Source organism: Ammospiza caudacuta, chromosome 6 (assembly GCF_027887145.1).
Source record: "Ammospiza caudacuta isolate bAmmCau1 chromosome 6, bAmmCau1.pri, whole genome shotgun sequence".
In the NCBI taxonomy this organism is placed as follows: domain Eukaryota; kingdom Metazoa; phylum Chordata; class Aves; order Passeriformes; family Passerellidae; genus Ammospiza; species Ammospiza caudacuta.
Window position 1 is genome coordinate 53,296,668 of NC_080598.1, and position 144,179 is coordinate 53,440,846.

At 42.7% G+C, this 144,179-nt stretch overlaps 1 protein-coding gene across 4 annotated transcripts; it reads right to left on the bottom strand.

Annotated features, from left to right (window-relative positions):
* Positions 1 to 25,846: 25,846 nt before the first annotated feature.
* Positions 25,847 to 116,358, bottom strand: BCL11B (BCL11 transcription factor B). 4 transcript variants are annotated; one of them, XM_058807161.1, is made up of 4 exons: positions 116,087 to 116,358; positions 102,247 to 102,612; positions 73,834 to 74,049; positions 25,847 to 27,858 (listed from the first exon to the last, which is right to left on the bottom strand). In XM_058807161.1, exons 1-4 carry the CDS (start codon positions 116,142 to 116,144, stop codon positions 25,847 to 25,849), a joined length of 2,652 nt encoding a protein of 883 aa, XP_058663144.1. In that variant the 5' UTR covers positions 116,145 to 116,358. The 4 variants fall into 4 exon arrangements, with proteins under 4 accessions (XP_058663144.1, XP_058663145.1, XP_058663146.1 ...); XM_058807162.1 differs by having other exon boundaries at positions 102,247 to 102,615; XM_058807163.1 differs by lacking the exon at positions 73,834 to 74,049.
* Between the last annotated feature and the right edge of the window lie 27,821 nt (positions 116,359 to 144,179).

Genomic DNA, 144,179 nt, shown 5'->3' on the forward strand with positions numbered 1-144,179 from the left:
TAAATAAAGTGTCTGTGTAATTATCTTCAACAGGGCTTGCCAAAACATCATTTTATACTGTTCAAATGCATATTCTAAGAGGGGATGGAAATTTGAGGGACAGGATGGCAAGCAAAGTACATTTTATTTCTCTGAACAATTAGAAAGATTATAATAATACAGCAAATACTGTGCATCCTGCCACTATGTGCCATCTTCCATCCCAAAGGATCTCAAAGGGACTTGTCAGTAATTCCATTTTTCTCGTTCCAAAAAATAACATGTCAACCTTTAACTATTTTGTTCCATGCAGCACAATACATGCTTAAATTTCCTACTACCATTTTTGGTCTTGTGAAACAAATGTGCATTTGTTTGGGACTTTTTTTCCAGTGTCTTGGGGTTCCATATAGTCTTGATAAGCAGGCAACTTTGCTTAAGTACAAGCCAATTTTTTCTCATAAATCATACCTGCCTTCTGCATTGCAGGAATTTTGCAAACCTTTTGCTCAAATATTGGAGATGGTTAGGCAATTTAAGTTATGCAATAAGAAAAGCGATAAAATCTTATTTTGAAAGGATTTGCAAGGAAGTAAAATCTCAGTTCAGTCAGTGAAGACAGAAATTTTAAAATAAAATTAAAAGTGAGAATTTTCCTTCTTTGAACAATGCTTTTTTTCAAAAAAATTAACTTTTGAACAAAATGTACACTAAACAAATTAACAAAACTGGTTTAAATTGATAATCCATTACACAGGAAAACATGATTTACAGAATGATGTAAGAGTTCAATAGCACAACATCTATTTCATTATAAAAGTATAGATTGATTTGTGAGATACACACCCCAGCAGCTGCCTGAAACAGAAGATATGTCAAAAAAATAGAAGAAATTTATTCACCATTTGAAAATGTTCTGCAGTTCATAAAAGCTGAAGTTCAATTTCCTCAAAATTTAGAAAAAAATTAAAAAAGGGAATAAACATCTCAGACTTTCTCCTCATTATCTTAAGCTGACATTTCCTTAACCTGACAAGTTAAATTCAAGAGTCTTTAGGACATGACTGTTTATAACTTTGAGAGGGATTTTTATAGAGAGAAAATTATTCCCTGAATTGGAGTCTGGCCAGGGCACTGCAGAGAGAGGCATCTTGAGAAAAAGTGATCTGGTCAAAACAAGGGATACACTCATGCTAAACTGTTTATATAAAACCCTCCTCCTGGCACCAAGACAAGCTGTCAGACACTACCACAGTGACCATCACAAACAAAGCAGTAAAGCATTTCATCACGAATGTTATCCCACACTGTGCAATTTCAGACAATAGACACCAGTTTGTTAGCAAAGAGTTTGAGCAATTTACCAGGAAATGTGAAAGCTGGTCAAATAGAGAAAGGAAAATATTTCCAGCCTATTACAGAAAAGTTAAACAAGGAACAAAACAGAGGATCTCTCACAAAAATGATCTTACTAGGTTGATATACAGATGCATGCCATTAGTCCCTCTGTTGTTAGGGCTTTATTAGGGCCAACAGTGAAAGAATAGGTAGGACAAAAATTGAGACTTCCTGATTCCAAAGCATACAGTAGGTGATGAACCAGAAGCATCTCAAACTACCATCAGGAGCCCCTGTTGGGATCAAATGCAACCTCACGAGAAATAATATATTTGTAAGGAAGATCCGTGTGTTGAACAGATAAAGCTTCAATCATGTCACACAGCAGTGGCTGGGTATATTATTCGCAAAAATCACAGATACACACTTATTACAAACTCAGGACATTAACATGAAGGTGGTACTGAGACTCAATCTGCAGGATGTGGAAAGGAGCATAGCAGAAAAACATCCAGTAAACATCAGAACAGACTTTCAAAACACCCTGCTAACAGAAGAACCAAGTACAAGCCAGCCTCTTATCATCACAAGAATAAATTGCATTGGCACCAACATCAAGATGCCTGCAAGGTAAACACAAGGCTTTGTACAATACTGGCATGAGAAAGTAACTCTCTTAAACCCAGAAGAAAACACGTTAATTCTCCAAGCAAACTGGAAGCTCACAAAAGCTATCAAAGAAAGAACTTGGTGCGAAACCATGTTAAGTTATATAACTGAGGAGAATTTTAAGTGTATAAGAAAGTCCTGCTAACCACATTTAATGTTGCTGATTTAAGTAGAGTAAGAATCACATTAGAAAAGGTGGCTTCCCAAGTAGGGATATTGTGTTTTGATAGGCTGCTTATGTGGTAGGTTTATGTATCTTTTTATATTTATATTTATTTATATATATATATATATATATATAATATCTTTAAAATCTCTTCTTTCAAGGAGTTCCTATGATAGACAACGCTAACTATATGTGTAGGAAGGACTAAAACTGAACCACGCACCCCTTTGGCTCTCTCTCTTTTTGTGCTAGAACATCAAACACCAAGGACATCAGTTCACTTTTAGTTCACCTTTTTAAGCTTACCAGATAACACTTAACACGTCCTTTCAGGGAAGTATAACTCCTAGGTCCTGTCTCTTCTCCTTTCTTCCCAAGAGTGCAGTAAAGATGAAGCTGCTAATTTCCTTCAAGTGAAATGACAACAGTTGTAAAAGAGAAGACATTGTCTAAAGTTCTGAAGAGACATGTTACTTGTCACCTTTTGCGTTACCTGCTAGTGCTGTGCAGATTTATTGCTTCTTTTCTCTTAAACAGTACTTCACATTTGTCTCTAGCAGATCCTTTGGCTTCCATGGGCCTTTGTTTTGTTGTTTATTGGGTTTTCATCAGGAGGAACAATGCATGCTGTTTTTCCCATAGTGTTTTTGTACACTGTGACCCAAAATTTAACACTTCATTTCTTATTTTCTGCTACAGAAAATGCCAATATTTTGAAACAACTTTTCCATTGAGACAAACTTCCACTGAGCATAGGAACAATCACATAGCCTGTCTCTGCGCTGCACTGTGGGCAGAAATGAATGATGTGCCAGTGTCTTCAGCCAACCACACTCCCCTCAACCACAGCTAACAAAGTATTAAATCTGACAAAAGTCCAGCTGATAATGAACCCAAATATGCTGACGTCAAGAAGGCAGACAACTGTCCCACTGTTTATGATGTTCCATTTTTTGCAGCTCAGCAGGGTTATGTCCTCCTACGTGTCAAATGAGTGTTCAGCGCAAACGCCGTATCAATACACCCACCTACAAGAGGAAGCCAAGCCATTGGATTCATTCTGTGTATCTACAGCCACTAAATATTTGCACTGAGTGAAAACACATATTCAGATTACAGCTTTCCCCTGCTAAGACTCATGTTTAAATAATTTTCAACTTCCTTTTTAATTATGTGCCTTGGAGCCTGCTTTCCAGATTGAATCTGTACCCTAGGCAGGCTGGATCTGTGCTAGAGCAGCATGTCTCATTTCAGCAGGTATCTGGTAAGAGATGACACCCAGAAAGCTGCCTTCTGCAGGGAAGGATGAAATGCAAGAGAAAATGCTGAGGGGCTGAGGACCCCAGTACAAGCAAAGAAGGTGAACAGATTTGGATATGTATGTTGTGCCTGCAGAGCAACAAATTGCCACGGGTGAGGTAAGCCTTTGATTCTCAGCTCCAGTCAGCAAGGACAGCTTGAAATGGGAGGGTAACTAGAGCCAGCTCAGCCTTTTGAGGCCAGGATTTGCTCTGTCAGTTCAAATTCAGAAAGGCAGGTATGGAAGCCGCTGCAAATACCCTGAAATTTTGGCCTGTCCTATTAGAACAATATAAATAATGTTAGAAGGACCAGCTGAGGAAGAGGAGAGAAAGACTGACAGCCAATAACCCCATCAGGGCTTCCCATTACACAAATCCTCACCCATTGAGACAACACTCAGAGGGACAAAGGAATCCCTTAATTGTTTTCCTCTGAGTAACTCACACACATCTCTTGTCCAATGAATGACTCTTTCCTGTACACCTTGAAAAATCACTTTTTGTGATTCCTTGACCAGACCTTGTAAAAAGCATCACATTCAACTGTCTCTGTAATATAACTATGGTTGAAGATTGAATCTGTCTGATGATTATGGGCAGCAAATTCCTAAATCCCTTTATCATTTCAATTCTCCATGTATAATTTACATGAGACTATTATTAAACTATGGCTGTTCATTTTCTCAAGTTTAATTTCCAGAAATATTGTCTTCAAAGCTCCACTTCTAAAAAGCAACTAAGAAATTTCTTTTCCCCACTTAAAACTGCTCCTGATTTTGGGAAATATTGGAATCGCTTATTATTAAACCTTCTGTGTGAAAATTATCTTCCACAGGCCAGCAAACACAGCAGGTACCAACAGCATGCACCTACAGACATCCAGTTACTCAGTGTGGGAGCAGAACTGAAGAATTTCTTCCTTTGGTCACAATTATTTTTTTCCCTCTGCTTCTCTATAGCCTCGTCTGTAAGAAAAGTGATATTTGCTGTCACAGCTTCAGCCTCACTATGTAAGTTAAAAACATGTCCTGTCTCCATTACATGATTACAGGCAGACTTTCAACTCTGATAGTCTATGAGCTAAAGTCAAGGAACGTGCGCCAGCTGTTACAAAACAGTTTTCCTGGAAAATAGCCACCAGACCAGCAGTCAAACTAGGACATTCTACATACAAGGAAGAATAAAATAAAAAAAAAATTTAAAAAGAGCAGTACAACACATGATTTTAATAAAGTCAGGAATGCCATGAAATGTCCAGAAGAAAACATGTCTATACTAACCACTAAATCTCATTAAATCCATGAACATTCACTGCAAGAAGAGCACCATGGCACTGAAACACTCACCCTCAACATCTTCACTTTCTATTAAAATCTGCTGCAGAAATTCAGGTGTCCTTCTGTCCTGTTGCAACTTAGATACTTGCTCATCTGAGTATCTCAGGACATCTCAATATGGGATGTGTCTCACATCCATCACATGTTCTTTGTTCTCTCATCATCTCCCCATGGAGGAGGAGTATGCGGCGCCAGGCCTCTTGTTTTCCTACGGATTGTTGGTTTTTTTCTGGTTTTGTCTGCACATGTTTCTGCATACTGGATAAAGCAAGGTCACAAAGCATGTCTCACATTTGGAGTGGAAGACTGTGAGGCTTGTGATAGTCCTTAGCTTCTTAGGCTTTTGTTTTAACTGATGGAGAGCTTCCCTAAGGCTTTGTTTCCCTCTCAGACGAGATGTATCTAAATGGAAGAGTGCTTGCTTGAGCCAGAGGAGCAAAACAATCAGTGTCCACCACCAGAATGTCATTTATGCAGCTTTCTAGAAACTTCAGTGAATAAACCCCAGGTGTTCCCTAAAGAATTCAAGAGAGGAGTCGTGGCTTAGTCACATTTCTGATTAGAAATTACTAAGTCTAATGATCCTCACACTATGAACCATGACAACAAAAGGTACAGCAGCTTTTATTTAACACCCAAACTAACTTCTGCAACAAATGTTCACACTGTTTAACTTCAGGAGAGAGCTCTGCTGACTAAGACCAAACTCCCCTGTGTTTATAGGCTGGGGATTCAAGCTAGGAGCCTACTCATCCTCCCAGATGTCCAGCTCTTATGCCAGTGTCTCGTGCCAGCATGAACACAAATCACACCAACACTAACCACAGACTAACACACAAATAAGAATGAATTTAAGGACTTACTGACCATAATATTATGTAAAATTCAGGAGAAGCAGTTGCAAGATGTGACAATACTGTATGGCCATGATTGCTGGCATAGATCGTGAGAGGAAGGAGGATATTTAGTCAGCTTGTCCAGGATGTAGTGAGAGCTGTTGGCAGCTGGGAAGGACAGTTTTGGGCAGTCAGGGAAATTGCAGGTGGATTAAACATTTTGGAAGGTCTGGGTATCTCAGTTGCAGGAGATTGAGCAGCTGAGAGGACAAGGGGTCTGTGAATACTCTCATCATGTTGGGAGGGGCTTCTCTTAGACTGTCTCTGGATGACCCTGTGAATTTTGATGGCAAAGCAAAGCCATTCTGACAGGCAGAACAGACAGTGCAGAAGCCAAGGCACACAGGAGGACATTGCTGCTTGTTTAGGTTTGGAATTTAAGTGATTCTGTTGCAAAAATTGCCCAAAGGAACTGCTGTACCTGGTGGCTGAGGTTCGCAGTGTGCAACTGAAAAATAAGTCAAAGGAAATGAAGAAAGTGTGTGTTTAAATACACCTACTAGTTATTCTGAAGATTCAAAACAAAGTTAATTGTTCTAGAAGCAAGAAAGCTTACATTTAAGACACCAAATAAATGTCAGACCATCAAGAATAGCAGGGAGAATCACATGTTAAGCACGTGCATATCAAGGTTTTTAATGTTATCAGAGGGGAAGTTCTTTCAAGAAATGTAAAGTATCCTGATTTCACTTGAGCATAAGTATTCCCTTAGGAACACTAACCAGTTAGGTAAAAATCTACAGAAGACTGTTTTGCACAGACCTTTTGTCCTAGATATGAGTGAAACAGGAATAACTTCATGATGAAATGTACTCTACCCTCTGTTCCCTAAACAGGGCTCAGTTCTAACTTGACTTTCATTTATGAAAGCACTCCATCATAAAGTTTTTTGTACAGACATGAGCATTTTATTGTACATTGCAAGCACCAGTTCAAGCCATGATATTTGTGTTGGTCTTCTAAACACGCCAAGGTGTGTTTGGACAGGGCAATATGGGTTAATTGTAACTTTACCAGTTATATATTGCAAACAAAACACTGATAATGAAACATGAGACAGAAAATCAATATGGTTACAGACAAATTAATTATCAATGGTATATGGAGTTAAAAATAATGAAATGAGATCATCCACTTAGTTATTTCAATGTTCTGTACCTCTGTGGTCCTCTTTTGAGTTTAGAAAATTTTCCATAGATCTGCAAAAGCAGAATAATTGCCTGTTCAGTCAAGCTCCTTTCTCCTTCTGCTTCTGCATTGTAAACTCAGCCACACTTCACTAGACCCAGTCATAGCCCTGTGCCTCAGATCACATCAGTTCCTGCCTTGCTGGATCCTCCCGATAAGGCTCTCATGCCTTATTATCTCAAATTAAATGAGTGCTTCCATTTCCAAACTTTTCCTCCCTTTTGCCGCTTCCTGCTCAGGTCCCCAGCAGTGAAACCTCCCTAACCATTCTGCTGACCCTCACCTCCTACAAAGCCCTGCTCTTTCTTATTGCCTTCCCATTGTTTCCCTGGCCTGGATTTCATTCCCATGCATTCCTTGTTCTGTCCTTGCTTCTTTTGGCCTATCCCCTATTTTGCATCCTCCACATCACCCAGGCTTTCTGAAGTTCTTCAAACTCGTTTGAAGGGCTTCCATATCTCCATCGCACCTGCAGCTCCCACAATCTCCTCTGCTACATGCCCTTAGGTCAGGTTTCCAACTCAATGGCACAGTTGCAGACTATCCCTTTCCCAAGACAAAAGCAGATGTCTTTGGGCCAAATCCGAATCTGATATGCATCAGCTTGGCTCTCCTGATTTCAGGGGAAGGCTGCAGGCTCCAAGCAGCTGAGCAGCTCACAGGCAGCTTTGCCCAAGGGGATGACTGCACCACATCACACTGAGAAGTTCTCATTACCCCAGTAATGGCTATGGCTAGCTCTGCCTAAAGGCCAAAGACAGGAGCTGGTATGTTATGTTTTTATAGTTCTGGGTCATTTGCAGTTCTGTCAGATACATAATAATGACAACAGACTTTGTTTGGCTGTTTTCAAAAACTTGAAATTGCTTGCGGGAAAAGGGTGAAAAGCAACAAAAGGACTTAATTAAAGCGTATTCACTGAGGTCACCCAGTTATGACACATACATTTGGTTTAAAAAAATACATTTTTGTTCATTGTCACAAAAACTGGCAATTCCGATTTACAAGGCCAATTTCTGTCTGCTGACTCCACTGTTCAGTTTGGAGTCTCCCTTAGTGCCAGCATCTAACAGCAGTGGCCTCCTGCAACCAACATTTACCTAGGACAAAGTGTGATTTTCCAGGTTCTCCTCCCTCCTGGATTACCAAACTTTAATTAACAGGACTCAGAGGTCAGCAACTCAGACTTTCCACATTAAGGGATCCTTTCATCAACAAATTATGGCTCTGATGGTGCCGCAGGCGCAGCCCTGGGACAGCAGTAGGTGATGACGGCGAGTCAGCCCAGGAGCAGCCCTGGGAGGCTCAGAGGCAGCCCCGGGAGCGCAGAGGCCCCTCCGTGGGGCAGACAGCTCTGTCTAGCACCAGCGTTTTCCCCGTGTTCCCAGGAGCCCTGCCCGGGCACTGCGGCCGTGGGAGCGGAGCAGCCGCGCCCGCACACCTGGGCCCAGGCGGGTTCGCAGCATCCGCACGGACACACCGATCTGCCCCGACAGGTTCCGCTCCCCAGCTGCAAAACGACTGAAATGTTCTCAGATGATAGCTCTCTGAGCAAGATGAATGTGCTAAGAGCCAGGGCCAAACCCTCAGCTGTGGAGACTCAGAGCCACAGTGATTTCATGCAATACGGAGATTTGCTTTATTGCTTGGTTTGAGGTGCTTGTTCCCCCTATATTTCCCCACAAAACAAAGCTGCAAAATTTGACTAGAGATTATTCTGCTGCTTTGTCCACCCTTTTGTTTTTCATTCCCTTCTTTTTTTACTCATTTTAACCTGATAGATTTTAAATTTAAAAAAAAAATAAAATTCATTGCTTACATAACTTCCAGTGTGCCATTCTGACTAATGAAAGCCAGCAAATCTCAAAGTAAAACCAGTGTGAACAATGGTGCTACAAATGAAGAAAGAAGACAGCAGAAAGTTGCCAAGAGAGGCTGCGAGATGCCAGATAAAAGCCAGGGATGTATCTGAGGAAACAAGGCAACTGCAAGAGATAAGAAGGCAGATATAGAGATTTAAGCTCAAGAAATACAGCAGGTTTTTGTAAATCAGAACAAAGATATAGAGACAAAGATGAGAGAGAAAACCAGGAAGAACAATATGGAATTTATCAAGACAACACTGAACAAACAAAACAAAACTTGAAAGTATGGTAGTAGAAAGAAAGCACAAGAGAGGGAAATAACATTTTATTGCAGTGCTGGGAAAAAGACAGAACTCTGTAAGTGACAGGGCACAAATCATTAAAAGAACTGAAGTATTCTACAGAGACTTGGAGTCCTGCATTTATAGCAACTAGCCAAGAAAAGAGTTTTTGCCTTCAAAAAGCACCTCTGAATTCACAAATGAATGAAATGCGTGGCCTGACCAAAGCGTACAGTAGGTCAAGGCACTGGCAGGCAGCTGCCTTTGATAATCCATGCAACAGCCTGTCAGACAGCAGCGTGCTCGTTCTGATGTCTGTTTAGTGTCCTGTATAAAAAAGAGCTGTTGGTTCCCTTGCAGGAGATACTTGTCTCTCTTACAAAGGATACCAGGGTAGTTGGCACAACCAATTCTCTGAGCAAAGATGCTGAGAGATGACTGGGCACAGAGATTTTTTTTTTATATAATATGGGCTAAGACATAGAGATATTCTGAATGAACAAATACAGCATCACAGTTACTAACACTTAGCATGACCTCTGCTAGGAAGGTCATTAGAGACTGTTTCAGAAAATTTTAGCAAGCTGCCATGAAGTGCCTACAGCAGCCTTCCACATTTGACTGTCAGCCCCCAAGTATGACCATAGCAGCAATGTGTGGGATCAGAACAAAGGTCTGCACCTTTTTTCTCCAGCAGGAGAAATACAGGAGCATGTGGAGCATCTAAGATCAAGGCAGCATGTACAACATTTCTGTAAGCCTTCCAGTCCTCAGCCCTTTGTCCCTCAGCAACCTTCTAGGCCAAAAATGGGTTCTGTGTATCCAGGAATCCTCAGGTTTCCTTTCTGCATTCTGGCAAAGCCTTCCCTTTAAGGCATATAAACCTTTATAAAGAGATAAATCAAGGAGTGCTTTGGTTTACCTGCATGTAGGGTGAAAAATCACTTCTGACCTTCTTCAGACATCATCATTTTGTCCATCCCTATAAACAAACACATTTTTATGAGCCTCAAAAATCTTTTTCATGGTATGCAGAGATCTTTTCTTAATTGTTCTTTCCATATGTTGCATCTTCCCTGTAGACCTTCTCTGAATAAGAACCACGATGAACCACTTGAAAAAGAAAATACCACCAATGGTCCTTGTGTCTCATCTGAGGACAAGCAGAAGGCAGTTTTGTGTTAATGGTGTGGGGGAGAGGGATTTAGTGACAGGGGAAGCAAAATGGAAAACATTTCTTTCAGAAAAAGAAGGCAGGAGAGATTTGAGAATGAATTGAAATTAACTTATTTGGCCCTGACATACGTGCAGAAATACAATGCAGGTGTAACAGCATTTCTGTAATAGAAATCTTCTGTACAAAAAGAAGATCAGAAGAGGTCCCCTCGACTCTTATGAAGCCCCATCATGCTGAAGCAGCCCAGCAGAACAGGCAGAAGAAGCCAGATCTCTGACCAACCCATCTTCCCTACTGTCTTATCACACGGGCCCAGGTTGCCACTGCACCAAAAGTGAAAGCCCCTTAGGGAATAGCAGCAAGATCTGCCTTCCTCTGAGCTACTTGGTAGCTTCATTCCCCTCCTAATCTATCTTGGAAGAGGTGATTTCACACTGCCCTTATCTTAACCTCCATTAAACCATCTTTAATTCCACTGTGCCCCTTAATTTTAGTAAGATCAACCACAGATTAAGACACTATTCAGGGCAGGAGTGACCCTACCCGCCACTTTTGCCTCTGAGAATCAGTCTGGGAAGTATTTCACAGGTATTTAACAGCTGGTACCTGTTACCACCCCTTCACAGATACTTTAGAGACCAATCTATTTGTTTATAGTATTCATTTATCCTAGCCTATGCAGTCAAGTGCTACCCTACCTGGGGAGAGCACCAGCAGTGCAGAGCACTAATGGACAAACCCTTACAAAGAAAAACAAGAGAAAACCAAAACACTTGCAGCTCCTTAAATCTTCTGCAACATCACCTACAACCCTCTGCCCCAGCTCCAGGGTAATTGCTAACATGGTAGGTATGGGCTCCAATTAGGCAATCTGCAAGGGGTTCAACACTTGGGCTGGATCTGGGAGCTTCTGCCGATTTTTACTACCTACAGATCTGGCCTGAGATCTGCTGTTTTCCCGCGACAAACGCAAGAAAGAATCCGTCCTCTGCATCCTGTTAGCATCCGAGCAAACACGGTGTTTAATATTAGAAGCCGGTATGCATGTGGTTGCTTAGGAATGAGAAACATCCTTTTGCTATGCCCTCCGATACGCACAGGGTTGCTGTGGGATGTTTTTGTGCATTCTACTTGAGCAGTTACCAGGGTCTAGAGTCCACGGGAACATGACATTGTAATCTTGGTCATGTTTTATTTATGGGAAGTAGCGCAGCAGATAGGGTGTGTTAACAAACAAAGATGATTGCTTCAGGGGCACTCTCTCGTCCTGAGGTAATTAAGACAAAGTAGTTTCACTGGTTGGGGGATTCATACTGCAGACAACCTTTCCCTTGCTAAAATGATCTGCAGCAACCAGGCCAAAAAGGCTAAATCAGAAGCAACATGGGTAGTGTTTTATCTTTGGTTAAAGGTGCATCATTAAATGGCACTGACATAAATTATACTTCTTAAAAATCCATATAACATTAAAAACTACTGAGCAGAAAATGTCATTCTCAGAGATGTGCAGATTTTCAGCTGGAGAAATATCCAAAGAATTACTGCCATAGCCCAGCATCTCTTTCACTTCTTGAACTGAAAACAGTAACTGTCACCAAGGCCACCCTAACCACAAACCCTGAGAGATGCTGGCCTGACAAAACATGTAAACTCAGAGTCAGGCTCAGCTGTCAAAGAATCTCAGCATCACAAGGGAAATCTATTCCACCATCAAAGGTCACAACTCACAGACCTATGGCTGCTCACATTTGTTGGTTGTTTGCAAACTGTATGGCTGTGATCACAGCCCTGCAGTACTTGCTCCAGAGGAACAGACAGAAACACACACAAGGCACAGCATAGGTTTCACTGGGAAGTACACAAAGACCTTCCTCCTTGTCCATTGCCTCTTCCCCCTTCTTTTACTGCTAGCCCCATCCCTTCCACTGCAGCATGTCCAGTTAGAAAACCCTCCCCATCTCCTTCTCCCTCTCCACAGCAGGTCAGCTTCTCCTGGTTATGGGCAGGTGCCTTGGTTGGCCAAGGTCAGGCTGATCCCGAGTGGTCCAATGCAGTCACGCTGTGCTCACACCTAAAGTGGAGAATGGCCTTGCTCCCTGAAGCTTTTAGCTGGCCCACTGAAACCAAGAGAACACTTTTCCCTGATTTAGGCAATCTCTGAGTGAAGCTTCTTTGGAGGAAAAACCTAATTTCTTAGACCTTGAGACATAAAAACCATGCTATAAAAACATGTGTCCCAAAGAATGTCCCTTAGGACTAAGATCAAAACCTACCAGAGCTGAACTTGGAGGAGCTGCACAAAATTTCTGGTTACTTCACAGAATTTTTTGTATGACTTTCAACAAACAAATTAATCTTTCTGTGATTCAGAACCCCATTTATAAAACTATTATAATAGGTTTTTCTCCTACTGTTTATACATGCTGCCCAAAGATATTAAGTCTCACAAAAGCAGAGGTAACAAGCTCCAGCATTGCTTTTCTGGGACAGTTATAAGCATATGGGGCATTTCAGAGGCATCAGCTATAAAGTAGTTCATTTTCAGGATTCCCCATCTTTCACAAATAGGCTACATTTGCTGTATAGAATGCTTACAGCAGTGCTGCTGTCTTCTGTCAGCATTAACCCAGAAGAGTGGTCTGCTCAAAGCAGAGACAATTTGAAAGGAAAGAATAAATACACTTAATGAAACCTGACAGGTACCTTTCACACCTTTCCAGGGAAAGACATTAATTGCCCCCTTTGCTTTTAACTGTCCTATGCTGATATTTTAAAATAGATCAATATAGTAAAGACCAGTATCTTGATTGCTTGAACTGTACTTTTAATTAGACTAATTTGCCTAATTTTCTCTGAGTTAATTTAAGGGCTCAAATCAGGTCTGGTGAAAGAAGGGAGAATTCTTTCAAAGGTTATGTTGCTTTAGCTTACACCAGGTCTGAATCTGGTCTGCAGGTCTTTTTTTATGTTTGATGAAAGCTGGGTGAAGCCAAGATTGCCATTGAACTTCTCTGGTTAGTAAACACCAAAAAACCCAAAACCCCTTGCTCTTTTAAGGTGCCACTCAAGGGAGCCATGATCACTAATTTGTGAGGAAAGGTTTGCCAAGGAAAAATTCTGAGTGACATAAGGTGAAATTCCTTGTGAAGATGCAGTGGATTTGTTTCTTCTTCCAAATACCATGGAATCATATGATTCCCCACAGAGGGGGAGAACACCTTTTCAACATTCTTTTTCCTGCTTGAGAAGAGTTATCTTCCTCCTTACTTTGGCTCCTTCTGCTCATATTTGGACAACAATCCAAATTATTCCAATATTTCCTCATCAGACATACACAGTTTCCTTTGCTCCCTTTAGGTCAGCCTTCCAACTGGACTGCGTTTTTTTAGATTCTTATGAGCTGAACCCACAGCTGGATGTACAAAGTCCTCACCAGTGCTGGGCAGAGTGCACATCACACCATTTACAGGCTACTCTGGTTGATGAATGCCATGGTGGTATCTGTCTTTTGTGCAAGAGCATTTTGCTGTCTCCCTGTCACTTATGACCTTCATACCCTTTTTATTTCTCTGACCAATGTCTGTTTAGTAAATTAGTCAAATATTAAGATCACTTTGAACACCACCATCAGCCTTCAACACAGAGTTGATCTTTCACCACCTGGTTTGGTCTGCAAATACAATAAATTTTCTTCAGTCCATCACCTTAGGATATCATGAAATTAAATTTAATGGCACAGAACTGGCCCTAGTACTGACCCCTTACAACCTGCTCTATTTTGAGAGTGGCTCCTCCAAGTTTGTTCCCCTCAAGCTGTATGTGTCTTTCCCTTCCTGAACAGAAAATGTGCCTTGAAAAGAAAATTGGGAGTGTGTAGTAATACAAGCAGACTGAGATATGATATTTGGCTGGTAGACACAGAGGCAAGCTGAACAACACTTCACTTGTAGGTATGCGGGTTGTTCTGGTGTCCTTTGTGCTCAGAGGATCTGAATTAATTTTCTTTAAGCTCCTATTTCACTTAAGCAGCTATTGTGTGGGACAACTGCAGAAGCAGATCACCAGACCCCTGGGCCAGAAGTGTTTCACACATCAATAAACTTCACTTGAGGCATAATTACCTGTACAAATTACTTCACATTAGCAGTTTGGGAAGAAACCAATGTCCAGTCTTGCCCAGCCAGAGAAAGAAGGGCTGAAACCTCATCTGTGGGAAAACAGCATGGTGAAGAGAAATATACTGATTTTACATTGAGGAATCATTCATCACCAGGTTAAAGCAGTAACATGAAATCACATTGGAATAACAGCTAACAAAAGAAGCAGTCTGAGTATGGAAAATCATGTGAACTCTCGGGCCAAGGTTTTTGCATATCAAGACAAGTATATACTTCTGGGAAAAATTGCTTGAGAGATTACATCAGACTGAAATGACAAAAAAGTTACTTCATTCTGCTGGCTGATCATTCACATACCTCACAGAAGTTCCTACTGACATGACAGTAGACTTAATTTGCCAAGAGTTGCTGCTTTCCACTACTCACTCTTTTTTTGAGGATTGACTTATTGGAAACTGACACTCAGTATCACAAAACAATCAGGTAATTTGGTTTAAAACATTTCTTGCTTTAAAAAGTCTGAAGAACATGGTACTCTTTTTAAAAATATATATCCAATATTAAAACCATTTACCAAGCTGAGTTGGATAGCACAAATTGTAAAATCACTCCCAGCTGAAAAGTAAAAATGCCTCTCTGCCTTGGCACAACAGAGCAATGCTGATTTACATCAGCACATATCCCACTTTAGTTTGCTCCCCCACAAAGCAGAATTAGAAAATTCATTTCTCTAACTTACTACTAAAAAAGGGGAAAAAAATCAGTTTTTAAAATCCACATTTGGGAAGACAATCCATCTTCATAGACACAACCCCATCTCTACTGGTCATTACCACTGTTCTGCATACATCTGCTGTGTGATGGATGGCCAAGACATTCTACAGCCATCATCACGCATAAAATGTAGAACGAAGTGTGCCAACTGAAATTGTGCTGTTGAAGTCCTCTATTTTTCTCTGATTAGCTTGATCTGCCTGCAGAGAACCGGTTAATCCACCTGACTTTGCACTGGAGGGAACAAGGAGCACCTATGAGAGCTATACTGCCAGTCTTTTATAGAAAGAATAAACTATGGCAGAGGAGTAAACTGCAAATGTTCACATATCAAACTTCAGAACTAGTACATACATAGCAACATTTCTATCAGAGAACATTTTTCACGCAGCGACATGAATTTTTGACTAAAAATGTGTTTCCCTCAACAAGAAAGTTCATGTTTTTTGTCACTTGTAGATTGAGCATCTTAAATAGCTAAGATTTCATACTATTACTTCAAGTCTTTGCAATAAACCAAATTGCATATCTAAATTTCAACCTCCTGCAAGTAGAGAGTGGTATCCACCAGGGTGTCGTTCCAAGAGTTTCATAGGACTATTGCAGCACTTACAAGCCCTGTTGATCTGAATATAATTCTGCAGCCTTTCATATCCAGTGAAATGGTTAAAACACTGTCTTGGCCATATGCTGCTTACCCTGAATTTGCATTATCTATTGGGTACAGTGATGGGTTTCTCCACCAGAAACACTGGGAGTTAGGAGTTATGTCTCTCTTTAGTAAAGAAGAATTTAAGCCACAAACTGAAACAGGATGGATCTGGCATTTCAATTCCTCTAAAATGTTCAGACATTAAAAGCAATAATTTAAGCCATTTGAATATGAGCAGGATAATATCTATGACAGGATTTTTTTTTCTAAAATAGCTTTGGACCACTGCCTTTTTTTTCAATATTCATTTGGAAATACAAAGGTTGTTAAAAATCAGTGGGTCTTAGAACTCAAGTTACCTCTAAAATGCGATTTAAAATCCCATTTCACTTAGGTATTTTGAAATGTCTAACAGTCCTGATTCATCAATGATCCTCCAACACATTCCTTTCATCTGAACATGATTACCATGTGAAACATGATTTTCTCCCTTGTTTATATCTCTTAACATCTCCTTACCTCTCCTCTTCTAATTCTGTAATTGTGCCATTCTGTCAGTCATTTGGGAGTATTTTGCTGGAATGGTGCTTTTCTCTGTGAAGCTGCATTATGTTACATCATTGCTAAGAATTCAAAGTATTCTGTAATAAGTGCCTGGATTCTGATTAGATTGCTTCAGCCACATCCTGAATAGAAACTACTATTGCTATCAATATCAATTTTCCTTGGTTTTGGTTCTGGTTCATATATAGGAAATATATGAAGACTCTCCTCCTTTGGCCTCCTTTTGCACTCAAACAATTCTTCTCAGCATCACATCACAGAGAGTTAAATGAGGAGAGTTTGTCCTGAGTTCTTTGTTCTGTGCTTCATGTCTCCTTGGCTTTTCTAATTTATTTTAGTTTCACTTTGTCTCTCTACATCTCACCCTGTTGGGAAGACCTATTTAATATTGTGAATGAAGTCCCACATATAGTTTTATGTAGTTTTATCCCTCTTCACATATGAATTAATAAATAGAGTGGGGGAAAGAATTATCAACATACCTTCTAGTAATACTTTGCTACTGTGGAAATTTAGCATGTACCAGACTATCTTGGCTAGTCATTGAACTTTGCTTTATGATCTATTGGTTTCTAGTGAAAAATAACATTTTAGATATTTTAATTGTGTCTCATAGAATGTTATACAGACATTGTTCACATGCAATGGGTGCTCCAATTGTGATTTCTAGCAGGAAAGCAAGGGGTCTTCACTTGTCATTGTAATATCCATTTTAAATCAGTCACTAAAGTGACTACCAATCTTAAGAACATACTGTGGTGTACTAAAATAAGCTCAGTTACACTTTTCTGTTAATTAGGAGAAATTCAAATGAAACCACTATTATACTCTAGCTTTCTACAGGTACACAAATATCAAAGTTAGTCACAGAGAAATGTATGCATTGTTTTTGCACACTTACACACATCTAATGTGTTGCTCATTGGACATATTCTTTAGGCTTAAAAAATTTTTGAAGAGCAATATTTTTTTGCATTACTGTAATTCCTAGTCAGTATTCAGCAACAATTATGTCATCATTGTTTTCTGTCACATTCTCATTAGTTTTATGTTCTCTGATGATACCTATGATTTCTACCATAACCAGCACAAGCACTTGCCAACTTTATCTGAAAATGTGCAAGTGATCTTCACTTGCACCAGAAGTTTGTCACTAATATCTTGACAGAATAAGAAATCATTTAAAAGAAGGAAACCTGTGTCTAACTTTTCTGCAGAGGAAGTAATCTATGAATCAATACCTTGTCTACATATGCAATGGTGTCCAGATTAGTTTGGGAAGTAGAAGAATCAGAACAAATTTTTAAACCAGTTCCACCCTCAAACTGCAGTCCAACAAAGACCTGAATTGTGTGTCCACTCTCACTAAATTTGTTAAAGCCATGGTTAAATGTGGTTAACCATGGGGAAATGTGGTTAAAGCCATGGGGAAATGGACAGTGACAAGACCGGATGAAGAATCTTTTCCTACCAGCCATTTTTTTCCAGTGTACAATTACATTTGATTCTGTTCTACATAACAGCTTGTTTAGGAAATGTACTGAAAGAAACAGTCTTGCACTGGTAAAGCATTGGCAAATGGAGTGAACTGGTCTTTTCCATCTCTCACATGTGTGATCTCAGAGAATGGTCTGTCATCTGCCAGACAATGAAATGCATGTTGTCATTGAGTAGCTAAAGGTCAGTGTTTAGCTGAGCTAGGAGAATAATTCAGAGCAAATCAACTATTAGGCAAATGCTGCTTCTTTTTTGCTTACAAGTTGTCTGCAAATAGATCACAATTTTCTCAAATATATTCATTATTCAGAATTATTTCCTGAATGATTTTTGTGTGTAATTATTGGTCTGTTCACAAGCCTTTCATTTTGGGTGCTTGGTTTTCAAGCTGTTTTAATTGGGTGTACAGATCACATGGCATCTTTCTATCCTTTGGTAGGCTAAATGTAACTCTTGGACTCCACTTTCTGATGGAAAAATCTCAGTTACTGTCTTGGAGTTCAATGACCACTGTCATTCTGTTATCTATTTCCATCATTTATGTAAGTTTTATGTACATAAAACCACTAAAGCAGATTCAAGTCCATGGAATTGTCCGTCAAATCAGGAATAAATGTATTGAATCCAAAGAGTAATATGGTGTACCACCAGTGTGAAGAATAAGGACCTCGAGAAATCAAATTTCCTTTATAATAGTTCTTCATTATAATTACAAAGCTTAGTTTAATTGCCTCCCCCTTTATATCAAAGTTTGAATTCCATTGGTTTCATATGTATTCCACAAAGATTTTTCTTAGCCCTCTTCCTTTACCAGTCATAATGGAGTTCTTGGATTACACAAGCAAGTGTGAAACAGGAGTAACTAACCCAAGGATGTCACAAAGAGACTCACTTGGATTTAGTTGTTTGCAGCTTTATTTGTGTGATTTCTCACATTTTCTCTGTCAAAAGAGCCTAATTCTACTTTGTCTCCTCATGCCAATGTGTGTGGGTAATCAGGGCTCTGACAGACAAATTCTAGCATATTCAATGGTGATGAGTTAAGGCATTAAAACTTCCAGGGCATCCAGAATTCTCCTTACCAGGCAGATATCACTTTCCCTAGCAGAGGCACTAGACAGAGACCCCTTGTACCTCCAGACCCTCCCATCCACAAGCTGCCATGCACAGCAGTGGCTGCTGCTGCTAAATCTTCGAGCACCACATCAACATCTGCAAGGCCTGCAGCGTCTTTACAGCCGGCAAAATGACATGGTGGTGTAAAGTTTGGCTGGAGTGAAGTCATGTTTATGGGGTGTCAAAAACACCCCATTCAAATGCAAACTGTACAAAACTTAGAAGTAAAACGTAACAGCCCTTGCAGCTCACTTCAGAAGGCATCCAAAATGAACATGGCGTTTGGGAAATTATAGCGTGAACTATTGCCCAATATAATTGTCAGCGTCGGGCTCTGATTTCATTTTCACTGTTTTTTCATGAGTGCAACTTTTCAAAGCCTGTAACTTTTATATCACTCTGAAGCCTTGATCCAGCAAAGCGCTTACACACATACCTAAATTTAGACTGTAGATTCAGGGAGCCTGAGATCAGGAAGGGACCATCTGTAGGAGCTCTTCTGTAGCACACACCACTTAGCTTCCCCTCCTGACTTCTGAGTTGAGCCAAATACTTTAAAGTCCAGGAGCAATTCCTTTGAAATGAATTTCAATTATCTGCCTGCTTTGAATCAAAAGCCTGCTACGTGGTTTGTTGGACCAGGGCCTCCAGGAAACCAGAATCTGGTCTCCAACACTCCAAATCTTTCCTATGCTTTCCAGTAATGGTTTGAATAACAATTCTCTTATTTAAGATATCCATGCATTAGCTAACAGGTTGGTTTGATAAAGAGCATCAGGACAGTGAACTGCCTGTAGCTGTCAGCTCTATCCTCAAAATGCAAATTGTGCAAAATTCTGCCTTTTAATGTTCATGTCTTTGTCCCTAGCTGAGAAGGAGGAGCAGATGTTTAGGTGGAGTTACATTTTGGTACTTCTCACTTAATACAGTCTGTGGCCCAAATTCAGGTCCTGGTTGAATTTGTAAGTGTTCTCCCTATTTGCATTGGCATCCAAAAAGCAGAACATGGTAACAAACCTGAGTGCATACACCATACCGTTACATTTATGGGGAGGGAAGGAAAAAACCACGAGCAAAGCACTTCTCAGCACCTTCAGAAAACTGAGATAATGACCCCAAACATAGCATAATTCTGTATGAGAAATGTGTCTGTTTCAAGCATTATTCTACCACTTTCTCTCAAGACTTCTATTCAGGATATACCTTGCATTCTATTTAAATCCAAGGGATGAAAGCAGAACTTGAGCATCTGCTTAGCATCATTCAGGTTCTCACATATCCTTCTCAAACAAGATTTTTCTCCTGATGGATTCCTATGAGAACTGACAGAAAATATGGCAGGAGGTCTATCTTCTGTACTGAGGCTTCAACCCCTTGCTCCTTTCTTTTTCCCCTTCCCACCCCTCAGTGTCAAAAAAACAGGAAAGACAAGATTTGGAGATCAAGTCAAATGTCCAATTTATTTTTATAACTTGAAACTGGAACAAACGTTGTTTTGAACGAGCGTACAAATGAAATGGTAGACACATGCTGAACTCAACATTGTGACAATAAGGGGAAAAAAAGAGGCCAAAAATCTTGTACAGAGAATAAAAGGAACAATAAATATTTCACTAAGCCATATTGAAATGACCTCCAGCCATCTCAACATTTTATCCATAATAAAAAAAAAAAGTGCTCTCGTTTTTTAAACAGAGCACAAATACCAAGCAATAATAAATAGTTCCAAACTTGTAGTAAAAGACAAAACCTCCAAGTAAACAACAAAAGCTCATACAATAAGTAATAGAAAAAGGTAATAAAAATATTTTGCCTTGCCGGTACAAATGCAAACAACTTAAATCAATGTTACTTTGCTTTGCAGTTCTAAAATACAAAGAGCACCATAAAAATGAGTTTGCCTGTGATAAACAAAACCTTGGACTGTCTTTTACATAGGACTGGGATGAAATGCTGATTTTTTTTTTTCCCTTTCCTTAAAAATTTCTATTTTTCTTTCCAAAACCAGGTTTCTGCACCTGTCCTGTTGCCAGGGAGTCAACTGGAGTTTTGTTCTGGACTTCAATGGCAGCAAGACTACACACAATGAAAGTAATAAATTCAACCTTAAAAAAAATATAAAACTAAAAGTGTGAAAAGAGCTATGGCAGCATTCTAGCTATGTCCATGTTATATTGTGCTTATGGCCTAGTAAACTACGGCTCTTCTAAGCAAGAAGAAAAGGAGGGCCATTTCAGTATCACTACAGTCTGCAGAAACACAACCCTTGTGCTTTTGGGTGACTTATTGTTAGTTTCAGTGATTTAAGTCACAAAATTAGACAACTGCTGGTGTTAGCTATCCTGGATAATTAAAAACGACAGTGAGACTGAAACTCCTAAACAACTTACAATAAAATGAAAAGTGAAATTATTTCTTAAATCAATTAATTATTGATTGAAAATGTGCAGTTAACTTCTGTTCTTCGTTGCACTGATGCAAGTCCAAGAGATTCTTCTGAGTTCTGTCGCATGACTGGATTTATACAAAAGCCAGAGATCTGAATTTTCACCAAAAAGTGAAAATGTGCCTTTAAGGGACCACATTCCAACCTCAATTATACTGGAATAATCCAGGAGTAAGAGTGATGAATAATTCCTGATTTATATCAGTTTAATTGAGATAAAGAATTTGTCCAGAAGACTTAAGGGTGCGACATTCAAGCCAGGAGGGCATATATCTATCTGATCAGGTAGACCAAATTCTCCCTACTGTCGCACCCATGCCTCTCCAATTGCTCCAGTGGTTCTGCACTGATGAAAGCAGAATAATTTGGCATGGCAATATATTTTTTCTTGCTTTTGTTATAAGTTTTACCATCATTTTCTGCAAGAGCGGTGATCATTTTCTCCTCCCTTCACTAAAGCATTAGTGCCTCTTCTGCCACATCTTCCCCTTGACCCAAAAGGGAGAGAGTGTGAGAGAGAGAGAGAAAAAAATAACTGCAAAGAAGAGAGACATCAAAAGGTACAGGATTTCATCCCAGTCCCTCAAACATTCAGAAATTTATGGAATGTACAATTAGGAGTGAACAGCAGCAAAGCAGCTAATAACATGGACTGGCAAGACCTGTACACGGAGTCGATCCTGTTCTGACAGGGAAGAGGAGGGCTATGCCTGGACTAATTTTACTTCAACCCGATTTCAGCTGTGCCAACAGCAGGCCATTTCACCATTTTATGTCAAAGTGATGCAGCAGCTCTCACTTTTTGCTATAAAAAGGCTTTCTTCCAGAGGGCAGCGGCAGGGTGTGAGGAGCAATGAGTGGGGGTTGGCCAGGGGAGGGAAGATGTATTGGACATCTTGTTTGGAAGGAGGGGAAGAAATCTCCTCTCTCTCTCTCAAATCTGCAGGGAAGCTGTGGGATGTCACCCCAGACACCTTTCCAGGAACGGAATTTCTTTTCACACAAATAGGCAATATCCATCCAGCCTGGTTCAACCATACCTGGTAAAACCTTGATGCAAGGGGTCCAGGCAACTTTGAAGTTATTTAGAGCCCTGTGGGAACAGCACTTTTTTGTAGGCCATTTCTGACAAAAAAATATATATACAACTAAAATTATTTGTGAACAACAACAAGAAAAAAAAAAGTAAAATAAAAAAGCACTTAATTATTTTGTTTTGTTTCTTTTACTCAAAGGTCGTCTAACAACCCCCTTTTTTCCTGTACAATAAGGACTTCACATACAAATTTTTTTTTATTTTTGCAATATTTTATCCTGCCAAATTAAAAAAATATATTATGGCAGCCTGTTTGTTTGTTTTTATTTTTATTTCCAAATTCACTAACAAAAAGGTACATTAAATCCCTTTAAAAGGACAAGCGTACAGTTAAAAAATTACAAGCTTCAGTAAAAATACAGCAAGTGCCTACATCATATGAATCAACCAATATCAATATCCATTCCAGAAGGGGAAGGGAAGGGGAGAAGGGGAGAAAAAAAGAGAAAAATAGGTACAGGTCAGAAACGTGATTTTTTTTTCTGCAAAGCAATAACAATATTAAGCACTTTTTTCTACATACTTTTTCTACATGGTGTAGCAATCACCTTTTAATCCCCGAATACAAGATTCTATACATTTTTGAAATAAAAATTCAACACCCAAGGCAGAAAAAAATTTACTAAAACTCAAGACTTTACAGTTACAGTGACAAGAACAAATTTATAGACCCACCATTTAAATTTTACTGCAACATTTTCAAGGAAAAAAGAAAATTTTTTTTTTCTTTCTGGTTTTGTAAAATGCCCAGGCATTCTCCATTATTACAAATACTGGTCCACTTTTACAGTAATCAAGAAATTTTAATATATATAATATATACTAAAACCCCGTCACCAAAAGAAAACAATATACACATGGCCATTATGGCATTTTTTAATAACCTATTAAGCAAACTTTGAAAAAAAAAAAGATTGCTCAAACACACATACACACAATTTCTTTTTTACCCTTGTATGTATTCAATACTGTAAACGTATTTTAAGACAGAGTGCACTAAATTTAACTTTTAAAAAAAATTAGCCGTTGTTCCTGAATTGTTTTTTCTCATTCAATGATAGCAACTTGTAATTTGTGTCATTTGAGTTTTAATTCAGCAGTAAATCATTTCCATTCCATTTCCTAAGCAGCGTTGTCCTGAAAAAAAAAAAAGGCTGAGAATAATTCAGCTAATGTATGTCCGAAGTTGTGCTGGGTATACATCTTCATTTGATTGGGTCTTATGGCATTTTCATGTCCACTATCTTCAACCAGTAATTTTTTTTTTTAAGTAAATGTGGCTCTTTTTTTTTTTCTAAAGAATGTACTTTTCTTGTTTTACTTTTTTTTTAAAAGTCTTTCCATTTCACAAAAACATTTTGCATTTGTCTCAAGAGACTCAAATAGGAAGATCAGTTTTCAAGGCACTCACGTCAAATTGAATGGCAGTAGAAAAACTGTCCAATAAATTATTTTTATTTATTTTTCTTTATAGTGCCAGTATTGTGAATGCCATGCTTAGCAACACTGACACTTAATCTCAGCTGTTCCTTTACAGTTTAACCCACCTTTGGGCCAAGTAGAATATGATGTAATTTCTTGTTGAGAAGCCATTTTTCTCTTAACCACAAACAAAAGATTTAAAGTGCGGGTCAACATAATTAAAACCATAATTGTCTACTGTTTGCTAATATTAGTTGAAAAAGGCTTTTAAAAATTTGGAATTTTAAAGTAGAGCAGGTGCATTTTTCTTTGCTTTAATTTTTCTCTGTCATAATGCTTTTATCTGAATACAATTTCATTCTGTTCCTAATTAAGTTGGAAAAAATCTTACTGACTTTAGTAGGAGCAGAATCTTGCCAAGACAGGTAAATCAACAAGAATTGATTTTTTCCCTTCTTTATAATAACATCACTGTACAGCATCTAAGATTGTTCTAATATTTCTATTCATAAACTAAATGCCTGAGTTGAGGCTTTTCATTGAGAAATTCACACTTTCCTATCTTTTAGTAATCAACTACAGCAAATATGGACTAAAGTAGATCTCCTAAATTCAAATTTAGGATTTTGTGGTTTTTAAAAAGAAAAAAAAAAAAAAAAAGAGATGGCATTTGGCTCCTCTGAGGTTTGAAAATAATATTAAAATGCTCAAGATGTACTTTCATTGTCTCTGGAAAGAGTCATAGGAGGGGAAGAGGGAGGGAAAAACACTCCAGAAAGTGACAAACTGGCATCATTATGTTGCCATAGCTTTTAACAAGAAGAAACTATTCTATAGCAATGCACAATTAAGAATGTTTCTGGGTTTTGAGTGTAGCAGCCTTCTGCATCTACGTCTTTTTTGTTGCCATAACTTTAGTGCTGAAATCCATCTAGAAAAGGCCTCCATCTTCAGTGACATTGTCAGTGCTACCTATTTGATCCAATTTCAAAAGAAAGTGCTAATTTTAAAGATTGTTATCCGCTGTACAATTTTGTTTTCCCTAATCTTCAAGATTATTTAAGAAGAGGAAAGAAAAAAAGGAAGGAAAGAAGGAAGGAGGGAAGGAAAGAAGGAAGGAAAACAAAGAAGGAAGGAAAACAAAGAAGGAAGGAAAAGAAAGGAAAGAAAGAAAGAAAGAAAGAAAGAAAGAAAGAAAGAAAGAAAGAAAGAAAGAAAGAAAGAAAGAAAGAAAGAAAGAAAGAAAGAAAGAAAGAAAGAAAGAAAGAAAGAAAGAAAGAAAGAAAGAAAGAAAGAAAGAAAGAAAGAAAGAAAGAAAGAAAGAAAGAAAGAAAGAAAGAAAGAAAGAAAGAAAGAAAGAAAGAAAGAAAGAAAGAAAGAAAGAAAGAAAGAAAGAAAGAAAGAAAGAAAGAAAGAAAGAGGGAAAAAAGAAAAAAGAGATATTTCAGTTTAAATGCTGGCTTCCTCACAAGAAATTACACACACTTAGCTTAAATTTCAACAAAGCAGCGGCCCAAAAATTATAATTTTAAAAGATATGTTTCTCTCCTACAATGCAAGTAATCTCAGGCTACGACTGGGTAAAATTAAAAGGGATACCCAACAAAATTTTAAAAGAAATTTAAACAGAAAGAATAAAAAAAGTACCTGCACATGCCAAAAAATTACAAAAACCCAATAAATACAGAAATTATTGCACAGTTAAAAGGCTCCACAATTTTTACTGCCTTAATCAACCCTCGGGTTTAATAGAACTTTGTAGACACAGGTTATATTTAAGTGCCAAAGTCTGGCACCTTACCATAGTTATGCTAAGTTATGTTTACGGAGGCAAGTTAGGTCATCTTTTCTCAGTTGGCAATAGTTAAACTGTACAAATAAAATGTTACCTAGACCCCTGAAATTTAACCTAGCGGAGGTGGGGGTGGGGAGGGGATGGGGCGGGGGGTGCGGGGGGGGGGGCCTTAGCTTCTTTCTGCCTGCTCAATTTTGACGTCATTTGTCAGCAAATGTTCTCCATGCCACTTTTTCATGTGTTTCTCCAGGGTGCTGTAAACACTGAAGGGCATCTGGCAAATGTCGCAGCGGTAGACCTCCTTCCCTATCTGGCCATGCGTTTTCATATGGCGCGTCAGCTTACTGCTCTGGGCACATGCATAGTTGCAGAGCTCGCATTTGTAAGGCCGCTCTCCAGTGTGGCTCCGACGGTGAACCGTCAAATTGCTGCAGTTCTTAAAGACCTTGCCACAGTACTCACATGTATCGCTCCTGCGTCCTTCCTTCGAGCTGGGTCGCCCGGGGCCGGGTCCGCTGATGTGGGGGGTGCTGCCTCCGCTGGCCGTGCCGCTGCGCCCTGAGAGCCCCCCGTCCAGCATGTCCCCCGGCGGAGTGGAGAAACGCAGGCTCCCGTTCTCCGAGGAGTGCTCGGAAGAGGTCGCGAAGGGGGATTGTCGGGAGTCTGTGAATCCGAGGAACGGATCCTTCATGAAGTGCCGCGATGCTGCATACCCTACCAGCCACTGGGAGTAAACGTTTTCGGAAGGTATTATCGTTGCTGGTGGCAAGTCCAAATCTTTCTCTACCTTTATTCTTTTAGAGGAATTGTTTAAACTGGGGCTCGTGATAGGTGTTGGCTTGCGGGGGAACAAGTTTGGGAAGGGTTCACCCGGGCCAAAGTTTCTTCCATTGACCGTACCTTCCTCAGTGCGGTCCAGCTCTCCTACCACTGAGTCTTCATCACCCGGATCTCTCTGACAGAGGTCTCGAGGACACAAGTCTCGCTGGTCAGAGGACCTTTTCATGAAGCTACTCCTCTTCTGTTTCTCAGCTAACATGTCGTTATATTGCTGAATGGCACCTAGACTTACATTCTCAATGACTTTTCCCAGGACGAGGGATTTCTCATCTGGCAGCGACTTGGAGCCATTTTCTCGGTTACGACTCAGCTCTGAGTCCATACTGAAGCTCGACTCTGGCCGGCTCTCATTTTCAAGCTCCTCTTCCTCCTCCTCCTCTTCTTCCTCTTCTTCGTTGTCATGGCCCAGGGAAGGATCGCTCTCATTCCTGAAATCTGCCTCACTGGATTTCAGTCCCTCTCCAGTGAGCTCACTTGTGCCTGGCTCAGGAGAACTGGTGGTGGACAGTCCATCATCTGACCTGCCCGTCATGGAGCCAGCTTTATGCATATGCGTTTTCATGTGGCGTTTTAGCTTGCTGGCCTGGGAGCAAGCGTGGTCACAGAGCTGACACTTGTAGGGTTTTTCTCCTGTGTGACTGCGCCGGTGCACGATAAGGTTACTCTGGAACTTGAATGTTTTCCCACAAAATTCACAGGACTTGCTCTTGGCCTGAGGCTGGGGAGGCGTAGTGCTGCTGGGGGGCATGGGGGGCAGTGGTGGGGTGCTCAAAAAAGGTGATTTAGGACTCGGCTGGAAAGGATTCAACAGACGATGCATAGGGTTGGTGCGACTGGGTGAGACTGGCGGAGGGGTGGAACTGTTTCCTGCCAGCTCTCGAAGCCTTCTGGAGAAATCCATCGCTGGGGACTCAATTGCCATGGGGTTTAAACGCATAACTCTGTCAAAGGCACTGGGATGCTGGGCAACTAACCCCATTTCTTCGGCACTAAGGCGATGTGGATCCAGATGATGACGAGGCGGTGGGCTGAACAGCGGAGGCGTGTTTGGGAGCCGACCCTCACCAAAGCCAGGGTGTTCACGCAGGATGGGTCCTGTCATGCGCAAAAGGTTGAAGGGGTTGTTGTCTCCAAGAAAATTCATCAGCGGGGACTGTGCAACAGTCTCTGGTCCCAGAGGAGGAGGGATGGTGATGCGTGGAGTAAGGGAACTGTTTGAAGGGCTTGTTTCCAGGTAGATGCGGAATCCATGTGTGTTCTGGGCATGCTGAAGCAAGAACCAAGCGCTATTAAAAGGCTGCTTGCATGTTGTGCAAATATAGCTTGAAGGCTCATCTTTACCTATAAAAGAAAAAAACAGAAAGAACACTTAAAAAATAATACAGCGGAGAACATTTAAATACAGTTGGCATTCACTTTATTTTGTTAACACACTTCCTCCTTGGCATTTCTGAAAGAAGGATTTAATTGCAACGTATTGACTGATATAAATTGTTGAACAGCACATTTACTCACCGCACTTATTCACTTAACATGTATGACAAATATCACACATACGCATTTGTGCTATATACGTTTACATCCTCTAATTTGCAAATAAAACCTTCTTTTATGACGTGTAAGGATCCAAATCCTTTCATGTGTTTATTCCACAAAAAGGAATTTGTTTCAAGGGATTTATGACTACAGACAAAAACCAAGAAAAATGCAGTGTGGTAGGTCTTACAAGGCACCTGTAAGGACCTTCAGTGTCATTTTCACTCTCTCATTTTATATACTACATGCAGCAGTCCCCTGAGATCTTGCTGAATTTAATTTATACATGCTTAAGTCATGCCAGCACTTCCATTTTTAAAATATTATGTAGCTATTTAGCCACAAAAGTCCTATTCAAGTCAACAGGAGCTTGGAAAACATACCCTTGCATAAACCACTTTGACGTTCTTTTTGCCAAAACACCAAGAAGCCACTCAAATGAAACATCCGGTAATCAAAGCCGACAGCACAGTTGCAATTAACAGTAACAAATGTCGGGCCATGCTTGAACCAGGTCCCAAGAATTTCTGAGCCTGAGCCTGCCCTCCAATGCAGAAATGCTCACCAGAGCCAAAAACACTGTTCTGTTTGCTTTTCTAGCCTCTTGGAACAACTGCATAAAGGTGGAAAGCATTCCTTTAACCTTGATTCAGCTTTACATAAAGGACAGGTGTGGACAAGTCTGCATCACAGTCATAATTTTGCTAGCTAGAAAATTCCGGTCCTGGGCACAATGTAAACTATGTGGTATCTGAAAAAAGCACTTCCCTCCTTGCCCCCCTCCTTTTTTCAATGCCTCTGCAAGACTCTGATAAATTCATAAATATGTGTCAACTTGAAAATCATGATCCAGGATTTGTGTTGTTGTTTGTTTTTAAATGAGTGGGAGGTTTCCTGAAAAAAAACTGACCATTTTGGAAAATCAAAAATTAATTCCTTGCTTGCTTGTTTGTTTATGATAGCACATGTTTTGTCTTACAATGGCCCCACTGAACCTAAAGGCACTAAACTTCCTGAAAGCTCAATACTTGAACCAAGCTTCCTTTCTGACCCATGGTGGAGCCAGGACCGAAGCAATCCCTGATTCAGCCCCTCCATGGGAGCTTAAATCCAAAGCTGAGCTAACAGATCCTTTCTAGAAGGGACACTGCCATCCCCATAAGCCTGTTGCATGAGCTTGAAAATTAAAGTGTTTATAAAGTGAACAGAAACATGTTATCAAAACTACCTTGTAAAGAGGAATAACTCATAGCAGACCAAAAAAATCCCAAAAAACAGAAAACAAACATTTGAACTTGGGCACATCAAGAGAATCTGATTGAATTCCCCTCTTCTGGCTGTTGCAGGAATGACTGCTGCTAACAAAACCTACAAAACCTTAGACAAGGAGGCTAGAAGATTATCTGCCTACCTATCAGCCTGTCAGTTTATTTAATCTTATCAACCAATATGCATCCATAACAGCATAAAGGAAAAAGCATGTATCAGATTGAGACATATTTACAAAGGTAGGTGATAAATGTGGTGCAAATCTTCATGCACCTATTGATTTAGTAGGGCTGTTGCTGTGGATAGCAGCTTCAAACCCTGATTTCACTGAAGCTGCCTCTTCACAGCCAATAAAAAATGTACACAATACAGTAGACATTTCTGCCTGGCTGATGTGGCCCCCATGCCCTGGCCCCACACTCTGTATCTGTATGGGCCAGATGCAGTTGCTTTAATTTCTGACAATCAGTATTGGAAAAAAAAGTTTGGGAACTGCCCTTGGCTTGGAAAAAAGTGCCTGTAACTGCTATTGACATTAATGCAAGCCACATACAAACATGGAAAGGAACTGATACATTATCCCTTAAAAATCTACTCAGCACTGAAGCAGTTAGGAAGTTTTATGTCAGCTTTGCAGCCAAAGCAACAGTAAATGCTCCCATTATTACTTCAAATATTTAAATTTCTGTTTCTTACAGAAATATTATGAAAATGTCTAGACCTTTAACTTTTCTTGCACAGCAACATGTGTAGTATAAAAAGTGACAGAAATCACTGAAGCAGACTAAAGTATATAACATACTCTGTCAAAAGCTTTTTTAAACAATATGTTTTACCTCAGCTCACCCTAGAATGGATTTTAATAAAGCCCCTTCCAAAGTGTGATCTAATAGCAAATGAAGTGCAGCATCTTACAAGGTCATATATCTTCAAATTAAAGAGTGCTCTGCACCCTTCACCTTCACTTTATCCACTCTAATTAATCGATTTATTACCCACAGCTGTTCAATTCTTTCATTTTTAAAGTCACAGCATGCACTTTTTTTGTTGTGGGGTTTTTTTCTTTAAAACAATAAAGTGACTGAGTGTCTGTGTATGTGCATGCATTCTCTTTGCTTAGCTCAAGAACTGACAGGAGGAAGAAAGCAGCTGTGTATTAGGTGACAACAACAGCAACATGTTTACTTCAGAAAAGGCACACACGTAAGAAGGAAAATTCCTGAGCAGGCTGAGGATCAAGGCCAACCTAAAACTGAAATGGCTGATTAAAAAAATTACCCTCAAAATGGCAGCTGGCTGGATGCTTGCTATTACATGTTACATGGAACTAAGATATTTTGGCTTGTTTTGCTCTCCAAAACTTCACCTACATGAAATTCAAGAGGGGAAAGTAAGTCCCCACCTTTTTAGTTTTCTTTCAAAATGACAAAATTAGTGCTACTAGTGATCCAGGATTTATATGCTAGCAGCCATAGGTCTTCTCTGCCTTGTTTGTTTTGTTTGGCTTTCATGTTCCTCAGGGCTCCTCTTCAGGAGACCTCAGCACAACAGCAAAATTCACTGTAGGCTACCCGGCTACTTATCTCTGACAGATTCATGAATGTTCATATATTCATACCTATATATATATTGTTTTACAGCCCTCAAAGACGCTCCCCAGACTCCCTATTTAAAAAAAATAGAAAAAAAATATTAATTACCATATTATCACTTTTGGTTATCTTGCCTAAAAGTTGCCCAGAGCAGTGTAGATGCTCACTTTTACGAACAGAACAATGTCAAAAAGTCTTTGAAGATCCACTCTGAACATTTTTATGTTCAAAAACTTGCTAAATATTTTAAACATGTCCAGAAACAGCCATGCCTTGCTCAAGAATGAGCCTTATATTTAATAAGGCACCTACACTATAAAAGTCTTTGTTATAAGGCTATTTTTGATATATAGCTATCTTAATCCCTTGCCACCTGCACTGAAGTCTGCCTAAATACCCACTTTATGACAACTACCTATATAGGCTTTGCCATATGCAGTCTTTATCACTTTAGCATGTGCTTCACTTTGAGCATGTGAGTAATCAACATCAGTGAAACTTAAGCATAGGCTGAAGTGCTCTGTTGGATAGTGATGAAATTATTCATGTGCTTAGAGTCAAACACAAGCCAAGACTTCATTAATACTGTTCAATGAATTGCACATGGTTTCAATCCTACAGTCTGTAACTAGGCTTGGATTTCAGGGCTGAGAGCTGAAGTATAATTTATTTTTATGGTAGTTGGTAGATATGTGTATGTACAGAGATGAGACATCCAGGTCGCAGCTCCTGAGCAATCAATTGTAGCTTCCAGCTTACAGTAAAGCCAAACAAATACTGCCAGTGTAGACATGACAGAGGTTTGTAGGGCTGAATCCTACTAAGACCTACTAAAATGGTATTTCAGGTATTCAGAAATACCATTTAAAGGCTAGGAGGGATTGTGAAATTAAAGAGAGAACTGGGATAAACCCTAAGGTATGGCCTCATCCAATTCCTAACCCAAAGGATAACAGAGTCATAGAATGGTTTGGATTGGAAAAGACCTCAAAGCTCATCCAGTTCCAGCCCTTCTGTCATGGGCAGGAACATCTTTCACTAGACCAGGTTGCTCAGACTTCCATCCAGCCTAGCCTTGAACACTTCCAGGGATGGGACATTTGTAACTTCTCCGGGTAACCTATTCCTGTGCCTCACCAACCTCAGAGTAAAGAATTTTTTCCTAATATCTTATCTAAACCTACTTTCTTTTATTTCCCTCTTTGTCCTGTCACCACATGTCCATATCTATGAATCTATTCATATCTATGCCAGCTGCTCCAATATCCTGCTTCAAAGGCCACCAAATGGAGAGCCTACAATCTTTTTAAAGTCTACCTCATTCCTTCTCTCCTTTACCATCATTAAGATTCCCCAAGTGCCTAATCTAAATCTTTCTTCCTGCAATTTAAGATCTTAGTATATTGTCCTACCCAGATGTACATGCAAAACATAGGAAACAAGTTAGTCTGCACCTCACAGTTATCATCCAACCCAAGGATTTGCAGCTGAACCACTTTGTGTCTTTTAGGATCCCCTTCTCCCAGTTTGATTTGAAAATGTTGAGGGAGAGTTCACTTTGTATTGGAGTAATGAGTGGCCATGTTGACTATTTTCAGTATGAAAAAGAAAGCTGTCTTTCCGATTCGAATTGCTGAGTTCAACTCCCAACAATTAGATCTTGCTGTATTTTTACCTGGGAGATTAAAAATCTCTCTAGTATCTTCTCCTAAACCAGGTCATTATAAACTTTGAACTTATTGAACACTGCTGCCTTTTCTGCATATTATGACAAAAAATGGTCTTTTCCAGAAATATTAAAATGTGTTTCCTCGATTAGTGCATGACAGATTATGTTCCATTCAAAATGTCAATGCAATAAGGAGCATTTTTCTCTTTCATGAACAGCTCTAAACAAAGCTGACTTCAGACCCTGCCTCCCAAATTCCGCCCTTACAGTAGACAGTGAAAAAACATAGGTCAGAACAAGACTAGACTGGGTCTGTAGACATCCACCCCACTGCACTAGTCAGCCTGAATCCCTGACTTATCTGTCCCCTGCAGTCTGACTTGCATCCTTTAGTGATATGCAGATCTTCCTTTCCCAGTTGGTACAGAACTTTATATGTACCCTGGATGCTGTGCGCCTTTACCCTGGAGATAAAAATTTCCCTCAAAATATCCTCAGTTATTCTGGATACCATCAAACAATAATCAGTGTGAGATAAGAACTGTTGAGAATTCATTATTTTCTGCTGAGCTACAGTGACATCCAGTGCCTTATGAATCCTCCCCTCAGCATGCCTGAGTAATTCCATTAGCGGTAGCAGGGAATGAACTCCCCCTCGTTTTAATCACCCACCCATAACCCCTGCCAGGACTGCAGTGAGGACCTGCAGTCAGGTCCATATAGCCACTGCCATTCCTTACCTCTGGCAGTGCTTTCCAGATAATGCTTCTGGTTCCATTTTACAAAGTTACAACAGCAGCAATAAAAAATGTTAAGGAATTTTAATGTTGGTTTACTGCACCTTTAGAAGTTCAGGAAAAGTAGAAACTTGCAAGCTTTAAAGAAAGGACACCTTTTATTGTAGCACTCAGAAACAGACATGTATCAGGTTCCTACAATCTTTCCTCCAATATTACTCTCTTCTCCACCACTTGATTTTTAATAAACATTTAAATAATTACTCCTTGTTATTATGATGGTTACCCTAATAATATCAATAAAGGTAGCATGGATGCTCCATAAAAAACACACCTTTAATTGAATTATTGTTAAATTAAAATGCTATAATGGAGAACACAATTTTAACCAGTCTCCTTATAAGACCAGCTGACATTAAAGAGAAGGGCATTAAATACTGGAAATATTTAGTGTTGCATGGTGAAAAAAATATATCGTCATAAGTGGTTTGACAGATGACCCAGACAAGGGCCAAATGCTTTTCAGGTGTCTGCAGTGTTGATCTGCTATGTGACCTATATCAGCTCATGCTTAGTGCTTGGTTTGGTCTGCAAAAATATCTCTAATATATTGAGTATAGTATTCAGTATTTATGCTGAAGGGGTTTTATAAGCTATATTATAACTTTAAATTTTCCAAGTTAGCAAAAACTTTTACTCACCTATGTTTATAATAGAATAAACATTGTCTGAGCAGACACAATATTGAGAGTTTTACCCTCCCTCCCTGCATTCACTGAGCTGTTTGGAAGTGCTGCTACCTCAATTTCAGAAGGACTGACAGTCTCAATAAAAATTAAGTCAGAAAGGTAAAGTGGGGTCCAAGTCTGGGTGTGAATCCCCCCTGCCAGTCCAGTTCCAGTCACTAACTTTAAACAACAGACACAAAAGTCCCATATCTCTTTCTACTTCTCTTAATATTAATTCTGTTTTGGTGGCAGCAAGAACTGAAGGTGAAAAACGAGCACAACTCCATCCCTAGAGTTAGCACAGTTCTTCCATCCCTATACTCCCTCATCTAAAGAAAGGGCTCAAGAGAGTCTTGCAGCACATCCTGCTGAGGGTTGCAGGGACTATCACCAACAGTTCATAAAGTTAGTGTCAATTGGAAGCTAAAGCTGGTATTTTATGACTTAACAAGTCGCCTGCAGTCTCACAGCCCACGCACCTCCAATTCTACGCTCAGATAAACAGCTCTGGTCTCCTGTAAATCTCAGCCAACCTGAAGTGCATCTCAGTCAAGAAGAGCAGATGAAGGTTTAGGTGTAAAAGCCCAAGCATGAGGGGCCACAGGGCCTGTCATCATCTGGAAATGGGGAATCAGGATGAGGCCAGTGAGAGGAAAGAATGTGACAAGGAAAAAAAATGAAATGCTTTTAAGAGGTGGATGGAAAATCAGGGGTGTCTGAAGAAAGAAGTAATCGTGAGGCGTTACTTCTCAGTTACAGAATCCTATTTCCTCCCATACAAGGCCCTGTTCTCTTTTCCTACCTTGCCTCTTGATAGCCTATCTCCTCCAGTGCCATCTTCAACACAAGAAAAATCACGACTTCATGCAATATTCTTCTCCCACACACTGCCTGTACGTTTTACAGCTTTCCCCATCCACTTTCTACCTTGACTAGTGAGACTGCAAGCTCTCAACAGAGATTATGCAAGAAGCTTTATGCCAAGAGAACCTACACACCCCACAGGACCCTATCGTTCCCTTCACTGATTTTGATTAGTGATGTGAATATTCTTGAGAGCATTTTCTACCTGTTGGAAAATATCTACAGTAGTACTGGTTGACACAAATATTAAAAAATATTAATATTACACTACTGTTAGCAATGAACTAATAATTCTTCCTGTGCTAAAGTCAACTGCCAAGCTCTAGTTTTGGTGGATTAAGTGTGACCCCACTTTTGGGAAACTATTTTATTTTCTGAAGCCATTATAGCAGTGTTTTTTTCCTGTTAGGCAGAACTGCAAATGATCTCTTTGTCACTCTTGTAATAATAAATATCTATTTTGCCAAATTAACTATTTTATTAAATTAGGGGAAAACCAAATGAATTAATTACCAATAGAGAGTTGAGAAGTCAGACTCTCATGCTATCTACAGCCAACCTTTCAGAACTCCAAGAACAAAGAGCATGAATCCTTGAAAGTCTGAGCAATATCAAGCTGATACACCTTGCCAAACTCTGATTTGAATTACCCTGCTATGAATTCAAAGTAGCTGTGATGATCACCAATGCAGACTTTTTCAAAATTTTCCAGATAAACCATACCAGGTTGTCACTAACAAGCATCTTGTTACATAAATATACCAAGTTGCAATTCATTTGGTTTTTTTCATTGAGCTTTCCCCAGAAGCATATTATGTGTCCTCTCTGGCATTTATACTTATAAAAAAGGAGGAGGCTGCAGGCAGACTACAGCCATGCATAACACAAACAGATGCTTCCTGCTTCTTAATGGACATGGGCGACCTTTGGCTGCAGCAGCTTGCGTTCAATGGTCCCATTTTCTGTGAGACTTAATCATACCTCAGATCTGGACTGCCAGAGTCCCATAAATGAACCAAATGCACAGTTCAGTTTAATTTCTAGTGCATTACAAAATGGTCATATTATATTTTTAGGTATAAAATGTCAATAGGCATTTTGGGCAACTTCCTTCTGGATGTCCAATTTCTCACTCCTTAAAAGAGCTTCTGGCTTAGTGGAAGTTAATGTTCAGCCTACAGAAGTGTAAGAAATGCTTTCACTTAGTGCAGAAAAGGAAAGAAAAATGGGTTGCAGAAGTTAGAACTTGTGACACAGGGATTTTTACCCAGAAGCACCATTTAAATGGAAGATAAAAAACATGTTTGTCATCTCTGAACACCTTCTCCTAATTGGTGTTAAATCTAAAATGCAAAGGCAATTTATAAAGCAGAGGAAGGGAGAAGTGTGAAAAGTAAGGAGCAAACAGGAAAATCAATATTAAAAGATCAATAGTGAATGAGTTAACTTTTAAATTAGCCCTTTGTGATACAACAGTTTCAACTAACTCCACCTTTAGCATCTAAACAGCTTTGTGTCTTTTAGATAGTTCCTTTGAACCTAAAACATCAACTAGCAGACTGAACAGATGTTTTACAAACCTGCAGCATAAAATAAGTGAAAACTAACAGCTAAAATAGGGACAATGATACAGAGGGGCACCGTACCCACTTGTGAGATTAAAAGACCATAGGACTATCCATGGCTGGTGGTTTAATATATAGGATCCCATTTACAGCACTCATGAAAAACCCTTGTACTGCTCAAGGACACTTTTAGGCCTTTTCTTTGCATAAGGTATTCAAATGCATTTGAAATAATGTCAGTCTTTTCTACAACATATGAAATATGCCAGCAGCTTCCCTTTAAATCGGTTTCCTGTAAGCAGTTTTGTTTGAAAACTGGCAAGTGCTGGGATTTTTTTTTTTCCCACAGACTTCTAAGGTGCCATTTTCTCATCTTACAGTCAAGAGTTCTCAGTAATCTGAATAGGAACTAAATGGAGGGTACATGAAGGAAATTGTCCATGTCATATAATGGAAAAACAAAGAGTAAATTAGAAAACAATAAAAAAAGCCAAAGGGTGAAAACAAATTTTCCTGGGATTTTTTTCCCCAGGAGTACTTCTGTCTGTTTTACTACAGCTATTTCTTAAGGGTATTAGGTGTCTATTCATAGTTACTAAATAAAATAGCATTTTTGTTTTAATTCATTGCTTCTTTAACAAATGCTAACTCCCATCTCTGCTTCTTTAAATCCACAAAATCTCCACATTCAAGCCTAAGAAGTATTGTAAAGGCTGTAAATCTTGTTTTAATGGAATGTACATTTAGCTATGAGGAGATAATTGACGTTATGGAGGGCCTAGATGCTGAATTATATAGGTTATCTAATACAAAGGGGACTCATTACTGAAGCACTACAAACAAGTAGTAATATATGTATATTGTTCTGAGTGGCGTTATAGCAAAAGTGTTCAGGTCTGCAGGGATTTATAAAACACAAGAAAACAGCAGACATGCACTTGTAAATTTGTCTCATTTGTCTCTGAAGTTAAAGGTTATTCCCTTGATCTGAATTTGTAATAAAAACATGCTAGACTAAGGTTTGTAGAGAATGTTTGAATATGTAAATTGTGTATAATGATAGGCAATTATAGGGTAAAAACTGGACCTTATGAATGTTAGAGAATTGCATGGAGCATCAAAGTATTTTCCTTCAGATGAAATATTTATCTTTTATGCATGTTATAAGCACTTTTTCAAAGGTATTCAGCAACCTATTTGAGCAGAGAGTTGACAAAAATCAAACCATTACAGCCAGCTAAGACTGTGGGCTTATGCACAGGAGAAGCCGCAGCTTTTTACAGAATATACATAATAAATCTCTTGAACTAATGGTTCTGGAGATGGATCCTCAAGGACAAGTTCCACTGATTTTCACTCCCTTAGATGAAAGCTGGTCAGATGTTCCTGGATTTTTTTTAAAAAGATATGGGGGTGGAAGTGTAAGGAGGGAGACTGCAGAGAATAACTAGGTAAGGATGTGAATTTTCTTGGATTGATTCAATGAAGCTCCATTTTCCCTCCAGTTTGTTGGCTGCTGTTTTCAGGGAATAATAATAATATTAAAAAAAAAGGATGCTCCATCAGGATAGAAAGGAGTAAAGCCAGGAGATGATACTATAGTTTATGCTACTGAAGATAAGGTTTTCTCCTTCTCTGAGCACGACAGTCTGTTCAGGTTAACCAACTGCAGTGTTAGAATAACTCCAGCCGACTTGTCACAGAGTACAAAAGTCATCAGCAACTGAATGTTCTTTTCTGCACCGCAATTAAGACGAATCAATACGACGTGCCACAAATGGTATTTTACTCTCAATAAGAACTCGGGCTGAGTTTATTCAGAATATTTTAGCGCTTCCCCAGGGGATTTTGGTCCGACGCAGATGGCAAATAAAGTACTCAGCCTAGGGCTAGAGCACATTATGCTAATTCTAATGTCAGATGTACTTTAATATACAGCTCTATTTAATCACCCCATTATTTCACATTTCCATATGAAAAACCTGCGGCACTTCTGCAGAGCTTTCACTCTGCGACAATGCCAGCTTCCTTCAACTAGCTCACTGTGAAAGAGAAAAGAAGACTGGTCATTCTCGCCAGTCAAAATGTTACAGTTTCAAAGTTTCAGTATTCCTGAATTTAAAGTGGGTCTTCCAGTGCAATTAGCAAATCGCTCGGCTAGAATGCTGATATGTACAAAATGCTAAGGAGGTGTGATTGAAAAAAAATAAAAATAACAGCCCTCCCTTTCCAGCTCATCTGCTCACGCATGCAGGCATAGGCAGGCACGTACCTCAAGCCCGCTTGCAGAACAGTAATAATAAAAATAATGAAAATATTTTCATAGTGCAATTCAACCAATATTCTCAACACTTGTCACTAAAACGTTGCTATTCCCGGCTGCGTGGCTTCCGTTACTCAGAAGAACAGACATGGCTGGCACAGCTGCCAACCTACAGATGTCTCTGAATAAAACCTTCCTTGTGTATCAATAATTTTTGCCTGCAATGAACTACACCTCTAATTAGGTTTTAGAAGGCACACACCTTCAATATGGGCCACTACCCAAATTATCTGCAAATTTACCTTGATGCCCCTTCTCTTGAATGCAAAATGATTTAAAACTGGATTTACATTGAAAGGAATGAAGGAAAAGACTTTGCTCTGGAGCAGTTTTTCAAGCCATGTAGGCTCTCAGTGTGCAGACAGGGAAAGCAGAAGCAGTTCTTGGAGCACCTCTTCAGCATCCAAGCTTCCCCTTCTAAATAATTCTGTGAAGGATCCTTAATTCAGCAGGCATGTACAACCACCAGTGAAATGAGTTGCATGGTCTCAACAAAATCTTCCCTCTGTTTGGCATAACTGGGGCTGCATGACAACCAACACTGGTCCTCAGCAAGAGCCAGGTCAGGCCTAGATTATACAGAGCTGTTATTAAGGAACGCATGAAGCTTAAGTCGATAATTTTTTAATCATTTCATTAAACCTAAAACATATTTCACAGGAAAAAAAAATGTATTTAGGAAAAAATATCCTTTTTCCTCTTCCAACCACCCAATCCGCATCCTTTAAAAATTGTTCAACAATGCATGCAGCAGCCAGCACCTGGGGCCAGATCTCACCTGGTTTCACTGCTATGCAACAACATTTAAAGACACAGAACTGCACTCTGTGCCTTGACACGACATATGCCACGACTTCCCTGTCCTAATTTGAACACAGAGGATGATATCCTTCACAGTCAAGGCAGAAATGATTACATTTCAATCTTTCTTTTATTTTCATATGCACACACATATCTAAATGTATGTGTGCATGTATGCATTTATTTGTGTTTATACATATATAAATATATTATTTTGTCTCTGTTAGACTGGCTATGAGTACAGCATTATGCACAAAGGAAAAGGGCAGCTCTGGACAGGGCAGAGTTCATCCCTCCTTAGCTACTTAAACTAGACCTTCAAACCCATGATCTTACCATGGGAGGAGTATACGCAACAGTTTCACCTCGCTGGAAGTTTTGTCTGAATGTTAAACACACCCCAAGCTGATTTAGTAAATTAGGGTGACTTTAAGATTTGTTTAAAGTGAGGTCTGTCACTCTGAGAATAGTTAAATTAAAAAAAAAAAAGAAGATTAAATGAATGTTTAATATCCCAATGCAAAGCCCACCAAAGTCAATATGAATCTTTCCACTGGCTTCAATGGGCTCTGGAAGCAAGTCTTCTTCCACACTGGGATTTGTTAGTCTCAAGACACTGTCTTCAGTGTAGGGATAAATCTGGTTGTGGTGGTGTAGTTAAAAGAAGATAACTGATTTCACAGCAGCTACAAGCCTAAAGAACTCAACTGTAAATATTTTAGAGGAATAAATGGAGACACGAATAGTAAAGTATCTTATGTATCTTTAGTTAAAAGGAAAAGCAGTTGAAATATATGAAATACATAAACTGAAATTAATCCTTGGCAATTCTGTTGCTTTTTCTTCTGCTGATACTATGTTGATTTTTGGAAATAAAAAAAGGACAATAGCAGTTCGCCCTAGGTCTGTCCTATTTCTTTAGCACACTTTAGATAAACTGCATTCTTAAACTGCATTTTTAAGAATTCTGTTGCTACTAGCAAAACAATTCTTAATAACATATTTTTTCTTGAAAATACACAAATTTGTGGAATTCCATTTAATTTCCATCATTATGGAAATTTTTGAATGCCAGAATCTTTGCAGACACATCTGCACTAAAGGGTTCCTACAGGACTCAGAAGTCCTGCAAAGGAAAATCCAGTCTGAGTGAACAAAGAAGGAAAATGAACAGAAGATTTAAAAGCCTAAATGGGGAGGGGGCACAAGTGGGGGGACAAGGGAAGGAGGAAGGTATAAAATACTCAGATGAAAATAAAACCGATTAATTACAGAGGTAGGGATCTTGAGGATTGCTCTAGATAAAGCAGTTAAATTGCAATCTATGACTATGAAGTTGCAAAAGATGAATCTCCAATCATACTTCTTGAAATGCAAAGATAAAAATACTACTTCTGCTCCTTAAATAATAATCCCTATCTTGGCTAAAAAAGAACATCCTAAAAACTTCATATTTTATTTCTATACAATCCAGATTGGTCACCTAAGAGCAGCATAATTAAACAATGCTAAGCATCCCAACCCCTCGGAGAATGTGCTGCTTGAAAATATTTTTAGAACAATCACTGTAGTAATTCTTCTTAGTTGTAGAAACACTCCAAATCAGAAAGTCAATTTTTCCTCTATTTGCAGAAGTGTGCTGGTTTTCACTGGAAAGGCGCCTGTGTTTTGTTTGGCTGCTGTTCATATACTGCCTTGGCAGGATTTCCTTGGATTGCTTACAGTGAACATTGCTCTTGCATACAGTAGCACTCCCATTTTAACCGTCCCAGCCACACGTTTTCTAATAACACACGGAGAGCTGCAAAATCCCTATAAGCACAGCTCTTTAGAGCAGCAACAGAAGGGGGTGGGGGCGGAGGACCAGAGAGGGGGAGGCTCTGCCCGCTCAAAATCCAGCGCTGCAAACAGAGGAGAGTCCTTTTAAAAACAACCAGTGTGAATTGTGTTTAAGGAGCAGCTTTCCAGGGAAAGAAAAATCATCTCCGAGAAGATTCAGCTGATTCACCGAATCTGAGCTGCACAGGCTGGGCTCTGAGCATCGCTGAATTGGGTCCTAAGCACTGTTTATGTGCTTTCTTTTTTTTTTTTTCTTTTTTTTTTTCTTTTTTATATTTTTCCTGCCCTTCTGAGGGGTGTGTGGATAGCTTAATAATTTGTAGGATTACCTTGTATTTTTGAGACCCTGCACCTGAGCCCGTGTTCCCTGTGTGCCCCAATTTTTTGCCACATCTTGGAGAGGCTGGGGTGGATGGGGAACACAGGGCTCCACTGTGAAAACCAAACGGGCAGGAGAGATGAAAAAGAAGGACATCTATCTCGCTGCAATAGGAAACAAATGCAGCATTTCTACCTAGGGCTGAGCAAGAGAAAAAGCCAATAACAAAACCGTTATTCAGCTCCGTGCCCTTTACAAATAGGACTGACTTGTTAGTGGACAGCTGCGGCTCAGCCCCCCTCCACACCATTCCAACTTGCTGCCTTTGCCACCCTGCTTTTGGAGATCAGCAGCAATTTGCATCTCCATGCATCTCATTTCTCATTAAGTAAGTTGATTAATTTGGGCGAGGGAAGTTGTCATTCAAAAAAAGCAGAAATTTCCACTTGCATAATTTCTGCCTTTCAAAACCGGCTGACCTCCTCCCCACCGATCCAGCCCCCACTTCACACCTCTCTTTCTCTGGGTCCCTTTCTCCCCCATTCCCGCTCCCTCCCTCCCTCTTTCCCTCTTTCTCCCTGTTGTTTACAAAGGTTTCATTATGTTTTCAACTAATCAGAAAGGCCTACTAATACACAATTAACATGTGACTATAAAAAAATAGCTTCCAGAAGAAGGAAAAGTAATTAAGTAGAGAATGCTTTTCAGTAAGTGCTTGCTTTAACCCATTGTCAGAGAACAGAGTGTAGGTTAGTCCACAATGGATGGAACAGATGCCAAGGGCGAAATGTTAAAAGCAAATAAAAAAGGGCATTATTTTCTTTGGGAATAATAACTATCAACGCCACAAAAATGTACATCACATTGAAGTTGTTTATATCTGACCTCCTCCTCTTTCCTACACTTTTCTGAAGTGCCTTTTCTGCCTTTTTCATTAAAATAAATGCAAAAATAAAGTTATCATTTATTGCAACTTTGCTTCCAAAGTGACAGGAAACCAAGTGTCCTGGTTTCGGTTGGGATAGTGTTTTTTTTCTTCCCAGTAGCCAGCACAGAGCTCTGTTTTGGATTTAGAATGAGAATAGTGTGGATAACACACTGATGTTTTAGCTGTTGCTTACCCAAAAGACTTTTCTTCTTCTCGTGCTGCCCTGCCAGCGAGTGGGCTGGGTGTGCACAAAAAGCTGGAAGAGGAAACAGCCAGGACAGCTGACCCCAGCTGACCAAAGGGATATGCCATGCCATATGCCCTCATGTCCAGTATATAAATTATGGGGAAAGCTGGCTGGGGGCTGCTGCTTGGCTATAGTCTGGGCATCACTCTTTTCATAGTAAGCAGTGGGTTTATATTCACATCACTTGTTTTTCTTCAGTTTTACTTCTCTCTGTTTTTGTTATTTGCATTTTGATTACAATTTTTCATTATTCTTTTTTTTTACTTCAATTATTAAGCTGTTCTTATATCAACTCACAAATTTTCTTACTTTTACCCTCCTGATTCCCTCTCCCATCCCGCTGGAAAGGAGTCAGCAAGTGGCTGTGTGGTGCTTAGCTGCCAACTGGGATTAAGCTCAGCGACACTGAGTAATCACCATCACTATCAAAATAGCACAACACTGTAGTTTATTAAAAAGATCTTACTTCAAAATATTTTAGGCCTGAATGTACACATAAACTAAGCACCCAGAAAAATCAGTAGGAATTATGCCCAAGTAATGACAAGGGGTGTTGAACCCTTCTCAAGATGGGCTGTGTTATTACAACACAGGAACTGCAGGAAACAGTTTTAAAGGATGTAGTGTTTGCAACACTTCAGTTATTAACTTTAGATCTGTCTGTTGACACTGTCCTCAGGCTGAGAGCTGCCACACAGGTTGGAAGCCTGAGGACACTAGCATATATATGTGTGTGTGTATGTGTGTGTGTATATTGGGGAGGGCGCTTTAATGAAAGTGTTATCTAAATAGATTCCGCTTTTTTTTTTAACTTTTTTTTTATCAAGGGATTGTCAAAATATGTCCAAATGTTCCCTGTGTTCTTTATGCATTCAGCCAACCTCCACAGTAAAAATGGAAAATTATTTATTCCTCTATATGTGTGTCCTTGGAGTGTTTGGGATATTTTTTTATTTCTGTTCCCCTCCCTTATATGAATTCTAAAGCAAACAAGACTTAGTTGTGTAATTTCAAAACCAAATTCTGCAAGGGGCTCAGTATTTTCAGCAAGATATTAAACACCATTTTGGTCCCACTGAAATTAAGTGAGAGGTGTTGGGAGGAATAGGTCTTCCAAAGTCACAAAGGACTACATGCAATAACAGCTCCTTTTCCTTATATTCCTCCCCCCAACCCCATGAATTTATATTCCAAACTATGTATCACATACAGAGTATTTTTTACTATCCAAAATCCCATTAGTTTCATTGGCACTTTAGGTAATAAGATTTGCATGGTAAAAATTCCATTTCTATTAGATTGGGTCCATAGGACTCACCAGCCTGATATGATTGTCAGAGGAAAGGGAGGATGTGTGGGTTTGTTACAATATGAGGATTTGTCCACACAGAATTTGGCACCAGTTTAATCAAAAGGACTCAGTTTAACCAGTGCAAACCCCACTGTAGCCGCTATTTCTGTCAGCTTAAAACTGGCTGTATCAGGAAATTTCTCACTGTACATTTATATAGGTATGCTAAAACAGGCCAGCTGAACTGCAGTGGCAATCAGTTTAAATAATCTATGCCCTCAAGTATTCTGGATTATCTGTCTGAAGACTCCTTTAGCTAAACTAGTAGAAGGAGGTGTTCAGGCCTGACACAAATGATGTTTCACACAGGAGCGAGAGGTGATGGCCTCCTGGGCTGGCTGTCTCTTTCTGGACAGAGTGAAATCAGTGAGAAACTATCAGCCAGACGCTGCTGCTCTTGCTCATGTAAGAACTAAACCCTCTGGGTCATGCCCACAGTCAGGAACCCATTTTCAAGCATGGCCACCAGGTGAAGCTTAGGGGAAAAGCTTGTGAACCAAGGTAGAAAAAAGTTCACAGCTAGACCCTGTCCAGACCTCCTGGCAATCAATGGTTTAGAGCACGATTGATCAGTCATACTCAGGCCTGTTCATTATTCTTAGCCCATAGGGCAACCTGCAGCAATGAGTTCCACATCTCTATTTTTTGTGAACAAAAAACTGCATCAGTTTTTGGTCTGCTGCCTGATTCATGGGGTATTAAACACGGACACTTGCACTGTCAAGTGCAACCTGAGCAGGTCAGAGCAGCAGACCATCACAAGGTACTCTCTAGAAATATGGAGAGAAAAATCACACTGTCTGCTTTTACACAATTCTTACTCTATTCTTTCTTATTGATCCCACAGGAGACTGAATTGTAACTAACAGCAAATGGAAAACTTCAGGACCAGGCATAAGTCAGATATGGTAGCTCCTTTCCAGCCCATCCCTCCCTTAGTTTGTTTGCTCTTGATTTGTGATTGACTAAAGAGTTTCTTGTCTGTTCCTAGCTTTATTGAGGCTTAAACAAAGGAGACATATTCACAAAATGCTAGGAGATGGTTTTGTAAGTACTTTGCTGAAATCTGGCAGTTTTCCACCTCTTAAGAGCACTCTACGACCTGAAAATGAGTCATGGTCTGGAATTTTTTTCTAATACTCATTTCACACACAGTTCTGTTACCTATTATTCATGGCTATAGCTCTCATTCTGAAAATACACCTATGTGTAGCACCAGGCTGATACTGAAGTCTCTTTGGCTTCACCGACTTTGAAACCTCACTCCAAACCTTCTGAAAATAGGGCCTGGACTGTTTTGCCTTTATCACTCAGGCAGGTGTTTAACCCTACACAGAAGTTATTTTCTAACCAAAACATCATGGCACACCAGATTTACAGAAAAATGCAGTTGGGGGATATGGGATGCAAAGCAGGAAGAAGGGCCCTGGACATGCACAAATCAGACAGCAATCAGGCTGACTTATAACCAGAATTTGGTTGGAGACTCCAGATAATCATCCAGGAGTGTCTGACAGGGGACAGATAGTGAGGCTAGCAAGGAATTGTTTGCAGATCCCACTGGGGTACAAGAAGAAGTAATGAGATTTAATTGGGCTACTGACAGTATAGGCTGATTATCAGGAAAATATTTCCTAGCTCTGAGGCCAGCAAATCCTTGCAAGGAGCCCCAAGATGCTGACATCTCAGACGAGGAGGAGCACTTCAGAGCACACAATGATAATGTCCCATTGCCAAAGTCAGGCAGCATTATGAAACAGGCACTTTCTGCCTTCTAAATTTACAGTTGTGATTCACAAAAATGAATTGGGTTGATCCAAGCACCTCATTTAGAAACACTGGACTCAGCATGAGCTGCACACACCCCCTCCAACCTCAACAGAGTCTGTGCTGTATGGGAGCCTCAGTGTGCTCTAGAAATGAGTGTTATCAATATCAGTCACTGAGAGATCAGGTCAAAACTGTTAATATCTCATCAGTCACGCGAAATTCATCTCCTTTCCAACACACACCTACAGATTTATTATTAGGGTACTTCAACTCTTTTGTATTTTTAAATCAAGCTGATTCACATACTGTAACATTCGTTACATAATTAAAAATATATGATGGTAAAAGGTTTTTTCTTAACTCATTAGGAAAAGCATATGATATATATTTATAAATTACATATTATCATCTTTTTAGGCCTAATGATGTGTGCTGTCTCAGGCAAAATGACCTGTTACTCAGGCTAATTGATGCCATTTCATAGCTACAAGCACGAGGTATTTTTATCTAAGCTTGGTCAATTGGCTCTCTCCATTAAACATGTACTTGGGGTTTTGCTAGGAAGGAGGATGGGAGGGAAACAAGATTGAACATTTGAGTCAATATTTATCCCTTTGTCAAGATGGATGAGGAATGGATAAATCTGGTGTATATGCTTTGTCTGCTGAACCTGGCAACATGGACTCTGCTCAGCAGACCCTTCTAAGTCAACAAATACTTTCCCAATTAACTAACAGGGAATTCTAGGTATGAGGCAAACAAAGTCCTGACTGCTGCAGTGAATAACATGAACTTTCATGAAGACAAAATCAACTCCTCCAAGAGGTGAGATAAACACTCAAGGTAATTTAAGTGTTGGAAGAAATAATAAAATAATTTTGGGGGTGTCAATCCAAAGATACCAGTTTCTAAAGTCACTTTCTTCACCTAAGATCCCCTAGAAATAGTAGCCTTCAATTCTTCCAAACCCCAATGCTCCCACAGTTGTTCTCAACTGTATTTGTATGTTTTTTTAAAAAGAAATTGGAGTAATGCATAACTCTTGCCTTACTGAAGACTAAAATGGAACAGAGGCATGAAACCACCCCTAATTCTCTAACCCTCAAAGCATAGAAAAGGACTTGTATCATTTTAGTCCTCAAATCAAAGAGGACCTAAATCAAAGTGGTCACTCCTGCCTCAGCCGAGGGCTCTGACCTTCCTCAGAGTCAGGGAGCATTTTGTCACTTTCCCTGCACAGAGAGGGATTCTCTGAAAACACAGAGCAGCAACTGGTGGAGTCTGGAGCCATATTGCACAGAGCTCTGCACTGCCAGCTCTCCTTCTCCTGGCTACGCCGGTGTGTTTGTGCTTGGCTCTGGAGCTGCAGGCAGACCGAGCTCCTCCGCACGCCCTGCTCTGTGCTGAGCAAAGGCCATGCCCATGGCATGCACGGCTCCAGCAGGACAGGGTAGGGCTGGGAGGCAGCATGAGGACAGCAAAAGGTAACTGCCACAGAGGTACTGCCTGTGACAAAGCCACCAGGCTCTGGTGAAGGAAGGCAAATGGTGGCTAGGGTGACATCAGAAAGCTGCCCAAAGAAAAACACTATGGAGCTCTATTGAAGATACAGGGAATGAGAGAGCTGCATGTTCCCCTTCAAATCTCACTCTGTGAAACACACAGTCCATTCATATCTTTCCTATTAATTATCCATCCCTCCTTTGCCAACTTCCCCTTTGTTTTACCTCCTGTTATCAAGCTCTCTTATGGGAGCTTCTGTTTAATTTTTCCACCACGGCACTACAAGTCAGAAACTAAGCAGACCAAATTTTTGCCCTATTGTAAAACAACCGGAGCCTTTTACCAGAGATAAATGTAGCCCTGCAGGCACAATAAGATGCAACAGCATGGTATATGGAAAGATCTGATTTTCATTACTAGAAGGCTAGACAGTGCAGATATGTGGTGATTATTATATAATCCACACTTCTATAATGGACAAACAGGAGTCAAACTTGTGTACTTCAGTAATAAAGGGTTTACAAATGGGCCTCTTCTATTCATGTAAATAGTCTTCCCCATTTTATTTAGATCCATCTCCTGTATGATGCACTGAGCTAACAGGCAATCTTCAGTTGCCACCTCGCGTGTCTGCATTGCATAGTACAATTCCTCCTAGTTAAATATCTCAGGAGAAGCAGGAAAACAATTAAAACTAGAAGGTAATAAATGATGAAGAAGCCTATGAACAGCTTGCTGGCCCTCTTCCCAGTCTTCATTCATGCATCAAAAAATCCCATAGCTCTGAGTCTTTGAGAGGGCAGCTGGGCAGTAGGGATGTCCACAGTAATATAAATGGGAATTAGATATGATCAAATGTGCTCATTGCATTTTCAACAGCACATGTAATATTCTCCCCCCTTCCCTCCAGTTCCCCCACCTCTCACCCTGCTACCAGAATAGATGACTAATGATCCTGTAACCAAGCAACGGGGCAATTGAAGAGTTTCAAAGTTCCAGTACATGATAATTTAGCTATGATCATTTGGGTGATCAGGCTCTGACTGGAGAACCCATCCCTGAGTTAAATACCTCTGCTCTCTCCAAATAGTTTTACCCTGGCAAGGGTTTGCAAGGATTGGCGGAGGTAGAATTTTGTCCTCAGAGCTTGGCAGCTCTGTTCATTGCTTCTGCTGCTCCCTGACACACGCGAGAGGATGACGACCACAGAGGAAATGAAGATGCATCTACTTGACAGTCACCTGCATAGCAGCAATGGAGGCAGCCCAGTTAATACAACCATTGTGAGACTCCATCAGTGACACCCCAACGAGATTTCATCCCCAGTGAGCAGTGCTCATCAGTAGGTACACTTAGCACAGTTTAATACACCGCTGTTATTGTATTTTTTTTTTTTTGCATAACACAAGAGCATTATTTATAAGAATTAAGTCGCTGAAAACATTTTAAAATACCTAAATCTTTTTCATGGGTCTATTCTAACTGCAGTAGTCCTTTCCACTGGGGAATGTATTGTGAGATAATTGATTTTGATGCCACCACGTGTGCCCTTGCTTTAGACTCAGGACACATAACTCACGTGGGTCAATTATCTCATAGTACAATCCCCAGTGGCAAAGTCTATGGCATGAAAAGATCCTATGCTAGAAAAAGTATACCATTATCACTGGCTGGCATTTGTTTCCAAAGAAAAATGTATTGCTAAAATTGTTTATTGCTGGTCCACGTATACATGCAGATAGAAGTGTGTGTATAAAATATATATTGAATATAAAAGCAATATGTTGAATGTTTATCTATTTGTACATATATGCCTGTAACTCTCACCACTACAGCATCTTTGATGTAGATGTAGAAAAATACAATAATGATTTTTAACTCTTGCCTTGCAAAGAGATTATCTCTAGTAAGGACATTCAGCTCTAGTCATTTGAGTAAACAAGGCAAATATCTTTAAAAGAAATGCAGCCGAGATTCTGCTAATTGTTTTTAAACTCTGAGCTATTAAGCCTTCTCAAATCCTGGACTATCCTGATAATACTGAGTTAGCATTCGTGTATCATCCTTATTTGCCAACTAGCCACCACAGTTGAAAACTATTACTAATAAAACTTAACTCTATCACATTGACCCAAGATTAAGTTTTCTGGCTGATCACTGAATGGGGGTGGTCAGACATACATCTGTACATCTCCATTTAGCCACAGAGGCCCAAAAGAATGAGGCAGTATTCTAAAGAAAACTAGTCATAGGTAACTAAACCCCCCACAAAAGACTTGGCAAGCCACCTTAAGATCACACTGCCAAATTCCAAGGGAGTGTTTCCAATCTTCAGTAAGTAAAGAGGCTAGATTCTCTGGTGACACAGAGCCTAAATCAGTATCAGGTAGAGAAAATTGGTGCTTACAGTGGCATCTTTACCAGTTTGGGATTCTAGGCTGAGCAGTAAAAGATAGCTTGCAGAGAAGGGGATATGGCAGGAAAATCCATCAGCTGGAAAACATCACATTCCTTTTCCTCAGCCCAGGTGCTTGGTGCCTCTCCATAAGCACATTCGGGTTCCAACCTCAGGTTTTAAGTTACTTTCAATTTCTGACCCCAGGTGAATGTTGAAAGTATTCACATCTTACCACTTACAACTCCCATTGTTTTTTACCACCTTAAGCCCACACCATATAGCCTCAGCCATTTGAATACCAAACCTCAAGTCAATGTCAGTCCCAGTGAGAGATTTGCCAGAGGGACTGAGATCTGCCTTTAAGTGAAGACAGCAGAAGAAATTAGGAAAACTATCTTGGGAATGTGCAACACAGGAACACTTTAAATCTAAATGAGACCTCTCTTCCTTTTCAAAGCCAGGCTGAAAAACAGAGTTTCAAGTAAGAAAACATACACTTTGGGAAATTAAGAGGTTAGTGCAGATGGAGTTTTTAATCACTGCTTCTTAGTGTAGGTTTATTGGCCACTGTTAAATAGAGAAAAGAATGCTTAGCAGAAATCATCTTCAGCACGAAGAGCTTCAAACCTGGAACTATTAACAACCTCTTCAGGGTAAATAATTACAATAAATAAATTCACCCTCTTCGTCCATGTTAGAATTGCTGTGGCTATGAATAGTGTAAATAGGGTGCAGGGTTTTGGGTAGTAACCCTGCTCACCACACTGGTCCTTTTGAACTTATTCTATTGGGCAGTAATTTAGAAAATTAGAATTTTTTTAAAAAATCATTAAAAAAAAATAGAAACACAAAACCAAACTAAAACTCTCTCCAGGTCTTGTGAACTACGGGAGTGAAAGAGGCCAGGTCCCTGTAGAGGCTGATGTTTAATAAAACTAGTAAGAAAACCACAGGGATAAAAGAGAGTGAGAGGGTTCAAGAGCAGAGAACTGAGTACCAGCCACAGCACAACTGCCAAAGCACTGCCCATTCTCTTCCTTGCTGAGGCTCTAACTCCCAACAGTTTGCTGGAGCAAAGAACAGATTTAGTGAAACAGCACGGACACAAGGCTGTGGTGGCAGGAGGCCTGGCAGCCCGTGTGACATGGCACACAGCCACCTGTGCCAGGCAGCACCAGGGCTCCTCCCCAGCAAAACACCCATCCTGGAGTAGTGGCAGAGCCACCCACTCCTGCTCTTCCTCCAGCCTTTGTCCTCTGAGGCAAACCCTGGGAAGGCAGCTTGGTGCTCCAGAACTAGTCTATGATGGAAATGCTGGAGTGCGATAAAGGAGAGGAGCAATGGAGGATGCTCTGTTGCTCTCACAGTGGTGTTGGGAGGGGCCTCACTCCTGTCTTACAAAATCCAGTTGGAAGCCTCCACAGAAGCTGACTGTGCTCCCCAAAGCAGGTTGCTGATGGTCAGAAAGAACCCTTCCTAAAAGGGCTCCTTGGCAGCAGCCAGGGTAAAAGAACTCAAGCCGAGAGTGCCCAGCACAAACCACTGGGAAGCTTCAATAGCTCAGTTTTTGACCCAAAATGTACCCTCCTAAGTGTTAACAGGGGTGACCAGCATGTCCTATGTTTACTGATATGATTTCTGCTTGATTTACAAACCTCTCAGTCTTGCTGAGCATGTTCTGCAGCCGTGCATGCTGCACTTGGAACGCTGCAGGCCCATCAATTCAGCCTGATTCAAATCCTCACTCTGGAGTGATGCTTTGCACCGGGCTATTGTCCACAAACCATTATTTGTAGAAAAACAAACAAAAGGAGAACATTGGAGATACTTTTACATGATACTTTTCTGATTCCTGAAAATGTGAGATAATGAATAAAAATGTTCATTACAGAATTATTCACTTTTCTTCATGATTCATGTCCTAGTAATTACCGTGACCAGCCTAATAAAAACTGCTACAAAACGAAGGTCAACTAGCAGTTAGAAGTGTTCATTTTCATTTCAATGTATTCATCTCTGGCTCCTAATGGCCTCATTTTCTCCTATGCTCTTTAATAAATACCACTGAATTACAGGTTAAATAGCTAAATTAAATTATTGCAATTACAGCGTGCGGAGCACTGAAACTGGTTTACCTTTCCCAGTTCAATTAGAGGGGAAGTTTCAACAGCCTGAGACTCCTGATTGCTGTCAATATTCTGAATCACTAGGAATCCTCACTAAAGGCCAGGTTATTTGGCTGCAGACTGGGTAATTTCCACACCCCTCTTCCCTCCTGTATAAAGAGGAATGACATGAGTGCTCTCAGCTAAAACAAAATGAGGCAATCAAAGTATTTTGGGGAAAGTAACCGCAATGCATAATTGATTCTTTTTGACTGAAGAGAAGGAAGTCTTGAAGTGTCTCAGGCTGAAGGAGAGTATATGAAATGACAATCTCCTTCCTCTAAAGCAGAGGCAAGTACATTTTAATAAATATGAATGCTTAACCTGCCATCGGCCCACAATTATTTTACATGTACAAATTAAAGATGTTCTTCATTATTTAAATATATTCCAGCATTTGTTGATGTTGCCCCTTCCACGGGCTTAATTATTTAACATCCCTTTATAAGAATGAATATCTTAATAATAAGGACTGTTGGAATATAAATTTTAAAAATATAAAAAGGTTTCTTTCCAAAAGATCGCAAAGCATGCAGCGATATTTGTTGTGGAAGAGCTCCCCCTTACTTCTTCACTCTCATCTTTGCAAAAAGAACCAAAAAAGATATCAAGAATGGGGAATTCTTTGCTGCAACGATAACAGGACGTGAAACACAGGCACTCTCAAACACAGTTAGAACAAGAGACTGAAATATTTTGACTGCTCAGTGCTATTGCTATTTCTAGCATCAAGGGAGAGGGGATCTCTTTGTCTTTCATCAAAATCCACATGTTCAAAGCCACATGTTCTGTACTGCACTTAAACAGAGAAAATATACTGTCACTGTGAGAAAAGTGAGCTGGACCATGCAGGTAAAACACTCTACAGGCTTGGATTATTTCTTCTTAGGATACCTTCAGGAAGTAGCAAGAAAGGGAATTACTTTGTGCCAAGTTGAGGAGCCACATTAAAACATTTCTACAGCCAAAGTGAAAATATATAAACTCATTAAGGTAATTGGAAGCATACACAAAACTCTGTTATTTTATTATCTCATCTTTGAGATGTTTTGCCATTACAAGAATTTAATTCCCAGTAATCAACTGGATGTAAGCAAGAACAGAAAACAGCCAAAACACTGAAATGAAGTTGGAAATTATTATGAATGTTAAAGAAGGGGACACTGATAGGGGCACAGCTGTGAATTAAAAATGCTACTGAGTCCTCTCATGTGCCATACCAAGGATATGCAACATTAATATGATTTTGCCTGCTAGATTTTAGGCTGAGGTTTTCTCACATGTGGATCCTGCTGCAGTTAACTCTAATGAGCCACAATATTACAATGGTGAGTATTCTCAGTAGCTTGAGCAGAAGTGTATCCTACTGTATTTTCTACAAAATATAACCCACATTTCTCATGAATTTGGGTAGAGAGACAGATTCCACATGTGAATTACCAAGAGAAGATCAAATCACCCCTACAGCACGGGGCAGATCCTGAATGCATGTTATAGCAATGCAGGAGTTAATTAGTGGCAGCACCCAGGGCCCCAAAGGAAAGCACTGCACAGCTTGTGAGTGACTCAGCAAAGACTGAAACACAAGTAGAGGGAAAGTATTACCAGGATCACTTCAAAGTCCTGAGTGAAGAGTACAAAAGGGCTCAATGCTCATATGAGTAGAGGAAGATGAAGAGGAGTTCTGAAGGTGTGAATTTCTCAGGTTCATCCCTCTAAGCAATCTTGAAAGGTTTGCTTCTCCACCCACCCTTCCCCAGCCTGAGAGCAGGGTTCAGTTCACACACAGCCTTGTGAACTGGACCCTGCAGGGCTTGAACAGCTCTAGACAAAACTGTAGCAATAGAAATGAAATGAGTGTTTTGTGATAGCTGACAAACTAGGTTACCTCTCTCCAATTGTGAAGTGCATCCACCCTACAAGGTATGCTTCCACCACTTCCCATACAGATCCAAGAGGGCATCCATAACACCCCAGGGCTGAGTGACCCATGCCTGGACTTTCATATCCTATTTGTAATCTAGCTGGGACACTCAGGACATGGAAGAGACAAGTGGAAGGCTTTTCTTATGTCTATCACATTAAAAAAGCTCTTTGATGATAACTGTACCAGCCAAGCAATTTAGCCAACATGTAAAGGCCACTTCTCACAGAACACCAGAGTTCCTATCTTGAAGATCTGACATGGTTAAAGTTAAAACAAGTTAGAGGACAACAAACTAGAGATGCTCAGAACATTTTTATCAAAGATGTTTGACAGCTAATATGACCTGTTTTGGGAGCTGAGTTGCAGTGGAGTTTCATCACAAAGACTGAGCAAGAGAGAGTTGCTAAGTGGTCCTGAGCCCCATGTTCAACTCCTCTTGTCAGACTACAAATCACATCAGAGAAAAATGCTGAAATATTATTGGTACTTACCCAGAAGTCATCAGATATAAAATACTGTGTGTTTGCCTAACAAACTGAGAAGAAAATTTAATTTCTCAGAAATCTCTGCATGTGGGTTTCATTCCAGTAGAAAAACCCACAAGACCTTAATAATTTTGCAAAGTGAACATTAGCTCTTTTCAATTCTTAGGATGCAAATCCTTATGAAAAACCTACAGAAGTGACCATGAAGTTTCTGGTGGGTTTAACAGACCACAGTTTCATATGTAGACCACGGAGGGTTTTTTCAGAACACTAGTGCTAATGCATGAAAAAATTAAAGAAGATTATTTTTTTCTGGGCAATTTCAAGCTTTTATATCATTATGAAGTTCAGGTTTTTGCAGCAAGAAGCCAAGGCAGGAACATTAATGAATTAGTAACAGATAGGAAACATAAAATATACATCTACAATTCCTTGAATTACAGAGACCAATCTCAGACAATTTGGAAACATGAGCCAACACCAATTTCTTTTTTGCTCTTTGTTTTCACTCAGCAAAGCATAGTTTGTACCCTGTAGGGTGAAACTTTTATTATTCTCCCTAGGGAAGAGGCACCAGCTTGCTGAAGTCACTTGTTCGCTTCTGGCTAAATCACCACTCCCTTCTTCAAGGTGAGGAGAGAGGGCAATATCACCATAAAGCGCTATCGAGATCCCAACAACTTCAAGAGGCTCCAAACCAGCCTCTCAGGGCTGGTGGTAAACTGCATCGCCTGAGGGAGCGTAGCAATAAAATCTAGAGACTTCTTCAGGGCTGACAACTGCATCACTGCAGTCACACGCAATTACAGGGCTAGAGCAGCCAGCAGGAAAGGGGGTTGACAGTGACCAAGACAGTGGAAAGGCCTGGGAGAAAGCAGACCAAACATTAGTAATGCAAAGTCAGTGCCTACATTGCTAAATCCACGCGTTACACAAAGGACCTCCTTTGGCAGCCACTGCCCACGATGACTAACGTTTGCTCATGCTGACTCCAACGAAAATTAAGTGCCTGAGAAACTGCTACCCAGGGTGAGGAAGGGTATGTCTGCATGGCACCTGGCGGGCTGACAGAGCTCACCCTGCCTGCGCTCCAGCCTGGCCAGGCACAAGGCAGCACCAGAGCAGAGGACCTGTAGCTGTGGTTAGTACAACCCAAAGCTGAGGCTGCTCCTCTGCAGGGCTGGGGCTCCACATCCTCGCTCAGGCAGCTGTACAGCTTCCGCTGGAGCTTGGCTGGGCTCCAGTTGGCTCGAAGCATGGGCAGAGCAAGCTCGTGTCTGCTTGCAAAACCCTGCTTACACACCTACCTTCACACAGAGCTGACTCTCGCCCAGGAGGCTGAAGAAACGAAGAAGACTCACATAGAGCAGCCATTATGGATCCTTGGCTTCTTCAAAACCTCGAGACTCACACTCTAGAGCCAACCCTGGATTGCTTTCTTAGCAGGCTGCAGGTATTAAATACTTAATCTCAACAAAATAAAATTCATTGCATTTAAATATTTCAGGTCCCCTCCTTTTTTTCTTTTTTAATTTATTTCACATGTTCTCAATTCCAGTAGAAGTTAAAACTCATTATTTGATCCAAAATGCTCCAGTATCTCCATGCCAAAGCAAGAATTGTAGATGTACATCTGTCATGCATTTCAATTCTGACTACCTTGGGCTAAAATAGTCTTACCTTCTGCAAGATAATTTGATGACTGCTGACCTGGATTATGGGCTTAATCCAAACCCTAAGCAAACCACTTTCAACAGTAAATTCATTTTATGCCTTTTGTTCATGCAGCAACGTGACCAGACCAGATTTTTAGAGGCTGGGAACTTATTAACCAAGTTTGTGCCCAAGCTCTTTGTTTTTTTCCTGCCTGTAACATGGTCATATGCACCTGTGAGGGCTGATTAGGAGAAACCACAGAGAACTAGGCTACATAATCTCAGGCAAGTTGCAGCATTTTAAGGGATTATTGCTCCACTTCTAAGCCACCAAAATCCTATACTTCAGAGAGCAGAGCAATCAAGAAGCACTACACATTCTGACCCATACACAGACTAAATCTTTAGAAATCTACATGTCAACGTGATGACCAGTATAAATAACAAAGCTGGACACTTTACCCTGGTGCTTTCCAATCAAACCAGATTGCTACACCCCTTTCCAAAAATAATGACTAATGAAATGACTAAGAGGGATGGGTAACTGAAAAGAAGAGGCTGCAGGAATGACACAATACTGTGAAGTATTACTTATGTCAGAGAATCTGGCACTGTTTGAGTATTTTTTATCCTTTCTCTTTGGGAACACAATATTAACCCAGCCTGGTCATTTTATTGCATTGGGGAGGGGAATTCCACCTTGCAGCAGGAACCTCAGGACCACAAAGGAAAAAGTAAAGTAATCCAATGGAGAAAATGTTAAAGCAAACCTAGGAATTAGAACTTAAAGTAGGACTCAGAAAGGTGGTAAATGACAACTGCATCAGAATCTTCTCTTGCTACTTGTGATACAAAAGATGTGAGAGAAGTGAGACAAGAGCATGGCAATTTCAAAAATGAATGGATTGTGCCAGACTTTCCCTTACAGCCAAAATGCCCTGTTGTCTCCTGAAATACAACTTAATAGCAGTCAGGGAGCAAGCAGCCTGACCTAATGCTTACTGAATCAATAGCAACTGATTCTCTGGGTAACTTCCACGGACTTCATCTATGACCTGCCCTGAAAGAGTTCACTTATTCGCTCACTATTTGATCATATTTCTTCTTAGAGTGGATCTCCATGGGTTCTCTGAACATACAAATCTATCCACAATAATCCTGTTTAGGTTCTTGCACTGCTTGCTTTATCCACAAAACTGTCTGCCTGAGATTAACCTCACACATCCTCATTGCAGCCACAGTTCACAGAGGGATGGTGTGGTGGGGGCAGCAGCAAGTAAACCATTTCCACTGTCTTCCTAGTTCATCCCTTGACCTACAAAACTACCCCTGCTATAATGACTTGGATTTCATTGTTTATTGTTTGCTCGCTCTTCAAATTAGAAGTGCTCTGGGCTCCTTGGAATGAGAAGTCCCAGCTAAGTACTTGTTGTAGTTGTTATCATTACGATCACTTATGAATACAAGTGTCAAGGTAGATTCAGAACAAGTTCTTCTGAGGGCCATATTTCTTCCAGGCATCCATCCATGCTGTTATATAGTATTAAGGTGTGAACAGGGAAAACCATGTACCCAGTCAGTGCTGTGTTTAAGTGGCCTGCCAATTCCAGCTAATCACCAAGTTATTTACTTCCAGTTTATTAGGCCGAAACTGCCACTAGCTGTTGGCAGCCTCTAATATACACATCTCACTTTCCTGGGGTCTCTTCAAGCACTGCTGTAATAAAAAAGTCATTTCTTCCAGTTTCAGATGCAGGAATTAACACACAGAGCACCTCACAAGGCCAAGGCAAATTCTGATCTCAGTTACAAATGTGCAACCCCATTGATTTCCAGTGGCTTAATTTGCAATGGTCTTGAGCTGCTGTACCTGAGAGCACAATTTCATCCACTGTTTTCACAGAGAGGAGTAACAGCAGTACCTCTTATGTATTTGTGAGTATTTTAAACACAGTAACAGTTGGATAAACATCAATCACTATCAATGGCCCTCAGAGTCATTTACATCACATCCAATAAAACCTTGGACAAGCAATTAATCAAAAACTAGTCTAAATTATTTGCATTCATTTTATATACTTCAGTAGCTTTTTATTATTTTAGTATTTGAGCACCTCAGAAACTTCCACATCTTTGTCCCCATAATATTCCCATCCAAGAGTGAAAAGTTGGAATTCCTTACTGAAGTGGGAGACTTCCCATGGAGAAATTAAAGAACTTTTCCAAGATCACAGGAAAAATTCAACAAATTCCTGGATTTAGATTTCCCCAGCCATAGGGAATAGGACAAGAAATGCAAGAATCTTCTTCTCTTATCAGTGCTTTTCACTGGATAACAATAAAAGCATACAGTAAATTCTCAAATTCTCTCACAATATTTTTCAACTTGCATTTTCCTATTTTAACCAGATAAAGGGTCCTTACACTGGGATCACTGGGGACCCCTAGACAAGAATGTTTTATTTTCTCCCACCTGTACAGAGAGCCTGCTGTTGGTATCCCAGAGCTGTTTTTTCCAAGGAACACTCCCTGTGCGGTGTTTTCCTTTGATTTTAGATGCATGATTAAACCTTACAGCCATGCCTGCAGTTGTGTAAGGCCAACAGAGTATTTGTCCATGCAGAGCAAACAAGAGATTCCTGATGCTAAGCCTGAGGTGTGCACTGAGCTGTGAGCACCACGTGAAGTTCCCAACCCCATTACACCTTCCCGCTGCCAATATGAGGGAGTTCCACAATTTGCCCAGGGCCAGGCACACCTTCATTCAGAGGAAAACCTGCTAAGAAGCAGCCAGAGAAAACCAATACTTACTCATAGCACCTGTGTACTTGCTCAAGTGACCACTTCCAGGAACAGTAAAATACTGCAGACAAGCCCTGTCCTGCAAAAATTACACATTCACAGCTCATTCTGCAGGCTGAGTTCATTGCAGTGAGGAAAGCCACCATGTTATAAAAGATATTTTTAAGAAAAGGGAGATATCTTCATAAAAGATATCTTTCCTTAAAGATATTTTCTCATACTCCACATAAAGATGTAGGAGCAACCAGACAGGAGACCAAAGAAATTGCCATATATATTGCTGACTGCATGGTCAGCTGTGCTTTCTCTCTTAACTTCAGTCCTGGCTCTTCTCCAAAGAAATGAAGTTTGCTATGAACTACTGAGTGACCTATAATGATATAAGCTACATGAGTAACTCACCAGTTTAACTTAGGATAGTCATATTTGCACCAATTCCATTTCCTGCCTATAAGAAATAAAAGCTAAGAAGAGGGTGCAGAAAGTAAGAAAAGTAAAGACAAAGAGCAGATTTTGTTTTTTAGTAACTTGAAATTATGTCCTAATAGGGAGAGAGTTACCATTTATTTTATTTTGATCCACTTTCTAATTTCCAGTCATTTTGTGAGCTATATCTGCTAGGAATTGTAGACATCATAGCACAGTCAGACAGATATATGTTAGGGAAAATCATCAAGAACAATCTGAATGCTCAGGTTTTATGTTAGTAAAGTATAGTTACTTTAACTGAAAGAGTCTCACTGCTCAGATCAGTACTATCTTAAAAAAAAAAAAAAAACACCACAACAACAATACAAATAGTTATATTTGGAATTATTGTTTTTATAGTTAGACCCTGAATGAAAAAAACAGCTTGAAGAAACAGTCTCTTCTCTGTTCTCACCTGGCTGCTGTATGGAGAGCCCCACTGAGTTTCCAGGGGAACAGGAGGTGAAACTGAAAGTACTCTTCTTTGCTGTAATTTTGACATGACTACCGTACAAAAGCTGACATAGACAGAGTTCTGGGATGCCAGTACCTGTCCTTCTCCATTACTCCTAATCCTTTCATTGTGCCTTTTATCTTCCATCTCCCCTCCTCTCTCTCTTTCCCTCTCCTGCCATATGCACATCCCAGGTCAGTCTGATTTATTGACATCAAGGAAGAGTTATGTTGGTCTTTACATCTTTGTCTGTCCATCTGTGAAATAGTTTTCTTGTCACAGACATTACCTGAATAGCAATTTAACAAACAGTAAAAATGCAAAAGCTGTTTCACACACACACACACACACGCACACACGCACACACACACAAATCAATGCGACTCAGTCTGTTATGTTTTCTGTCTAACTCACAGTAATACTGGTGAGCATTTTAAAACTACTGGAAATATTTTAAAAGAGGCTTTACAAAGAAAGTGCTCTCTGTTTTTTGGAAACACTGACAATCCTACTGCCATTATCAGAATTTCCTGCCCTTGGGCCAAAATGTCTCCTCCTCTGTGCACTGGCCACTATCCTGCTGTTACACAGTGGCTGGGCAGGGGAACTCCAGCAGCCCAGAGAGCACAAGAGAGCACTGCTTGTGAAAGGGCTGTAAAGCATCTTTGCTAAACTGAAGAGCCCATGCAAAAAGATCCTGTCTGTACCCGCTTTTATCTAAAAAGCTGTTGCACTTACTGTGTGCAGTGCATGTCAGAGTTGCCTGGATGATGCAGAAACTGATCTTGTGCCCACGTCATTTAGTATTTTGCTCCTTTTACTGTCTGCTCTCCACAGATCTGCATGAGCTCAAGCTAGCAATCTCTGAAAAGCATTTGGCCTGGCTCTCCAGAAATGCCTGAGCACCTAGCCAGACCAGCAGCAGCAAAGACACCAGTATCAGCTTTGGTTTGGTTGTGTGGGGTGGTTTTCCAGGGATTGGGTTAACTTCAGAATCAGCACTGTGCACACAATGCACTAGAAACTGAACTTACCAGCCCTTGGACAATATACCAACACTACACCCTGAGTGAAAACTCACAGACAAAGTCCTTCCTGTCATCAATTCACGGTGCCTTCCCCAAACCAGAGTTTGTCAAGTACTTCTGACAATTGGAGGATAACACGCTCTTGTGTATAGCTATTTCACAAGCAGAGCAAAACCTACCTGGGATATTTTATTTGTTAACTGTTCACTCTGCTCGTGATAGGTGTGTGACTCTGAACTCTGTTTGTCATCTAACGTCTCTCTTCTGATAGATAGCAGTCTCTCAGCAGCTTGCTCTCTGAGCCAGTGCAGGCAAGGAATGGGCAGCACACGTTCATCAAACTAACATCTGCTTTCAGTTCTCATTCACAGATATGGAATCCTTTCAACTGGACATTAATCTTTCTCTACAGCAGTAATTAGATACTTGAGACAGATCAGAACAAATCAAATTAGCCTTATTTATTAAACAAAAAAAAAAACCTAAGGAGTAAATAAAAAGGATGGCAGACCATCCTGTGTGCATCAACAAAAAAAGAAAATTAAGATACTGACCCACAGGAGTCTAAAAGCTTTCAGGTGCTATTTTCAAAGCCTCAACTGTAACCAAATAGCAGAGGGCTCTACTGCAGAATGCCTCATGGATTATTTTAGCAATAAGGTATAACTGAAAGGATTATCATGAATGTAATGTTTCCCTTCCAAAAATTCCAGGAATGCAAAAATTAGTCTCATGTGCACTGCATGACTCATGTTTTTAATGCTGGAGCTTCATTTTCACTCATGAGGAATTCAAGCTCAGGGAAATTTTACCACAGAAATTCTCATTTGATTGACAAAGGAAAACCTTTCTTTTGCTACAGTTAAACAAAGCCTAAGAATTGTATCTTTAGAGAGACTGGCTTGGTTCAGCTTCAGGCAATGGACATCCTGCACGCCAAGAAGAGACACTGCCATCCCTGAGGGATCAAATGGATTGTCCTGAAGAGCTCAAATTCTGCAGATTTGTCTCAAACCAAGCAGAGCAGCTTCCTCTTGCTGGATTTCCCCAGCTTAACATGGCAGATAGCTTTAAGTGAGCAGGGTGGGAGACCCTGCCACATTTGCATGGAAATTAGAAGCAAAACATTTGTAAGCCACAAGATGAATGGACTGATCATGGGGAAGGTGCACAGCTATCCACTAAACACCTGATACTCTCCCTCTTTCCTTTATCTGCTTTTTTCCAAAAGTCACTTTAATTTTTTTATTAAGGAAACATTTCAACATATTCATTAGAGAAAACTAGCACTGCCTGAGTGAAGCAGAGTTCCCACCATCTAGAGTACATGTATCAGCAGCATTCCAGGGTTGTCTTCTACAATGGGAGCTAAATGTTAAGCAGATGAGAAGTTTCATGAAAGAATATGTTGGAGAACAGGAAACAGGGTTTTGCCATCCAAAACCAAAATGATCCTCATCTGCTGGTGCCATAGATCATAAAGCTGATCATCTGCTCTCATCCAGAAAGCCCCATCCCACGCTGGGCTGCCTTTGCTGCTGGAGAGCACGAGGGTGGGACAAGCAGGTCTGGAGGAAATGTGATTCTGCTGCATGTCCTAAAAAGCTGTGCTGCTTTATCGCCTTTGTTCTCAGCATCTGTTCACGGTGTCCATGGGTGGGATGCATGGGAAGGAGGAAGACACATTTTCCAGTGAACCCATCCAACCTCTCCTTCAATACCAGAGCCACTCATGCTGATGCTTCCATCTTCCTTCCTCAACTCTACATACACCTGACTAATAACCGCAGAGATACCATCTGGGGTTAGTTCATTACATGTTTATTACTCCTTTGTTTATTTCTTCATAAATATAAACTGTTGCTACCTGTGCAAGCCTGTGCATCTAGCCCAGTTCTGGTGAGCCTTAAAAGCCCCAAATTGAAAATAGCCTAAAGATGTGAGAAATCTCAGCCAGCATCACCACCAGTTAGCCAAGGTATGGAGAGAGAACCATTGCAACATGCAACATGTAGGGTTGGGTTTATATTTAAGATTTCCTGGCTCGAAGGTATGGTGTTAGCTGGTTAGATGTGGTTATAAATGGAAGCACCTGTTGACATTAATCACAATAATTTGGCAATGTGGCTACCAATGCAAAATTACAAAAGAGAGAGTAATCTTGAAAACCTAAGTCCAGTTTATGGTTGGCCAGAGCAATTATCAGCCAGAGAAAATAACCTTTCCTCTGTGTTCTGTGATCTCATGCAAATGGAGATCTGAGGAAGAGAGGGAGGAAGGAACCATGCTTTTTTATTTGATTGGATTTTTCATTTGGTTCAATGTAACTTTAAGAAATATTAATCTGCTCCTTCATTTAATTTCATCTGTACCACTGGCCAAGAGAAATGTACTAATTTATAAGTTGAAGCAAGCCTTGAGATAATGTCACCCACCATTCATCCAAATTTGTCACTAGCATCCCATTAAAACCATAATTATTTTTTAATTAAAACTAAGGAAGCTGGCATGTGTGTGCCTACTTTATACATCTGTTATGGGTTAAAATAGCTTTTAAAAAATGTTTCTTTAGACCGCAGTCTTTTGTGGCCATGGCCTATGCCAAAGAAAACGCAAACTTGCTTATTTTCTCCATGGGGCGCAACACTGCCTATGTGTGCCTGAACAGATTCGACTGGCCGTGAAAAGAATTCTAAATAAAACACAAACATGGAATTTGGCAACGCCACAGAAGCGAGCTTAAGACTAATTCCAGCATGCGGACGGCTCTCACACAGCAAGTCTGGCTCCACTATAAATGAAACCAGGCTCTGTAAAATCGCCAGTAAAGTTTGAGTTAGGATTTAAAGAGACAGCACTCTTATTCCAAGGTCTAAGGGGGGAAAACACACACGTGCACGCACACACACATACCCCAGCTTATTAAGGGAATTCATGCTGGCTCAGTAAGTCTGTACATTGCAAAGTGAGTTTATTTTCAGCAGTCATTTCCATTTTAAAAAATGTGAAGTTTAAAAAAAAGAATCACTAAAAAGAACAATTTCACTTTGGACTTGTTTTTTAGAAAAAAAGTGCTGTAATTATGACTTCAGGGACTACTGGCAGTGACAGCAACGAATGAAGGGCCTACCTGATGGAAAAATTGAAATGTTATATATAAAATAAGAAAGAAATATGAATGTCTAGGGCAGAGCAGGAGAAGGGAAAGGTGCAGATGGGCAGAAGCTCCATGGACAGAGTGGCCTGGGACAGAGCATCCTGTTCCCATCAGAGAGCCAGCAAGCAGGATGGTGACTCACTGAGGCTTGCTGGGAGGGAGCTACATGCACTACAGCTCCATGCTGCTGTGGAGATGGAGAAAGCTAACCCTGGGGCAATGAAATCCCCTGGGAAATACCTCCCCAGCAGTGCCAGCCTGTCCCAGAGAGCAAAGACATGTGTGAAGGAAGAGTGAGGAGAAAGTGAAAAACAGCTTTCACTCATCTTTACCTATTAAGGAGAATACAAATTTAAGAAATCTCAGTCTATAATCACAAGACACAGCCTGACAAACTTAGACAGAAAGGGTAAGGAGCAAATTATTTAGGCACTGATGGTACTGTCTCCCACACTCTTTTTCCCCCTTACAGCTCTGGATGATACCAGGTCACTGAATTAAAATTATATCTCAAGTGCTACCTCAAACCCTGACCACTGTGTTTTTTCTCAAAAAGGAAGAGCAGAAGGGGAGATTTGCTGGCTAGAGAGCTCTAAATATGGGAAGAGCTCAGACATTTATGAGTGTGCTCAACTGCACTAATGAATAGTGACAGTGGTGATTGAGGCAGGAGCAGGATGGATGCAGCTTTCACAGCACTCTTCACGGAAAATGGGCAGGGAAAGTGTGAAGGAAATTGGGAAGGAGTTTACAGCAATCTCAGAGGATCATTTTACAACTATTCTATGTATCTATTGATAATGACAGTGAAGTGTTTGGTTTCAATAGACTGTGGAGCTTTTAAAATTCTACCTCAAATTTACAGTAGAGGAATTAGTTCCATTTGAAGGGAAAAAAAAAAGAGAAAGATTGATGTTTTTTGAATTAGATTTTACAGGAAGGTAGAGTTACTCACTAGTCTTGTACTCACTGCATGTCCACAATGCTCCTGTTCCCTGTTTAATCGACAGTTCACACATTTTTATAAAGGATTTGGATTAATCAATCCATAAACACTCAGATCCAATTTTTGGACATACTTTACATTATAAGCCTGTCTGTGCCATAACAAATTAACTTATTCTCTCCCTATTCAAACAGAAGAGATGAAAAGATAAACCAAAACTCTGTTAGAAGATGCAAACTGAAAAAAATAATTCCCCTGTGAACAGAAGGTAGAAGGCACTGCTGCTATACCGAGGTCTTAGGAGATTCCATGAAGTTTTGGGTTTTACTCTCATCACCATGGACAGTTGTAAATTATATGCATTTCCCAACAACACTCTGACTCTTGCTTAAATCTCTGTACATCCTGGAATTCCACAGGCCATGTTCACCACTGGCAGAGCAGTATAACAGCACTGAAGTCAGAAAACACCTCACAGGAAGATGCTCAGCCAAGCATCCCTGGGCAGCCCCTAACCCATCTCCCAGTGGACTGTTGGCATGGCACAGCACACCCTGGCAGCTCCACGTTTGTCACGCAGCCATGGAAGAGATGTAAAGATCAGGTTTAGATCCCTGCCTCACGTGAAATAATCTAGGTCAATACAGGACATGTGAGGAGCCAGCCTGACACACAGGAAGGATGGGATGCTCTTCTCACATTGCCAAGGGGATGTACTGAAAATAATACATTTACAGTTGGCTTCAAATAGCCAAGTGAGGTTTAAACAAGAATTAAAGCTGCAGGTATGTTGTGCAAACCAGCTCTTCTCTAACCAGAGGCCCTTTATGTTCATAGCAAAGACATTTAGAAGGCACAATTTCATAGCACAATTCCAGTGACTGCCTCCCCATCTCCTTGCTTAGTGCCTGCATTAACCTCATTCCTGAAGTCCCAGGACCTCTGACTCATACAGCTGAATTCATAAAAAATACAAGCCTTCCTATGTGGGATTTTTGCCTGCTTCCTTCCAAGTGCAATTTTTAGTGTCTCATTGAACCTGGCTTGCCCAGGCTGTGCTATGGCGAGTTACATTAACAGGGGCCCAGAGAAATGGCTTGATTAAAGACAAAAACAAGAAGAAAATAAAGATACCAAAGGCATGTACCATACACTAGCCTACCAGATTTCTGTATGTACTGCAAAAATTCTTGGAAAAAGCCTGTCCAAAAGAAGGCAAACAGCATAAAAAGGTATGTTGCTAACAGTTGCTCAGCTCTTTACTGCTCAGCAGAAAGGAGGACCAACATGCAGAACACAGGAACACAGTGGGGCACACACAAGATGCATCAGCATGCCTTCTTTGACTCAAATCCCATTCTGAGCATAAAGCATCCCATCTGAGCATAGAACACTTCCTTTCATCTATTTTTATGAAGCATTCAGAAAACAAAAAAGCAGAGGTCCTCTGAATTAGCTCTGGAGAGACACATGCTACTTTTTTTGCAGTTCTCTGGCTTAAACCTGAGCCACCCCAGGAATAAATGATCCAATTCCTCTAAAACAAATAAAACAAAATTAAGTGATTTCACTACAAAATGTACAACACCTCGTTGTTCCCTCCACTTTTCCCCCTCTGGCTTGTGAACTAAAAAGCAGTTCTTATCACTACTACCTACACCATACACCATAGTTTGCCCTACTTCCTTTGACACTGAGCATTATATTTGTGCACGAGAGGTTTATCTCTGTTCTCACAAACTGAACAGGCCAATTCACTTCCTGGCTCAGGCACACAAACACATCCGCACAAATCTGACAGAAAGCAAGAAGAAAAGTGATGACAAAAAGCTACTGCTGAAGGGGCAGGAGGAAACTCCATCCTGAATATGCCAGGTGAGGCTGTGCAAGTGAAAACATATGTATGTTTAGCATATGTTATGTACAAATGAATGGCAATTTGCTGAGAGAAAGAAAGAATAATTGCAAACATTTATGCCTTGTGCACGTGTATTTAAAAAAAAATCAGCTTTAGGAAGCTGGTGCATTGCCCAACCAAAAAGCAAGGCACCTGACAAGTACTACCCCTAATTTTGTTGCTTTTTAGGTGATTGCTTCCTTCCTTCTCTTCCTGCAGTTGATTTCTTCTCTTTTTAGGAAGTGTTCACCAAGAGGCATTTAACTCTCTGAAAATGGGTGGGAGAACAGCGGCAGCAGGGAAGAGGCTGGTCCCATCCTGCAAACCATCCCTGGCAGTTCCTCTGCTGCAGAAGCATGAAAGCCATTCCCATCCCTTTGCTGAGCACGGACACACACCATGCTACAGCTTCAAAAAGAGATCTGCTCCTCCTTTCAGTCAACCAAGGTGTTTCTGGACAGAATGGCTGCTGAGAGCCATGGTGGTGCCCAAACCTTTCCTACACTGCCTAATTAAAGCAATCTTCACTTATGCTGGTGTCTGGTGGAAAGTACTGCCATGCAAAAAGAAGACTCTAATTTGTTTGGGTCTTCTGTCAGAGCAGCAAAAACCATGTCATCAGTGGTGCCTCTGTAACCAAGCTACTCTCTGCCTTCCAAACTACCAGTACTCCCAAATGTTTAATGGAGCAAGGGGGGGGAAAATGGGGTTATTACTAATGGGAACAAGAAGACACAAGGCATGATAAAGAAGCCCTGCAATGAAAAGGAAAAAAAAACTCTTCAATGAGATAGAACAGAAATGTCCTTCCCTTGCTTTTCCATAAGCTCCCTTTTTACCTCATCTCCCACCTGATACCACCAAAGCCTGTTTGTGCATTAACAAATACAGATCTGTTGCTATGTGCTCCCTTGGTCCTTATCTATATTCTGAAGTCACCTCTCCTAATTCAGCTATCACTCAGCAAACTCCAAAAGGACAAAAATTCATTCGTTCCAATAAACAAATTATAAAATCACCTTCATCCATCTTGTTCCTATATTTTTAAATTTGATTGTGGCCAGAGAATTGCTGGCTGGGAATTACCCTTCCCCCACTCTCACATGCACCCTTTAAAAATGCAAAATCTAGCCCTCTATTTCAATATTTCTGATGTCAGTGACCGGTGTCGGCTCTCCCCATACAGTAACTGCTTTAAAGCGCTGCATACAGCACTGCATTAAAAATTAATTACACATGCTATTTTATTGATAGTGCATAATGTAATGAGCACCAGCTGTGCTAAACATCCAAACTCCTTTTTAAGACAGCTATAAAAAAAGAAAGAAACTGCACTTCCAAATGCTTCTCCTGTCAGAGGAGAAAAACAGCAACATCTTGGATGGATTTGAAACAGGATTCTTTGATTTAGCTCTCCATTTGGAGCGTTTGAAGAGTTCAGACTCTCGGGCTCAGTGTAGTGGTATGTGATCGAGTTAACTCTCTCAATGTTGGAACCATTGTCCTTACTGCAGGCAACGTTGCCTTGAACCTTTTCCTACCAAGACTACCAGATTCAGTTCCACCCATTAATACTGCAATTAAGGGCTTTTCTTTTTTTGCTGGGATGTCTGGAAATGGCAAGCATCCGCTTTAAAGAACCTTTAAATATCACTATTGCTCCTGCTGGTTCTTAACTTGACATAATTAGGACTTACAAAGTTATAGTGATCAGCCATCTGTCTAGAAGAAAGCCACAGCCATGCTCTCAGTGCCAGCGACCCTGCCCCATGCAGCACCCTCATTTTAGTCACCTCTTTGCAATTTTAAGGTCTCTTTGCTGCCTCTTGGCAAACACACTATTCAGTCAAAAAAACAGCCTGTGTTAAATCCCCTTATTTTGAGTTTGGATCTGATTTTAATATCTAGTGAGACAGGGAGCTGCCTAGACAGCAGGTCACACATGATTTTAATACTTGGATAGGTGAATGAACACAGAGATTGATAGATAGGTGTAAAGATGGATGCGTGCAGTCAGACTGATGCATTACTCTTTTTAGTGTATACATCTCTCACACATCCCTGCACTCTGTAAGTACTGTCCACAAAGTCAATTCTACTATAGCATGCATTAAATATTTCACTAAAATAAATAAATACACAACTCATAGGGGCATGTCTCCTGAATGTTAGCCAGTATTTTATGCAAACCTCTTATTTATGCAGCAAAATGAAAAGATACATTTACAAAGGCTCTCAGGGAAACTGTAGATCTTTGTCTGTCCTCTGACACTTATACCAAATTCCTCTTTCTCCTCTCAAAAAAGCATCAGTGCTGAAGAGAAATCAATTTTTTTTGCATCTTTTTTTTTCTTTTTATTTTCCTTTTTTTTGAAACTCCACACAGCAAAAAATGAAGAGTAGAGTATCAGTCATTTTCCTGGGACATGATGAGTTAGAAGGTTTTTGCTGGATGAGTTTGTATTCTCTGCTCTGATTACTGTTTTGTTTTCCATTGATCCTCCTGTGCTAATAAAACCCAGGCTGGAGTGAACAAAAGCTTGCTTCTTGTTCAAGTAAGAAACGTGCCGAGTGCATACCATATCATTAACATAAAACTTTTTGAAATAATACTTCTTTCTAGACAGACTGTATTAATTGCATCAAGCTTTTTACAGCAGGGTGGTCTAATCTGGCTCTTCTCATTGGCTGACTCCAGTTATAAAACCAACATAAAATGAACATGGTGATATAATAGATGGAGGAAAAAGTATTCTTTTAAAATCTATGATTTAGTTACAGGGACTGCTTTTATCTTTACTGTCACCTTAACCTCTGCCAAGAAAACACCAGGCTAGTTAAATGAAGCAGTAAGTAGAATTTCAGTAGCCAAGTAAATTGATATTAACTTTACAAGATGACTGTGATTTTCAGAATGTCCTAATGACTAACACAGCTGATTCCTTGAATTAGCAGGAGATTGTTGCTCTCTTCCAAGATATGGCCCCATGCCTTCCTCTATTTTAGACCTTAAATTTCACAGCCCTGTCCATTAATCACTGCTGTCCATGCCCACTTGCTGTTTTTATACATGCAGCTAAGTATCATAATTGCTTTCCACCTCCTTCCATCAGCCTACATGTGGGAAGGAAGCAGTTTCACTGCTTAGATGAATATATGTGTACTGGACAGATTTAATTATCTTTACAGGGGTATATATAACCCTCATTTGTAGGCCCAGGTCCAAAGAATTGGGACCAGGTATATATGTGAATGCAGGCACAGGGGATTAATTATTCTCTGTGCCATTACAATCCCCTTTGTCTTATGCTGATTACGATCCTCTTCCTGGGGCTTTTGCACCACAGTATCTTCAAGGCAGGGACTTTTTTCTTTGGAGAACACACTGTAAAGTGCCATGCACTTCTGTGCTGAGATTTTCAATGCTCGTTTCTCGTTAACTTTAATGGGAAATGGGCATCCAAATCTCTTAGGCAGCTTTGACAATTTAAGCCTTAATGTACAATATTAATAAATCAGCATCATAAAAAGAGCCTTATGAAGATGTATTGTGAAAAAATAGCCCCACAAAAAGCATTGCAGTGTATGTGTGCATGCACACAGACGTATACTTTTCTTTACATAATTATGTCTCTCAACAATCATTTGCATGTCTCTGTTATGCAAAAAAAAAAAAAACCTGTGTGTGTTTTACAGTTACTCTGAGCAGTTGCAATTCATTGAAATGAAATAAAAAGCAGGCTCAAAAAAGCACCCTAATCTGGCAAGGGGTAAAGCAAAATGAATGCTTTGCCCATCCATATTTTAGGTCCAAGCTACATAACCCTGTGAATTTCATTACTCTATTCCAACTTCTAATTAAATAGGCACTAAAAACATTTGAATGGGAGAACCCAATTCAACTGACAAAAGCTTCTGGGGCAAAATATATAAATAAATAAATAGACCGAGAGAGATTGAACCAGTGGTAGAGATTTTTTTTGAAATCACATGAAAAAACATGGACCTTTACTTGCAAATTCCTCATCCTGGGGTGCCTTGGACGCCACGAATTGAAGAAAGACAGAGAAGACCACAATCAGCACTGGCTGAGCAGCATAGTGGACATCCAACAGACCTCCCAGCACCATTTGCTGTGACTGAAAATATCAGCAGCACATTTTCTAAAGATCACTAACAGGTCTGGATGAGGCAGCACAACTTCCTCTGTGCATGACTGAACACTACTCAGCATCCCAGACAATCACTCTTATCTAGGTCGGAGACTTCCAAATGCAGTTTTCACACATGTGTACCCCAAATCCCACCAGCAGCCAGACATTTGGATTCTCCAGCACAAACTGCTGTGAGGGACTCTTGAGGGCCCAGTTTGTGAGTGCCCAGTAAAGATTTTGGAGTAGCTACAGCTTCAAGCCATCAGTAGCAGTCTGCTTGAGAACTGCATGGAAAATCTCCAGGTCCTGAATTAAATAAATGCTGAAAAACAGGAAAGGTAAGAAATGATGAAGGATGAGGGGAGGCGGGAACTGCTGATGGCTTTTGTTCAAAGAAGTAACCAATTCCTCAGAAGCAAGAACAGGGCTGACAGAATAAAAGGCTAATCAAGTCAGAGAGACAAGCTGATCTCTAAAGCTGGAGCAAGTGACTGTTGTAAATGTCTATATTTTAAAAAAAGGCACAATGCAGGGATTGTCACTAGGTTATTAATCAACACAAAGAACTCACTTTTCTATCATTTTCACAAAACATTTTGGGCGACAGAAAGAACGCACAACCCTTGCCTAGGCTCAGATACAGTGAATACTATGGGAGCTAAGAAAGGGTTAAGTAGACATAATCTCCTTTTTCAAGGGAAAAAAATGTTTCTTTCAAGCAGACCTTGACCAACTACTGTCATAAACATGTAGCATGCACTTTGATAAAGCCTATTCTCTAAGTGTGGCAGACTGCAGCAGTAATTACAGGAAGCCATGATAACAGGTCTCCCTCTCCACAGAGCTGGCACCGCTCTCCCAGCAAACAGGCAATTCCAAACGCTCACAGCACACAACTCCAAAGTGAGAACTCCAAGTACACAAAGTACAAAAGCCTCACCTTCCCCACATTCTTCAATAAGTTATTCCTTCCTTCCTTTTCCATTTTTAGGTGTACTTGCTTCCATTCCCACTAGCTGCTGCAATCAGAAGCAAGAGGGAACTGGGGTGTCCAATTCAGTGTTACAACTGTGTGCCTCCTGAAGGCATGCACATGCATACTACACCAGTGAAGACAGAGAAGACAGCAAAACATGAGACCAGTTCCAGTTTGATTTACTGGTTCCTGGGAGGAGAGGAGGCAGTGAAGCTTTCTTAATTTCTGATCCAACACTCACCATTTGCAAGAGCCTGTCTCGACATTGGTCAGCCTGCCGAGGCTGATGAAGCAGAATTTCATTAAAACTGCATCCTCTGCAACACCGCATGCAGCAGCTTGGACAGAAAATGTAACCAGACCCTGCATTTACTGATGGCACCTCACCACACAGTACGTTGCTAAAAAATCAAAACCTGTGTGCCAGTGCAAGTGGATGGGTGTAGGCTGAGCATCTTCCAGGCAGCAAGGGAGCCTTCTCTGTGTGCCCTGAGCTTCACCCAGGATCTACACAGCACCCTGCAGAGTGCTCTTAGCCTCCTCCTGAGAACATTTTATCTTTCAAGACCCAAGGTTTCCAAGATACAAATTTAAATTTCTTTTAAAACTTTATATCTCACTTTATTACATCAATGAGAGATGTACAGGAACATTCTCATGAGATACAGCATACTGTAGCCAAGTGGTACCAGTGCTTGTGGAAGGAAAAAGGTAGCACAACAAAGCTTTGACAGCTTCAGGGGAGAAATGAGGAGCCATTTCCCAAAGGCTTTACTCCTGACAGTCATTGCTGTCTCTCTGAATCCTTTGGTCCTCACGCTTTACTTATCCAGCATCATTTCAGGAACTCCTTATTAAAACTACATGCACATTATCATGAATGAATGCTGTGGCATTTGGCCCCCCACAGTGAGAGTCCATAAACATTTGTGGATTTTGCAACATCTGCATTTTCTTTTAAACCCTCCCCATTTTCACCTCACCAGCCCAGAGTTCATCATAGACCGAGTCTTGCAACAGATCCATGCTCAGAAACACCCACTGATTTCAAAGAGATCACTGGGTCTGAAATGATGGGGTCTGGTGACAATATGTCCGTGTTCTCTTTGGCTAGCTTGGTGTGCCTTCATTTTCACTTTCCCCTCCTTGTGGTGATAAAAGTCAGGCATCCAAAAGGAATAAAGGAAAAGAAAAACTGATGGGGTAAGAGGCCAGGGATGCATGGTGAACTACCAAGGAGCATTTTCTCAAAGCAAGGGAGAAAACAGCATGGAGCACATACATCCTGCGTGCACATGGATGCGGAGGAGAGCCTTTAATATGAATGACTGAGGAGGACGGGCAAAAAAGAAGGAAATAAAAATGCCTCAGATGTAAAATGCTATCCAATTAAGCTTAAAATAAACAGCCTAAAGAGATGAAATCTCGATACTGGGGTGTCACATTCTGCAAGGAGTCTCAGACATTTGTTCCACAACATGGCACAAACGGCCCAGCAGTGGCCGCAGGTGAAAACTGAGGGTGGGCAGGCAGGAAGGGAGGGATGAGAAAATGGAGGGAGTCGCAGGCCCTTTCCCACTCCCCATCCTCGTCCAGGGTGGAGAGGGAAGGAGGAAGGGAAGTGGGAGGGGAGGGCAGGTTAGGGCATTTTCTCTGCCTTCCCCATGTGACCCAGCAAAGGCAGCTCTCCCACAGCAAAGACGACATCACTTGGCAGCACTACTGACCTTCAGATAGCAACAAAAAAAAAGTATTTCTATTACCTGACAACTGACAATGACATCCAAATGTGCCTGACGTCTCAGTCTGAATCTCAGTCTGAGTCCCGCCAACTGAGACTGCACGTGCACCACAGCAGGGCAGGCTAAGGCAGGGCGGGAGGGAGGCCAGTGCGCGGAGAGGTGACGTGATCACGGATGTGTGAGGGTGGGAGGAGGCAGCTATGGGAGCCCCCGGCAGGTTTGCAGGCCTGGACGGCCCTGGAGAAAAAACAATAGAAAAAACTGTCAGTCGGATCTAAGTTTGAAGGGACAGAGGAGGCATCAAACAAGCGAAGTGGGGGCTGGCTGCCTAACGCTCAACACGCTTGCTCTGAACCCCTCTCTGGGGCCGGCTGAGGGCTCACACTGGGTGGGGGAAGAATAAGAAGAGACCTGGAGGACCTGCAAACCCAGGCTGAGGGCCTGTGCGGGCATGGAGCGGGGTGAAGGTGGGGGATGGCCAGCCCTGGCGCGGAGCAGAGCCAGAGGCGGCGGACGTCGCCACCAGCGCCTGCTCAGGGACCAAATCAAAAGGGGGATAATTGTTTTATGGCTGTGTTAATGCACTGAGCCGACACAAAACTGGGCAGCCTTTCTGCCAAGCCACTGCTGAAGTGGGCTCCACTCACCAGCCCGGACAAAGTGCAGTGACTTAGAGCTCAAATGGCTTCAGTGAGGTGCCAGGAGCCGAGCTCCCAGAAGGAAGCCTTGGCGGCCATGTGCTGCCTTCCTGCTTGAGTTGCGGCCAGTTGTGCATTTTGCATGCCCCGATTATGCAGGCTGATTCCCTACTGAGCCTGCGAGGAAGGGAGCAACCTTTTTCCTGGTAGCTAAAAGATGATATTGTAACCTACAACCTTATTATTTATTTTTAACCCCTCTAGGAATCACCTGCCATTTAAAAGCTGTATTTAAGAGTTTTCTCCTGCTCCACTGGAAGTGCTTGCCCTTCCTGGCACTAGTCCAAACTGAACTCTGTAGCTTTGAAAAACTAAGATACAAGTCTTAAATATCAGCATACACCTGCACAAATACAGACACACACACACACACACAGAATCATGTAGGAGTCACGTTTTTGGCTGGCACAAATTAGCAGACTTTAAATGGAAGCTGAGTGAACGGCACCACTTTCCATCCATTGGGAATCCCAACCTCTCCATTTCAAACTATTCCTGCCACTAAGTTATTAACTAAAGGGTAGCTACTAATCAAGGCCAGTTTCTACATGAAGAAATGTGGTGGAGTAGTTGCCATTAAAAAGTTGGCATTTGCCAACAGTTACCACACAGTGGTAGATCTGAAACCACAGTTTCCCCCTGTATTTACATCAGGAAATATGTGTGCTAATTGTGGGGTACCTTCTGGCAAATGCTTTCTTACTAAATGGTGGCATCTCTGGCTGTGCATGAGTGTGCACCTTGCAGATAGATGCAAACACCATGGCAGCAAACAGAAATATTTATCTGTGTTCCCTCCAACCCTAAAGGAACCTACACTGTGGCAGCAAGGAATAATATTTATCCATGCTCCTTCTGACCCTAAACATGCAACATTTTCCAAGGGAGTCTCTCCACCTTGAGAGTCCCTATTCAGAAACTAGGCCTGCATGCTGATCTGACAGCTACACATGTGAGGCAAATGGGGATACTTCATCCTTGGCACAGCATCCAGCACTCCAGTCTGCAAGGACTGCATTTGATTTTGGCGTTTATCTTAAATGGCTAAGAGACCACCAGTGCAAAACATTTGTGTGAAGCTTTTGCCAAAACCACAAGTGACGAGTATAAATTCCCTGTGTAAATACTTGAGCTTCAAGCATTGAAGATAAAATTTGTGCTGTTTTGTGAGGACTGGTTTTAAATAGAAGCCATCTCTGTGGCTTGTGCGACAAGAAAGGACTTTTTTTTTATTTTGGGAGCTCTGTTTGACTTTTGTAACTCTTTGATCTCTCTGGAAGTACTATACAAGCAGGTATGATAACTGCAATCCAGATCCTACCTACGTTGCATTTCTGGCAAGACGGTGTGCTGTGCATGAGGAAACTAATGTTGGACATGGATTCTATGTGTGCAGGCTGTACCATTACTGCCACTGTAACAGATATGAATAATGTTTGCTTTTTTCATGGAATAAAGAAAGAATAGTACAGGTTCCCTCCGATGACTTAACAATTGTATCTTATATTCCTAATACAATAAAAATTGCTTGGCAGTGTTGAGCTGTCTGGGCATTTGTCCTTGCTTAGAAATTCATCAGCTTGAAATGGGCATTTAGAGTAGAACCACAGGGCAGCTACATCTCAAGTTATGCTGAGATGTGTCTGTGGTTTCACCATGACTAAGGGCACAGCTTTGCAGTCACTTGGCCCTCTATATATCATGATGCCTTGCTATGGGTTTTGAAAGAGATAATCACACAAAGGAGTTACATGAAGTCCAGCAAATGCATCACCTGACTCCACTGCACGGGGCTTTAATGTCGAGGTCCATGGGCCCTGGCACACAACACTACCCTGAGAGTAACAGCCTCTTCTCCAGCCTTGGTGCAACCCATACGTGCATTGGCAATGAATTTAATGCATTTTGCACTGCCCTGAGGTGTGCAAGAAGATGCAAAAAGCTCTCACCAAGGAAGGCCCTCCCAGATCTTACTCATGACATCTCTAGTGTGGAAAGGGAATAGAGATCTCAAATAGGAGATTTCTCACCATTTGGCCAAAGGGATCCTGTAGGAGCCTCCCAACAGTGCTACTGGGGGCAAAAAAGCTATCTCTTTTAACAAGGTATCTAACAATTTTACCAGAAGAACTGTATGAACCAGATGCCAGTGAATGGATGGAACTGAAACTGTCCCTCAGAAGTTCTTTTTTATGTCCTCACCCTGGAGAGGAGACGCTCTGGGGAAACCTTTTAGCAGCCCTCCAGTACCTGAAAGGAGCTGACAAGGGGTTGGTTTTTTTACAGGATATGTGATGATAGGACAAGGGACAATGGAATTAAACTCACAGAGATAGGTGTAGATTAGGTTTAAGAGAGAAATTCTTTACTGTGAGGGTGGTGAGAGACTGGAACAAATTACCCAGAGGACTGTGCTCAAGACCAGGCTGGATGGGTCTTTGAGGTGTCCCTGACAATGGCAGGGGAATCTGTTCCAACTCAAACCATGGAGCTCAAATCAGGGGAATCTGTTCCAACTCAAACCATGGAGCTCAAATCATAGTTTTATGATTCTATGATTTGATGTTGCCCAGGACAGATGTAAATTTGAGGAAATCTGAAAATTGCTAACCTGGTATTACAGAAGAATAAGGATTGGTAAGGCAGAAGAAGAGTGGACCAAGAGAGACTATGGCAGATGATAGGGATTACCACCAGCACTCCCAAGTCCAGCACTAAGAGACAAATATTGTGCAGTTGCCAGACCAGGGGACTTAAGTCTGCCCCAAGAAGCAAAGTCAAATCAGGTGATTTCTCCTCCCCTTTACTACCACTTCAAGGTTTACTTCTTTGTTACTAATCAGGACAGTCCTACAGAATCAGATCAAGTGGAAAATTATGAAGATGGAAATCATATCCAGTGGCCTCAAGGAAAAGCAGGGAGAAAAGGAGGGGTCCATCATTAGGTACATGATACCTCTTCATAGTTATAGAAAAAAAAGCACTTGTGTTCAAAAATACTCAGCTTGTATTTGCTAGGAACATGTTCCCATTTCATCTCTTCATCTCCTCTCTGTGGGATCCTAGGTGTATTTTTTATTCCATAAAGGGTCTATTTAAAGCTGAAAATGAAGATGGAGGCTCTTCAACTTAACTGTTACAAGTAGCAGACAAACACAAAATGAACAAAGATAAAAAGAGAGATAGATTAAGTAGATAGATAGATAGATAGATAGATAGATAGATAGATAGATAGATAGAATCTGAAGGTGGTGCAGAGACTATTTTGCTCAGCCCACACAGCAAGAGGCAAGAGAGTGGAGCTGATCTCTGGAATTCTACATCAAATCGACCACATCACATTTTCAAAGAGAAAACACACCTGCGAGCCCCTGACTGCCACAAAGGGCATAGCCACAATCAGCAGTAAAGGGAAAGCAAACCACAAGAACTGCAGTGCAATCTTAGAGGCAAATATCCCATCTGGATGGGGAGAGCAGGCACACACGTGCAGCATTGTGTTGCCTGGACATCCCTGACACGATGTGTGAGGCTCGATTTTCCTCCTGGGTCAGCACTGGGAAATCACTCACCTGCACTGCAGATCTCAATTATATATTCTGCATTCATTCTGCACGGAGAGTTTTGCACATAGCATGAGTGTGAAACACGCACAGGGACTGTCACCATGTAAATAAAACATCTGCATTGCTGATGGTAAAGGAGGATTTTGTTCTCGTGCATTAAACAGGCTCAGCATTTCCTCAGAACCTGTACATGGCAGTAGCTCACAGGTGATGTTGTCTCCAAAGCACCACTAAGGGTAATTTTCTTTTTTCTCTCTGCTATTTTTAAACTTGCAAGGAAGAAAATAAGGTAAATTGGACATGACCCCAGATGGAAAATGGAAAAGTCTAGATGAACCTGACAAAAGCCACAATCAAGGCATAAATTGCATCCTTTTGTTGCCCCTCTCCCAGAGCCTAGACATGTCTGGCCATATGATATGGTGTATGTAAAAACACCACACTCCTCTGGCACATCTGCAGAAAAGTCCCTGAGCAAAACACAAAGAAGGAGCCAAAGCAGCATTCAAAATGTCCCACCTCATCATGGCTTAGACCAGGGGAAGCAATCTTAAATTAAGAGACGTGGTTTTACATCTCATGTCCCATGGAACTGCAGCCACACGTAGCTGGTGTGTGCCAGGGGTCTGTGTGGGTGCCTGGGTGTGTGTCCATGTACAGGCAGACAGGCAGGTGCACAGGCAGACGTGTGAGCTGCTTAACAGGGCATAAACCAAGTTTTTCTGTGCCTGTGTTTCTCTGTGCCTGTCTGGTGACAGAAAATCCAATCAATAGCTGGTTAGAGAATAAAGCTCAGCTCCATTATTAAAAAATTCTCTTTCAATAAAAAGAAAAACATCTGTTCAAACAGTGTACAGCTACAAATATGGAGTGCGGGCTGAAGCATCATCCCTGCCCTGTGCCCATCATGTTCAGGGAAAATACTGCAGATGTTTTGAGGGGAGTTTTACATGAACCATTGCAGCAGGTTTCCAAAAATTATAGACAAATCCATCCACTAATCTCTCCAACAGATTTTTTTTTTCCAAGCTTTTTCTAAAACAAGTTGTCTCACATGCATCGCACCCTCTCCTGTGGACTGTTCCCACCTGATATTATTGTCTCTCTGCCATGTCTCTTTTTGCAGACACCAAGAGGGTTGGGAAGCAAATTCACACCAGCACACACACAGAGACACACAGAGACACACTTCCAAATACACACAAGCACAAACACTTCCAACAGCAACCAGCAGAGCAATGGCCCCTGGGAGGGGCAGATACACACGGCATCCCCCAGGAAAGCAGAACCTCTCCCTGGTGTGCAGACACAAAACTGCACACACTCACACCCAGAGTCCAGCACTCAGGCAGACACACCTGCACGCCAGCCTTCACCTGTTTCACCTGTCCCCCCAGCACACACACAGCCCCTTGGGAGTGGTTTCCCCACACTGATTGTGATGCTTAGACTGAAACTTTGCTCAAGCTGGAAATGCGAAAGTTGCAGCAGGTAGAGAAGAAGGAGAGCAGGGAAGAGATTTCTTGTTGTATTTTGCTCAGGGATTTTTTCATTTTGGCAGACCAGGATTCCCTTTGAATTGATACATTTCTTTCTCCCAAGAATTTTGAATGATAATGCATAAATGAGTCATAGATCAAGAACACGACGTGGTGAGCAAGGAGGAGAAAGAGTGTGAGTGAGGGGCACTGGCACAGAAATTTGACAGTACCCCAACTCCCCCCCTTCCTCCCCCCATGCCAAGACATTAATTCTCACAAGTCGGAGAAAATTACTATGCATGAATGCAAAAAGCATGATCAGGAGTAATTAACATGGCTTCATATGCAAATTTTATTAATGCAGAAGTACAAAGTCATTATGCAAATGAAACTTACGTCAACTCTCTTGACAAATATTCATTTCTAAAGCTCAAGTTTCTCCCTTCTAATTTTTTTCCTTGATTTTTGGTGTAAAACCAAAAAAAAAAAAAAAAAAAAGTGATGAGGACTGCTTGACAAGTTTGCAAAGTTGTTTTTCAACCAGAGAAATTTTATTCTTGCATTGTTGATATTTTTTTGTTGTTGTTGTTGTTGGCAGGTACACGACAGCTCATGGAGGAGAGCGGGAGGATGGGGGACGCGGGCTACCAGCAGCAGGCAGCCAATCAAAACGCCAGCGGCTGTAATGAGCGCGATTGATGACTGTTTGGCTTTACTGCAGGGTAATGAACTAGAATCCAGTCTGAGGAGGGAAAAAATATGAATATTCATGAAGCTGTGCTCCTGCCTTTGATGATTAAAGAAATTTTTAATATTCAAATAAGCGCTTGCCAAGTGATTAACAAAGAACAAGCACGCAGGAATATGGAAATGGAGCTGTGGAAGATTTGGGAGTCACAGTCTGTGCAGAAAAGACAGCACAAAATTTCATAAACAAGATAGGCAGATAACCTAATTCAAATCTGAGCAAATAAAGGGGGGAAAATCACCTTCTTTTTCATCAGTTGGATATTGTATCAGTCACTTTGTTTTAGAGTGCAAAGGAGAATTAAATCAACCAATGCAATAAGACGGGGGGAAATACCCAAACCCTGAGAAACACAACCCAGCAATTGCAAAGTAAGAATCCTGGGTCAGAAACCGATAGGAAAATGATGGCTAAGGCCACCCTCTGCTGTGGGCTATTGCTTTTGCAAAGCAGGACCCTGCCTGATGCTGAGAGCCTCCTGGCTGCTCAGAATCGCCAACTTGTTGTATACAACAGGCAGGAGTCAAAAGTATCCTGAAATCACCAAGACCAGTCCCTGCTGCTAAATCCCTTTCCTTGGATAAAGGGCACACTGCAGGGCTTGACTGCTGTCTGGGAGAGGAGGGAGTGCTACAGAAACAAGAAATATTATTGCCAGGGAAAAGAAAGCAAGAAAAAAAACTGAAAAGGAGGATGCAAGGAGGTCTCAGCTGCCCACCCTGGTAATCAGTTGGTAAAAAATGTGCTTTCCATGTCTGAGCCAGAAAGGTCCTCCACTCCCCACAGATTTCTGAACAAGGATACAAAAATTCAGGCACATTATAAAATGTCTGATAAGTTCAGGCTCTCACAGTTTAATAGCTTCACTAAGGATTCACACTGAAGCAGATAGTAACAATATTAGCTGCTAAAATGACTTTGCAGTTAAAATACATCTAATTAGCAGCCAGCTAATTTTTTTTTCTTTGAAAAACAGTTAAATTCAGAGCTATATTATACCAGAATGAAATGTGGTTGAGCTCTTTTTGTTACTCAAAAGCCAGAGTAAGGATATCTTCAAAGTCTTAGGGCGCTGGAAAACCAACTCACCTTTTGGTTATTAGATCCTGGGGTTTCACAGGCCTGTTTGCCTTTTCTGCAGACCTTTAAAAACTCTGGTTAATTATTTCTTATTTAAAAATCTAAAGAAAGCATAAGCTAGGTACCATTTAATAATTAACTGCTGTTTTCAGAACGTAAAATTTCAACTGTACTTAAAATGAAAATAATAACAGTAGCAGCACGAGGACAATGCTACAAAATGCAAAAAATGGCCATGATAAGAACCTTCAAAGTTGTCATGAAAACACATTATGTGGCTCATGGGATTTTTTCCCCCTATATTTACTTCATTTTTGGAAATACAAAATTATTCACTATTGATGTATCACAGAAAAGTGCTGAAAAAAAAAAAAAAAAGAAAGTAAGGAAAGAAAAGGAAAGAAAAAAAAAAAAAAGAAGTGCCTGAATGTGAGTAAAGATAAGGTTAAACACCATGCCGAGGTATTGCTGGGAGCCTTTGCTCTGAATAATGCCAAGACCTTTCGAAGATGTCTGTTGTCTCTGAGTGCGCGTGGGCGGGTGAAGTGTGATATTACATAACTCACACGCGGCAGCGGCTCTGCACAACCGTACTGATTGAAACGCCCGGCTGTGAAACTCACAGCTCCATTTCCTGGGCTGTTTGTGGCTCGTGTCAGACCTCTGAACACCGAAAATGTTATCCTTTGTCTGCAAGGTTCCTTGGCTTTGTTTTAATCGGCGCATTTTCTTTTTTAATGACAGAGGAGCAACTACCGGCTCCTACAGTTGGTTGCTTTGAAGCGCTTCTTAAATGGCCATTAAATTCTACCACACAAATGTGAATACTTAATATTTATTCCATATTTTCATTATTTCTTTAAAAGTACCCCATTTACATATTTCTGGAGAATAATGGTACTTCTGCAGGGCAGGTGAACACACATTTCTGCATATGGAGTCAATGGGGAAAAGCATTAAGAGTCCATATTGTAAAAATCAGCCCCTAAATTTAAGTGGTTTGAATTGAGCATGCAGCTGTGGTTGCCTGTCAGTAGTTAGATGCTGTAATAATAATAACAACAACAATAATAACAATAATAATAATAATCTTTTCATTTCCCTAGTGCCTTCCACGCAAAGATCTGGAAGTACTTTACGAAGATAAATAAACTGAGTTTGGAACACCCCATGTGGTTAATAAATATCCCAGCATATCTAAAGAGCATGCAATTCCTCTCACTGTGTAAAAATCCACGTTATGTCATCCATGTATTTGCATATGATATTTTGGAGACTTGGACACCGAGGGCAGTCTGGGGAGAATTTTACTTACCTTGAAACCATGTGAATTCACAGAAGAAGCCCACACTACGCCTGCAGGATTGTTTTGACAAACCCCCACTTTTAGAAAACAGGGGGGGATTGTCAGTGGCCCCACTCAGGGGCCAGGGTGAGTGGTCCCCAGGGGTATCCAGGTGCCACATGGCAGCATCCCCTCTGAGCCAGGTCTCCACAGGGGCTCCTGCAGGACCACCTGTACCCCCCTCCCACCTGATGCTCATCTAAACTTGTTCCTCACCCCTTGTATGTGCTATGAACATGAAAAGAGAAAAACTGAAACATCTTGGCTCACCCCCAGTTGAACACACAAGAAAAAGAACTCTCGCCTACCCCAAGGCTGCATTCATCACCTCCCCCTGATGTGTCCTGTGCCCACCCCACCAACACAAGCCTTTGCCCCAGGAGGACCATATCCCTTTGTCATGAGAACAACTGGGTGCAAGAGCAAGAGAAACAGGGCAGGTTTTGGCCTAAAAACATCTTAAGGCATGAGTAAATATGACATGAGGACAATAGATGTGCTGAAAATATAACACAGGGAACCAGGAAGTTTCCTCATCTCAGGAGACTCGTCTTGCAGACCACTGGGCTGGGAAGAAGGCTGGGGTGCCCAGCCCAGGGCATGAGCCACACAGACTATGAGCCACACAGGCTATGGCACATTCTCTCCTGGAGCTCAGCTTCCCTTCCGACCTCCCCACTGACTGCCTGTCTGGTGTGCTCAGCCCCAAGATGCTCTCCCAGCTCTCACTCCAGGAATATCGAGTGTCTAACACAAGGGTGGCCTCATCTGAGCTGCAATGTCCAGAAGCTACCACAATAAACTAACAAATAATAACAATCACCCTGATTTGTGGAGGGTTGGGGTTTTTTATGTATTTTGTATTTTTTCCCCCAAAAGGCATAAAGGGTAGACAATAAACAGTTCATCAATTTTCCCAATTTTTTTCCCCAACTCTTGTAATTAAGTCCTGGGGAGTTTTCAGTGATTGCAAAAATCCTTGTGGCTACTAAAAATTTTTGACCTGATCATATCATGAATATTTCTATCTACCAGCAAATATTTCTGATGTAATTGAAACATATAACTACCCCAACATACAACTGCAGCAATTAAACAGGCTCTGAAATTAAAAAAGTAACTCAGTGGATGGAAAGAGCTGCTTCTAAAGGGCAAAATAATATATATACATACATACATATATATATATATATATATATATATATATATATATATGGAGCTAGAGCAAGAAACACCCTTACAAATAATCAGAGGGCTTGACCACAAGAGGATGTTCAAGAGGTGAAAATGAAGGAATTGAAGTGGCCAGGGAAGAGACACAGATAAGCAGGAGGCGTTGGACTTCTCTGCCTTGGCCTTTTGGAGCTGAGTCGCACACACTGGCAGATGCTGCATTGCAAACATGTATCCTCAGGGTGGATATGGCCTCTGGAAAAGAGAGCAGCAGGATCTGCTGCTTGGCTAAGTATCTGCCTTGCTCTGAAGTTTGCCTTCTACTAGTAGTTCTGTCCCTAAATTTTTTCCCTGTCTCTCACAATAAAAAAATAATCACAATTTTTAAAAACTTGGAGGATTTAGGCAAAATGAGGCCTTAGCAACTTTTCAGCTGTTTGGCAGCAAAATCAGTTCCTGGAATGGGAGGGAACTTAGGGAAAAAGAAGCAGATGAAGTCACTCTGCCCCTCTGTGCCTCAGTCTCCCCATCTGTGAAAATCGGCTAATGACATCCACCTGATTTAGTTAAATGTCCTGGAAACTAAAAAGACTCTGTAACAGCAATATATTAAGCAGCAGCACTGTTAACTGCTTCACTGCTGGAAATGCAAAGGAGAGCCATCAGGTGATGCCGTGTCCCTGCACAGCACAGATGGACAAACTTAATATACAGAAACAATTAGCTTTGGGGGAGAATCACAGCTTCTGGTTTTTTGGCTCACACCTTGCCAAAAGCAATGTAAGTGTAGACACTGTAAGTGCTGAATTTCAATGTGAAAAATAGTCTACCTGCCTAGTGTGAATGCATACACCAGACTTAAAGTAATATAACTTTGAAATAAGTGGGGGAAGGGAGGGACATTAAGAGGCACATTCATGATTTTCAAATTTTTCCTTGTTCATGGAGCATTTTCACACTTAGAAAAGAAATTCACTAACACCGAGCAAACTTGAAAAAGCAAAACAGAGCAAGCAACTGGGAAGGGAGGGAGGGAGGGAGGGAGCAGAAGAGATTTTTTAAATGAGGGTTCCCATTGAGTTTTGGATCTCTCAGGTGAAAACTACTCCAGCTATGTGTGTATGAATAGACCCAAGTCTGATAACTGAATCTATCAAATTAAATGAGCAGAGCAATCATCTGGAGAAGGTAAAACAATCCACCAAATGAGAATAACACTGAGGATATAAAGGTACAGTCTTCAATCCACTGGACACCAGCACAACTAAGCAAATAATGCTCTGTGAATGGAAAAGAGGCTAGGAAATTAACCAGCTTTTAAAAAATGAAAGAAAGCAGATAAATAAACCAGCAACGAGGAACTTAGTTCAGACTATAATGTAAGCCAAAAAAAGGAAAGAGTGAACCAGCATTTCATTTGCACGAGGAAGCATGCTGGAAACTTGTGCCCAATGCCTCTGCTAAATAGAACAATGAAGTTTTACCCAAAGACTTGGATCCAAACAGAATTTGGCCAGTCACAAGCACTAATTAGACAGGATAACCAAACCCTGCACCAGGAGAGGTAAAACACAAGTGCAGTACCATAAGAACCCTGTAATCCTTTCACTCTGACACAAAGTATAAGAAACCAAGAACCATTCTGCGTAAAGAATTTTTTTCTGAGGTATTTATTTTCTGGACCAGATTTCCCTGTAACTCTCAATTTACCCATTATTTGTACAGAACAGCATCTTTCTCCATAACATAAAAGCATGGGATAAAAAAAGGCTTTTTGTTATCAAGTTTGCTTGAAACAGAAGCTGAATACACTTACCTAGGAAAGTGTATTCAAAAAAATGAGATAAAAAAACAGACATACTGTACAAGCAAGGTGAGGCAAGAGAATTCCTTTAAAAAATCCACAGTTAGGATGAGGAAGCAATTTTAAATTCATACCTATCACCCCAGTAAAATAAGGCTGAGTAGGCTTGTTCTGTTTCTGATGAAAATGTCAATATTCTCCAATGACAGCTTATTGCTTTATATCACAGACTAACCAAATCTTTCTATAACCTCCTGCATTACGAGCAAAATCTCTAAAATGTCACCAACTAAAAAACTGAACCAGCCTGTAATTAGTTTGAACAAAGTCATCCTTTTAACCCTAATTTTCTAGATGTAGATGGTATTTCCATAGTAAGCATTATGAACCTTCCTTAAGGACAAGTGGAATCAAATTGTAAAATCATAAGCAGCGATCTAGTAGTTCTTCCTCGAAGCAAGCCCTTTATTTGCCTGTAATAAATTCAAATCCAGTCTTCAGTCTCTTAATAGGTGATCAGAGAAAATATGCATGCACACCTAAACTGCCACAACAAACCTTATTTTTTAAATAACACTTCAATCGCTAATATAATAAAGATTGTTGTAACCCGTTAGCACTGGTATCATTATTCCTTATGATTCAATATTCTAATGACTGGCTGTAACAGAGGTTTATGTTCTGCAGAGGTTTATACCACTATTTAATGTAATTAAGCAAACTGGCAGCCAGTGCCTCTATGGAAATATCATTTCTATCACAGAGTATTCCCACCAGAAATTCAGAGGGATCATAACATACAAACTTTGATTCTGTTTATTTTTCCCCTGTTCTGAAACTGATCTGGCATTTCTTGGACTTAGTACTAAGTGGAAGAAGGAATTAATTTGGCTTCTGTAGACATGTTATTATTGACAATACTAATAATCTATGACAAATGGGCCATCCCTGCTCCTCTCTTTCAGCAGGCATTGCAGCCTACAACATCACTTTGCAAAGCCCCAGAGCTGGACTCTCCTCGTGCAGGGAGCCCTGTGAGTGCACCAGCAATGGGGTTTTAAGTAAGCCATTAAAATGCTAATATTCAGCACGGGCCAGATCCCTGTTACCACTGAAAGCAGAACTAAAGCTCCTCTGGAGACAGGATAAGGCCCTTCCAATGTGATCAAAGAGTAAATACATGCAAAGCTCTGATGGGAAAAAGGATCTTTTTTCTAATTTTAAAACTAAACAGGGAGAGTCCACCAGGCTCATAATCCATGTTACAGTCACATCTGAGATCACTGACATCTGGGATAACAGCCCTGAGGAAGATGGGTCCAGGCTAAAAAGTTGCCACCTGGGGTCAAAGAGGAGCACTTAACACCCAGGATTCTGTGAAAATGGACTTATTTATCTTTTGTGCTACAGTCCCCTCCACTCTACACAGCTCTGGTGATGACAGCAAATATGCCACACTATATATATTTGTTTTATATAGGTACATAGGTATAGATATATACATGCACTATGCATTGCTTTGTCACATTTTGCATTTACCCCATCTTGCAAAGGAAGCTCAACCCCTCACTCAAGCAGATGGTTATAAGGTCATCCAAGAATGCAGGGTCAGGAGAAGATTCAGACCAAAAATGAGAGTTCATCCTTTGCCTGCAACAGCAGAACCAATTTTGTTAAATAAAGGCTTAGTTACCTCTCCTTCCCAGCTATAAAGCTCACTGTAGAGGGAAGGGAAAAAAAAAAAGCCAGAAAAATTTTGAAAGAAAACCCACTCCCATTTGTGGGGGGGGGAATGGGACTTGGAATGATAACAGAAAAGGGAAAATGTCTGGTTACTATTATTACTACCTCCAGCACTTTCACCTCCACAAACAGCTTAAAGAAGGGCTTCTGGAACAGAAGTTCAACTTTCCTTAATCTGGTCTCTTAACTGCCAGGATCTGGTTAGATTTTCTCCTTTTGCAGATTTTAATACTTCTATTATATATTCCAATGGGGAGCGGGAATCTCAGTGTCACTCTAAGGAAGAAGTCACCGGGTTTTGCGATCCAGCAGCTTCCTTGGCAGAGGGAACTGCTGGTTGGCATAATCCACTCGTTTGACAAAACTACTATTTCTGGGCACAGGCTCAAAAACAGGTAGGAAGCAAATGCTGAGAAATAAGGAAGTAAAAACAGCCAACAGATTTTTCACTACCAAGAACGCCAAGAGTAAACATGATTTATTTAGCTGTGTTTAACATGTCTCTTCTGCACTAGACTGCAGAAATCTGCTTGCATTTAGAGCAGGAGGAGGAGGAGGAGGAGGAGGAGGACGGGGGGGAGGGGATGAAAAGGGAATCCATTACGGCGCTCCGCTGGTACTTTCTGAATTGTTCAGTCACACAGTTTTATGGAGTACAAGTATTTTCTAGCCCAAAATATATTCATGTGTCAGAAGAAAGCAGCACTAATCTGCTGTTAATTAACAAGCTGCTGCTAACAAAAGATGAAGGACCCAACTCATACAAACAATATTTACGTGGGTGTCGCATGATTTTGTCACAGATCTTTTCTCTTTTCCCTTCCCCCCGTCCCCAGTTTCCCCCCCCTCCTCATCCTCTTCCTCAGCACCCAGTTGCAGGGATACAGAGCAGAGGAGTGCCAGCTCCTCTTGGGACCAACACCCAGAGTGGAGGTGAGGGCACAAGCCGTGTCCCAACCCTGCCGAACTCAGACAAGGTCTCACCTGAGCCCCCAGCTCTGGGGTACATGCCCACCCACACAGGGAAGGGCCCTATCACATGTTCACAAGTAAATTTTCTTAGATCCTTCATTTATGAGGGAGAGGCCATCTCCTGGCACTGTGCCCACCGTGGCAATGCTGCTGAGGCTCCAGAAAGTGGCATGAAGCCTCCCACCCTCACCAACCAGTGCAGGCTGTGAGAGGGGATGGGAGACATCACTGCGTCCCCGGTGCCTGGCCTGTGATTTCATTTTTGTTTAATCTTTGCCAAGGAGTTTGGGGATGGGGGGAGCACACTGACAGCACAGAGGCTCAAAGGGATTAGGGCTTGTTCAAAAATACCCATGCACACACAAATGGGTAGGGCTGTGAGCAATGAACCAGAGGGCAGCTCTTCCAGCCACAGCTCTGCTGACCTTCCTTGCTCCCTGCTGGAATTTTGGACAGTAGCACCTGTGGCCTCATCCAGAAGGGTGCTGAGCGCTGCAGGCTGCCCCAGGTCCCTGCTGGATGCAGCTGGGCACTTTGGAAAACAAACACATTCACAATTCTTTTCTGCCTCCTGGGAAATGAGAGTGCCTATCTCCTGTGGGCGTCTCAAAGCTGGTGCTGGCAAAGACATGGGAGAGTTAAAACCAACAGCAACTAGCACTAAAAATTCCTGGACTTGTTCCCGTGTCAGGAACAAAGCTGAGGCTGCAGGGTGGGAAAAAGGGCTGATGGTCCCCTGTGCTTCACCCATCAAACCACACCAGACTGTCCTACAGAAGGGATATGGGGGACAGGGTTAAGGCTCTGCTCTGCACTGTCACCACACAGCCAGGGCTGGGAGAAGCACAGGGACAGGAGGGTGGGAAACAGAAGTATTTCAGTGTGATTCTGGAAGTGCCAGGGTTCTCCCATCATGGCATGGTGGGGTGGTATTTCTGCTAGCACAGTTCTCTGCACACCCCAGTTAGTGCCTCACCCTCAAGGCCACAGCCTCCTCAGTGAGGAACAAACTCCACGGGAGCATACACACATCTGCCCTTCCTGGTTTTCTCTCTGTACCCTTACCCAATCCCCAAAATCACGGGATTTTCACTGCAAAAGTCACAGCCACTCTCTCAGCACATTCCCTAGGCACCCTGGCCAGCACCCAGCCCCACCACTGGCTCCTTCCAGGACCTGCTCTGGCAGAAGCCTCTGAAAGGGACCAGCCCTGAACACAGGCTAGCATTGACCCTTCCTCACATCATCTCTTTGTGCATTTCCAGAGTGATCCCTGCCATTTCTAGACCAGAATTTTAACAAAGTCCTGGCGTGGGCATTTTCAAAGATCTATTTTTTTAATTATTTTTTTGTTAGCAGTGATACTTGAAACACTGACATCTACCATTTGAAGAGCAAAGAAAACACATTTAAACAAGCATCTTAAAAGAGCTAATGAAAAAAAAACAGATACATATGTATTGTGTTCTCCACTCACTATCTCTCAAAGAAGTAAACCTTTCCAGATAGCAGGGAAGTCTCCCAAAAGTGAAGACAATAGCTGTTCCCAAGCTTCCTGCAGACAGAGTGAGGACAACCAGAGAATTGCCCCACCCGGTAACGCCTGCTGCAAGCTGCCAGCTGCCTGGAAAAACCCTTACCCGAGCAGCCCCAAGGCCCCAGCCCACAGACTTCATCAATCCTGCTGGTCAGTCCTTCCAAAACAAGCAGGTGCCTTTGCTAGGGGCCTCCAACCACCACTGCATCCTTGACCTCCCTTGCTGAATTATTTCTAATGAATGTCACTGTCCGATAGGGAGCATTGAGGATTGAGGGTGCTTTTCCTTACCCAAACAGCAGACGTGCTATGGCTGAGGCCAGTCCAAGACAATGCATTGTCAAAAGCTCCCTGAAGGGATGGGTGCTTCTGGTGGCCAGTAAAAATGTCTTTTTCCTCCTGTGTACTAGTACTGCTAACAGAATACCCTGTTGTGCATCCCACTGGAGAATCAGCCCCAACCAGGAATCATCAATCAGTTTCAAAATCAAAAATAATGTGCATCATCTTAAATTATGAACTTGGCACAATGAGGATAACATCCTTCAGTGGAGTCTGGGAGCTGGAGTGGGGGTTCAGGGGTTTTTTAGGAAATTTTGGGGGCTTACCATTTTAACTTCCTTCTTGCAAAAAGACCCTGTACCATAAACATTAATCAAACACTATATTCTGCCTTTTAGTCTTGAGCAATTATGAGTACAGTTTTGTGATCTTTAGCCATATTTACTGATACTCAAAGGCAGATTCTATCTTGTTAGATTGTTATAAATGGGACCCCAGGGAATCGGCACACAGGCGGAGGCAGATGTGAAAGAGCCTTCTCAGAGCTCGGGTGTGCTTCAGTTTTCTACTGCTAAAATTACAAATGTTTTGGAGAAAAAAAAAACCAACCAACTTCAGATTCCTCTGCCAGATCATTACAAAGAGCTGTCTGTAGATTACAAAAAAAAAAAAAAATTAAAATGAAGCTATTTTGCTGAACTTAATATTTTTTAAGGTTAACTGTTAAATTTCAAAGTGTGGTTTACATGTGTTGGCCACTTGCATGAACAAAAGTTTCAGAGACAGACAGAGAAAAGGTTTCTGGTTATAAACGATTAAAGAAAGAAACCCACAAATTCTATCTCATTCTCTCTTACTTAAATATGTTGTTTCTGGTCCAGACCTGTTTCATAATACCATAAAATAGAGGCATGTTTCCGACACTAGATTTGAGAAGCTGTCACATTAAAGGTAAACTTTTAATCTGCTAGAGACAAACAGCACACATTTTTACTTCCCAAGAAATAGCTCTTGAGAAATGTTTAAACAAGAATTTAAGAGCTGTGTGGTAAAGCCACATACAGGGGTCTCAGACAGCTACTGGGTTTGAGCTTCTTTTCTGTGTTGTTGCTTTTTTAATCCTTTAAATAACCCACTAAAAAGTATACTTCCAGGAACAAAGTAACCAAGAGGCATGGTAAAGTGAATCTCTAGGCTTGCTTTTATTTCTAGTTAATGGAAAAGAAATGTTTTAACTGAAACACAGGCCTGAATTTCTAGCTGTTCATCTCCATCTTTTTATTTTCTTGGGACTCACAATCAAATACTTTTAAGAAGTTAATTGTGTCACAATTAGTAACACATTAGTCCTCCGATATTTTTAATAGCAACCCAGGTTTTTCCCCAAGGCGCTTAAAAATGGCAGGCTCGGCTATATTCTCCCTTTTTTAAAACTCCCATGCACTTTCTTCTTTAAAAAACTCCCACATGCATTTCACTTGGTCTGAAAATACCAGCACAGATCTTAATCCTGCAAACGCTTACAGACATGCTTAACTTTGTGCACATCAGTAATCCCGCTGACTGCAGAGGGCCGCTGGCGCACCTACGGCTCGGCGCAGCTAAGGATGGAATCCGGCCCAAGCCAATGGCAAAACCCCCATTGACGTCAGTGAGGTTGTGCCTTGACATCCAGTTTGTTGCAGGATTGGGACCATCCTCATTTCAAGGTACTTTCCCAAAATCTATTTTGGTTTAGTTTTTTGTTTGGTTTTTCTTTTCTCTCTCTCGTTTTCTCTTTCTGCTCTTTCTCCCCCTCACCTCCCACACTCGCTCTTGTTGAGACCTCATATTGAGACCACTTGAAAACTTCTGCCTTTCAAATCCCTCCGTGAGGAAAACCCCCTCGCTGAGACAGGAAACATCCTTTGCAGGTAAAGCTGAAAGAAACTATTTTGCTCCATTGTGTGCATTTGAGTAAACTAATTAAAACCTGGGAACTTGGGTTCCAACTGATGCCAAGAAGCAATCATTAATATGAGCTGAAGTGAAATGGGAAGCTCCAGACATTTAAAATCAGCTGTCAGGGGAAAAAAAAAAAAAAAAAAGAAAAAGAAAAAAAAAAGTGGAGGAAAGAGGGAAAGGATGTTTTGTAATTTTTGCCAAAAAGTCAACTCACTGCAGCTTGAACTGCATGTGGTTAAAAGACATTTGGGGGGATGCTATACAATGAGGGGATAAGCCCTGGTGAAAAGCAGGGGAGGCAAGCAGCGCGGGCGGCTTGGAAGCGCGGCGGTGCTGTGAAGAGCGGGCAGAAGTGAGCAAACCAGCTGAACTGCTTGCAGAATTAATCAGTAACAAAGAGACTAGAGCTGTTGGCGGGCTTCAGCCCTTGAACCTGGACTCTGCTCTATAAATTTCAACTTGGAATGGCTCTCTACTTGTTGAAAGACAGGTTGGCTCCAGGCCAAGACATAGGGGGAAGAAAAAAAAAAACAGAAAAAAAAAAATTCCTTCTTACTCAGGAAACTTCCCTTCAGTTTCTAACTCTTTTTATGAGCTAGTAATAGGGTAGTCTAGAAAACAGGAAACAAAAAGTGGGTCTTGAAAGGAAAAAATGAACCAGAAGTTGGTTTAATAAGGAAAATAAAACAAGTAGGTGCTAAGTTCAAATCTGGATTTTGTCTGCACACAAGTACATCAGCTCTAATAGAAGACTTCAGAGAACCTCGGCAATAATTCAAAGGAGACTTTTACAGTTACATTAGCTGACTACAGGTTTGACTCTGAAAATAATAAATGTCTTAAAAGAGGAAGAGGTCTGTTTAATCCTTGTCTGCAGCCTCATCTTGATCTTGTTCTCTCCTCCCCCACCACTCCACCTTGTTTAAATGACCATTACAAAAGCAGTGTGGTATAAAAAAACATGTAGAACCATCATTTATTCAACAGCATCCTTTCTTATTTTTCCCCTCTCTAAACAGGGCTGTGCGGGAGAACTGATGCTTTCCTCAAGCTCTCCTCAGTGCCAAGGCAGTCTCAGCCACAAATACCTTGCTGCCGCCGTGCTTTCCCAGCACGAGAGACAAGGAGCGGGCTGGAGCAGAGTGAGGGGCTGGAGTGCAGAGGGGGGGAGCTGTCAAAGTGGGAAGAAAGAAGGCAAACATCTATTCAGAGGCCAGATGCGCTGAGCAAGGTCAGCTGCAGAGACACAGCCCTTTGCAGCAGCTATGCAATTACAGCCAAAGGCTGCACAGCACAGAGAGCCCCACAACCTGCATGCAAGGGCTGGACTGCAGGGTCTGGGGCAGCTGGAGGAAGGTCTATAACGATTTTAATTGCTCTTCCAAGATGCTAAAAGGCAGATGAGATGCTCTTTAACTAGAGCAGAAGGGTTGATGCTCTGTACCGCTTGCAAGAATACATGCAGATAAATTACCCTAACGAGAGAATGGAGAGAGAAACAGGGTAAGTGCCAGCGGTGATCAAAACATGAAATAAAATAGTGAAACAAGATGCAGCTTAATCACAACATGGAGGACAAGGATACAAGATCTTGTCACCAAAAGTGGCTGTTAAGGTAAATTAGATTAATCACTCCCAGTTCTCTTTCTCTCCAAACTCCCTTAATTTTAAAGAAGAGGCTGACTCCTGTGAGGCTGCACACCATCCAAGACTGCTGGACATTTAAAGCTATATACGTAGCATGCCTGCTACAGACACACATCCTGTACTTCCACTCTCCAAGAAAACTGGGATCTGCTACTTGGTAGGTCTTTTCCATCTGCAGCTTTTATGACTCTGCCGAGGGACCAGTGAGCAGTGTCCCCCTTTTCTTGCTCAAGAAATAAGCTACCAAATGCCAGAAGAAAGAGAGAGTTTAAGAGCTGTTGGGCTTAACAGTGGTTTGTGCTGATCACACTTGAATCTTTCTGCAAAGGCGTACATGCAAAGAGAAAAAAACAACAACCACTAAGTAACCACTTCACATCTGCCATTAACGTTATTAAACTCCTTACAAGCAGTATCTACCCCACCTTCCCCACTACACACAAACATACACACACCCCCGAGCTCTGCAACACAGCAGCTAGGAGCCAAGACAGCTCTCCTCTCCTCACTGCAGCAACCACATTCATTCCTGTTAAGGGGTTAACGATTCATTTCCACTACTTCTCTCGAGAAAACCTACAATGAAAACATTGGCTCACGAAAGCGTTCTCACTGCCAGAATGCCACAGCGCGAGTGAAAAGTCCGTTTTGTTTTCATTACATCTCTGGGATTTCCGGCTTAACTCCTGAGCTTAGACACCAAATCCCTAGATACCCCACCCACCCAGTTTTTCTTCTTTTTTTTTTTATAACATTTCTACTGCACGGCCCACCAATTACCATTTGGAGGGTGGGAGGGAATGGGGAAAAGAAACCATGCAGAAAAGGATGTTCTCATTGGAGGGGGCACACGCATCTCCCAAGACAAGAGTTACCCAGTTTCTCCTGGCTTCTAGGATTTTCTGCTGAGAAAAATGGTTTTATTTCTACACCTGGCCTCTCTCCTCTATTTCTTACCCTGCAGGCTCCCATCTTCCCACTCGGCCACTGAAGCCAGTGCTGAAAGTCAGCCCCAAATCTATGCCCTTTGAAGTTATGTGACATGACATAGAAATCCAAGCCTTTCTTGTACAAAAAGTATGATTACTTCACAGAGTTGGGCTTTTTTTTCTCCAGTTATGATAGAAAAATGTTCCAATCTCAGAAAAAACCCAGAAAGGTTCAACCTTTATGTCACAGCTGATTTGGTCACTGTGTGTATAGGCAGCACAGTTCAAACACTGGCTGAGAAAGAAAAACAATCTATGGAAAACACATGAAGGGAGACAGCCTCATGCTATAGCAACGCTTCTGTCCTGCTCAAGCAAAAGAACCACTTCTGTGCCTTTAAGTATTTATCCACCATTGTAGAAGAGCATCGTTGGAGACAGCTTTTCTCATTTATAATACTTCCACACACCTGGCTTTCCTTTAGCTACATCCCAATCCAAAATTCCCCTGAAAACACATACAAATTCTTCCTTGCAGTCAACACTCCAACAAGCACGAGCATATTGCTATTTGTGGCATCCATGCCAAAGCAGTCCACAAGCTGGTTGGGCACTACTTTTACTTTGCTCTTAAAAGTTGCTCACAAAGTTGTCAAGAAAAATGAGGAATGGCTGGCTGAACAGTGCCTTTTCACCATTCACTGTTACTGCTGCCTATGAAAATCTACCAATCTTTCCATGGTTAATAATAACCAGATATGCATACAGTTTCTTGACACATGACCCAAGTAATTTCACAAAAGGATTTAAATAAGGGCCAAAATGCCACTTTGTTGGGTGACATTTTTAGTGGGTTTTAACTCTGAGTAAGTCCAGAGTTCTTCCATTAAATTAAAAGAGGCTAGCAGCAGTGCCAACATGGTACAACAAGCAAGTTTTGCTCTTAAAGAGTGACTCCTCACATGCATTCACCCCAGAGCAAGAAGACCAGCTGTGTGTACTGAATGACATTCCTAAATCCCCTCTCATCAGCCTGCAAAATGGCACTTCTGTCGGAAAGGTTTTACCCAGCATTGTCACTCATAAAACTGAAGATGACTATGACTAGGAGAGATTAGAGAGGGAGAAATTACAGCAGCAAGCTCCTGTTTCTCAGTACGGCACACCATGCACTCGGGGGCAGGTCCTCCCTTGTGCCACCCAGCCAATCCAGCAGGGTCCTGCTGGTTTCAGGGGAATTACCCCAGCTGAAACAGGGGCACAGCAGGCTAGACTGGACCCCCATCACTCCTACAGCCTTGTGGGAATTCTCCTAACCACACACAGGGCACAGAGGATAACTTTGAAAAATGGGATGATGAGAAGAACAAAACAAAAAGCGAAGATCAGCAGGGAGAATCAAGAGCATAATATGCTCAGTATTTTTTTTTTATCTGCTTTTAAAACTCAGTGTGATTAATTTCACTCTTTACTGGCAGATGCCACAAAAGCCTTGGTGCCTGGCAGGGCCAGACCCTGGGCAGGACACAACTGGGACAAGCTGAGGTGGCAGCAGGGAGAGGGTGGTTGGTGGCCTCGGGCTGGGTCTGAGCTGAGGGTGCTGGAGTGGGGCCCCAGGGTGTGGTGCAATTCAAACAAGGGGAAGGAAGAGTTTTGTAACTGGCAGGTTTCTCACCTTTAACTCTTGCTGGGGTTAGCAGGGTCGCCTTGGTGACTTGCTGCGTTGGTGAGAGACACTGGAACCGCTGCCTTGCGGCTGCGGCCCTGGAGGTGACGCGCTGACAGGCACCCTCCACACTGCCCTCTCCTAGGAGCTCCCACAGGGGCACAATCATGTTCCTTGGAGAGCCCCGTGCTGACCTCCACCAGCAGCCTTAAAACTGTAAGCCACCAACATTTCAGCAGCCCTTGTTGAAGCTGGAAGCCTCAGCAAACCAGGGGAGGGCAGCTGCCATTGCAGGCTGCTCCTGTGGACTCAGGGTGCCTTGTCCCCAGAGGAGAGCCAAGCTCCCCAGGCATGCCCTCCACCCCCACCCAAGCAGGTGCAAGCAGGGCTCTGGGTGAGATCACCCTGCCTGTTTTTCTCTCCACACCCCAGCAAAGACCTCAACAAGGTCCCAGGGGCTGGAAGCTTGCTCGTTAACCCACTCTCAGGGCACTGTCAGTTGACACCTTCCTTGTGTCATGTGTCCTCCCCTTACTGTTCAGCAACACCAATTAGTAAAACGTGTTGCTAAATACCTGCTGAAGCAGCAAAGGAGTAGGAGGAGGTGACCAGGTAACTCCTCTGCACTCAGGAAAACCCTAGCAAATTCAAAGGCAGAAACAAGCCTGGAAAAGCCTCATGAAAAGGATTGTAGCTGAGTTTCTCAAGCACTGTCACCACATACTCCTAGAAGCCTCTTTTTCTTCACGTATTGTTTTCTCCTCGCCTCACTTTTAGAAGTCACTCCTGCAAGACCCATTACGGCAGGGAGGTTCTGGTAGCAGCACCTGGTGCCATGACAGCCTTGGGAAGGGGACAGCCCCCAAGCCCTGCTCCAGCTCAGCTTCAGAGCACCTCTTCCCAACCTGCCTGATGTCACCGTGGCAGTCCCTGGGCTGTTTCAGCTCTCCTTTCCTTCCCCGCACTTGTGAAGGCATCACGCCGGCTGAGTCCTGCAGTTAAATGTGGGTGCACGGGTCCATAATGGTACATTGTAAGAGAATGTCTCAGGATAGGCAGCAATAATAATTAGCTGTCAAGATTTGAAAAAAGGATAATCCATGCCATTGAGTTAACAGTCACTCACACAACACACATGGATTTAACTAATCTTAATTTGGAGAAAAATAACAATTCTAAATATATCAAATAGCCCATTTCATGGCAACCTGCAGCGGTGTTTATCTCTGGCTTCCAGCACATGCGAGTTATTTAGCTTCTCTCACTGGCAGTTTTACCATTCAAAAGCCTGAAATGAACATTCATGGAGCAGGGGTTGCAGTTAAATCCTGCCTCTGACAGGGAGCCTTTTTTCATGATGTACATCTAGTACAATGTATGGAGCCCAGCACTGGTGGCCAGGACAGGATGAATGAGGAATTCCAATCATCCCCCTCCCCTCTCCTAGCACTATCTTTGCAAGAACTATCTCACCATCTTAGTGAACCTGTGCTGCTGCTGTAGTTATATGTTTGTGAAGATCTGCTGGCCTGAAGGTGCAGACCTGCCAGTGAATCTGGAGAAGGTCTGGTCCAAGTAGTGCCTACTCCACAGAGGCTCCCTCCTCTTTGCTGGGGTGCTTAGCATTAAAACCACTCAGCATTAAAATCAAGCCGGCTGGTACTTTTTTTTTACTTTAAGTTTCAGAGTATCTTGCTAACAAACAGAGCACAGGGCCACGGGGAAGAGATGAGATACCATCAGTGAAACTACAGTGGGAGCACCTTCCCAGGTCATTCTTCAGCCAGGACAGGTCACCTGGTTATGCCCAAGATCTGATAAATATGAAAGATAAAAATATGTATGAAATACAACAGTGGTCTATTTTTTTCCAAAATACCTGCCAGCAGTGAAATAAAATAAGCAGTGACCGATAACTGCTTGCCAACTCATTGACCTGGTTATGTTTTGCTGTGCAACAATCTGGTACATCTCTTCGATACTATCACACCCTCTGTACAAGAGGCAGAACTGATTCTCAAACAGGTCAGCCAATTTGAAAAACAGGAAAAAAAAACCTTCACAGGGCAGACTGCTCCTAAGCAAGTCACGTCCTCCCAGTGCCAGCTGACATGCTACCACACATCTTACGGACAGTGGTAACTAAATGAAAACACCTCCAAAACTTGGATTTGCAAGTTACCAGTCAGGGAGAGATGACAGATTTCATTATCAGAAGATCTTTAAAAGCTGATTGCAGAGACAAAGTTGCCTTTGTTTCCACTGGAATATAGAAATGTCTGTCGGAGATTTGTGTTGCATACATAAAAATTCTCGTGGGCTCCTGAGTTCTGCCTCAACGTGTCCCTCAAAGCAGCACAAGGTCAGTTGTGTGGTCAAGAGGCATTCAGTGACTGGGGCAAGCAGAGCTACCAAGAAAGTAAAGAAAAGAGAGGAAGAAAGACCTGAGGAGCACGCTGTGCCAGGATGAATAGTGAGCGCGGTTTCTGCATCCCAATATCCTCACACCCAGAGCTACGAGAGGTACAATGGCAGAGCCAAGCTCAGCACTTGACATACCCTCAGAGCATTCAGCCTTGGGAAGCTGCAAGGTCTGGTGGCTTAGTCACACCACAGAAGGCTTTACAAATCATTCTGACCAAATAAGAAGGTCTGCAAGAATAACACAGGATCAAGGAGAGGAGCTGAAACCTCTTCGAGGACAGCAGTGGTGGCAGCATATTTCAGGGAGCCGGAGTGGCGAGTGGGTGATTTCTGGTTTCCCTCTTCAAATATAAAGACTCAATTATCTTTGAACAGCTTGCTTTACACATGAATTGACACATTTATTTTACAATAAATAACTGAAAGTTATCTATGTTTCCTTTACTGTTAATCTACACAAAGAAATAATAAACAGAGCTTGTCTACAAAAATGCAACTACTGCAGTCCTCAGAATTCAATTAAGCTAAAATAATTAATGCTTCCACCATATTAAATTACTTTATACATTTGAGCCACTGAAGTTTTTTTTTTTTATTCTTTAATCTTTTTCGCCTTTTTATTTAATAAAAAAAAAGTTAGTTTCAAAGGGAGGGGGCTGGCTAGGAGGGGGAAAAAGAACATGATTTGCTGTTAAAATGTAATGGTCTCCTTTAGCTGACACAGCATGTAGAGTGTTTTGTGCCTTTGATTAAAATAACATTTTAAATGCTTTGAACAAACATATCTCCCCATACTTCTAAGGGATTATTTTACATATTTCTTGGTGGAATAAAGAAATTCATTCTTCCTGTTGCAGTACAGAAAGGCTAAGAATATCTTTCGTCACATATAAAGTAAAAATACTGTAGGCTGTTGCATTATTACAAAAAAAATAAAAAAATAAAGAGAGGGGGTGGCAGGGTAGGAGAAAGCTGCCTTAGAGATTAAGTTTCCCTTTTATGAAATCGTATTTAGTCTCTTTTTTTAACAAATCTAACAACAATGCTCTACAGCCGCTCACTGGGAAATACCTTTAATGTTAAATGCAGATTCTGATTTTCTTGGCTAATGCAGAAAGCCTTTCTATTGAAATATAAATAAGGGGTTTGGTATATCCCACTAAAGCCTTTCCAGTGAATGACTTCTGTGGGTTTTTCATGGCTACCCTCCATGGCTGTAATGTGAGGCTTTTATCCTACTATTGAAAACTATCCGCTGCTATTAAAAAAAAATATGGAAGGACACTGCACCTTTTTATCTCAGAGCTGGGCTCCTAATTGAGAAAGTATTATTACAGCACTGTTTAGTGGATGTCCCTATCTCCATGCACTGCTGAGAAAATGCCAATCAAATGATAAACCCTTTTATTTTTCTCAATTCAAAATCTTTCCTACATATTTTTCATTTGATATTCAGTTTAGTCTGAAAGAGATTAGGTGCTCCAGATTGGCTTTTAATTTTTTTATGCCTTTTCCACGTGTGAACATCTCCTTCATGACCTCCCAGCAGATTTTCTTTGGTTATGTTGTTGCTGACCCACAGAAGATGGGATGGGACAGCACCCTCCGCTCTGGGCGTAACCCTTGAGGTACTATGGACTGAACTTGGACAGAGATTAGTAAGAGATGAGCTCTGGACTGCAACTGCAGCAGAGCTCTCCTAAACCAGCCTTACTAAGCACTGCACACCCTCTGCAAGGGGCTGAGTGCCATCAGCTTGCACAGAGATCAACAGCTTTTGGGAGTGCTCAGCACCACCCAGGCAGCCTTCAGCAGATGAGGGAAGGTCCTGAATATTTCCCTTCTGCTCCTACCAAATGGAAAGGAAATCTAGCCCTCAAATCTGCTACACCATGATGCAATCATCTCTACCAAGAAATGTATTCACGACTGCAAAAGGATGAGGAGACCTGAAAAGGGATGAGGAAAAGACGGGGTCAGGTCTCACGGTAGGTTTGATTCCAATGCTGCAGCACAGGCCTGCCACAGCTAATACTCCCAGACCTGACATCTGCCCCATGTCAGGGTGGTGGCTGCACCCCAAAAAATATTCTCAGAAGAAAAGAGTGTAGTCAATGGGAATTATACACCCTGTCCTAAAAGACAGGAGGTCCAAAGCCTGCAGCATTTTAAAGCCTACACCCTCAGTGATGTGATGCCCAAGCCTGTCAGAGATGCTGGGGACTGGCTCAGACATCTCCAACACTAAAGGCAGAAATCTCTTAAGCTTCAGTTGTAAAGATGGAGCCTCTCACCTGTCTTCTGGGGATCCCCTCATGGGAGCATCTCTGCCACAGGCAGGATCCTGGACTGTCAGATCTAATCCCATAGGACAATTCCTAGATAAATCGGGATAGTGGCAGCAAAGGCAGATTGTCACTGGTCCTCTGCATGGGATGCAGTCGGTTTGAACAAAAAAGGCCCATTTGAGGGGAGATCCTGCTGTGTAACATAAAACCCCCACTCACTAGCAGGGAGGATAGTCATCCTTTCACCACTGCAGAGGGGAAAAACACCCTGCTTGATGGAAGAAACCCCATGCCAGGCACTCTGCAGGAACCACTGCACACCACCTCACCTAGGTGGATAATCATCACCTGCCTGCCCACGTCTGAGGCGGGGAGGCCCACTGAATGAACGTTAACTTCACCACATGTGAGAGTTTTAGAAAAAGAAATGCCTGCAATTTGCTCACCCAGGCCAGCCTGTGCCCTTGTATCCTTATTCAGAAGATCTCTTTGGGGTGTGCATGAGAGTGGAGGTGTTACCCACCCAACCCAAGCCATCTAAATAAACCCAGGACAGGCAGCACAGGCAGCAGTGCAGGCCAGGAAGCTGACATCTACCAGAGGGAATGAAAAATAAAGGATTTAATGAAACCCTGCTTTAGCCCTCACAAAAAAAATATCTTCTTTCCACTACCAGTCAATGGGAAGAGGATTTTTCCTAGCGTCAAGACGCAGCCCTTCCCAGTGAGTCTGCATGTGACAAAGAGTATCTGGAACAGGACTGAACTGGGCACCTCAACAAAGTCTCCTATCCCTCTGCCACTCCTACTTGCTTAAGGATGCTCCTGAAATGTTTTCTCACCCAAACTTTCTGCCTTTTGCCAGATGTACAGACTGCCCCTTAGCTCTTCCAGCTGCCTGAGAGGCCCTTTTCTCCAGCAGCTCGCCCTGCACAGACAGCTACAACGAATTAAACAGGGCATGGACAGCCCTGCAGAGTCGTGAGGATCCTCCAGATGGATGGCACCGATAAAGACGTGTTGCTGAAGCCTGTTTCATGGCACTTTCTAGAGGACTCTAGTTAAAAGATTACCTAGGCAAGTTGATTGAGTGTAAAACGTGCTGTACCTGCAATGTTCTCCTGCTTGGGGCAAATTCCTTTTGTAGGCGTGAGAAGACGGTCTTCTTCATCGGGTGTGACTTGGATCCCGATTTCCACTGGCTCTGACACTTTCCTGAGCTCGGCGCGTGAGGAGGGAGGAGGGCTGCTCTTATCCATGCTCTTTTCATAGCAGACACCACCAGTGCCATTGCACTGTTTTCTCTTGTGCTCTATAAAAACCAAGATGTCTCCCAGTGGGAAGTTCATCTGGCACTGTCCGCAGGTCAGCAGGTCGGGGTCTGTCCCGCCTGCGGCGATGCCGATGCCGCCTGGGTCTGCTATTGCCAGGCTCTCGTCCTCGTCGGCCAGCGCCGGTTCCACATGGTCAGCCTCTGCTTTGCATGGACAAGGAGAAAGAGGGAGGAAAGGGGCGAGGGGAAAAGAGAAAGAGATTGCTTTGAGTGTTCACAGATTCTGAAGGATGCATCACCAGAGGCCCAGTCTCCCCGCACCCCCCTCAAAGGAGCCAAGCCTGATTAGATCTTTCTTTTATTTTTCAGCTTTTCCGCTCTCCCAGAATGATTTCAATATATTTTGCAACCAAGCCTGCCTGAAACAAAATGGAAAGGCTGACCTGGCATAGCTTTCTTGACAGCTCCTTCCCACTGCTGCCAGCACTGCAAGGATATCAGCAAAGAGCCATTTTGCAAGCGTTCGAGCCCCGAGTCACATTCTGAAATAGTTCCTCTCTTTTTATCCCACCTTCTCATTCCCTCCGCGTCTCCCAGCCATCTGGCCAAGGCCCCATCCAGCAAAGCTTATGCACCCAAGTCTTTCCTTCTTTTTCAGGGAGAGGGGAAAAGCTTTTATGCACCCAACTAGCAGGATTGGGCTCCCCACAACACACAAAATTAGCACCACTTTGTCCCATTACAGAGTTACCAGCAAGATTAAATGACCACCCATTAGCAGAAATTACAAAAAAACTACTAGCAAGACTAACACAAGCAGCGTATGGTCTCATGAGCAGTTAAGGGGTTTCAAAACTGTGTACAGTGGGAAAGGGAACGAGGCACTTATTTAACGCACTGGAATATTGGCTGAGCCTGAAATATTCCACTCTATTTTTCCAATGCCAAAAACCCTGCCATTGCTACATAGGCTAATAAAAGTTTTTTTGTTTAAATCTTGTCCACAGACGTGTTGAATTTCCTACCTTTACCCCCAAAGACTGGGAAAGAATTTCTGGGTGACTTGAATAATTTTCTAGGAAATATGTAACTTTTCATGTCACAATTAATAAAACACAGTGTGTTTTAAATAAGCATTTAGAAGATAATTTTTACACTATAAAATAATTGTGGATCACAATCCGTTCTTGGGGCAAAACATGGTTTTTTGTTGTTTTCTCTTATTCTGCCATGTAACTGCCAAATCATACAAACCTTGGACTTTACTCTGGCAAAATTTCCACTGACTTTTGCCTAAGGCTGGTTTGCCTCTGCAAGGACTATAGGATTTGGACTAAACAAAACAGAGGAACTAACAGTATGTAAATCAGTGACTGAGACCTCTAATCGAATCAGGATTAAAGGAATAGGACGAAAAACATTCTCTATTAGTTTCCTCATGGATTTCCTGGGAAAAGTAAGTAACACGAATATCTCAAAGAAGTAAGAGTGTGATAGACAGATGTTGTAATTCAGACCTGGGCTCTTCTCCACTCTGAAAACAAAAGGATTTTTGTCCCACTCTACAGCAATTAAAAAAAAAAAACTAAAAACAAAACAAAAAAAAATTAAAAAGCAAGAAACATATAGAAAAGGGGCAAGAGGCAAGAGGTAGAAGGTAGAATGCATTGCCTGGCAACTAAAATGGTTAAGCCTCGAAAAAAGGTAGTTTAGAAAAAGAATCACTCCCATTTCTGCCTTCCAGAATAAATAACTGATCAGCATATCTGCCAGCTGTATTACAAGTTGCATCAGAGCTCTCTAACAGCAAAGCAGAGAGCGGCAGCAGCAGCGGCAGCAGAAAAGGACGGGGACCCCAGAGCAGTGCCCAGGCATGGACCATCCTGCTGGAGCCAGCCATGGGCACAAGGAGGCTTATGCTTCCCAACTCACCCATTCTGAAAATCATTAATTACCGTTTTCCTCTTAATCTAGGTTTAAAAGGAGTTTGAAGACAATGCTAAGCAATTAATTCACCAATTTATATCATGAAAAGATGTCTCCTTGCCTTAGTGAAAATGTGACTATAACCCTGTGCTGAAAAGGCACTGCTGGGGAAGGGAGCGGATACCTGCGAACAGTGTGTCACGATGCAAAAGGTAATTATTTAGTGCTGCAGTTCCCTTTAATGATCTAACATTGAGCAATATTGTTTATATTGAAGAGAGCTTGCACCTTTAATTACCAATTACATATACATCATTTTAGAGCCAAAAGAAAAGGACTGTGAAAAGGGTCTTTTAGAAACGTGCACACAATTTGTAGCCAGAATTCCTATTAAGGGGGAAGAGTGTGTCAAAATATTTAAAAAAACTGTACAGAGAGGCACACACAGGCACGAAGATACACAAGTGAGAGATGGGACAAAGAGCTGGAAAAGACAACACAAAAACAGGAATTGAACCAAGGGTCGTAAGAATAAAAGATGGCACAGGGGAAAAATGCTTGTTACTACTTTCACTAACATTCCTGTAAATCCTTTTGATTAAAGTCTGTGTCTTAAATTACAAAGGCTGAATTTTGGCATTTATATATATGTAACAAATATAAAGAAAGCACGGATCTCGACTTTATTATATTTTTGATGTGAGGATTTTATTTTTTTTTTTTTGCCTGTGATTTAGATCGTGCTCTTCTGAAAATGTAGCAAAATTGCTGCAATTGATAAGGGTCCTGACCAGGCGTCTGTGGAAACATGAAGGAGGTTTGAACAGCTAAACTGTTACGAATTCTTTCTTTTCAGTTCTACACTTCATTTGAATATTAGTTAAATCCACATATGCCTATTCGCTTACACTCGCTCACTCTCTCTTTCCAAGGACTCTGCAATGGCACTTTTTTAAAATAACATCTGGTATTCCTTCATATTTTGGCAGTCGTCACATCACCAAAAATCAGCTTTTCGTTTTCTTGGTACGCTGAGCCCTCGTGATCAGTAGTAATTGGGTTTCAAACTATCAAAAGATTTTTTTTTACTCAACTCTATTTCTGATTTGAGCTTAATAAATCATCAATCATGCGACCAACTATTCACCCAACAATGCGAAAGCTATATTACATCCCCTTATTCACAACATGGAAAACAGACATAAAAGAATGAAAAACAAAATACTGAATAGATCTTCAAATGCATTTTATCCATGTCAATTTGCATTTATTTTTTTTACACAGAATTAAAAAAAAAAAACACAAGAAAGAAAAGGCTTCCTATTGACAACACAATTAAGCCATTAAAGTAACATTACAGTAACTACATTCAAGTAACATTACAGGAGAGATTTAAAACCCACAAAGGGAAAGAGAAAAAAGCCTGCAAGTCCAGCCCATAACGCATTGGGTCATGCCTGGTTAATACAACAGCCAAGATCTTAGGCTGTTTAAGGAGCCCTTTAATACCAGTGGGGCAATTTAGGCCAGTCTCAATCTAAAGTTCTGACTCTGCTTGTGTCTGTGGGTTTAAAATGAGTCGCTTCACATTATTTGAATTTAACTCTGTGGTTTTATTGCTGTTGTTGGTAGATGGGTTTAGAGGTAGGAGGGTGTTTATTCCCAAGTATTTATTTTAAGTTAATTTTTATTTTTAAGAAGGAGAAATTAGGCCACACAAAATAGGAGGAGGGAAAACATCTCATGTCGCTTACATGGGAAAAGTAAAAAAAAGCAAATGAGCTATTTCCAGCCAGGACTCGTGCCCTGGTTCTTTCAGGCGTGTTAAGGTGTGCCCAGTATTTTCCCTGCATCCAGAGATTCCTACACAGAGCATTGCCTTGGCACTGCCTGCCTAGGGAGCACAGTGAGTTGGCAATGGGCAATCTTTGGGGACATGAGTGACACAGTTGTTATGTGATGGCTTTCTGAAATTAAAGCAACCGGACAATCTAAATAATTTGCTTTACTCAAAAAAAAAGTGTTACACTTGCTGACTGGACTCTAAGCAGCATCTCCAAAGTCTCTGGCTGTCTACCACACCAAAATACAGTGGACAAAACTCTTAATTCCATAAAGGCACTGTCACAAAGCCACCAGCACTCCTGCTCCAGCGTGGTGACATCATTAGAGCATATGTGCCCCATGCAAACAATGCTCTCATGCCCAGTATTAAAGTGAATGCAAATGCTAACTACTTTCTGCCTGTCAGTTGTCTCAAAATCTTACCCATCAATAGTGGAAAAGACTGTTTTGCTAAAAGTCATTTCCAAGACTTTAAAGGACAGACCCATGGATGCTCGTTCACAGAGTTTGGGTGAGGCTGGGTCCAGACAGCAACCATTTATTTTCTTGTCTTTTTATTGCTTTGCAGAACCAGGGTAAGAAAGGATCTAGAAGTTGCCAACTTATTCTTTTCCTTATTTTTCTTGTTCTACAGTATCAAAATGAGGCAAAGGGGGCAGAGGAAATGTTTTGGTGTGGGGCCAAAGTGTTGCATGTGAAGCTTCCCCCCCATGGCTGCTTTCTGCACAAACCAATAGCGGGGTGGTGGAGGCAAGAGCTGCCAGTGCCTTCACTGCAGAGGTGCTGCTGGGTGCCCTGCCTGCCCCAGCACCATGCCACAGCCCCTGTCCACCCTTGTGCCCACCTGGCGGACAAGGCACAGGCTACCCCAGGGGCCACTCTGCTCTGGGACAAGCTGGGGGAGCCCAGAGTCCACCACAGGGACACAGCTCCTGGTGGCCAGGTACGGGATGCTGCCTAGAAATGTGCTGCAGCACGTCAAGTGCTCTGTTCTCCTCAGTCACTGCTGTCTTGAAGGCACAGCCAGAGAGAGCTCAGCCTAGCTGGGGAGCGAGCACAAAGGACTGACTTGCTCTTCAGGGTGTTGGCCCAAAGCAGGCCTGAAAATTATGTCCCTTCAATCAACACCCACATGTCACATTTACTGTAACATCAACATGCTTAACGGAAAGTAGCTCGAATCACACGCTCTCAGGCTGGGTTATCACCGAGATCAGTGTCAGGATCCTTGCTGCACAAAGACTAACGCTGCTCAGAGCGGGCAGTGCGGCGCTTTGCCGTCGAAGTTTATCAATAACCTGCTTCCAGAGCATCCCAGCAGCTCCCTGCAGCCACAAGGTGCACAGCTGAGATTACGCCTACATATTGCACCAGCATCATCACACTCAGCGGTACCAGGCACCGCTTATCTGACACCAGTTTTTAATTTTTCTGAAGACTGCAAAGCAGTTGTTTGTGGTATTTAATTTTTTTTCCTAAATGCAAGTCTGAGGCTGAGTTTGCCAAAAGAGACAACTCCACGGAGAAGCCCCCAAAACACAGGGGACCGCACTGTGCCTCACTTCTCCGGCATGTGTGCAGAGTGCACACAGGCAGCCGGAGCAGCGGCGGGCGAGGCTGTGCCCCTCCGTGCCGTGCGAGCGCGGCCCCGGTGCGGCCGCAGAGCCGCGGTCCCGTCCCGTCCCCGGCGCCAGGTGCGGGCGGCAGCGGAGCGCGGCAGGTGCCGGGCCCGGGGCGGGATGCAGCGGCCGCCCCTCGGCACCGCACCGGCACCGGGACCGGCGGGGCTCCGAGGGTGCAAGAAATGACCCGGCCACCCCAAGGCTTCGGCACCCGCAGAGGGCTGCGAGGGGAAGGATGTGCTGCAGCACTGCTACCTCAGACGCATTCTGCAGAAAGCCGAATCTCTCAGAAAGCAGTTTAACCCTCACAGCAGTTTAACCCTACACACCTGAGGCAGAACAACCCCAAGCGTTGCCACAAAGAGACACTCAACACATCAGGATTTAGGGAAAAGAAGTAGGGAAATGACATAATAACCATGCCGGAACCCAAATAGGACAAAAGACAAGAATATCCCAGAATCTGCACAAATCTCCAACACTTGTCAGATGTTATTTCTTCAGAAACTATGTACTGTGTTACGGAAGAGAGTAGTGTATCTCTTAAGTAAATGATACATTCATAAAAAATATTTACTGCTTTTGAAAGCAGAAAATGTATAGGCTCTTCTATAGACTGCAGAAGCTGTAAATCTCTGCAGATAAAATAGGATGTGATGATGTGATATAAAAGCACTCTTTGTTCCCCAGTGAATACATTTGTTTTATTTAAAACTAAACGACAACCAAGGAGAGAAAGGAGTGTTCGGTGCCACAAAAGGAGAAGGAGCGGTATTTGGGTACAGACTTTCAACTGGCATAGAAAAGAATACTGGAAGCAGAGATTCTTACCCAAGGATTTAAAAGGCATGATCAAAATTAAGTAATTAGTTCTGAGCATGTATTAAACACACAACAGACCTGTTCTTTCTTAAATATCAGACTGCAAAGAGACTGCATTTTTCAATTGCTTATTGCACACTGTTGCTCATATACTATTTTCTTAAGCCTTTTTTTTTTTATACTTTCATTGAAGCATACTCATTATAACATTCAGCGAATTTATGGCTTCTTCCAGTGGCTTAGTAAAAGGGGTCATAAAAAAGTTAAGTAAACCAGTATGTTTTTTTCCTCTCCCTTAACTTTGGATTCCTTTTTTGTACTGTGCTGTCTAGTGCTTAGTCTTTGGAAAGTACCTTGGGCATATCCAGCACACATACAAATTATCAGCTGCTCCAGGAAAAAAACAAAACGGAATTTCTTGCACTGAGGCAACTACACAAAAGACTTGCATATGTCAAAAATACAGAACTAAGTCCCTGTGAATGCTGCACCATTAATCAAATCCCCGATCTGGTGTCACTTTTGCCAGTAAAATGATTATATTCTTCTAACCCCCTTCTACTGGTGCGTGCCTGCAATGCATGAAGTGTGTCCCTCTACTTTAATTTGTTTTCGAATAGCCTGCTTTAGGCATTTTTTATATATCCTTTGAAAAAAAAAAAAAGAAAAAGAAAAAAAAGAAAAGAAAAGCAAAGAAAAAAAAAAAAAAAAAAGAAAAGCAAAGAAATAAGCTGCTACTTAAAGCTCCAGCAAGGGTCTACAGCACTGAGCAAGCAACAGCTTTTTGAGAAGCAGGGCAGACAGCGAGAAAATTTAACTGATGTTCAGGAGCCTCTGAGGCTGCAGCTGAGTGCCGAGAAATGGTGTGCAGCCTGCCCAGATACATTTTAAAAAAGTAAATAAACACCGAGGAGGAAGGTGCTATAGTACGAGCAGCTGAATGAATCATGCATTTATCAATGCACGCAGTTATTGATGCCTTTTTCCTCCCTCATTAAAAAGATGCATACATATAAATCCGTCTACAGACGATGCTGATGCTTCACCAAGTGCTTTAGTGGAATTGCTAACTTTAAAGCATGTGGGTAAGCCCCAGCCACTCTTTATTTTTCCACATGCTTTCTCTGGACAGTACCGAAGGGAGGCTAAATTCAACCAACAGCTGCACTGCAACCCTAGAGAAAACAAACTGCAACCAAAGAGTAGGAAATGCTCTGGTGAGGAGTCTGAGAGCCATTTTGGGGTGACAGGTCTCTGCAGGGAAGCTTTTCCACCAGGCTTCGACCTGAGGGAGTGGGAAGGGTGGGAGGCAGAGGAGGGAGCGAGAGGAAGGGGAGCGTGTGTGTGTGTGCACTTGGTGGGTAGAGGAAAGGGAGGAGGAGAGAGGGATAGCTGTTTCTCTTGATAAAAGTTAACAGTCATGCAATGGAAGGAAAGCCACAGTAAGTGAAGTCTGAGGTTTTGGGAGGGGAGAAGGGAAGGTTTTCCCCATGGCTGTGCAACACTAGCATCAGCAACGGCCCAGGCACTGTGCTCTACAGCTTACCAGTCTGTCAAATGAGCTGGCTGCTGTCTATACGCTTCCAACTACCTCAATTCAAACATTAAATGAAGTAGAGAAATCATCAGATAAATTACTGGTCCTCTCTACCCAAGAGTGAAGGGTTTTTGTACAGCTGATGACAGCCCTGATCCTTTGTCTGACCTAATTTACTTCTCTTGAAGGTTAGAATAAAGCGCACTTTCCTGTCACAGGATAACCTCCATGCACATATTGCACCCTAAAAGTAAGAAGACACTTCTGCTGTGTTAATAGTGCTGTAGCTCGATGGAGTTCTCAGGATGAGTGAAACACATATCCAAAGTTCCCCGTGTGCACGCCACTAAATTATACATTTGGGGAGGAAAATGTCCTGCTAAAGTCTGCCTACGACACACAAGCCGAGTGCAGCAGAGAACAGCACAAGCCCGTCGGAGAAACCCGTGAGCTGCTCAGCAGCAACTTCTACGTGACAGATGTGATTTTGTGTTTATTCCTCTAGAAAAGAAAGAATGCTTATTTTCATTTGTAGGAACTACAGATAGTTTGCTCTAAGGATCAAAGTACGTTAAACTGTCTCATATCAGATCCTCTCTGCAGAAGTACATGCGGCTTTCTGATATGTGATAGATGCCAATTTCTGTACATGTGTGCCTGCTTTGTTGCTGCACACATCTTGCCCTACAACTCCAGCTTCTTCACTCTGTGTTTTCACATCCACTGGAACAAACATACGGATGTCCCTGGGTTCCCCCCACTCCCCACCACGCAGGAACTCACTCATGTGCAGGTATCATTACCCCCATCACTATCTGACGACAACAAATTGAGAATTTAAACACTGTCTGTTGACAATAAAAAGCACCGTTAAAAACTAATTTCAATTAAAAAACCCTGTCCGCCCGAGTCAATTAATCAGCCGCGATTTAGTTAAAAAACAGATTCGTCTCGCTGTCAGCCTCTCTCGGCTAGCTCCGCATAGATCTCGGCACGGAAATCAATAGCACAACTTTCCGGCGGGCGCTGGGAGCGCGGTGCGCGCCGGGCGGCGGCGGTGCGGGCTCGGCGGCGCATCCCGCGCGTCCCGCGGCGCGGCCGGCGCGGCCATCGCACGGGCTGGGAGCTCCCCCTAGTCGCCAAGCCCCGCCACTGGCGGCCGGGACGCGCGGCAGGCTCCGGCAGCCGCCGAAGTTTATTTTGGAAAGTGTTTTCCGTCAACAAACAGCACAAAGGGCAAAGGGATCCAGGTAGGAAACGCGGGAGACGAGCTGAATGTCGTGTGCGAGGCGTTTTGGAAGCAAGAGAGGTTTGCTCGCAGCCGGCTCAGCCCTGGGACGAGCAGCTGAAGTCAAGCAGAGTCTATAAATGATATCAAAAATTTGTACTGCTTCTTCGAGCACACACTTCTCTAAGTCATAATTATTGCCAAATATGCCACAAGACAACTCTTTGTTCTGCAGAGAAACACGCATTTTGTGCAAAACAAGGGCTCCCACCATTTCTATTAAAGGCGGCCAGTTTGTGGAATTTTGAAGAGTTTTATTTCTCAGTATTTAAAAAAGCCTGACAAATTATGCTCTGCATCTGCCGACCAGAAAAAAACCTGCAAAATGGTTTCTCATCCACTGTATATCTATTTAAGCCACCGGACACACCAACCAAAAAGGGCAGAACAACCCACAGGCACAGCCTAGTTACTCTGCAGCAGTTCTAAAAAATATTTTTAAAGAACAGAAACTATGAAAATGTGCCAGTATTCTTTTGACTTATTTTGTAAGTCCAGTACAAATATATTCAAATGAAAGACAACCTGGAAGTTGACAGCATACAACCTTTATTTTCCCCTGTCCTATTTAAAGTAAACACATGAGATGTCTTTTAAAAGGCTGTGCTTTTCTGTGCACAGCCATGCAGGTATTATGAAAAAGTCATCCATCCTTAAAATAATAGTAATTTCCTTTCTAATTCTTCAGTCACAGCTTACATTCCCTTTGTATTAGAGTTGATTACATTGGTGTGGGTTTTGTTCTGCAGGGAAAGTGCGTTAATTGCACTAAATCTAAATGCATTTTAAGAGAAGCTCCTTGGAGCAATTTGCAAAACTTTGACATGCAAAAAATCATAGGGGTTTTTGTTATGATTTTTAATGACTACATACAAAACAAAGTGATACAGGAAATTATTGCTCTTCCTAGGAAACCTGTTGACCAGGTACTGATGACCTGCCTTGGGAAACCTGGTTCTCTGCCTGGAACTGTATGATTTTCCTGTGCCTTTCCCTCTCAATCTTTGCTGCTGCTCTAGAGAAATGTTCCAGCTTTGCCGCCTTCTGCAAAACTGCTACCAGCGAGCTTTTCACATGCTCTTGCCTTTCACATTTCCTTCAAATGCAAAATGCAGGGCTAGTTTGAAAACAGATTTCTTAAGATAAAAATGGAAGATCTTAAGCTGGAAAATCAGCAATTTGAACAGAACCAAAATAACATTTCTTTCCACAGAGCAACTCAACACTTCAGCCTCCTCTCCTGTACATAATCAGCTCTTTTGCTTTGTCCACCCATTTAAATGAGTTTGGCTGCCAAGTTTGCTCTGTCCACCAGCAGTGGAGAAAGGTGCAGAGTTTCTTTTTCCTCTCCATGTGTTTCACCTCTTTCTTTTGTCCTGCTCACACACGGTTCAAGGCTGCCTGGGTGAGCCTGGCAAACACAGGCAGGCCACTCCGTTTTGCAGACTCAAAGACCACTGTGCTAATGAGATACTGCAACTCTGGAGCACAGCAACATTGCACTTTCTCTCCTTTTTGAGTTTGTTTGTCTTACACTCAGGGTCTAAATGTTTCTCCAAACACCAAGTGGAGGCAACCAAATAAACTCCAGCTGAACAGTGTCAGAAAACCCTTCCCTCTCTCTGTCTGTCTCCCCATCTCTTTCCTTGCCTGGCAGAGACCTCCAATCCATCCTGAAATGCAGCTCCCCTTACAGATTCTAAAAAGGGAGACAGGGCAAAAAGAGCCCAAGATAAACACAACATAAAAACAAGATTTCTGAAAACAGTATCACTTCATCCTGGCTTTGGGGGCTTGGCTTGGACTTGACTCTGCTGTAAGTGCTTTGGTTCCCTATTCTGTTTGCCCACTACTTTCCAAACTCCCCTTTGGAGAGGACACTGCCTGTCTGCTTTTCCCCCATGAATGACACTTGCCAAGGAGTGCAGAGACTGCGACCCCCTCTCGTGCAAGGCTGCAGCTGAGGCTCAGACCTGTGCGCTGAAATGCTGAAATGCTGAAATGCTCCTGCTCCTGCTCCCCAGCCCCAGCCCCACACTGCAGCTCCCCCCCGCCTCCCACCACCTCCTTCCCCTGGATACCTTCGGTTTTTCCTGCCTCTGTTCAGTATGCAGCCTGATTTCTCCGCCAGCTTCCTCGGGATGGAGAGATAGATAAATACAGGAGGGGAGGGAGGGAAGCTCGTACTGCTCTGCTCTCCATTCCTCCCCCAGCCTTCCCGCTAAAGCCATTGTACGCGCAGCTCCTCGGCACCTTTGAATACTCTCCTGCCTCATTATTTACCTTCAAGTAAAGCGATCGGAAAAGGAGATCAAATTGGAATAACAAACCTACCTGACTCTCTTCTCCACCCCCCTTCCCCCCCTCCCCAGCAGCAACAGCGGCGAGAAAAGAAATGTTTCACCCATTGAAACAAATTCAGACGTGCGCAACAAAACAGATTTTCCGCACACCCCCTTTCAACACCCCACATCTCCTCGCAAGTGAGACAGAAAACAAGTGGGAGAAATTACACTGGGCGATTTAGGTGGCTGTTGATGCTTTTTCTTTTAAAAAGAATTTAAAAACAGAAAGGAGAGCAAAATAAGAAGGCATCAACAAAAAGGATAAGACATTTTCCAAACCGGATGGTTAAAATCAAAAATGCAATTAACGAAGGGGAGGGAGTTGAGGAAGGGGGGAATCCACCTTTTATGGTGATGCAAATCTGGTTCCAAAATAACAATGAATTAAAAACAACCCCCCAGAAAAAGCTGAGTACCAGATGCATCTTCATCAAGGTTCCACCAGCTGATGGGCTGGAGGTGGGGTGAGGGGTACTTTTTAGAAAATAAAGACGCACATTTAAAAATACATATTATATATATATGCATATGTATGAATATATATATATATATATATATATATATATATATATGAAAAAAATACAGAAACAGTGAAAGAATTTTATATTTCAGAACTCAAACCGTCCCCCAACAGCCCTCCGCTATGAAAAGAAAATCCCAATGGAGGTGGAAAAATTATATACACATATATATCTCGATTTCCAAGGAAATCTTAGAAATTTATCACCGGTAACAAAGAGAGGAGCTCGCAAGCACCAAATGCTCCTGGCAGATGGCTCCTATTCTTGGCTTTCAGGGGAGGGGAGAGAAGCCGGGGAAATATTTTATTTATTTATTTAAATTTTTTAAAATCTCAACATAAATATTCGGATCCGCCGCGGCTCAGGCTCAGCCCCGGGCTGGCTCCGTGCGAGCCGCCGCCCCCCGCAGCACAACAACTTGCGGACTCGTCCTGCGGGCCGGGGGGAGCCGGGGTCCGATCGGGCATCCCGGGCATTTTTTTACCACCCCCCAAACTTGTCCTGTGCTATAGGGGGGAAACGGGGACCCCCCTGACCTCCCCCTTGCCCGTGCCCGGAGGCGGCGGAGCAGCGCGGGGCGCTGGGGGCCGCACGCCCCGGAGGCGCCCCCACATTTCCCCCCCGCCCCTCGGCACAGGCCCCCGGGGACGGGAGCGGCGGAGCGGGGCTCCCGCTCGGGGACCTGCCCCCTACTCTGCCTGAGGCACTCGCCCCTCGCCCCTCTCCCGGAGCTGTAGGGGTGGGAACAGGGAGGAGGGGGATTCTGGCGCTGGGGGAGGGGGGATGCCTCTTTCCCTCCCCCCCCCCCCCCCGCTCCATTTTTTCCTTCCCTATTTTTTGGGGGGGGGGGGGGGGGGGCGGCGGGTGGGAGTATATGTGTGTATTTTCACTTACAATGGGAGCTTCAGCAAAGTGCAGCCTCCACTCCTGCCCCGCAGGCGAGCCCCTGCCGCTGCCCGACCCGCATTTCCTGCACTCCATCCCCGGTGCCCGCCTCGGCTTTCCCCGCGCCCCCCGCCACCGACGGACGCTCCCGCCTGCAGCCGGCCCCTGGCAGCCCCTGCCCTGCCTCTAGCCCCAGCCGAGCTGGTTCTGCCTTGCCCCGCGCTTCGGAGAGCGCTTTTCCCCCGCCGGCGCTGCACCTGGGGCGGGCAGGGCGCAGCTGGCCGTCTACCTGCCCCGCGCTGCGGTGCCGGGGGGCTCGGCCCCGCCGCCGCCGTCCCGGCGTCTCCATGTGCTTCCCGCTAAGTCCCCCCGGCCGTTCCGCGTCTCCCTCCCTCGCTGCCCACCTTGATCCTCCTCCCCCACCCTCCGCGGCTGTCACGCCGAGGCGAGGCTCTCGGCCAACTTTTCCCACCGCCCCGTGCTGCCCCCGGAGCGGGGGACGAGGAGCGGAGCCCCGGCGGGGCGGCCCGGCCCGGCCCGGAGCAGCGCCCTGCCCGCTCCGCGCCCCCCGCGCCCGCAGCCGCTGCCCGGAGAGCCCCGCGCCGCGCTCGGCCCGCCGGCCGCCTCACCTCCGCACCGCTGCAAAAACGCACGGCAAACTTCGGGCTTCTCCCCCCCTCCACCCCCAGCCCATCCCCCCCAGCCGCACACCCCCCTCCCCTCTTTAATTCCCTTCTCCTCTCCCTCTCTCTGAAGTCATTTACCAGCTTTGGTTGCTCCTGGAGTTTCCCCCCCACACACACCCCCCCTCCCCAACCGCTTCCTCCCCTTCCCTAATTTTGCTTCTCGATTTCGGCTCGGTCTGGTTCCAAGTTCAAACTTACGTGTGATAATCTCTCTTTGTGACAAGTGCTGCGGGTTTCCCTGCTTGCGACGGGACATTGCCCTGGCATTTACACTGGCATCGCCTGGAGAGCTGCACTGGTTTGAGGGGATGTGTTGGGGGGCCGATCCTCCTCCTCTTTTTTGTCCCCTCTTTATTCTTCTTCTTCTTTATCGAGTTCTTCTTTCAAAAAAATCAAAAACGAAAAAAAACCGCCTCCTTTTTGTTGCTGCTGTGGTGGACTGGTTGGGATTCCCTCTCAATTAAAAATCATCATCATCATCAGGAAAAGCTCTTTCTCGCTCTCTTTCTCTTTCACACAGTGTCTTTTCTCCACTGCTTCTGCCACTTGGACTTCCAGATCTCTTCTTGAACTTAGGAGGATATGCACCGCCAGTGACACTTTTCTGTTTCCCTCTTTCCAGAGTGCTTGGCAAATTAGCAAGTGCGCTTTTCCACCAAGAGGGTTAAAAAAAAAAAAAAAAAAAAAAAAAAAAAAAAAAAGGAAAAAAAAAGAAAAAAGAAAAAATCAAAATTAAAAAAAAACTGTAGTAAAAAAGAAGAAAAGTACTAGAATTGGGATAGCCCCCACTTAAAAAAAAAAAAAAATCGCCAAAAAAATGTTTCTCAGAGATTGACCCTTGCTGGGTAGATATATAGAGAGAATTTTTTGAAAAGGGGTAGCCGAAACTGTGTCTCCTCTTTCCCAGTTCAAGTGGCACTGCTTTGCCCTGGTGCTTTTGGATTGCCAGTGCTCCTGCACCACTTTGCACTCTTCCCCCCTCGCCTGGCACTGGGACTGGAAGGAAGGAAGCCCCCAGTGCAGCTGGGCTGGTGCTGGCTATTACTATTATATATTGCAATGTGAAGATGGCGGAGTCCTGGTTCTCTGGGAGCGCTCTGTCTCTCTATGGCTGGGGCTGCCTCTGTACAATGGGATAAAATTCAAGTTCAAGTGCGGACGTGACGTTTAATCTGCACTAGAGACAAAAAGACCCAGAGAGTAGGAGCACTGGGGGCGACTAGCGGTGGCTTTTTAACATTGTACCCTGCAAGAGAACAAGAAACGCCACTCGCACACACCGCACACACCGCACACGCACACGCACACACACCGCACACACACCAACTCCGGCACACGCAGGGCTCGCCGCCGCTCCGGGCTTTGTGCGCTGCCGCTTCCAGCGCCGGCGGCCAGGGAAACACGGGGGGGAAGGAATAAATCCGCATCCTCACGCACGGCCAAACTTCCCCGAGCGCGGCGCCGGCCGCAGCGGGGGCGGCTCGGCCGGAGGCGGCCGCCGGGGTCCGCGGGGGGTTCGGGGGGCGGCGGCGCTGCCCGCCCGTGCCGCGCTGCCCGCCCGCGCCGCCGCCCCGCCGCCGCTCATCGCTCTCCGCCGCCCCGGCTCGGCGCTGGGTCGCGCTCCCTCCGTCCGTGCCCGCGAACGGAGGCTCCCCGGGGGTCGCGGGCTGCTCTTGCTTCCCTCCAGGCGCCGCCGCAGCTCCTCGGCGGCGAGCGCATTCCCCCTGCATTTCTTTCGAACAGTTTTACAACAACACAAATATCTGTGTGGGCTGGGGAAAGGGATTTTTTTTCCCCCTCCTCTCTCCCTACCCGAAGTGCGATGGTAGCGGGACACGCGCGCACACCCGATCCGCACACGCACACACGCTCCGACCTTCTCCCACCCCACCCCCCCAACCCCCCTTCCCTTAAAATCCTGGCAGAGACTATTTTTCCTTGGAGAAATTAAGTCTCAGCCACGAACGGAGAGACGCCGAGCTCCCAGGAGCTGCATCCCAGTGCACTTGTCCTTCTATTTCACACGCAGGTAAATGCCCACAACTGCGTGCGTTTCTAACTTGGAAGATTCTTGGAAACCAACTTTTTCCCCTCTACCTCCGCTCTCCCTGCCCATCTCCTGAGATTGTTTCTCTGTCTCCCTCCTCCCCCGATAAGTAAACAGTTCGGTGCAAACAGCTTTTCAGCACCGGGTCTGGCCAGGGCGAGAGGAGCGGGGAGAGGGGAGGCCTGGGGGCTCGGAGGCAGATGGAGCAGAAAACCGAGGAACCAGCCCGTACCCGGAGCCCACTTGGAGACCCGCGCCGCACTCGTGTCATTTACTTTCCACGTTAAATGAGTGATTTTCGTATTAGATCGCATGCGAGTTTTGAGGGGACCAGAATTAATCTCGGTGCCTTTAATCAGCTTTGAGGAGAATTTGGCTAAACAGCATCGCTCTCGCCTCCTCCAGCAAATCTGCCTCTCCCTCCCCACGCCCGCCCGCCCGCTCGCAGCTCGCGTTCCGGCGCTGCCAGAGCCCGCAGCCCGGCCCGGCCAGTGCCGAGGGCCACCAGCCCCGGCCGGGGGGCGCCGGGCCAGCCTGGCACTGCCCTCCGTGCCCGGTGCCGGCCCTCCGCCTCCACTGGCGCTCGGCAAACGCGTCCCAAGGCCATTAACGGCGCTTAAACTGCCGCGATTGTTCGCCCCGTGTGTTCGGTGTGTCCTGCGGGGTCCTGCAAAGGAAAATGACCGTGGTGGTGGCAGGGGCGGGGAGGGACAGGTCCACGACCCCGGGGCCCCGAGGGGAGCTCCCACTCCTGCCCTGCGGGGCAGCCGTGTCCGAGTCGGGGTGAAGGATGCGGCCCCATGGCGGGGGAGCCGGAGGGGAGAAGCGGCTCCCCTCGCTGCCCTCCGCCCCCGCGGGAAGGGGCCCGGGCCGATCGGCGGGGATGGGGCCGCCCTCACGGCTCTCCCCGCTTTGATGCCGCTCTGCTCGGGCCGGCGGGGCCCAGAGGCTTTTGTGTGGCTGTGCTGCTGCTCTCGGCGCGGCCCGGCCCCAGGCCACGCCGCGGGGCCCTTGCGGGGTGCAAAGTCCGGGCGCCGCCGTTCTCGGGCGAGCTGCAGGGAGCTGCACCCCTCGGGAGCGCGGCTTATCGGGAAGTCACTGGGCATCATCTGTTGATTAACCAGTGTCTTCCAGTGGGCACCGAGAGCAGGAGATAAGGACCGGCAATGATTGACCGGGCGGACTCCCCGGCTGCCCGGGGCAGGGGCCGCCGCAAGTCCCCTCTCGCCTCTCCGGCTGCGGGCAAGGCTTCAGGGGCTGACCCCCGGCCTGTGGCCTCCTCCTCCTCCTCCGAAAATACATCCCAATAGAGAAAAAAAAAATTCCAAAGTGATTTCTCAGTCTTCTCTTTCCTCCCCTGTCTGGCACTTGTGATCATTAGCACTGAAAGCTGTTAATGTCTTGTCTCACAGCTCCCCCTTTAGTCTCTCTGCTCTCCCTGTCTCGCGTTCAAAGCCAGATCAATAGCAGGCTCTTTCTAACCTTGACCTATCCCTCGACCTGCCTCCATCTGCAGCTGGCCCCGCGCTTCTGTCTCTTCGCCAGCCGCCGCAGCCGCCCCTTGAGAGGGTCCGGGGTCCCCGGGGGCTGCCCGGGCGGCGGCGGCCCCGGTGCGGCCCCGCTTTGTCCCGAGAGAGCGGCCGTGCTGCCGGCACCGGGGCTGAGCCCCCCCGGCTGCCCCTGAGCTGTCCCGGGGATGGGGCCGAACTCCGGCCTCGCCACCGCCTGCAAACCTGGGACAGCAGCTCCCCACGACAACAGCAAAACACACAAACACCCTACGAAAATGCGCCTAAAAGAAAGGAAAAAAGGCCAAGCAAAATGGGAGCATAAACTGCAGCAAGAAAACAAGCTTTTTGCTGCCTTTGAAAGTGCTATGGTCCCTTGTTTTAAATTAGGGGAGAGAAAGCACTCTCTTGCACTAAATATCTTATATTAAGATAATAATATTCTCTGTTTTCATAATATGTAAGGGATTTGAGTTCTCAGGGAGAAACACCATCCTTATAGGGAAAAACAAGCGCATCTGATGTCAAATATTCCATTTTATCCTGTATACAGCAAGGCATGCTGAGTCAAGCACTCTCAGCACAGAGGCTTATCTTCTAGGTTTCTCTTTCTTTTTTCTTTTCTTTTTTCTTTTCTTTCTTTTTTTTTTTTTTTAATCATGCAATGTCTTTAGCTAAAATTTGGCATGGATATAGATGCATAAATAACATCAGCATCAGTGTAAAGAGGAAGTCCCAATATCCTCATGGAGGACAATGTTGATGTGCCACTTGGACATATTTTGAATGCATTTCCACTTTCTCTCCATTTGGTCAAGCACGTTTTCAGTGGAAGAAAATTTGTAGCTGCAGATTCTGTGTGATGGCATTTTGGTTTCTGCTCAGTCTTTAATATAAAATCTTATGCTAAGTCAGAGGTAAATTGGTTTTGATACAGGTGTGGAAGTTGGGGCAGGGTGGGGGGAGAGAAGAGAGGGGAGGAAGGAAGGAAGGAAGGAAGGAAGGAAGGAAGGAAGGAAGGAAGGAAGGAAGGAAGGAAGGAAGGAAGGAAGGAAGGAAGGAAGGAAGGAAGGAAGGAAGGAAGGAAGGAAGGAAGGAAGGAAGGAAGGAAGGAAGGAAGGAAGGAAGGAAGGAAGGAAGGAAGGAAGGAAGGAAGGAAGGAAGGAAGGAAGGAAGGAAGGAAGGAAGGAAGGAAGGAAGGAAGGAAGGAAGGAAGGAAGGAAGGAAGGAAGGAAGGAAGGAAGGAAGGAAGGAAGGAAGGAAGGAAGGAAGGAAGGAAGGAAGGAAGTTTGAGACAATCTTGCATAAATGAGGCTGCTGTCCTCATTCTCTTTGAATCTTTAAATGTTGCTGCTTGGGAGGGAATAAACAGAGGGCGTTGATCTGTTCGGCTTAGTTAGCCGCTCCACCTTGTGAAACGGCACAGAAACACAGGATCTAACCAGATCATATTTACATACATATTAATAAAGCTCCCAAGGTGGCAGTTCAGCCTTCACATACAGAGCAAGGATCTCTGCGAGTTCTCATTTTAGACTCATAAAAACAGATAAAAAGAGGTCTTTTGGGCTTCCCCGAATATTTTTCTGCAGTGGTTTTATATCATTTCTGAAAATTACATAGTTAAGTGGCATCAAATTTCTGGGTGATATAATAACTCAAAATGTGTAATTTTTTTTATCAAATCACTTTGCAGCCATAAACAGAGCTTCAGAACCTCAATTAGAGGAATGATTTGGTGGGGTTTTCATTTATGGCAAACAGTAAAATTGTTCTTGTTATCTATTCAAATATATATAAATTGCAACATTTATTCACTTGATTTTCTTTTCCATGACACTGGTGTATTTGAGAGTGCAGTGAAATGAAGGCTTAAAAGGATAATGTATTATCCCCTGCCCCATTCCCAAGACTTTTTGGAGTGAGGCAAAAGGGATGAAGATTTTGCTGTGTTTTCAAGACATTTGTTGTCCCCTTAGTTTTGGTGGCTGTGACTTGCTGACGTTTCTAGGAGTGAATTTAGAAAACGAGATTTTTCTCAACATTTACATTCCAAACCTTCCTTGGAGTCTCTACCTCAGTCAGTGGTCTGTGAATTCTTTTGCTGAGTCTTTTTGGTGTTTTTTTTTCAAGTAACATAGAGTCCCTAATTTTTCTAACTCTTTCCAACCAAGTGTTAAATGCACTAGATAACAGCCCAAATGCTGGGGCTGAGTTTTCCCCCACACCTTTTTTTTCAATAAAAATAAACAAGAGCAAAACAATGCCACTTCTCAAAAGAAAAAAAAAAAAAAACAGAAAAGAGAAAAAACACCCCACAAAACCAAACCAAACCAAACACCAAACAAAAAACCCTTATGGAACCAGCAAGCCAGAACAGAATAAAAACTGTTTTAATTTTGAGGCTTTTTAAAAATCACATAAAATGCAAGATCAGTCCATGTTTTCCTTCTTTTAAGCATCAGACTTTCTGACAGCAGATATTCAGTTGTGTCCCCACTGAAATCACTTGCAGGACCTTAGGGACTGCAGAGAGAGCCAAACCTGCCCCCACATTTGTAACTTGAGGGTCCTTCTAAAACATAACAATTCTGTCCAGCACCTTCTCTCATCCTGCCAAGGACTCCCTTCACCTGTGTGCACATGCTGACAGGCAGAGATAGAGGGGAACATGCTTTACAAGCATCCAACACAAAAAGGAGTCAAGCATTCCATCTGCTATAAGTACTCCATCCCACCATGAATGCCATTTGTGCATCCACACAGCACCCGCTTTAGGACAAAAAAATATTTGAAGGAAGATGGGCAAAACCCGCTGTTGCTGGGGAGGCTTTTAAAAAAAAAAAAACTGGCACATCTTTTCTAGCTACTTCAATCCAAGGATTGTTTTTGCCTTTGGAAAACAAATGCCATCATTGCTTGGTGCAGTAAGCTGAGTTTTGTGAAGCAGCAGTAAATTCATCCAAAAAAAAAATCCCTGAAAACCCCCTGAAAACAACAGAACTTGAGGGCTATTTTTGTCTGAAAAAATACTTTTAAAACTTGGTCCATTATAGAAATGCATAACATAGTCTTGCATGAGAGATTCATGTTTAAGTTGGCTGGCATGTGATGGAGACAAAGAACCCCTTTTCCTTCCACAGGTATTCCTCAGAACTCTCACAAGCTGAAATTTGGTACAGCTCTTCTCTATCTTCAAGTACAAGTTTCAACAAATTTCTTCTCTTTCCTTTCTCAGATCATTTTAAGAGGATTTGAAATCTTTACATTTTTTAAAATAACAAAGGCCTCTAAGCTCTGAATGTTGCAATGAAATCTTCAGCTTGAACTAATGACAGAAACATTCCAGCCTGTCTCTTGTGAATCATGAAAATCTGTGTCTGAACATCAGAAGAGAGCAGCAACCCATTCATTCTTGTTCTTTTTCCCTCTACCTTCATCCTACCTTATTTTATTTAAATAGGGTATATCCATAGTAACAAATCAGCATCCTTGTTATTATTATTTTTACTATTTTAAGTTGTGCAAACAGGGAAATTCATCAGTTTCTAGGTTCAGTATCAGCCTCTGCAGTTTCATTATTCCTGTTGACAATTACGGATCGCAGAAATGTGGATGCCTGGCCGGGGAGTGCTTGTATATTGCACCCAAATTACACATTCCTGTTCATAAAGAGTGGAGCAAAATATGAATGTTAGCGTCATTGCTCGTGTCTCAGGCAACTACTCACATCTTAATTGAAAATGATCAAGTAGCAGTATTCCCTTTGACAAACAAATGACAATGTCTTGCCACGCTTGCTGAGGACAGAAGAGCAGGAAAGCCAGGGGCACAGCTGGCGTTGGCCAGAGCACACTGAGAACACACACATGTGCACACACACGCATGCTCCAGCCCTGGATTGTGTTCCCTCCCAGCTCAGTTCCTCCAAGGATGCTGCTGCTGGCTCCAGGATCATGCTTCCCACTCTTCCAGCTGTGATTTCACCTTCTCCCCACGCACCTCGCTTCTGGCTTCTGAGCGTGAGCTGCAGGCCAGTGCCACAAGGACAGGTCAGCCCTTCCCCTCGCCTCCACTGCTGCTTTGAAAGGGAATTTTGGATGATCAGGCCACCTCAGTGCTGGGTGGACCAGAGGTTTGGCAGCACCCTAGCCAAAGGCCACCGAGAAGCAGAGCATGTACAGAGCAGCAAATGAAATCTTCTCTGAGCCAACTGTTCCACCTGGACCCCACTACAAATTACTGTTTTCAATTACCACCTGTGTACTCCTTCCCATGCAACTTATTGATGTAAAATTACAACAACACTGGTATAAATAAGTTATGCCGTGGTTGTAAAATGGAAGAAATTTTGTTGTAGCAATTATGTTCAGCAAGATGACAAAATAAATTTCCAGTGCTGTGCTTGCAGTAACCTGGGGAATTTAAACCTCATAATTTCCATTCATTTCAGATAATTTGGAGTAATTTCTATATGTAATAACTTTGTAATGAAAAACACAGCGGTACTGAAGTGATTTCAACTCTTTTTTTTTTCCTATGGTATACATGGCACAAAATAAATAATAAAAATAATATTTCCTTTTTGTATGTGTTCGGTAATTCTTTCAGCAAAATCATAAACTAATACCAGGACTAAATCTCTGTCCATGAAATGAAAAATAAATTGAGTTAAAGAAAGTGAAAAAGTATGAAAGGCCTTGGATGTTTTATTGTGACTTTATTAAATTGTATCATCTCTATGCTCTATGGTATCCCCAGGGGTTACTGTGCTGGGGAAGGGCAGAGAGCTAGATAGATACATGTCCCTAGATCAAAAGCAGAGATGGTTGGAGGAAATTCATTTAAAAAGTGCTTAATTCAACCCCTTAATTTTTAAAATGGAAACTGGAAGTACCAATTTAAAAAAAATATGAGAGAGGTGTGGTATGGTACAGGACAAAAGGCACAAGTTGCTTTGGGGTACTGGTTTTCATTTGTGTTTTTGATGGTAAGTTACTTAGAGACTGTAAACATGTGTAATCACAGAATGTGTTCCAATACAGGGGAATAGCATTTAATTAAAGATAAGAAAGAGTGTTGCACATTGCTGAAAAGTTGTATCTGTGTCCTACTTACCACCACAGCACAGGGCTATTATTACACAATAAACAAGAAATCATGTGCTCTGATTTGTAGAAAACAGTGGCTTGTTTGGGGAAAATAATAATGCAATACTAATAATCTTACTTTGGCATTTATGCCTCCCATGCATCTCCAGGTAGTTTACAAAGGTGTGTAATGAGTGAAATGCTTGACCCAGTAATAAGAAAAAGGAGGCATAAAGGTGTTCCTATAACCTTGAAAGGTCACCCAGCCAAGCTGCAGGACTGAAGCAAAAATGCAAGATTACCAGGCTGAAAAATGGTTCTCTTAACAGCTGAAACCCACCTTCCAACTGCACCTCTACCTCTTGTTTTAAACCACAGCAATATGAAAATGCCATGTGATTACTCATGAGCTGTACAAGACAAGGGTCAGCTGGAATAAATTCCCCCAGTGTCATACAGAGATGGTACTCAAGGTTTGCACCTGCACACCTTTGAATTTTCTGGGTGAGTGCTCCATGGTCTGTGCTGTAACCCTGCCTGAAGATAAAATGGAACACAAGAGGACTGAAGATTTATGACAGCCCACTGGAGATGTTGTCTGGACATACCAGAGCAATGCTGGGTAACCAAAACTACTGTCTGCTGAGAGGGGAGGAAGGGAGAAGGTTGGAAAAGTCTAGAAAATACTCTGATTTTGAAGGGCCACATCAAGCCACAGAAAAACAATGCAAAATTTCTCAATTTGGGGCTTGCCTGATACTGAAACCAATGGTCATTAGGCACCTAAATAATTCTTGAGAGTCTATTGCCAATTTGATCAAATCAGGATTTTTCATCCAGCGCTTTATGTCCCAGGTCACCAGCAGATGAGGGTCCACAGGCCATACTCCAGCAGATACTTTGGACAACTTAAATCTACAACACAAGAGGAGATGTAAAGGAAGCAAAAGTCAGGCACAGTACAACAGCACACAGCAGTCGGCACCAAGGTTTTAAAAATACAGATCCCATCCCCAACCTTCACACTAAAGAAATGGAAATGGAAACAAAGTTCTGAAAGCTAGAAGCAGGTAGAGGTCAACAGCAACATGTAGTGGCAGGGAGCTAAAAAACTCTGATCCCTTCATCAAAAGCAGCCTCAAAAGCAAGGACCGAAATAGAACCCATTTGTGGTCACAAAGTTGAGGGGCTGCATTTGAATAGTGGCTCCCGTGTCTCTGTATCTTTGTGTAATGATGTTGCAGCTACTGAGAATAGGGAGCTCTGCTGCTGCTGCTCAGAGCCTTCACACCAAAGCCCAGGAATTTTTTTAAATCTATTTTTCAAACATATATATGTATATATATGTGTGTGTCTGTGTATGTATATATATATACATATGCTCATTCTGTCTTTTGTGAATTTTCTGATTCCCCCTTCAGAATTACAAATAATTGCACTGCCTTCCACTGAATTGCTCAAGAAGTCAATAGATACTTTCCCAAGGAATACTTTTTAAGAGAACATGTTAATGCTTATAAGCAAAGCAAATAATCATGTACTGAAGTACATATCTAAATTCTTCTGAGTCAGGTTAAAACAAATCTTTCCAAATGTCAACACTCTTGCATCTCAACTGCCATTCAAAGCATGACCTCTCCTTAGCCCTTCCTGAAAGACAAGGTGTCATTTATTGAATCTTAGCTGGGACAGTGCACAAGAGGATTCTATTTATTTTACTGAATATATGTAGATGAGATCAGCCTCTAAATTGAGGTTATAAAAAAAAAAAATCACTCTTTTTTTGTATTAAAACTTTAGTTGAGACACTGAGCTCAAACTAGCTATCCAGAAACAGAAGTATACTGATAGGGGAAAGAAAAGAGATGAAGATAAAAGCAGGTGTCATTTTAAGCATATTAGTAAGTCCTCTTGCTTTTCAGATTATTCATGTGTTTGCAGAACCAGGCCCTTAGACTAAAGTACACCCAAGGCCATGTTTGCCTGTATGCACAGTGATGAGCACACTACCAGCGCCTGCCATGCAAAGGAGCACATCGAATAAGAATAAAACTATGCCAACAAAATCCCCCTCACCCCATGCGCAAATTAAATTCATGATGAGCAGGCCTGAGGGAGGGAAGCAGCAGTGGAGGCCTGGCATGCCATGTTAAACTGAATCTCCCTTCTGCCTACTCCTCCACCTCTTTCTTTTCCTCCTCCTCGCCATGTGGCATCCTACTCTCCTGCTGCTTGCCTGCTACGCCTCTGCATCCCCTCCATGAAGCGCCGCACAGGAGCAGGAGCAGCAGCAGGAGCACGCTGCCAGTCCTTGCCTCATCATCCCCCAGTGTGCCCTCCAGGAGGATCTGCTCACCCCCTCGGGCTCCTGTCCCACCCAGCATCACACAGCGGCCTGGGGGAGTCAGGCACTGCCCCCAGCCAGGGCACTGGGCACCTTCTGCACCCACTGCCCTTGGGGACACAGGTGTCAGGCAGCTGGCAGAGGCTCTGTGCACTTGGTGGGTGAAGGTGCCACACCTGCAACACTTCAGGCAATCCACAGTCTCAAAAGAGCTCCATGGGGCACTCAGACCTGCTATCCCCTGTCCTTTGCAACAGCTCACTGGGATATTAAACTCCTCTGTGGCTTTTTCAGGATGAAAGCTCACAGACTGACTTTTCAGGATTGGTTTCACTGTGGTTAACACTGAGCTGGTCATCCATGGCCATGGGTGTTGCTTTATCATTCTCTATCAGAGCCACGTAGCTCAGGCAGTGCCTAATGTTGGTGGGTGTTGCTGAACTTTTCCACACTTCCCTTTGACTACAGGGAAAGGAGGAGCCATGGCACTGGCAGAAGGGGAGATGGGGTGCTCTGGACCATAGGCACAGGCCAGCAGCACCCGTGACAATACTTTTACCACTGACAAACCAAGCCTTATCTCTGAGCCAAAGTACAGCATGTCTGCTGCTGCAGGCTGGACATTGTTCTGATGTGACCAACCCATGCAAATCAATTTACAGTTTCAGCATTACACATTCTGATGAAATTATAAGAGGATAAAATATGAAAACAGCAAAACCAAAACCATTGGACCTAGGAGCCTCTGTGTACATCAGCTTTCTACAGACAAAATCTGCAGATACTCTCATGCCTGTACACACAGCCTTCTGGTGTTTGCAGAAGGGCTTTCAAACCCACTGAGGAGGGCTGAGCATGTCTGTGGGTTCTGCAAAGGCAGCTTCTGCCTCTTGGCAGCCACGGCAGGCTAGCACTGCTCTTCCCATCTCAAGGCTGGACCGTCCTGCTAGAGATGCAGGGTTTGCCAGCTCAGCCACACACCTTTCCTGACCCAAACTGCTGAGACCTGAGACCTTACAAACTCAGCATAGCAGAGCGTTTGAGATATCTTCATTGTGTGATGTGAACTTGCCCTAGAAGTTGTAGTCATAGCCTTGCTACTGTTTCATTGCTGCCACCTTCAGATATTATTAAGATTTGGAAATTTTTGTGAAAAAAAGTTCACAATAAAAAAAAAAAAAAAAAAAAAAAAAGAGCTTTACCTAACTGCAGTTGGGAAAAGAAAATAAAAAGAAAATTGAAGCGTGCCAAAACTCCAAACTGTGCCAACCAAAAGGCTTAGCATTCCAGAGGGGAAAAAAAGAGGACACTTTGCTAAACACAATAAAAGGAACTAAACCAGCAAATGCTTCTTCAGTCACATGCAGAGTGCTCAGTCTTACCTCATGAATCCAGAATGCCTGTGGTTACTGTCTTGCTCTTCTCTATCAGCTTGGGCTTCATCTGCCTTTGAGATCATGAACCCTGAAATCATTCCCAGCTGGCCAGCACCCACCAAGGCATAAATCTGCAGAGTTGGGGGTCTCTGGTTGACCAAAATCTTGTCTGCTGGGGCACAGCAATTCCAAGCACAGCAAAAACCTTATGGGTTGTGTGAGAGGTAAAGCCTCAGCCCTTCTTTTCTCACCTTTGAGAGGTCAGTGGATGGGGTTCAGTGCAGGAAACCAGGAGGGAGGCCCAAGGCTGGCCTGGCCCAGCCTGGCACTGACCTTGTTTTGGCTTCCCTGGCCACTTGCACTGCCTGGTGCTGTGCAAAATGTCTGCTGCTCCCTGATACAGAGTACCTGCACTTGTGTGCTGCTGACTACTTCTTGAATGGAGTCACACATCACAGGCATATTCCTGTGTGCTTGAGGTCTTAATTTTTATTATGAATATGTTGAAATATTTGGATTCCCCAAGACACTCATTTTGTGGCCATTTGGGACATTTAGTATTCAAATTGCCCGTCTCTGGGACATGTGCAATTCAAACCGTTCAACTCTGCCCATTGCTCTGCAGTGCCTGGATTAGTTGGTTTGAAGGCTAGAGGTCACTTGCATAATGCAGGCACCAGAACCTCACCCAGGCTGTCCAGCAACCAAATCCACAGCTCCCATCTGAAATGTAGAAAGCTGCCCCATCCTGACTGAAGGACAAGTCCAAAACCACCAGAAGTGAATTGTTTCAATGCTGTCCTTGTTAAAAACTAATGCATCTTATTGCCAGCCTGAATTTGTCCACTTTCATCTTCTGATCCATGCTAGGACAGTGAACTGAATCCTTTTCCCAGTACTGGTCATTCCCAGTTTCTGGTCATGAAATTCCTGAACTTTGTCATCGACAAATCAGTTGTGGTGCCTCAATAAAAGGTGAAAAATTCAGAATCCAAATCACCTCCTTACCTCTTCTCTAAGCCTTTCTCAGCTCTCACAAAATTACACAAGACTTCCTTTACAGTGCTAAAAAGAAACAAAGCTGGTGTTCTCACCTCACTTGCAGAGCCAAAGAAATCAGTCATCAGGAACCAAAATAGATTTATTGTGCATAAGAAACCTAGAGAGCTTGTTGTATTTATTTAAAAGGACCAGTGAAGGAAAGGTATTCAAAATCCATTGCAGAACCAGAGCTGTGCTGTAGCCAGTCTCCATCAAAGGCAGGTTTACTGAGAAGGATAAAAAGGCTCAACCTCGTCCTCCCTAATTAGCTCTAATCAGTGAGAGATATTCCTGCCACGGGCTACAGGAATTGCCACATCTCTGCAGAGCGCTCATCTCCTCAGCACTGCTCCCTCCCATCCTGTTGGTTTCACTGTATTTACCCTTGTCCTCCCTCTCCTTTGGTTATCATCTCCACTCTGTTTCAAACCAGAGATGCCCAGTATTATTCTGTTTTCATTGAAGCAGATATCAACCAGGAACTTGTGTGCTTTGAAGGCTCCTCTGAGGTATTAATTACATTTTTAAGAGATACATATACCTTTCAAAATCCTGCTGGCCAGAGCATGAGGCTGGGACTCATGAGAGGCAGATGCACTTAGTAACAGCCACTATCAATGTCAGTATTCATTTTAACAAACTTATCTTTTTTCCCCCACTTAAATTCTAGCCTATTAATATTACTTAGAACAGAATGCAATAATGTCCCTAGTACACAAGACAATTATTTGTGCTAAGCACTTTCTCTACAGGATTGTCTTCTTGGATATTGCTTGTACCTTACCAGCACAAAAAATCTGCAGTTCCCATTACATAATGTTGTGAAGCAGAACATTTCAAAGAAAATTAAGGCAACTGTATTTTTATCTACAGTTGTTGCACAGATGTCTTATCTCAAGTTGTACTTCAAAAATTATATTTACAAAAGAAATACATGTTTAAATATATGTTTTATCCTTTTCCTTCTATGTATTGGAATAAAAATGCAGATGTTCAATGAGATTATATTTTAAAGCTAGGTCATCGGTGCTGTCTTATATCTACTGGATACAATGTCTAGCTTAATATCTCTGCCTATTCCTCTCTTGTCATTCCCAAAAATTCTCACACAGTCTTCAGCACAGGTCAACTGAGTTATTTTGATAGTGAGAGGCAAGCTTCACATAGGTAAGGTTTTGTTACTCATTTTCATTAAAAGAAGAGCACAGCTGATTCCTCTGAAATTTCATCTGTCAGCAAGTGATGATTATTGTGTAAGTTATCTTTCTTTTATTGATAATTCTAGCATGTCAGTTACTTTGAAATATATAGATACCTGCATAGGAAGTGTTGGATATTTATACATCCTGATGCCAAACAAAGAGGCAGTCAGTCCCACTGTGACTGCACTTGAGCTCGTGTGGATGGAAGTACTTCAGCTGTAGGATGGCACCAGTGGTTTTAGATTTCAAGCCCATAGTCTGCAAGGAGATGTGTGAAAGCATGTGGCCACATGCCAGATTCTTGGCACAGTAGGCAAACCACAAATTTAGCTAGCTCTTAAAAATGCAGGCTAAAGAAATAATTTTTGATGATTATATAAATTAGCAGTGTAAGATCTGTTGTAAAGTATATAATGCACTTGGTGAAACAGGAACTTAGAAGCTTTGGACCTGATCCATGTCTATCTGGTACCTTGGGTCCAAGAATGAGTGCCCAAAGCCACCAGATCAGAGTGAAATATTTTATCCACCCTTTACCCTTTGCACACAATGTGCAGGAGCATGCAGTCAGGAGGTCTCTGAGCACAGCGCAGACTGTGTCTGCGCCAGATTCTCTGGGCGATGTTATCTCTTCTGACATGGCACAGGGAGCAGAGCTATGCCCTTTAGTCCTGTTTGAGTCCTGGACGTGGCCCACAGAGACTGTCTGTCTCCTTGAACAAGCAGAGGGTACAGAGGGTTTGTACTGTGACAGGAGGAAAGCTGTGCACTGCCCCGTGCTCTGCCCTGGGTGGTGATCTTGAATGTCAACTGTTATAAACTCTGAGCAATAACATCTCTTGTTTCACAGATTTATTATCAACAGCCTGTGTTGCCCATTGACCTCAAGGTGGTTTTATTGTACATCACCATGCTGTGGTCACATATCTCTGGGTTACAATGAATTGCTGCTTATCTCTCCTTTCAACGGCATCACAGCTCCGTGACCCAGCTGGCTCTGGCCTGCCTGTTGGTGTAGGGACAGATGTGGGGCCTGAATTCTGCTGGCCATGCCCTGTCAGGTGTGTGGACCCCCAAAATCCCTCCTGCTGCTGCAGCCATGCTGTGGATATCTAAAAGGCATTCAGCTTTTTAATTCCTTAGGGGGCTGGAGGATTGAAGCAAATGTTTTGTTTCTTTACCTCTCTTGCATCTTTGCCCTTGCCAGGCATTTTCCTTCCAGCCTCTCTTGTTGTTTCACTGCAGAATTCCCACACTGGCCCCTGCTGTCTGTGTTATTGGTAGACTGTTCCCTCCTGCTTGCTGCCTTCCTTTGCTGTATTGGTTTGACCTTTCCCTGGGATAGCTAGCTGTTCCCTTGGTATCTGGAGGTGTTTCTCTAGGGCTAGATCTCCTCTTTTTGTACATTTCTGTGAGAGGGACTCATGTCCTACAGATGATCTTGGTTCCATTTTAGGGAGTGTTTAACATCTCCAGAGTTATAGATTTTGCAGCTCTGTAAGGCAGGTGTCTATCTCAGCTCCTGCTTCTTGAGGTGGGGTAAAAGATACAATATTTCTCCAGAGTTTCATTCTGTCTGCAGGGTCATGATTCTAATCAAACACCTTTATCAGCTATTCCAGTGTTTCAGGCATTATTCCTGGCAACAGCATCTCACTTGCTTCTTGTCCTTTAATTCCCAGTGGGGCAGTAAAAATCTTTACCTTCATTTTCTCTTCTTTATCTCTCATGGTCAGCTCTGCATACAGACTTGGTTCTGGCTTCCCTGCTACCATGCAGGTTTGGGATTTTTTGTCTACCTTCACACCTCGTGTTTGCTCTCTTTCTATCTGTTCTCTATAAATCTGCTTTTTCTTGCTTGCCCTGGGTCGACTGCCTGGGTTCATGTGCCACATGCTGTGTGATCCCAGGAGAGGACTGTAGTACTTCTAGGCGTGGCTCTCTATTAAGACAATTTCTTTGTTTATGCAGATATGCCACAGACACTGGCTTCCTGGTGCTGATAAATGCTTCTGTCCTGCAATTCTTGTCTGCCTGTCCTGTTCCCAGGGTTAGGCCAGAATTGTCCAGCCAGCATCCATCACAGTACCCTGAGCTGCTGCCGGGTGGGATGGGACATGCAGTAACAGCAACCATTTGCTCTTTTGCTCTCTTCTTGAGCACAGTAAGGTGTCCAGACCTTTAGCAGCCAGCAGGATACAGCTGGACAGGCGTGGTGGGGCTGTCTATGTGCAATGGGCAGGACTTGTGCAGTCCCACACACACATATGTAGGCCTTGAGCTCTATCACACATGGAACGAAACAGATGTGGCACAATTCAACCTAGCCTAAAATGCATGCTAAGAATTACTCCACAAACAAAAACAAAAACAAAATCAAACAAATAAACCAACCAAAACAAAAGAGCTTAAAATGCTTGTTTCTCTCCTTTTTCTGTCATAAGAGCAGACTGCCTCCAAAATGGAGAAAATATGAAGTGTGCTTAAGAAAGAAGGAAGCTCAGAGAAACAACCCAGGGAAGAATATTGATTTTGCTTTGTTTTGCTGGGAGAAGGATAATAATTCCTTTTTCTTTTGCACTTAGAAAAGGAGAAAACTTTGGTGTTTGCAGTAAATGTTCGGGATCCAAATCTCTTCTTTGATGTAGTTGCTGCTTTCCTTTACTCAGTGCAGCTATCCCAGTATAAGACCAGCAACAGAATAGAGACCCAGTTTTTGTTTGTTTTTTTTTTTTAATAGGTGAAAAAATAGATGAATGAAAAGCCCTGTTCTCCTGGTGCTAATGGAAGGCTTCTTTGTATTTAGTACTGTGGAGAAAATTTGTCCAAGAGCAATTCAACCAAATGTAAATATTGCCCCCTAGTAGTACTGCCAAGATCAATGAGAAGCTGGATTATCTGCCTCTTAAGTGCCATCCTTTATGCTAGATCAATGCTGGGACTGGTTACATGTATGCACCTGATTTTCCAATACCTTTTTTTTAAATTCTTTTTTATATTTCTTTTTTTTTAAATTTCAATTCAGTGATTGCAATGCTGATGAAAGCTCTCAGGTTGAGGTCTTTGGAAATTGAAGTCACCTGGTTATCAGAAGAAGACACTCTGGTGTGGCATTTTCCAATTCCTGAGGTGTTTTGAAGAGACATCCCCCAGGTAGGACCAGTCTGCTGCCCTCTGCTCAGCTGGTCTGACAAAGATACTTGCATGTGTGCAAACTACATGTCTGTACCCCAAGGTTTTCTCACTCAGCTTAATAGGCTGCAGAGCTCATTCCTCACAGCTCATGTAAGCTTAGATCCTCATTGCTGCCTTGGGTTTCTCTATAAGGAAGTGGGAATTAATTTTCATTGCATACTCACACATTTTTATTCATTTTCCACAAACATTTATAGAGAAAATGTTTTTGTTTCTTCCCTCCAAGAGTGTTCCCAGAAAGTCTTGCAGTATCTACCAAGAAAGTTAGACCCTGATCCAGCAAAGTAATTAAGCATGTGCTTAAAGTCACAAACTATCCCTGTGACTGAAGCAGTCTGTCAGAACCAGGACATCTTTCTCCTGTCCTGACTTTTCATTTGGTGATTATAAATTATCAAAGTAAATGAAGACAAGGCAGTGACACAGGGTAGGCTGCAACAAAAGCGCACGAGCATGATCCCACACAATCAGCCCCAGAGACAGGTAGCTGGGGCCTGGAAAGCACATTTGTGCTTTATGTTACTTCCAGATTCAAACTTTTGTGCTCACTTGGGACTGTCCCCCCTTGGCTGGACCAAATCAGCTTTGCCCAAGCCCCCTGGATTTGCCAAGCCCCCTGACAGCTCCTATGCATGTGCCCACAAGCTCCCTACAACCCCAGAACTTTCCTTGAGGTGTTTCCTACACACAGACCAGGAGGAGACCACCACCTATTCTTTGGGGAAATTCCTGTGAGATGGAATCCCTGCAGCTCCAGCATGGCCACAGCAACATTTTTGAGCAGCTCAGGATGGAGGTGGTGGTGCCAAAGCTTTTACAGGAAATCTGCGCTACGTGGAGCAAAACTGTTTCAGGACACCCTGAGGAGCCTTAAAGCAATATGACATTTTGTCAAATTTAATCCAATTCCACATATTTTGCCAGTGCTTTCCAAACTTCGTTGTCCTACGAATCTGGCAACTCTTCCTTGTCTGCCCTTACAAAACAGGATCAGCTTTCAAAGAGAAATGTGCCCAAGCAAAATCTGCATCTTCCTTGCCAGCAATTACAGGAACATTTTCCATCTCCTTTGCCTTTCTCTAAGAACCTTCTCCCTCCCATTCAAAATTCACTTTACAGGACTTTCAGTCCTTCACCCTGATCTCCTCCAGGCAGACTTACTAGCTAAGGAATTTCCCAACCTTTCTCTTTGGGAAGCTGAATCTCCTTCTAGAAAATGAATGCACTTTGTAAAAGGAGTTTTTACTTATTGCTGAGAAAAAATATCCATCTTCTGTGATATGGATGAAGAGGTGGTTGCTCTGATTAGGGTAAAAGAAATCAAATAACCCTCATCCAGTCCAATAATAACTGAAAGAGCAGTGGGCTATATATGTACACTCTTACCAATGCATTCAAATCTTGCCATCTGCTGAACAGAACCTGAACTGGCAAGCCATCTTGCCTAAAAGTGCTAAAAATTAAAGAAAATTTTCCTTTTGCTCATGTTGTCCAACTATTTGTCCTGAGAATCTGACAACCAGGGCCAGCGTTCTCACAGTACAGCATCAACTCAGAAGATTCAGTGAGCTAATACTCTTGTAATAGTTCGTATTTATAGTGCCTTTCCTTGAAGAGGTTTTTTTTTCCTTCAAAGCCCATTGGTGAAGGGATTAGGTGGGGTGAGGGGAGAGATAACTATCCAAGAAAGTAAGAATATACATCTGTGAGTCATCACTTATCTTAACAGACCAGTCCTGAGAGCAAAGAGTGCTATGGAAATGTCTATTTTAGTCCAATTAAAAAAAAAAAAAAGTTTGGAGAAGTGAACATTTCTGCACAGATTGTCACTACTTTGTGAATACTCACTGAAAAAGCCATGAATCTGGTACAGCTCTGCTGCAGACAACTTTGGAGGAAAGCTTATTCTCCGGCCGTGAATTATGCACAGATAATTATACTGTTCTTTTTTGGCAGCCCACTCTGTGGTTCCCGTCTTGGCACATCAGCTCCTGTTCCAAGTCGCACACCCATTAGCTCGAGCCTGAGAGCCCTTCCCCGGGTCACACGCACAACACCCTCCAAAGGAGTGGGACCACGATGACAATTTGTCAGATATGATAACTCACAAATTAGTGCCTCGCATCGCCGTCAACGTTTGGGGTTTCTGATGCAGCGCATGTGGAGCTATTCATTAGGCATGTTTGACAGAGGGTGGGAGGGGAGAGGTTGTTTTGTCTTCCTTCACTTTTAATTCTGACAATTGCAAAGACGCTGCAGGCTTCTCAGCTCATAAGCGCAGTGCACTATCCTGCCTAAATCCTACTGAGGAGAAGAAATGAGCTCTCTTGGGTGACCACTCCAGCATGTAGGAGTGAAGCATCCTTTTCATATTCTGTCAGCACTAGAGCAAAAGCAAAAATCTTTCAAAACATCCTTCATGTATATATTCAGATTCCTCATACTTTTGTTCCACTTTAGGAACATAAGATCATTGGAGAAGTCCTAGTTCTAACAAGTATTGTGGAAATACATTGTCAGAGCCTTTTAAAATGTTCTCTTATATACCTCATCTTAAGAGGCAGCCCAGCAGCTGTGAGATACTGTAGTCAGCCACAACTGCTACAATTTGCTGCAGCTCAGCCTCCTGGAATAATTCCTGCCAATGAATCATTATGGATTAGGCCATACTTAAAAGGTTAATTTATATACAACTGCTGGAGCTTGTATTGACCCTTCTTACACTGGTCTAAGGCGCTGAATGTTTTATTGCCTCTCTGTATAAACAAAAGTTCCAGATAACTGCATATCCTTGACAAGATGTTCTTAACTCTTTCAGTGATGGACAGCCTCTGTGAGAGAGCCCTGCGCATGAGGACACCAGGAGTGGTGTGTTTGGGGACAGACCAACACCTCCTGCTTGGGGTTACTGGTGTGTTTGCAAGGCAGTCCCATTACACCGTGGCACTGCCAGACTAGGTTTTGTAGTTTTGTGTCCCTGATAAATATATCAGAAGGGAAAACTGTGCAGAGAGAGCTAAAACCTTTCATTAGAGGAAATGATGGGATTTGGGGATATGTTTATTGTTTGTTGCTCTCATTTCAGCCTGGAGGAAGGAGTTGTGTGCCTGGGAGGCTGTCCATTTCTATACAAGTCTACCATGTTTCCAGTGTAAACATGATTCATGCTTACAAACCTCATGTTGCCTGATGCATGCTTAGCCACCCCACAGGTAGATGCTAGAGACTTAAGTGTTATTTGTGAGTAACATCAACCAGATGTCCTGGACAATTCTCCACTCTGCAGCCACAAGACAGTGGATACTGTTCAAGCACCCAAGGTATCCTTTAATTCCCAAACATACCAGGTGCTTGCACAGCTCAGGAAAACAGTAAAAAACTCGCTTCCATAAAAGCTCAGCAGTGGCTTAAATGCCTCCAGTTGCTCTGTGCAATAGAGATGGTGGTTGCAATCCATCATGGCCCAACCATATGTGATGGGAGCACAGGCTGACCTCAACCATCTCCTGTGTGTGCCAGCTGCTGCCCTGCTGCAACCTGACCCTCCCCACAGAAATGCCTGCCAGTGCTGCAGCCAGGACCTCCACCATCCTGAAACCATCACAGCAGAAAAATCAGAGAGAGACTCCCTAGGCTGCATTCACCATGGGCATTTGGGTTTCCAGATACTACTGGAACCTGCCACCACATCCCAGCTGCAGTTGTAATGACTGAACCACAGTGTGCTCCACAGACTGGGCCTCCTCAGCACACCTTATGTGCCTCTTACCTCTGATTCCATTGCGTTAGAGCAGCCATCCACCCTGTGTGCTCTCAGCCATCTGCTCCCTGCATGTGAAAGCATCCTCTCTGCTGGCACTCTTGAGGGGCAAAGACACCAGATGCATGTCCTTGTCAAGGTTTTCCTAGATGGGGAGACCTAGCCCTTCTGAAGCCATTTCAGTCCATGTTTGCCAGAGAAGTTTCCATCAACTCTTCCTTCTGACATGTGCCGGGATTACAACTACGATCTACATTTTTTTTTCACAGCTTAGAATTTTTTTGGCAGGAAAAGGCCACCATCTTCTCCTCCCAAAGCAATCCCAGCAATCCCAGTGTGAATACTGTTGCTGCCATGGGTTGTGTGGCTACAGCTGGGTGCTGAGGTCCTCAAACTCCTGTAAAACAGATGATTCAGGGCCAGTCCAAGGACTTTGTAAGCCAGCCTATCCATCTCTGCATATCTGGGCAGTGCTGCCACAATGAGTCTGGTGCCCTGATGGCCAGGAAATGTTCATGGCCATCTGCAGATACACAGCTCAGAGCTAAAACTGAATGAGTGTTAACATAAGGCACCTTGGGGATACTCAGGTTAAACTGGGCTACTTTATCAGTACTCATAAACCCTACCCTCACAGATTTAGCAGTAGTCCTCCTCCCTTCTGCCAGGACAGTAGATCATTGTTCTCCTGGTATGAAGAACAGAAGCAAAACTTCTGTCTCCCCATGTACCCAGAAAGGACAAACACACAGGAGCCTGATGTAAAATACAAAAACCATCCCTCATACAGAGCCTGTTATCTTCTCTTCACAAACAACCTGATGATATAGAAAAATCTTTTTATCATTCCAAAAGAAACATTTCTTCAAAGTCCTGTGCTAAGAACTTTCCCTGCTTCATCTTTGATTTTATCAGAGGCTCTTTTCTGCCAATGTTGTGTGCCAGTGTCATGTAGTGGAGGCCCCTGTTAAACCCAGCACCAAACCTCCCTGGGCAGGTTATCAGTACCTCTTTGCTGCTGTTTGCCCATGTGTTTCTCCCCTGTAGAGATCCTGTATCTCCCCCAGGATCAAGGGAAGCTGCAGCCCTGTGCTGTCCCCCCTGGGCTACCCACCCATGCACACAGAGAAATTAAAAAACCTCAGGGATCTTCCAAGGTCCTCAGGTGTAAGGAGGTGGCACACACTTTATAATGAAATGTACATTTAATATCAGAAGTTCCCTTAGATCAGATTAAACCTACCAGCTTGGCTTAGAAATAAATTCAATACCAATCTGGACAGCAAAAACAACTCAGTGTGCCCAGGGTGTCCTGTTGTGGTACCTTGCTGTTAGATCCCTAGCAAGGCTGGATGGGCTGATGGCTGGGACAAGCAAGCCTTGAGATATTTTGTCATGGTAGTGTGCACAAAAGTGCCTCTTGATCCTGCTCCTATTTCTGCATCTCCCTCTCTGGGTAGCGGGACACAAGCTGACTGTTGGGGTCAGTTTTGCTACAGGAGGGCTCCCCCACTGTTTGTTGCCACGTCCACACCCAGCTCTTGGTTGCCAGAAGCGATTTATGATGTGGTGAGTTATTTTTGCTGAAATCAGAGGTACTTCTGCTAGGAAGAGAAAATAGATCTAAGTCCTGCCTTACAAAAGCAGATAAGGATCTATCTCCGTTTGAAATTAGAGGCTGCTTTAGAAGCCTAAAGCAGGTCATCATTCTCTCATAAAAACTATGTGGAGGGAAGAAAAAGTCTCCTCCCATGTCCCCTGGATAGAGATGCAGCACAGGAGGGGAGGCTTGCTTTCCTCTTTACCATCCTGCCTGAGCTCAAGGCCAGGTTTCCCCTGAGAAGAGGCACAATCCGCCGTACTCGGTTTCCACCAGCACGACTCCTCTTGCAGAAACCCTTCCACTTGTTGTAGATTATAAAATATTTATTTGCCCAGAGATTTGGGCCTCTCTTCCTTATTTCACATTAGTGTGCTAATCGCTGGCAGCAGAGTAAGCCTCTCTCCCTCTCATCATGCGCGGGTGCTCTCCTCCTTCACTTCAATGGATATTTATTTTTCATATAAAGTAGACTAACTGGAAAACCAGAGTATCTGATTACCTGGGGGCAGTGCACTGTGCTGAAATGATGTGCAGCAAGCAGGCAAAGAGTTTGAAGGGTGGTCTCTCCTTTCCATTTTAAATGGCATGGTTGCCATGGGTAAAACAAGATACCTCTATGGCTCAATAGCCTTCTTAACCCAAATACATTGGGCATCTAATAGTTTGAAATGTAACTCTGAAAGGACTTCCTTTACTGTAAAGTTTACTCCCTTGGTGGGACTGAATTCACAGTGTCTAATACCAAATTTTTTTCCATAAAAATGGCATGGAACTTAAGGATGATTAAAACCCAAAGCCAAAGCCTCATCTCTCCTGGCTTAGATGATGCCTTTTTTTCCGACAAAAACCTCTTTGTGGGTAATTAAAGGGTTTTATTTGAGAATTTCTCTCATTGAATTCTTGAGTCAAAGACCAAAAAAAAACAAATTTTAAAAGTATTCAAAGATCATTCTGAAATTGCTTGGTATTTGTGATCCTGAAATGAAACAGAGATTTCACTGTATCAAGAATTCTGTGTTCTCCTTCCTATCCAATAATCTTTGAAATTCTCACATGATTACTTACATGAGTGGACAATTACAAATTTAAGCAATAAGATCAGAGCTTTTCTCCTAAAAATCTTTCAAACTTTGACAGAGGGCAAGTCCTACCCCTTACCACCCTTGCCTAAAGAAATCAGCCTCTTCAACCACTTTGAAAGTTGGCTGTACCTACAGTGTTATTGAGAGCATTTTTCCAACATTGCAAGAAAAATTGTCATGACAACATATTATTAATAACTAAACCTGCTGCTGTTCTTCCTCTGTGGCACCAAAATGCTAGAAACTACTTAAAGCAGGAAAGATAATAATCTATTCAATAAACATGTTTGATGGTGGAAGACGGAGCTTCTAGACCTTTTCTAGTCAAAGAACCACCTAATTTGTATTTTAAAAAATGGACAAAAATAAGTTTGGAAAATAAGTTCATTTATTTCTGTCAAGCTTTTTTGTTTCAATATTTGTGAATGGGAGAAACATATATAGTAGAATTTATGTTTATTTTTGCAGTGTGCCTCTGACTGGGACCAGAGTGCTGGTTCCTGGGCAGGACAGTGAAGATTGTTTGGCTTTGGGCAACAGGATGCTTTGGTGATGAGAATTCCTGGTGTTTTTTCCTTCAGTGCCTGGTTCCAACACAGCCCTGTGTGTAACCACCCACCTGCGACAGCTGCTCTCCATAAACCAATTTATACCTCGGACACGACCAGCACTGGGATTGGCTCAGCTAAAGCTCCCCAGGCTGGAATGGCTGCAAGGCGCTTCTTTTCAGAGTACACCACCAAAGCCACAGCTGTTAATGGCTGAGCACCCATGCAAATCTCCCCTAACCTTGGCCTCTGCACCGGGAAATGCGCTGATGGCCACCTGCAGCTGCAGGCTCTGCCCTGCGCAGGGCACGAGGGCACTGCCTCCTGTGTGACTGTCCCTGCTGGCGGCAGCAGCCACGTGGGGCTTGCACAGGGCTGCTCCCCACAGCAGACACCCTCTCAGAGCAGGACTGAAGCAGGCGGGCAGCGTGCGAGGCAGCAGCGTGCACAGATGTCTTTCACCCTGCACCCAGGTTGGTGACTGGATATATGCCCTCGGGTCTACAGAGAGCAATATACAGCCTTTCCTTTAAAAATTGTGTTCTATTGGAAAGCGTTTAGTGTCGTACAAAGCCAGTAACTGGGTGTGTCTGTTGAAACTCTGAGTCATTTCTCAAGTCCACTCCAAAGCCAATTTGAGTCCTAACGGGCAAAGGAGCAGTTAAGCAATTACTGCACACTGCAGTCCACATTGCTGATAAAAGACAAGGGCTCAGGTTGTCACAGCTCAGTGTCCATCCCCATTTTTATGTTAATCACCAGGGCTAAGGTTTTAATTCACACCCTTGTCAATTTTGTTGCAATAGGATGTAAAATAAAATTGGATACAGATTTGTTTCAGTCAATCCAAGTTATAATTATTGGTCAAAAGTCACAACGCCAGACACATTTATTGTTAGTTATCTCAGTAATCTTTAACCTTCCATGGCAAAAGATCTCCAAAGAGAAATAGAAAACAAACAAAGGTTGGGCATTAAAACATGATGACTCAACTGAACCTGCACTAGCCTAAGACTATTTTCTCTTCTTTTGTTTTAAATGTCCTTGCAAGATTACAAAGCCAGCTTGGCATCTGTATCAGGACACAAGAGTTGTTAACTTCCTAGTGATCTTGTCCATGGAGCATCTGTGGAAGTGTTAGGTTCTCTGAAATTCATGGGTTTTGGCCAATCAAAACCCAAATCATCCCCTACCACTGTGTGATATCTTCACACATTGCTTAAAACTCTGTGTTGAACTGAAGATGTTCAGTCTGTGCATAAATTCCAGCCTGTTTGTTAGGTGCTGAAAGGGTAGATACTTCAGATACCATGCAAAAAAGCTCTGAAAAAGTGCATATCACTGTACTGAATTCATATGCCACTTGATATTATGTGCACCAGAGCACATAAGGTATGTCCAGAGAGAGATCACTCACCTATTCTTTAAATATGCAAGCAGAATCACGAAATGTCATTGGCACAAACTGCATTAGACAGCTCTCTGCCAGAAAGGCAGATGAGCTTGAGTTTAAGGCTCTGAGGAGACCTGGGTTCAAACCTCAGCACTGACTTTCTGTTTGACCACAGCTCAATTAATTGTGCAGATAATCTTTGTAAAGTGATGTGAGACCTTTGAGTGAGGGATCATGTAAGAGCCAGGTGATACACACTTCCATAAATCTCTGGTGTGTCTAAACAAAATACTGAAAAAAATAGAGCTCTGTGAAAACATGATTTCATTTCACAAAGATTCATTTCAGTTTGGGCTGCTAAGGAATTGCACAACCATGTTTTGGTTTGCCTTTTGGGGTTTAAAAAATCCAGTGTTGGCTCTAATACTGGCAATCAGGATTACTGAGACATTTCTGAAGACGTTCAAATTCTAATGAACCAAGTCTGCGGCTCACAAATTTGCAGGGAGACAGAATGTGTGTCAGCTGTTGGGATTTTTTGTAGTTGTTTTTGTTATTGTTTGGTTGGTTTGGGGGCTTTGGGGTATTTTTGGGGGTGGCATGTTTTTTGTTTATGTTGCTGGGATTTGGGTTTTTTCTTGGAAAAAATTGTCTACTTTCACCTAGTTTTAAATTGACACCATGAGAGAGTACTTTTGGCAGGTTTTTTAGTCCAAACCTGTGAGTCCTCCTAGCTCCTGAACAGTGTGGAAATAGTTTTAGAAATTCAGGCAGATTAGAGAGAGAAAGAGAGAAAAGGAGCTCACAAGGGAAAGAAAGAGAGAAATTTCTCAAAGGGCTAGCAAATCTCAGCAACCTTTTGACAAACGTGGTCTGAGTTCCAAGCTTGCAATGAAACCTGAAGCCAGGCAAGTTTCTTGTGATTTGGGGCTCTGCTATGAACATTTTGCACAGCTCTAGCTAAAAGGATCTGTCCTGCTGTGCTGCACTCTGTGCCCTGTGTGCAGTGCATTTGTCACTGTGCAGAACAGAGGAGGGGAGTACAGATCAAAGGCATCAGAGAAAGATGGGCTCAGCAGCATTCAAGGATCAAGGTGCCCCTTAAAGTTTTTCTGGTTTTCTATTTGTTGTTAAATATTTCTATTTGGGGGCATATGAGGGGGGAGATGCAGAGAGAACTCTGCAGCCCTCTAGTTCTGTGTGCTGCAGATCATTTCTGCATGTAGCACACTGAGCCTTGTCAATTAATGCCTTAGCACCCACATAGAAGCACATTTATGATCTCCATATACATAAAAGCAGTCTCATTCCTTTCCAGAAAGCCTTGCCTGCTGGAGCAGACCAGCTCTAGAAGCCCACTTCTAAAACAGTGTTTGTGATGCTGCAAAGGAAGGATTTGGATTAATTTCTGTTGCCCTGCTCATGTGCAGAGATCTTCAGGCAATCAGAAACATCACCTGCAAATCTTCCTGACAGTACAATTTTGCCTGTAGCTATGAGGTTCAATCACACACAAGACATCTTCCTTCTAGTCTCACTGCTCTTGGAACAGTGGTGGGCACACTTTCTGTTTGCATTAAGCAAACACACAGACTCAGCATTTGGCATTGTTTGTAAGTCTATCATTACCTTTGTTCATATTGACATCAAAAGCTTCCTCCATGTGTGTGTCTATGAGCTCAGTGAAGCCTCTCTATCAATCAATCAAACAACCAGGCAATCAATCAACCTACAACTATCTGAAGCTAAATACAACAAGAGAGCATGTCAGGCAGATAGATACCTGGCTTCTAATTAGGGCTAGGTATTATTCTAATTTCTCTGACTTGTTCTGTACTTCATAGGACCTGGGGATGTGTTTTGTCATTAACATGTCAATAAAGCAATACAAATGAGGCTGGAGGGAAATAGCAGCTCCCTGCACCACGGTGTCAGCCCTGGTCTCTGATGCATTCTTCTGCTGGGGGGTAGGAGGGGGAAATGCACTTTCAGACATAGTTGATCAAAGAAATATCATATACAATAGATTTCCTTCTCTTCACTCCAGTGGCTGGGTGGCCCATTGCGATTGATTGAATTTTATGAATTAAGTGAATGAGTGA

Bases quoted from the DNA above. Each gene is read 5' to 3' on its own strand.
- BCL11B (XM_058807162.1), bottom strand. From the start codon at position 116,144: ATGTCCCGTCGCAAGCAGGGAAACCCGCAGCACTTGTCACAAAGAGAG. The intron at 102,616-116,086 runs GTAAGTTTGAAC...GTCCATGCAAAG, and splicing joins ACAAAGAGAGATTATCACAC to CAGAGGCTGACCATGTGGAA. The intron at 74,050-102,246 runs GTACAGCACGTT...TTTTTTCTCCAG, and splicing joins CAAGCAGGAGAACATTGCAG to GGCCGTCCAGGCCTGCAAAC.